This window comes from Saccopteryx leptura, chromosome 2 (assembly GCF_036850995.1).
Source record: "Saccopteryx leptura isolate mSacLep1 chromosome 2, mSacLep1_pri_phased_curated, whole genome shotgun sequence".
NCBI lineage: Eukaryota > Metazoa > Chordata > Mammalia > Chiroptera > Emballonuridae > Saccopteryx > Saccopteryx leptura.
In genome coordinates, this window is record NC_089504.1 from 147,704,700 (window position 1) to 147,848,878 (window position 144,179).

The following is a 144,179-nucleotide window of genomic DNA, read 5'->3' on the forward strand; positions in this document are numbered from 1 at the left end:
TATTTTTCTGAAGTTAGAAGCAGGGAGGCAGTCAGACAGCCTCCTGCATGCGCCTGACCAGGATCCACCCGGCATGCCCACCAGGTGGCGATGCTCTGCCCATCTGGGGCGTCGCTCTGCCGCAACTAGAGCCATTCTAGCGCCTGAGGCAGAGGCCATGGAACTGTCCCCTGTGCCTGGGGCCAACTTTGCTCCAATGGAGCCTTGGCTGCGGGAGGGGAAGAGATAGAGAGGAAGGAGAGGGAGAAGGGTGGAGAAGCAGATGGGCGCTTCTCCTGTGTGCCCTGGCCGGGAATTGAACCCAGGACTTCCACATGCTGGGCCGATGTTCTACCACTGAGCCAACTGGCCACAGCTGGGGTTATAATTTTTAAAACATTATAAAAAATATTTTGAAATTAAAAATTGTAAAGGGGGAGAAAAATCTGGCAATGTGAATCTGAATGCTGTGACTGACTAGTACACTTGTAAAGTGAAAGTGACTTATTGTAATATGAATGCTTTAATTTATTCATTCACTCATTGAACAGATATTTATTGAATGCCTATCCTGTCCCAGGAGCTGGGGATACAGCAGTGAACATACAGACACAGACCCTGTCTTCATGGAATTACAGTATAGATAAGGATAGAAAGACCTTAAACAAGCAAACTAAAACATTTCAGATGGACATAACTGTTGTAGCAATAAAAATCAAGCAAGTTAAGGGATGTAAAGAGTAAGGTGTGAGTGTTATAGGCAGGTGAATTGCTATTTTTGTAGAATGGTCAGAGAAGGTTTTAGGGATAAGGTGATATTTGAGAAGAGACCTAAAGGCATTGAGCATAACTGCCATGTGGATAATGGTAGAAAGAGTGCAGCAGCATAAAAAAATAGCAAATTCAAAGACCCTGAGATCAGAGTATGCTTGGTATGTCTGAGGAATAAGAAGGCCAGTTTGGGATGTATGGGCAGGGAGATAGGGATCATGGGAAGACCATGCGGAGAAAAGACGTTAGCATTTCCTGTGAGTGATATGGAATGCCATTGGGAGGCTTTGAATAAACAGTGACATGATATAATTTAACCTCTGACTTGAAAAATATTTAGTTGGCCATTTCAAATGGAAGGTAGTACAGTATTAACCATTTACTCCACATAAGACACACAAACACTGCAGTGGAAAATGTCCTGGGAGAGTTTTCACAGAAATCTGAGAGGGGGACTGCGTGGGAGGACTGAGAAAGCCTGGAAGACCCATGGCATTGGCATGGACCTTGCCGACAGAACATGCTGTCTCCTTGGGTTTGCTTGGTGGCTCTTCGGCTCAGAGAGGGAAACCAGGAAATTTGATACGGACATGTTATTCCAGAAGTATTGTTTGTTTGATTTTGCCGGAGGGGAAGAAGGTTCACAGGGCTTAGCTAAGGCCTGATCTCTTCCCCTTAAAACAAAACACAAAACCTCCAGCATATTGATTCGTCTGGGAAGCTCAAGAAGTTTAGGTCATTTAACATGTACTTTTCACAATAGTGGACTGTAACAGTGTCTTAGGTCAGGTTCCTCACAAGCAAAACCGGGGACAGAATTTGTGTAAAAGTGATTTATTAGGAAGTGTTTCTAAGAAGAATCCACAAGGGGTCAGGGAGTGGGAATTGGAAGGGGAGGAGCCAAGCCAGGAATTGTGTGGCATCAAGAGAATCCGAAGGGCAAGGCTCCATTGCACAGGGGAGCTCTGTGAATAGCGGCACCCCGCCCCTCCAGGTCGAGGTTGTCCAGTGATCTATGCATCACACCTGTCGGCCATCCTTATCAGTCAAAGGCTGTGGGAAGGTGGATGGGAAGCTAAATCCTCAGTATAGGTCATAGAGTGGGCACCACTGAAAATCTCCAAGAGAAAAGATCCAAGATTAAAGACATCGTTTGACTACCACAGGGGTCTTTGAAAACTGTGAATGGAAAGTAGATCTCACACTTTCCTTCACACTCTTTCAAATCAGCACTTGGTTTCATAGGAAAATAATCCTTTACCTCAAACCTAAACTTTGATGTTTGAAAAGTGAAAGCAAGCTGCTTTCCCAGGCAAAAAGGACCGCTTCTAAACTTCTTAGAAGAGACATCTTTTCAAAAGGTAAGGACAGTACAGAATACTTTCTCTGATGCCCATTTTCTAAGCACTGCACTGTCATTAGAGACCTAGTTTGCTTCCAATGGCCTGACTGAGGAAAAAGGGACCAACTGGAGGTCAGGGACCTATCCTTCTCTCAGATGTGTTTGGTATAACCTGCAAAATATATTTAAAAATTGGAATTGCAATATTTATCTACAAATAAGATGTATTTTTGTCTACAAAGAATGCATCAAAAATTATTCTGTGTCCCGAGTATTCATATTATAAATAAAAGGCCGAGAATCAAATATAAGAGAGAACAGAACAGCGTATGCTGGGGGGACAGTGAGTATGGCAGCATAAAGTATCAGAGCAGACAGAGGAATTTCACATCTGTAGGAAAAAATTTATTTTTCTTAATACAAATAATAAGGCAAAAGTATTACCTGAAGTAGAATGGTAAAACCAGTGTAAAGGGCATTTAAAAAAACTGGTTGCTTTCTGATATTTAAAGAGGAATGATAGAATAAGTCTGCTAAATGAGACACAAGGTATTTGAGGATATATTTCTACTAGATAGAAATGGTATTCATCTCAACCAGACAAAAATCTGTAAGTTAACATGTAATATTTACATTTTATAATATTTGGCCCTGGCTGGTGCCTCAGTGGATAGAGTGTGGGCTCGATTCCAGGTCAGGGCATACAGGAGAAGCGATCATCTGCTTTTCTCCCCCTTCCCCCTTCTCTTCATTTTCCCTTCTCCCTTCCCCTTCTCTCCACTCCTCTCCCTTCTCTTCCTCTTCTCCTCCTGCAGTCAGTGACTCAATTGGTTCAAGCATGGCCCAGGCGCTGAGGATGGCTCCCTTGGAGCACATCAGCCTCGGGTGCTAAAAGTGGCTCAGTACTCGAGCATTGGCCCCAGATGGGGTTGCAGGGTGGATCCCACTTGGGGCGCATGTGGGAGTCTGCTTCACTATCTCCCCTCCTATCACCTAAAAAAATGTATATACAGTATATTTATATACTGTATATAAATATATATACTGTATATAAACATATATAGTATATATGAATATTATATTGTAATTATGCAGTTACATATTATAAATTACAGGTGTAAATATGTAATAATTACATATTAGAACATAGATTTATTATAAAATCTGGCCTTTAGTAAATAGTAAACAGTACATCAGAAAAAAATACTTTTCTCATAATCTATGGGTGGCACTGATAAATAATGTCTCAGTCCAATATTATGTCTTGTCATATTTCTAAGTTTTGGATAATTTATAAAACATCTCTGGCTATGCCATGATAGATTACAACTTAATTGGCCTGAAGAAGGAAGCTGGCATAACTATTTTTTAAAGCTGTCACAAATTCATAAAATACATACATAAAACCTACTCACCACCAGTTTGGAACTAGCTATAAAATAGAACCAAGTTGTGGTTGAACAGGCATCTACCGATGAAAATTTTCTGATGCATAAGATCACGAAATGTCTCTTGTTTCTATTTGTGGTGTAGAGTGGGGCTAACTGGGAGCCTGTATGTGGAAAATAGAAGCTGGGTTGGATTGGATTTGGTTAGGAGGAGTGTTAACATAAAGACTGTCTATAAGCTTATTAAGAAAAGAGAAGAGACAAAGAAAAACACAAAGGACAACAGAAAGAGTGGAAAAAGAGAATACAAATTGAGATGAAAAGATAAGAAAGGACTCTGATAGTATATTGTTTATATGTTTTTTGTACCTTCTTGTAAGTTATAAAAATTCACAGACATGGAATTGATGGGGCAAAAGGTAAAAACACTTATAATATTAATAGATATTGACAAATTTCTTTCCAAAAAAGCTACAACAATTTACACTCTCATCAGCTGCATATGAAAATGGCTGTTTCTTACATCCTTACCAGAACTATAATCTTTGCCAATATGAAAGATAAAAAATGTAAAGTTATACATAGATGTTCTAATTTGCATTTATTTACTTATGAGTTAGATTATTGTTAGATTGAGCATTTTTCTAAGTGTGTATTTTTTTTTTCTGGTAGATACCTTTATATTTTTGTAACCCATTTTTCTATTGGGCTTTTAATTTTCTTTTTTTAAATTTTATTAAGTGAGAGGCAGGGAGACAGACAGACTCTTGCATGTGCCCCAACCAGAATCCACCCAGCAAACACATTAGGGGGCAATGCTCTGCCCATCTGGGGCCACTCCTCCTTTGCTTGGCAACTGAGCTATTTTAGTGCCTGAGGCAAGGCCATGGAGCCATTTTCAGCACCCAGGGCTGATGTGCTCAAACCATTTGAGCCATACCTGCTGGAGAAGAAGAAGAAGGAGAAGGAGAAGGAGAAGGAGAAGGAGAAGAAGAAGAAAAGAGAGAGAGAGAGAGAGAGAGAGAGAGAGAGAAGTGGGAGAGGGAGGGGTGGAGAAGCAGATGATCGCTTCTCGTGTATTCCCTGATCTGAATCAAACCCAGGACTTCCACACACTGGGCTAATGCTCTACTGCTGAGCCAACCAGCCAGGGCCTTATTATTATTATTTTTTTGATGCTTATTTTTTTTTAATTGACTTTTAAGAGAGAAAGGTGAGAGAGAGAGAGAGAGAGAGAGAGAGAGAAAGAGAACGGGAAAGACAGGAACATCAGTCTGTTCTTGTATGTGCCCTGACAAAGGATCGAACCAGCAATCTCTGTGATTCCAGATGATGCTCTAACCCAGTGGTCCCCAATCCCCGGGCCACGGACCGATACCGGTCTGTGGGCCATTTGTTACTGGTTCACAGAGAAAGAATAAATAACTTAGATTATTTCCGTTTTATTTATATTTAAGTCTGAACGATGTTTTATTTTTTAAAAATGATCAGATTCCCTCTGTTACATCTGTCTAAGACTCACTCTTGTCGCTTGTCTCATAAGTTTGACAATTATATTTAAAAATACCACAGTTTTTACGCCAGTCGCATAATTTTATTTTGTGCATTTATCCGTCCCACCCTAATGGCCAGTCTGTGAAAATATTTTCTGACATTAAACTAGTCCGTGGCCCAAAAAAGGTTGGGGACCACTGCTCTAACCAACTGAGCTATCTGTTCAAGGCATGGTATATTTTTTCTTAATGATTTTTAAAAACTTGTAATTTGTTAAGAATATTAGGTCTATGCTACGTAGCCAAGGACTACTTACTGCATTTCTCCATGTATAAGATGCACCTTTTTTCAAAAAATTTGGGGTCTAAAAACTGGGTGCGTCTTATACAGTGGTTGTAGATGTTTTTACTTGTATTTGACAGTGATGAGGAGTTGTATGAATTTTATGATGACTACAACTTGAGTTCAGTAACTTTATGTAATACATTTTTTTTCAAATTTTGGGCCCCCAAATTAAAGTGCATCTTATACATGGGGAAATATAGTATGTGGGCAGGACTTTGAGAAGCTTCTAGGCACTTCTTTGAAAGGACAATTTAGCCTAACCTGTGGTGGCACAGTGGATAAATCATCAACCTGGACTGCTGAGGTCGCCAGTTTGAAACCCTGGGTTTTACTTGGTCAAGGCAAATATAGGAGTTGGTGCTTCCTGCTCCTCCCCCCTTCTCTCTTGCTCCCTCTCTCTCTCCTCTTTAAAATGAATAAATAAAATCTTTAAAAATAAAGAATAGGCAATTTAGTCACTTTCAAACAAGGAAAAGTCCATCAAATGGCCCTTCTTAAGTTCTACATAGGAGCCAAACAAGCAGGCATCACCCCAAGGGAAGGACGTAACTGGAACATATTTTGTGGTTTAATGATTGTCCAAAGCCAAACAGCTTTTGGTGTATTGAAACAATGACAGCTGAAAGGGCTGGGCAAGTTTGCAGAAGCACCAGGGAATATAGTATTAAGTTTCATCAATTCCCCCTCCCCTTTTATTTGAGGGGAGAGAGAGAGCATCAACTTGTTGCTCCACTTAGTTGTGCACCCATTGATCACTTCTCATTCATACTTGTCCTGACCAGGGCTGGATCCAACCACCCGGTGACCCTGGGATGGAGCCAGTGACCCTGGGATCAAACCAACGACCCCGGCGCTTCAGGAAGGCACTCTATTCACTGCACCACCGGCCAGGGCTTTTTCCTTTTTCTTTTCTTTTCTTTTCTTTTCTTTTCTTTTCTTTTCTTTTCTTTTCTTTTCTTTTCTTTTCTTTTCTTTTCTTTCTTTGAGATTTACTAGTTTTAGAACCTCTCTTGCAGAGTGAGAGGATCTCAGCAAAGGGCAGGAAACAGTCCTAAGATACTCAAAGAGGATCTCACCATGAAAGACATCCAAAGTCCAGAACTGGGATCAGTGTCAATTAACTAACTGCCCCTGGGTAGGGAAAAGAGAGAGGGCTGGCTCTGATCCAGCGGGCAGCTATGATTGGAGTGCCTTCAGAACCAGACAGACTGGAGAGCATGAGTTGAAAACAAACCTGTAGCAAACTGAGGTGCTATTCCTTTCTTGGGCTTCTCAGATAAAAGCCACCATAGCACTGCATGAATTAGGGTTATTTTCCCTCCATCACTTCAGTTAGAGAGTTGTGAACCTGTGAGGGCAGGATTGCAGCAGTGGACACAGATGTAACAACTTGTGTAGAGCCTGTGTTCAACAGTGATCTCGTGTGCAGGTAAGCAATGAAAGCTTCGCTGAGGCCTGAACGCAGCCTGCTGTGAACTAATTAAATTCACCAGTTGGTTTGTTGCCTGGAGTTTGGAAGCAGAAACCTCTGGAGTCAAATGCCTCAAGGGTTCATGGGCAGTTTGGAGGTGGGAGTATCAACAAAGAGTTGTTGGGCATCTTGGTAGTTTGATATGGGAATACTTTGAACAATTTCAACCTAAAACATGAAAGTCAGGTCATACCAGTTACAATATATGAGTGGCAAATGTTAGTGTTATTTCTTTTTAAATTTTCGGATATTTTTGAACTTTGGCACTTTTATAAGTTGTAGTCTTAATTAAAAAAAATTTTTTTTTATTGATTTGAGAGAGAGTGAGAGGAAAGGAAAAAGAAAAAAGAGGGGAAGGGGCAGAGAGAGAGAGAGAGTGAGAGAGAAGTATCAACTTGTTGTTTCACTCAGTTGTTCCATTTAGTTGTGCATTCATTGATTGCTTCTTGTATGTGCCCTGACCAGGGATTGAACCTGCAACCTCAGCGTGCCAGGATGATGCTCTATTTACTGAGAAACCCAGCCAGGGTTAGTGTTTTAAAATATTTATTGATCAGCCCTGGTCAGATAGCTCGGTTGGTTGAGCATCATCCCAAAGAGCAGAGGTTGCCGGTTCAGTCCCTGGTCAGGGCACATATAGGAACGGGTCGAGGTTCCTGTCTCTTTCTCTTTCCTTTCCCCTCTTGGTAAAATCAATCAATAAACATTAAAAAGTATTTACCGATCAATTACCTCCTTTGTGAAAGACTTTGAAATGAGCAGAAAGATCACTGGGTGACCTTTCAGTAGAATACTACACAACTCTTTGAGGTTATGAGGAAAGATACCTGTGTTAGAATGCATGCTTATGATACAAATAAATACCTATGATGAAATGGGTAAATGTTAATTACTGTAGTAAATGAACCACAACCTGTAGGTCTTAATCAAGGGTAGTCAACCTTTTTATACCTATCGCCCACTTTTGTATCTCTGTTAGTAGTAAAATTTTCTAACCGCCCACTGGTTCCACAGTAATGGTAATTTATAAAGTAGAGAAGTAACTTTACTTTACAAAATTTATAAAGCAGAGTTACAGCAAGTTAAAGCATATAATAATAATTACTTACCAAGTACTATATGTCGGATTTTCGCTAAGTTTGGCAGAATAAATCTTTATAAAACAACTTACTATAGTTAAATCTATCTTTTTATTTATACTTTGGTTGCTCTGTTACCACCCACCATGAAAGCTGGAACGCCCACTAGTGGGTGGTAGGGACCAGGTTGACTACCACTGGTCTTAATATTAAATTGGTGTCTGCTTCCTCAAACTTGCCCAAGTCTCAGCTCGAAGCTAGAGGCCAAATTCTGATTCTTTAGCAAAGACACACAGCCCCAGAGTCTCACACAAAAAGGACAGTGCCAAGTACATTAAACTATTGACATTTCAAATCTCACAAAAAAAGGACAGTGCCAAGTACAATAAACTATTGACATTTCAAAGACTAGACTTTTGTGTACAAACTTTTGAGCTGGCATTACTTAGACAACTTTCAGGCTGCACCTGTAGAGTGAGTATAGATGTACAGGACTCTTTTCAGTCCAGAAGCAGACAACTTTGTGAAAGCAGGATGCTAACCTGAGATCCAGCAGAACAGAGGTACATGGATGGAATGAGCTGAAGAAGGATATTTTACTGCGGTTGTGTTGAGGCTGCCTTAATGCTCTCGTTTCTGGGTAGACAGGAGGCCATTTCTCTTTCTTCTTAAGCTGCCTTTAATCTATAATACGGTGGACTCTTCTTTTCTGAAGTGAAATTAAACATTTTTTTCTGTCTCTGACTGAATTTCCAATCACCCTCCCAAATTAAGTATCTTTGTTTCTTTACTTTTTTTAAAATAGAAATATTATTTACAAAGGTTCAACAGGAACTTTTTATTTCTACCAATATACAATAAAAAAAAAAAACCCTAAGGAAGACTATAGGTTAATTAACACTTACTTGTTGAACATATGCAAATAATGAAACCAGGTTTAATGAAACTAGTCTTTTTATTTTTTAAGGACCAAGAATAATCTTTGAGTTTTTATGTTCACAAAGGGAGAAAATGGAAAACATTTGAAAGGCAAAAAAAAAAAAAAAAAAAAAAAAAGGAAAAGACTGGGTGAATTTTTTCCATGCAATATACTAGGATGTCCCTTCTGTGTTACCTGATTCTATACAAATTTTGCCCATCCACTCCACTTTCTTGGTTTTTGAGTTATTTTATATTTCTTTAATTGTAAAAAAATTATAGAAATAGAAATTATTGTCCAGAGAAGCAAATGGATTCTGTCTGGTGAGGTACAATTGATTACCCTTGGTGAGAAAGGCCAATTTTGCATCTATTAGCAAATTCATTTCAGCATCCCTGATAGCTCATATACCATATTTCCCCATGTATAAGGTGCACCTTTTCTGAAAATTTTGGAGTCTAAAAACTGAGTGCGTCTTATATGGTGGTTGTAGATTTTTTTTACTTGCATTTCCCGCTTTCTCACGCTTGTTTTTGCGCTCATTGTTGAAGACAGAGATTCGTCATCAGACACAGATGAGGACAAGCTAATGGATGGGAGTTTTGACAGTGAGGAGGAGCTGTATAAATTTCATGATGCAGTGGTCCCCAACCTTTTTTGGGCCATGGACCGGTTTAATGTCAGAAAATATTTTCACGAACCAGCCTTTAGGGTAGGACAGATAAATGTATCATGTGACCGAGACAAGCGTCAAGAGTGAGTCTTAGACGGATATAACCGAGGGAATCTGGTCATTTTTTAAAAATAAAACATCGTTCAGACTTAAATATAAATAAAACGGAAATAATGTAAGTTATTTATTCTTTCTCTGCGGACCGGTACCAAATGGCCCCCAGACTGGTACCGGTCTGTGTCCCAGGTGTTGGGGACCACTGTCATGATGAATAAAACTTGAGTTCAATAACTTTATGTAATACATTTGTTTTTCAAAATTTGGGCCTCAAAATTAAGATGTGTCTTATACATGGGAGCATCTTATACATGGGGAAATACAGTATGTGCTTGTTCTTTGAATTCTCCTTTGTTCCATTTTAAAATATCTTACTTGTTCCTTCATTAATGAGCTAAATAAAGTTTTTGATAGGACTACTTTATGAGAGTAATTGATAGAATCAATTGGAGTCCGAAAGAAAGTGTAACAGGCTTTAATGAAAGGAAACCTGCCAGGCTGCCTCGTAAGGGAGAGCAGCCTCGACTACAGTCTTAGGCCACGTTTTAAGGGTTGGGTTAGGGAAGTAGGAAGGGGGGCGGGGCATTTGCTGCCTGGCTGCCGCTATCGCTGGGCGCAGGGGTGCTTTCCACTAATTACGGATATTTGCACATTTTCAACCGTCAGCAGTTCCAACCGTCCATAACTTCTTGGAATTGTGACATCAGACATTTCTTTGTGGCTGGTCACCTGCCGCAAGCCCTGAAACAAAACTCATGCCGGCAGGGTTACAGAAATGAAACCTAAGAGTAATAACTTTACATTTGCAAAATAAAAAGATATATTTACCTATGTGTCATGTTTAAAGTCTTTAATATATTTGAGCTCTCTCTAGATGTAAGGGACAATATAGGGATCTAACTTTATTTTCTTCAAAAACTAGTCATTTTGCCTGACCAGGTGGTGGCATAGTGGATAGAGCATCAGATGGGGACGTGGAAGACCCAGGTTCAAAACCCAGAGGTCGCCAGCTTGAGCGCGGGCTCATCGGGTTTGAACAAGGCTCACCAGCTTGAGCCCAAGGTCGCTGGCTTGAGTAAGGGGTCACTTGGTCTTCTGTAGCCCCCTGGTCAAGGCACATATGAGAAAGCAATCAATGAACAAGGTGCTACAACAAAGAATTGATGCTTCTCGTCTCACTCCTTTCCTGTCTGTCTGTCCCCCTCTCTGTCTCTCTCTGTCAAACAACAACAGCAAAAAAGAAACGAACAAAAAAAAAGTTAGTGATTTTTTTCTCAACATTCATTGACTAACCCTTTTCCCCCCACTGATTTGAAAGGCTACTTTTCTGGTGTTATTTGGGCCATTTATGTAGGTGTTCTCTGTTATCCTCTATTTATTTATTTCCACATCTGTATAAATCTGTTTTAAGTGCTATAGCTTTATAATACATTTTGATAATTTGACAGGTTAATTTGATGTTGTGCTGACTCTTCTGAAGAAAAACAGATTGCCCTACCCATGTGGATTAGTCTAAAATTTAAACTAATGAAAGATAAAATGTTGGTATACAAAATAATTGGCCTCATTATTTGGGCCTCATCAGTTCCTTTCAGACTATCCTAACCAGGAAGAGCACTATTCTAAGAAGGTAAGCGGACAGGTCCTCTGAGTTGCAGTTATCAGTAAATCCATAGTTTATTCCACAGGAGAAGAGAATAGTCCTTACCTAGGCAATTATGTGCAAAGTAGGTCAAAGTGAAACAGTATTAGCAGATATTCATGGAGCCACAGTGGAAGAAATCAGAGCTATCAAAACCACAGCAGGACTGGGGACCTTTTGATTTAGATCAAAACCCTCAGGGCCCTGGCTGGTTGGCTCAGCGGTAGAGCATCGGCCTGGTGTGCGGGGGACCCGGGTTCGATTCCCGGCCAGGGCACATAGGAGAGGTGCCCATTTGCTTCTCCACCCCCCCCCTTCCTCTCTGTCTCTCTCTTCCCCTCCCGCAGCCAAGGCTCCATTGGAGCAAAGATGGCCCAGGCGCTGGGGATGGCTCCTTGGCCTCTGCCCCAGGCACTGGAGTGGCTCTGGTCGCGACAGAGCAACGCCCCGGAGGGGCAGAGCATCGCCCCCTGGTGGGCAGAGCGTTGCCCCTGGTGGGCGTGCCGGGTGGATCCCAGTCGGGCGCATGCGGGAGTCTGTCTGACTGTCTCTCCCCGTTTCCAGCTTCAGAAAAATACAAAAAAACAAAACAAAACAAAAAAACCCTCGGTAGCCTTTTAGATGTATGTATGCACTTTGCAACTGCTTAGGTTTGAAAGTGATAATAACACCCTTTGCCCCTGGAGTTTTGGTCAATTAAGAAATACAAATAGGCCCTGGCCGGTTGGCTCAGTGGTAGAGCGTCGGCCTGGCATGCAGGGGTCCCGGGTTCGATTCCCGGCCAGGGCACATAGGAGAAGCGCCCATCTGCTTCTCCACCCCTCCCCCTCTCCTTCCTCTCTGTCTCTCTCTTCCCCTCCCACAGCCAAAGGCTCCATTGGAGCAAAGATGGCCCGGGTGCTGGGGATGGCTCCTTGGCCTCTGCCCCAGGCGCTAGAGTGGCTCTGGTCGCGACAGAGTGAAGCCCCAGAGGGGCAGAGCATCGCCCCCTGGTGGGCATGCCAGGTGGATCCCGGTTGGGTGCATGTGGGAGTCTGACTGTTTCTCCCCGTTTTCAGCTTTGGAAAAATACAAAAAAAGGAAGAAAAAAAAACAAAAAACAAATAGGTGGAACATAAGGATAAAGATATCAGTTTTATTGCAAATGAAGCTAGATTGGAATACACAGCTTGGACACCTGTGTCTCAGATTTCCCCCTTGAGGTCCATGTAGGCATCAATGAGCCCTAAAATGGGCTGTTTCCTAGGCAGCTCAGGGAGAGTCAGGGCTAGCCTCACATCCAGTCACGCCAGTAAGGCCCAGCTGTCCACGCACTGACACTGTCCGCAGGGGGATCTGGATATCAGACTCTGGCCATCTTGCTGGTCTGATAAAACTTTCCTAAGATTATGGATCGGGACCAGTGATGGACAAGAAAAGGCCAGGCCATGGGAGCTTACCTCTCAGTCGTTCCTGGATAAATAGATATGTGGATGGAATTTTCTACTCTGTGGGTGGCTTTAATGCAGGCAGGGGAAGAGTAGAGTCACCCACAACATCTCACAAAATATGGTATTTGTAAAGAGGAACATGAGCTTAAAAAGAAAACGTTATGTTCGACCTACTCTGATTATGAAGAATGAAGAACTATGTAAGATGTTTCACTGGAAATGCTGAGGTCGCCGGTTTGAAACCCTGGGCTTGCCTGGTCAAGGCACATATGGGAGTTGATGCTTCCTGCTCCTCCCCCCCTTCTCTCTCCTTTCTAAAAAAATGAATAAATAAGAAAAAGAAAAAAAAAAAAGATGTTTTAGACCAGACAGGTTATTATCAGAAGTATAATTTAAATATCAGCTTCCATGAACTTCCAGAGTTCCAGAACACTGACAAATGTGTGCAGATCTGTCTCCAACAATCCAAATAGTGTGTAAATGCCCCTTCCCCATTAGTACTGCATCCCAAAAGAATGAACACAAAATTCATCAATACTTTTAGTTCATGTTTTTAATGTTTAAAAACTATGTTAATAGAGAGTAATAGAACAGAAGTTCTTACATTTCTTTATTTACACCACATCCTGGGGGGGGGACCTCTATTTGATTAATCATGAATAGTAAAGTTTTGTGACTTGATTCACTTAAATCATCCCTCTAAAATTCATTTACAAGGTTCTTACATGAATAAAACAGTGGCGTGCTACACATATTACTCAGATGAAGCCTGAAATACACTGGACTCCAGAAAGCGGATTACATACCAATGACAAAGATTCAAGTGTTTGGGGGAAAAAAATTACTTAAGACAGTCTATGGTGGCGTCAACATGGAAAATAAAAGGCAAACATGCATACTTTCAGAAGCTTGATGAAAGGATATTTTTTTTTTCCTCCTTTAAATTTGTGCTCCTAGTTAATGTTCAGATTCTTTTCTCCTTACAAAGATCGCAAAGTTTGGGAAATGCAGCGATTCAATTTTGAAAAAAAAAAATTCTCCTCCCCAACATCTATTGTTATAAATACTGTGTAGTGGTGTCAGCGTTAACTGCGAAAGAGCATTATGAAGAAACAGTTTGTCATTTTGGATATATCTATTTCTACATGACAATCATTTGGGTCTAAATATTCCTTAGTTGTAGCTCAGATGACTGTCTTTTAAATAATTGATCTTAATGTCAGTATAAAAAATCAAAACAACTATTTCCCAGATGCTTCTCTTCCTAAACAATTAATGTTTTTAGCCCCCAAGTTTACATGGAGAGAACTATGTTACCTGGGAGAAAATGTAAAATTTTCTAATTCCCAAACAAAACCACTAAGATCTATGAAAGCTTTTATTCTTGATATGCAGATAGATGCTAGACTTCTATTTTGGTAGGGATCAACAACTGCAAAAATATACAGCCTCCTATTTACAATATATTTACATACAAATGATGTATTTCCTACAATAAGCCTCAGCTGCATAAATACTTCGTTTCAAGAACACAAACTTAAGCCCTTCCTCCAAAAACAAAACAAAACAAAACAAAACACAAAACCCCAAAAGGAGAATGTCTAAGCCTGTGAATTTTACATATTTTTCAAGAAAGTTCCCTTAAATGTGGTGATATTTTTTGGTTGTTATCCCCCCCCAAATTTGTACCTGAAAGCCTTCTATCATAAATCTCTATATCTTAGAGGAAGTATGTTCAATTGCTAAAGGATTCTCAAATCTGCCATCCCTAAGAAATCATTTATTAACCTTGCTAAATCCTGTAGTATCTTCTGTTTTGAAAGAGGCTAGAAGTTTACTCTGAACTGAAGTGGGGAATTATATCCTTAAGGCTTATGCCTTTTCTAAGCCTCAAGCCATTTACATTGATAAACTGAGGGAAAGTAATGGCTTTTGCTCTAAGGCATAAAATTAAATGTCTTATCATATTGTAGACCTTCTCCCCACCCCACTGAGCCAGCATTCTGACACAGTGAAACGGAGAGGAGTAATACAGGCGTAGCTCTGTGTTCAGTGCAGACCTTTTCAGGAGAGAACTCACTTTAAAAAGAAGACAGGATTGATCACCACACAAGGAACCCAAACATTCTGCAGAACTTACTCCTGACATGAATTCAGTATTTTCTCGAAGGTTACATTTACAAAGGGATTTTTACTTCTTTTATTTAAAATTTTAGATTAAAAAATTTAAATTCCCCTAAAGAAACACACACACAACAAAACCCAGACAGAAAACCATGAACATGAGGCATCCTCTATTCGGGACTAATGGGGAGAACAAAGGAGAGACTAACTGGCTCAGAATAGTACTCCAAATTTAAGGACATCGAGATCACCTGGATGGCTTGTTAAAACCCCTTTCACTCCGCCAAACCCCATCCCCGCCCCCCTAGCTTCTGACTTCCCTAGGTCTGGGGCGGGGCAGAATTTGAATTCCGACAAGTTCTCAGGCACTGCTGACACTGATGCTGCTGATGCTGCTGGTCTGGGGGCCACACTTTGAGAAGCACTGGCTTAGAGGCTTGAATCCAACTCCAGAACAAAGTCAGTTCTAGTGTAACCATCTACAGTGTCCTCTGAAATACTGTGGAATCCTACCAGTCCTTTGTCCACCTCAAGCCCCATGACTGTCACCCATGTGTGGCTTTCTCTACAGGCTGTGCAAATGTAAAAACAAAGAGAGTGGGCAGAGAGCTTTTTCACCCCCATCTGATTACTGGGCAGCAAAACCATGATCTGTAGCACTAAACCCATTGAGAGTGCCGTTTGCTGGCTCCACTGACTGACATATGGGAGAGGCTGTGCGGCAACGCTCTTTGTGTGTGTGTGTGGTGGGCAGGGAAGGAGATGAACTCTAGGAGCCAAAGGTCCTACAACTAGAAGCACGCAGGCCAAGACAGACCTTCAGAAAAAAGAAGGTATCAATGGAGGAAGGTAGCTGGCAGTTTACAAATCATTGTCCTTCACACTCCTCCTACCACGGGCTTCTCTGGTGGTCCCAGACCTATTCTTTCTCTCCTTTGCTGGAGGCCTACTCAGAGCACTCTGGTCACCTCTAACTGGTGGCAGTCCTATACCCACCATCCAGCAGGTGTGTGTGGCTGCGGTGGGCAATCCAGATTCCACTAACAGGAATGGCATATTCTTGGCAACTCTGAACAAATACCCCTAGAAACAGTATTATATTTACTGGTTAAACTCTCTAACAATGTTGATATATTATCCAATTTTAGCTAAACTATGTGTTTGATAATCTTTTCTAGCTGGTCTGGGGGCCTAACCATCATATATAATCTGGTTTATAACACAAAATACATTCCAGGTTGTGAATAATCAACTGATAGAGTTCTACAATCTGATCAATTGATAAACTAGGGACTGCCTCTGCTTAACAAGGCTAAATTTCTTTCCTGTACACACTTTATTACCCCCACCTCCAATAAGTAACATTAAAGAAATTAGGGATTTACAGTATTCTGTATTACAATAACTAGAGAACAGTTCTAAATCCAAGGTATGAAATTGGCACTGTTCACTAGTGTTGAGATCTATCTACCAAAGGAAAACGTGCTGCTCCCAATGGCTAAGGTATAATAATCTTAGTCTACTAATTTAGCAGAATTGACTGTGTTGTTTAAATTCTACCTAACACCGTGATACATGTATTTTTGGCTACCAGTTTGCTATTCTGAACAAGAAGATTAAGAGCAGTATACTTTACAGCTAATCCCACACAAATGATGTAATTAATCAGCGATATTTGACAAATTACAGTTGGGTCTATTATATTCAGTCAACAACAAACTTAGATCAACATACAAAGAATATTTTAAAAACCTGTCATAGTACAGACATCAACAATAATGTGCCTCCTCTAAATAAATACATTTTAAACAATAATTATTCCTTGTACTGACACATAAAATCCAGAGATCCAAAATATCACTGAACATCCTTTTTCCCCCAAGAGTTAATGATAAATTTCTAAACTGACTTTGGGAGTGTAAAATGAATTGTTATAAACTAATGAGGAAGATAGTAGCATAATATACCTTGGAAACTGAATTATGAATTTTTTTTAAAAATGGAGAGTCATCCCACTATCTGGCTATTTCTTACTTGGTGCAGACAAGCCTCCAAGGGCCAACCGACTTAACTTGTTTTGCTGCTGAAAAGGACAGTGTATTTTACTGGGTTAGGTATTCATATATAGGTAGGTCTTCATATATAAATACCTGAACTCTGCCTAATGCGGATGTAACTCTGGGACATTACTTTAAAAGCTATGATGACCCTACCAAGAAATGCAGGAAATATCCTTTCTTTCTCCCCCAAGGAGCTCCGATGTCGGCCTTTCCTATGGGATATTAGTCTGTAAAGGGGAGAGGATGGTCCCATGTCACTCCCAGTGGGTGTGGAGGCCTCTGGGGATGTGAATGAGGGAGGAAATGAACCCAGAGCTCAGTGCCTGGAAACTCAGCCAAGAGTCTGTGGTTAGATTCTGCTCATCTCAGGGTAAAAAAATCTGTGAACTTATGTGTCTGAGAAATGAAACCAGAACATAGATTAAAACACAAGGCCTGCTTCAAGAGGCTAGTTCACAGAGCACACAGATTTCTTACCATGTAATGTGGACAATCCAAACACAGGTGACAGCTCAGCTAAAGGGGTAATGCGGTTCTGGGTTTCCGTTCCTCATTCCTTTCCAAGCTGGTTTGTCCCAAACTCTCTTCTTTCCCAGTCTCAGTGTAGCCTCCTTCCTCGCCCTTTAGGAGAGGGGTTGGGGTCAAAGTATGAGGCGACTCTGTCCTCCTGTGTGGGTTAGGTGGGGGCAGGCAGCAATGTCCCCCCTCCCTTGGCCAGGAGTGAGAAGAAACAGCACAGACACTAAGGTCCTCATCTGGGGGAAGGAAGGAACTCAGTGATTTTGTCACTAGTGCTCCTCAAAGACTATCTCTGAGGGTCTTTCTTTTTCTTTTCTTTCAAGGCTCTGGATGGATTGTTCAAGGAGAAGAAATAGGAATGAGGCTTATTTAAGATACAAAAATGTTATGTTTGTAATAACCTAAATTTATAGATATAAAACAAGTCTTTTAAAGACCCCACCCTAAAGTACCCAATATAAAACAGGAATTACTTAGCCTAGCTTATCCTTGGTTACTACATTATTCTCTGTGCAAGAAGCTGGTGGCCATGAGTAAAAGCTGCTGGATTTGTAACTGAAGACAACCTTTCCCCCCCCTCAACAGTACAGTGTAGGGTGTAGGGCTGAAGGCTAGCTGCATCAACATACTATTGTCTTCAGCAGTTTGGACAATCTTTTTCAGTATTCTTGTTCCTGAATCTCTAATAAAGGTGTCATGGGATTCCCCCAGTAGAAATTGATTCAGATCAGAGTAATTTTGACACAAGTTGACAAGAGAGAAAAAAAAACTTCATTTGCTAGATTACCCAATGTACTTGAACATATTTACCAAGGTAAGGATCACCTCCACCCCCTTCCCAGCTGAGAACACTTCACCAGAGCACATCTGTGCGTGGAGTGGGACGGAGCACCAGTGAGGCCACTGGACTGCTGGAGCTCAGCTGCCGGGGGTCGGAGCCACCTCCAATATCGGGCAGCGCTGGTCCAGCAATGGCACGCACCCTGTGACTCTCACACGGTTATTCCTGTGTGCTATGTTAACCAAAATAGGCAAATTATTTACAAAACCACTTTTTTTTCTCTGTAAAGCAAAATAAATATGTACAATTCAAGATTCTTTTTCTTCTAAAAAGGTACAGATAGTGTGAGCTGAACATCAGTAGGAAAATTATTTCAGAATCTGGTTCTATAATAAATAAACATGATTGATGATCATGTTTTCAAAGTTCTAAGAGACCATGAAGTCACAGAAAAACTGGAGAGTTGAAAGACAACTGGCTGTGGAAAGTATTAGGAAATACGACTGCATGACATGAAGAAAAATAAAATCCATGAACCTTAATGTGATCCCAAATCTTGGAGGGACACAAACCATTCTAGAAACAGGTCTCAGTTTTGCTACCAAGGTGTTATTCCATTTTAAGTATCCTGTAAATTTCTGTTTGCTTCTGTAAACTTGTGAAAGAAGTGATGAAGATTGCTGACGGGTGGGGACGTGACTGAGAAGCAGACGGGACAGGCTCCTTTGCTCGGCTGGTCTCAGTGGCCTTCATCGCTACTGGATGAACAGGCCCAGTCGTAGATGACCAATGGAATGCTCACCAGGGAAAACAACACCCCCAGGGCCAAGAAGAGGGCAGCCTGGATGAAGAGAAAGGCCTGGGTTATTTTCTGTGAGGCAGACATTGCCCACATACACCTGGGGAATAAATAGAAATGCTTTCCCTCTCCTTTGGTGTCTCCTTGTATTCAGAGTTGGTTATAACCGTTGCTGAACTGTAAGAATCCTTGGGAACCTGTGTGTGAATTGGATTCTCCAAGGATGGGAAAGTAAGAACTCCGGGGGAGGGTGTGTGTGAGTGGCAAAAGTAGCTTTACAGTTGTTCATATGGAAAATAACACAATAAATAATAGATGATAATACAAATATAAACTGTTCCATGTACTCACAATTGGAACTACATACAGAGCTGTCCTCTACCTTCTGTGTTTTAACTTTATGGTCACCTCAGTGTGAGTCTGTTCTACAGCTGAGATTACAACTTAAAAAAAAAAAGACTGGCTTTGGAAAGCATACAGGTCATTTCATTACTCTTTATCAACCAACCTCAGCTATCGCCAGCAGGCAAACATTTCTGTTTGAAAAGCGAAAAACAGATATAAAAGCAAAGTAAATTTGATCAAGTGAGATAGGAAATGGGTATCAAAAACTAAGTTACTTTAGTAGCAATTATGGATGGTGCCAGGTGGGGCACCTGACATATCAGGGGGACCACTTTGTAGAGTATCTGACTATCTACGCCAGGGGTCGGGAATCTTTTTGGCTGAGAGAGCCATGAACACCACATATTTTAAAATGTAATTCTGTGAGAGCCATACAACGACCCGCCCGGAGGACAGCTGTGATTGGCTGCAGCCACCTGCAACCATGAACATGAGCGGTAGAAAATGAATGAATTGTAATACATGAGAATGTTTTATATTTTTAACGTTATTATTTTTTTTATTAAAGATTTGTCTGCGAGCCAGATGCACCCATCAAAAGAGCCACATCTAGCTCACGAGCCATAGGTTCCCGACCCCTGGTCTAAGCACTATGCTGTCCACCTGGAATTAATTCAAATCATATTAAGTGTAAAAAAAGAAAACAACTGAGTTACTTCAAGGATTGATGAAGGCTACAGGTAGACAGGTTATTAAATCCAGAATCTGGAGAACACAAGATTACAAATCGTTTGGCCTTGAGACTACCCAGTGAGAACTCTGTGGGGAGGATGAAGCATCCTGAGAGCTGAGGGGCTGGGCTGGAGCCTGGAGGGCAGAACTAAGGGAAGCAGAGGAGGCCAATGGTGGGTTGAGAGGGTTGCATACGGGCTAGGCATCATGGGTCTGGTCTGACTTCCAGTGGGTCCTCAAACGGATAGGAGCCCTTCTCTAATGCTATTCAGTAGTTCCTACTACCAGTTTTATTACGGGAGTGGGGTTGGTGAAGCCCAGAGAATTCATGGGCAATAGGCCTCTGCCATTTCTGGATCTTAGTCTATTTTACCGCTGTCCCAGAGTGACTGCTCCTTCCTCTCTGTCCTGGTGAAGAACTCCTGGTAAGGGTTAGAAGAATTTGGGATTTATGGCCTCAAGGATAACCCTGTCAGGGTAGTAGATGCTCTACCAGCCTCAATACCGGGGTCCTTGGGTCACGACACAGCTCCATTCCTATGACATGATGTAACCCTAAATTGAAATACACGCTAGCCTAACACAAACGGAACACTTGCGCATTTAACAGTCCAAAATGGCGTAGGTTAGAGTCCTGGGGGAAGCTAACTCCCACACTCATAGGCAGCGTTACTGCGTATTCTTCCGCTGCATGCAACCAAACTATATAGTTTGCCTGCATAATCCCTAAGTACAATGTTAACAGCATAAACTGAAACACTTATGTCTCAATTTTTTAAAAAGTTTTTATGGGAGTGAGTGTGGTAAACTTGAAACATTGTATGTCAAGACTGTTGTAATGGAGAACCCGTGCACTACTTCTCCTGAATGCACAAGGACAATCCCTCCTGCCTGCGTCTCCTATCCGCTCTGCTGACTGAGGTAATACGTGCAGCTGGCATGCTTACACTATCTGGGAGGGCAGCTTAGGTGCCTGCTCCGAGGCCAAACAAAATGGTGCTCCAGAAGGTACTCATGCAGCAGCCACTTCACCCCTGCTTCCCTCACTGTCTCCAAGTGCACCACCTTGAAGATGCTCTTGAACTTCACCAGACCTGGAAACAAGAATCTCAATATAGAAGGGTAGCTTCTGAATCCAGGTCTGTTGCTGCTAAGCATTTCTGTCAAATCATAAAAAGACTCTTAAAGCTAACTCAGCCATTTAAGTTAAGGCATCACATGCCCCCTGAGCTGTAGGAAGGAGTTACACGACTAGGAATTGTACAGAAACAGCAGACTGCATAAAATCTCTGAGTCCCTCTCCACTACATTTTGTTGCTAAAGATCAGACATCACCTCAGAGACAAAGGAAGATAACCATCCATTCATTCTCCTGGTTGGCCCTGCCCGTGCTCAGAGCAAAGGCGAAGGCACAGTAAGAGTACCTGGAAAGATATTTGGAGGAAATAGAGAGGATTTTGATGAGATTTTAAATCTCCCAAGGGGAAAACTTCAGGACTGCTGCCTCCTTTCCCCTTTGAGGCTGCTAGAAGTACTATTAGATGGTAGAGATGGACTATTTATCTGATAAATTTAAACAAAAACCTAATTGGGCAAATTAGGGTGGCTGGCATAAGACATACCCAAATTCTTTGAGTTCCTTTATCTCCATCCTGGTTTGTGATTTTTAAATAAAGAGATGAAGGAAGAATGAAAATAAGCATATTGGCAGATGTAACTCCTGTAAAATAAGACAAAGAATAGTTTGAAGTCATTGTGGTGAAATTTTAGCTTCCTAAATAGCGGCTGTAGAATAAGTGTAAGATCACAAAGCCGTACCTACGACTCCAAAAATATCCTTCATGGAGGGTATGAAGATCACCAACAAGTTGATAATAACCAAGAGTATGATGGTAACAGAGATATGACGACATAGATTAAACTTTGTTTTCTTAGACAGTTCAAATAAAGATGAGCGAACCTGTGGGAAAAGAAACAGGAATGCCGTCAGGGCCGGCAGCTTCAGACATTCTATCCGCATTTCTCTAATAAAAAATCCATTCCATCAGAGTCTACCTACCCTATCTCACCGATCCCATTTTCTTTGTTTTGTTTTGTTTCGAGAAGGAGAAAGACTGAGAGAGATGAGAAGCATCAACTTATAGTTGCGTCATGTTAGTTGTTCATTGAATACTTCTCATATGTACCTTTGTGGGGGGGGGGGGGGCTCCAGCTGAGCCAGTGATCCCTTGCTCAAGCCAGTGACCTTGGGAACATGATGATGATCCTGCGCTCAAGCCGGCAACCTCGGGATTTTGAATCGGGATCTCAGTGTACCAGGTCAATACTCTATCTACTGTACTACCACTGGTCAGTCCCCACTTTCTTTCTAAAGAGTCTCAGCTGCACCTTGGGATCCTTCCCTGATGCAGTTTCAATGGCAGAGGAAAGCTCCCTGCAACAGGCGTTCTGTAAAGCGGGCTCCTGAAGACAGAAGGAAAGGCGGCATCTCAGCATTCTCAGATGGCATGGAGGCTTTGCTCACCGTAAAAAATAACACTGGCACTGTGAGGATGACAGCAAAAATAACAGCCAGCCGCACCGTCAGGATGAGAGTGTCATCTTTACTCTTGTACTTGTGAAGGAGGTCTGGTTGCACACTATCTAAAATGAGGAAAAAGAGGGTATTTAAGAGAAACAAAGCACACCACTAAATGACAGTATTTCTGAACTACAAAGAATTTTTAAACTATAGGGCAAGGAAAGCAAAGACCTAGGCTGGCAATCAAAACAATTCATAGAGTTGAAAGAAGAGAGTCCCCTGTGTGAGACCTGCTCCACTTGTCCATTTTACCTTTAATTAAAAAGAATTTCTGGTTATCACTAGAAGGAGCTACAAAGAGTGGGCATGCTTAATTTATACAAAATTAATCCTAGGAATAAACTGGAATTAAAAATAAGAAACTGAAACACAAAGCTATTCTTTTTTTAAAAAAAAAAAATTTATTCATTTTTAGAGAGGACAGAGAGAGGGAGAGAGGGGGGGGAGAGAGAGGAGAGAGAGACAGAGAGAGAAAGAAAGGGGAAGGAGCTGGAAGCATCAACTCCCATATGTGCCTTGACCAGGCAAGCCCAGGGTTTCAAACCTGCGACCTCAGCATTTCCAGGTCGACGCTTTATCCACTGCGCTGCCACAGGTCAGGCGAAGCACAAAGCTATTCTTAATCTAGATTCCACCCCACCCCCCACTTGGTGACGCTCATCAAACATCACTAAGCAGCCCCAGTCCTGCTGAGTGGATAGGCGGAGCCATTTTAAAACTTTCCTCTTAGAACTCAACTTTCAGTGGTCAAGCAGCACAGGTGCCAGCAAAACTTAACCACCATCAAGAAATAATCCTTCTCTTCCATGTATGTGTTTCTTATGAAAAAAGAGTGTTTTGCTTATGTACCACTTGGAACGTTTTCTCAGCTCTGAACTTCAGAGAGTATTATTTCAAAGACAACCAAAACTAGAGTGGCCGGCACCAAGTGCTCACTCCTGTGATGAGATCGTTTTCTTCCCCCACGTCTCCTTTCAAAGGCTTCTTTCTATATCTTGGATTTCATTCTGTTTAACCTTCTATGTTACTCCTTCAAATCTTTGCAAGGCTCCAACTTCCAGTGAAAAATTAGGCACTTTATTTTTAATTAACACGCAGTGTCATGAGTGTGGCACTCGGCTCTCTCTCACTTTCAACATCTGTCTCTGTCTCTCTTTTCTATTAATGGAATCTGACCCAATTCCCATACAGTTTTCACTTTCCTCAGTGCAGGTGGTATGCTTATAAAATACTATTTCTTTTAAGGACAGTATTAGGAGAATAATTACAGTACACTGTTTCAATAATTATTGCATTGTGCAGTCTGTGTGAATATGGGAAGGAACCATTGCCACTTGCTTCAAGTAGAAGAAAAGACCAGCAAAAGTAATGAGTAGATGTGTTGCTTTTTTAACTGTCATGTTAAAAGTTATTTTGATACTGCTTTTTACAAATTAATTTACAATTCCTACATTTATGCACTGATAGAGGTTACTTACCATAGAATGTCAGGTAGCCAAAAATGGCAGTCAAGAAGTACATAACAAACATGGCAAAAAAGGAGATATTTGAAACCATCTGCATCTTTTTCTGTGATCGACTAAAAACAAAGATAAAAGAATTTGAAAAAGTAAAAACCATGTTACCGAATTTAAACACCAGTGTTAACATGGAAGTGTTAGTGCTAACTTAGCTTTCTATCAGGGTTGGGCAGGTATGACCAGCTGAAATTTCCCTAGGCAATTATACCAGTTTAGAATAATTTCTTTTATACTCAATAGGTATTGTGAGAGAAAGAGCTATGGTACTAACAATTTCTTGAGTGTTCTTACCCATTCCTTTGAAAGAATATCAAGTTCTCATCTGAAGGGCAGAGAGTATTTTTTAATATTTGTACCTGATATTATCTCCACATTCAGTACTCACAGGAAAAAAGTCAGAATAAATTCAAATACAGTACTGTTCTCCCCACTCCAGAGACCAGAGGAAGAACTGGAACTTGACCTCAGGTGTTCTGTTGCTAGAGCTATTATTTAGGTTCCAGTTTGTTCACTGAATAGCCCCAGGGATGCAACTAGAAGTCTGAGTGTCTCCACAGCAATAAATCCCCAAAACATCACAGAAGGGTGGTGTGAAGGGTTCTGTCTCTTATGTCAAGTTTACTGTGGAAGTTTGGGTGAACAGGTGAACCTTTAAGTTTCTTTAATGGCCCAAATAGTTAATCTATAAGACTTGCAATCAATAACAGACTACCAATAGCATATCTGGTTGTGTTGTAACAGGGAATATGGAAGACACAAAAAATTGAGAAGAAAACACATAAGAAAATTACAAACTGAAGTTGGACTATAAAATGTAGAAGATGCCAAAGGCATGTGTAAATAACCTAAACACAGGATCATAAAGTTAGCATTGATACACCCACAGATAGGTAGATTTAAATATTTTAAAATTTACTTATATTGATTAAATATGAAAAAAGAATCATGACTGAATTCAATGCTAAATGACAACAACTTTATTTTATTTTATTTTATTTTGTATTTTTCTGAAGCTAGAAACGGGGAGAGACAGACAGACTCCCGCATGTGCCCGACCGGGATCCACCCGGCACGCCCACCAGGGGCGACGCTCTGCCCACCAGGGGGCGATGCTCTGCCCATCCTGGGCATCGCCATGTTGTGACCAGAGCCACTCTAGCGCCTGGGGCAGAGGCCAAGGAGCCATCCCCAGCGCCTGGGCCATCTTTGCTCCAATGGAGCCTTGGCTGCGGGAGGGGAAGAGAGAGACAGAGAGGAAGGAGGGGGAGGGGGTGGAGAAGCAAATGGGCGCCTCTCCTATGTGCCCCGGCCGGGAAGCGAACCCGGGTCCCCTGCACGCCAGGCCGACGCTCTACCGCTGAGCCAACCGGCCAGGGCCAACAACTTTATTTTTGTTTCAAAATGGTAATAGCTATATTATATATCTTTCCTGAGCTTAAGGCTATGTCACGATGACTTTTTATAAAGAAACTGGTAACAATAAGTTAAAAAAAGAATCAATGAGGAAATTTATAAGGGGACTTTAGTTTTCTCTAAAATAGTAATAAAAATATCCATAAAATCTTAATAATTTAAAATGAACAACAATATTCTTTTGTTTAGTTTGTGGTCTTAACATTAATTTCTCTCTGCCTAATTTACCAGTCTTTCTCACTTAAACCAACTGGCAAATCAGATATAATGTATTTAGCAGTTTACAGGTGAATCTGAAGTTCAATATATTCTACCTGCCAAATAAGTACAAGTAACATAAAGCAACACAAAAATACTTGAATTCTTCTAAGTAATACAGTATTTGAAAAACCAGATTAGCAAAAAATGCCCACATAATTGGCTACTTTATATTTTTACATCCAAAATATATGTTAGGTTTCTGGTTTTTCTTGCTCCCTCCGACCCTCAAACTACAGTGCTTGCTCAAGAATGGCAGAAAGTAACTGCTGAAGCTGGCAGTGAGTCCGCGGGGGTTCATTACCAGCCTATTTATTTTAATACAGTGCTTGCCTATTAATGAGGGGTTATAAAATGATTAAGATAAAAAACCTCTTACTCTTTCAGCTCGCTGTATATTGGCAGGACTGAGGGATGGCAGACAAATGCAAACGCAATTGTTGGTAGAGCATACACAGTCTATTTGAAAGAAAAAAATAAATATTAATAAAAAGGTATTTTTACCATAAAATTATATAGCTCCAGTACTTCTGAGCTGTCTCTTTATCTGACAGCTCTTCAGAATCCCTGGATTATTTGGTTATTAGGAGGGCTTTGATATCTAAAATGGGAGCAGCTTTTCTAAGAGAGCTTATCTAGCTTGAGACATCAGGCACTTGGCACAGACGGGTTTTAGATTCAGCTCACCTACAGCATATTTTACATACTCCAGACAGAGCATAACCCACATTTATAGGACGCTAACCATTACATAGCACTTTTCCTCCACTACCTTGCTGAGTCCCCACAACAACTCTGAGCAGTAGACAGACCACTGTCGTTCCCCTGACTTCCTCCAACAGGTTAGGTGATATGCTTAGGACTTCCCCCACTAATGTACTGCTCTTTGCTGTATATAGGGTGTATCTAATCAGACTTTAAAAATGGCATCTAAAAAGGGAATTGGTTTTATGTTCACTACTTTGGCTGAACCTTAGAGTTAGAGAGAGAGCTAGCTAAGATTTTTTAAAACTTTCATACTCAACATAACTTCTCATGCAAAAAGAAGCTGGAAGAGAAGGAAGGAAAAGCAGTATGTCTCAGCTCTCCTTCTGCCCAAGCACTGTATCAGGCACATTCTTACAAAAAACCAAAGACAAAAACAAGAAGACCCTTTAAGATACAGAATAGAATACTCGTTTTTACACACAGGGTTGGGTAACCTGCTTGAGGGTTCAAACCCGAGCCTAACTGGTCCCACAGTCCACTGTTCCCTATACTATTAACAATACCCCACTAGTATGAAAGTTTCTTAAGTCTTAAGTGCCAATTTGTGGTGGCATCTATACTTTAACTGTGCAAGCTGGGGAAGTTTAAGGTATTCCTTTTTGTCACCACCAGATAGGAAGCAGTGGGCTAAGGATGTTATTAATCTGTAACTGCTCACAAAAATTAGGAGATATTTTATAGCTTCATATTCATTTTGAAATATCCCCTAATTTTTGTGAGCAGTATATTTTTAAAGCTCTATAAGAGAAGTGCTGAAACAATTATCCAGAAAGAGATTTTCATAGAAAATGCTTAAGATTGTCCTACATGTAAACTGCATTAAGAGAGAGCATGAAAAATAATATTTGCATATTTCTCAAAGGTCTCTGAACTATGGAATTTGGAAGCAGGGATACTGTGTTCCTTTGAGATTGAATACATTCAAAACAGTTTAATTACTACAAGAATAATGACCTTAATAAAAATATTCTTTTTTATATTTAAGATTTAAGGAAACTAACCTTTGAATTGAAGGTAACATATTTTGGCATACACAAGTCAGCATTTGTTGAATTAGGACTTGTTGAATTTTGCTCTAGAACAGGACAGGGAATTTGAAATTTCTTGTAGATAACCTGGTATTAAAATATATAGGAGAAACAATATAGACGTTATCAAATAAAGCCAAAGCAGGAATAATTGCTACATGGCATTGTACTATGGCAAGACCGAACCAACCATTTCAACTAGCACTTACCACTATTAGGAAAAAAACCATACAGCTCAAGGAAAATCCACTAGTATAGCCAAGATACCCTAAAAAAAGTTAAAAAAAATTATTATTAAAAAATTATGATTATTTCATCTATCACCTTATTTTTTTAATGCATCTTTTTAAGCATAGTCTGGATTTCCAATAGTTTACATACATGCCAATGTACATATAAGATTTATTATTTGATAGTGCTACCTTATTTGGCAAAAAGTGACTTTAAATAAAAATACTACATTGTGTGTTTCGATTCCACTTCTCCCTGACACACTAGACTAGAGAACACAGATTTCCAGAATCCAGGGAAAAAGAGTGTCTCAAATTTAGTCATAGGTTTCTGTTGCTGTACTCTGATGGATAATAATTACGGTCAAATCCATTCCTCTTTATTATGCACTTATAGTGTGCATAATGACTATCAGCCACAATACTTCCCAAATGAGAGGCATGCACCAGGAAGATGAAGTGATTTCTAGGGATAAATTGAGCATCCGGGGATGTTTACCTTGCTCCCCTTAGAATGCCCGGCAGGTCTCCAACCACCGTAAACTCCAGAAAGGCAGAGTTAAGTGGCCTCTGGGGGGGCTGCACTATTCTCATCCCTGGGGGAGAAGAGCCCTTCTCTACTTAAACTGAAAAGAGTTATGAGAATATACAGAAAAGCCTAAACATAGACCCAGAAATCATAAAATTAAGTAGTTTTTTTTTAAAAGTCTACTTAGAAATCTTACAGAGCAGCTGCAGAGGCTCAATATTTTTCATACAAAACAAAACAAAACAAAAAACTATGGTTAGCAATCATTTTGGAAAGAACTTTCTATATCTGCCTGGAATTAGCCAGAATTAAAGGAAACACATTTTAGAGGCTTTACTGGCTGGCAGTGTGGCCAGATTATTCAATGAAATTCCCATCACATTAGGCACACTTGTCCCTGATTATAAAGACACTCACACACAAAAGTCAAAACCAAATGGATATGACTTAGTGATTGTTTTCCACTTTTGACTTTTCACTTCTCTCACTCCCTTTAATGAGGCAAATAATTGCGATATGATAATGAGGCAAATAATTGCGATATGATAATGAGGCAAATAATTGCGATATAATAATGAGGCAAATAGACTTTGATAATTTAAGATTAATTCATTATACTTTTGGCTTTAAATATAAGCAGCTTTCTGTCTTGGAAATAGATTTAAAAATCTAATTGTCTAAATAATCAGGGTATTTAAAAACTTGTATGAGGAGAATTCTATCTTTTGGACTTTTCTCAGAATAGCCTGCAAGCTGTGCTATTGGAAATAAGCCCTGTCTGTTGCTGGCCCCAGAACCACCCTCCTCCCTCTGCAGGCTGGTAGAGTGATTGCTTAGGAAGTCACCTACTGACCAATGTTTTTATCCCATGTTAAAGTTCAGACTGATTAATACTTGTAATTTATCCTCAACTTCATCTTTACTGTACAAGTGAAAGTAGAGGGCAAAGTGGTTCATTTTATTAGGTTTCTGATTCATCTGGGCACTGTAGCGACGCCGATAAAAGCAAGATCTCTCCTTACCTAAGTTCTTTAAGAGACACAGAGGGAGAATTATGCCAAAGGTAACCACTACCACCAGAAAACGGCCATCCACGTACCAGGCTCTGAAAGACATTTAAGCACTTAGGTCACATTTCCTTAGAAAGGGACTTTTTTTTCCTTACCTGTAAAACTTCACAATATATTTTAGCTAATTTTTTAACTATTATTTTTTATTATTACTTAGGTGCCAAACAAACAGTTGAACCCAATCACTCTCATTTACTACTGTCTTTCTCTCCCATGTGATGGAAGAAAAGAGATTGTTTTCTTTTCCTCCCCCATTGGCTAAATGTGGCATTCCTTTGAATTATTTATGTGGATTCAAAGTTGAATGCACACGTTGCATTCTGTTGGATTACAACTTGTATTATCAATTATTTAAAGAGAAAGTTCCTTTTTATTTTGCTTGGCTAATGTCACTAAAACACAAGTCACCACAGGTAGGCATTACTCTCTTCCTTATCTCTTGCATTTGACCTTGAATCCTGGTTATAGAACACTAGGCACTATGGCTTCGCTGATTCTCCCTTGAAAGATTACAGAGAAACTAAGACTGACAAGAACTGTTAAACAAGAGAGTCAAAAAATAACGGACATGCCAAATGTAGCTGCAACATTTTCCAGGGATAACTACATCTTTAATGAATGTGGCTTATGTAAATTTTGTTTCCAAAATGCTATGTTCTTTCTTTAAGGAAGAGTCTTAATGTTTTTTTGCAGGTTTGACTGCTGTCTTAAAACTATATATTTCCTCTATTTCACACAAACTTGATACAGATTTCAGGCTCTTGGGAAAATGCAGCATCTACCGTCTGCAGCATGACAGATGCATCAACCTTTTAAATGCTCATATTTAAGTGGTTCTCTCTGTTTCTTTTATTTATATAACTCCAGAGAAATTTGCTTTTGAAATAACAAACAATGAAGAGAACAGTCTGGGTAAAACTTTGTTTCAGCAATTTTCATAAAACAAAAACTTTGGTGAGCTCACATTTAAATTAAAAACATTTTAGTTATCTTACAAGGAAAAGGGGGGGGGTCTATAACTTACGAAAACGTCTCTTCCTTTCCCATTAGAAACTTTATGGCAGAGGGCAGTTCATTTTTTACTATGAAGAGGTAGCTCAGCATTGCTAGAGGAAACCGAGAACATGTTAGAAAGATGATACTAAGGCTCATGTTGCAAAGCTATATAAAAGGTTACCAGCGTGTTCTTAAGCTAACCTTCAGTAAGACAGAGTGACCGCTTTACTCTTGTGGTATCTTTGGTTTTAAATAAGTGACTGCAGTCTCTGCTTTACTTTCTATATGCCGTGTAGCAATGAGAATGATAACCCCTTGAATTATGTTAAAATTCATGTGGCCGCCCAACCACCAGAATTTGAACCCATAAAAAATGCTCACTTACTTTAAAGCTATGTATAAAAAAGCATGTTTGTTTCTGTTTTTACCTCCAGTGTTCTGTAGAGAGGTGGCTCCGAAGATTACAAACTTCCCTGTGGTGCCAAAGACCTGTTCTCCCAGCTTTTCATACACCATGCAGCCTATTTAAAAATCATATTTGAGAACATAATAAGAAATGACAAGGCTCTAAAAATTAAAAACAGCCAAGATTTCATCATGCTGCCGACTACTCCCCAACTTATTTTATGTTTTTCTCAGAATCACAGATAGCCTTCTTGGCTTTGCAAGGGTTAAGGCTTTCTCACTGTTGAACAAACTCTTGACATTTAAAAATATCAGACATGAGCACAGTTTCCCCCTTTTCAGGTTGGCTACAAAAGCTTTACAATTAAACTATTAGATCATAAGGCTTACTTTTGACTCCCTCAAATCGTCTTTTTACTTCACTACTGGGGGGAAATTCCCACTTTGATCTTATTCTCAGGTGTGGTGAGTATCATTAAAGTAAAGACTTAATTTAAAAATAAAATTCCTGATGGTTTGGATGAAAGGTTCCTTTTGAATGAATAACCTGAATGATTAGGCTAACAAGAATTATCTTAATCATATTTCATCAATGCCTCACATGTCCTAAACATAATTTAGAAACATGTAATAGTCATGACATTAGAATTCTGCTCATCTGTAGAATTTAGTTCAAAGATAAACAACTCACAAAAGAGAGCAGTAGGAGAAGAATAATTTCGCTAGGGTAAAATTCTAAAGTGTTCTACTAGCTTATCTTAATAAATACTAAAATTCTAAACCATTCTTTTTAAAAAAAAGTGTTTATATTTCTTTATGACAGTTCAGCTCACATTTTCAAAAGGTTCACAGAAAGTAATATGGGTCAGGCTAAATTAAACTTTTGTTTAATCTCTCATAAGACTGGTGTTTAAATCAGACAGTGGTTAGATCCTCAATTTATTACAAAATGTTCCAGTTAAATGGAGTCATCTATATACAATAATTGTTGGCCAACATGGTCTTAGCTAATGTAAAAGTCAAAGTATTACAAACATAATCCAGTATCCCAGGAACAGAAAATAAACACTTCAGGTATTACACTGCCCAGAGTACTGAAATCTTTTCATGGCACACTCCCTCCCTCCTACATGGACTCGGGAGTAGCATTTTCTCCTTGGAATTCGCACAAGAGAAAATGAAAGCTCTGTTTACTTTTAAACCTTGGAGGCTATACTATAAAAAACATGGGATCCTTGTTCTGAATTTATAAAGATCCAAGGAGAAACCAAAGCCTTTAAAATGAAGTCATCTTAAACTAGAAAAAAAAAAGGTGTAATTGAGGGTTTACTTTAAATGACAACACTATTATTCATTGTTCATGACAATTTAATTTATAGTTGCTATCTCTATTTTTCTAGGTAAATACTACTATAGGTCTCCCTGTGACTGTAAGTCAAAGTACTCTTTTTCTTTAATATTCAAGTTACTGAACAGGGAGTGCATCATTTATTCACAATATAGCCATCACAATCTTTCATCCTGGCTTTTACAAAATTAATCATAATATCACCTTACCTGTTTCCTTTGAACAGATCAAAAGGAGGTTTATTGAATATATAGACAGCAGTGTCACTGAAGACAAAAGTATCCTAAAGCAAAGAAAATAAGTCATGAAATAACTATAAGAGAACATACTCTGCCCTTACATTTTAGAAGGGCAAAATATTATTTATATGGCTAACATTATTTGTTGAGGGTGTCCAAATTTTGGAACCTATTAGTCACATTTAAAAAATCCTCAATAAAAATGTTATACCAAATAAAGAACTGCCCATTAAAATCTGAGTAACTAATAGTTTAAATCCTTTACATAGTTCAAAGCCTAAATAGCAATCTGGGATCATTTCAGTTGGATGACTCTAAAACAACATTATGAAAGAAAGCTTTTGAAGTCTATGGTACCCTGTTAGATCTGAGGAAGAAAGTGTGAGAAAAGAGTGTGGGGAGGGAGGCTGGGGGGAAGGCTTGCAGTGACCTTTAGGTCACTGACATGTGACTTTGGGCACATGGCTCAAACTCTCCCATCCCCAGTTTCCTCATGTATAATATAAAGGCACCAGCCAAGTCATGTCTAAAAATTCTTTTCATTTAATTATTCTATGGCTATTTATCAGGTTGTAGATTGAACCAGTGATAATTACTTTTTTTTGCACCTGGATCCTCTTGAAAGAATAAGCACCTCTTTTAATAGATGGGAAAATTCTGTCAAACACGATGAAACTACTTTTTGAATGATGAACTCATGTTTTTGTTTCAGTACATCTGGCTCATTATCAAACCCCCCTCAAGAAAAAGCACAGTTAAATGATGTGGCAGATTACATAGATTATTTCTGAATCATTTGGTTAAAACAGACAAAATAATTGAAACTAAAGCCTATTTATTTAAGAAAAAATTTCTAGTCCCCCAGGTAAAACCACTCACTTCCGGATGTAGGGAAACATATCTCTAGGACAATGCATTACTGTAATTGATTTCTTGTTTGAGTAATTGAGGCAATTATACTGCTCACAAAAATTAGGGGATATTTCAAAATGAATATGAAGCGATAAAGTATCCCCTAATTTTTGTGAGCAGTGTATTTTTCTAGCAAACGCTATTGAGAGGTAATTGGTCCATCACACAGTTCTCTCTGTGTGGGCTATCTCCTTCCCAAACCGCCCACCACCTCTCACACCCACTGAGTCACTGCCCTTGGGCCCAGCTCAGATGTCACCTCCTCAGGTGCTTTTCCTTATCCCAGACAGAAAGGCTGCTCCTTAGCTCTCTTAAGTATGACGGCATTTTCCCCTACGTGCAGTGGAACCGTGAGGAGATAAACAGGGAGTACAGAATGGTAAACTGCAGAGCAAATGGGCCAGAGATGGCCAGAAAACACAAGAGGGACAGAGCTCAGCAGAAGTAAGACAAACACTGGGAGAAAGAATAGAAAACCGACCACATTGGGTGAAGGTTAATAAATAAAGGGGACCAGCTAATAAAGGGGGATTTAGATAAAGATAGGACTGTAAGGAAGTGCATTCAGATATATACTGACTTAGCTAAGATCCTTGAACAGAAGGGTGATTAAGAGGGTAAGTCCCTTATTATTATCTATTCTGGTTAAGGGACACAAGAGTCTAAAAGCAAGCATTTCTTAACCAATCTAGTAGTTTCAAGATGTGTAATGGAACATGATCTGATATGCTCTGTCAGACTACCACAGAATAAAATACCATCGTGGTGTGATATTTCTTTCATCTTATAAGATAAACAATACTATGTTGAAGAAATAAGCTTTGAGTTTTCCTGAGAATTTACACATGATTTTAGGGGCACTGAACACTAAGTGGCAAGATCTACATGCACATGTGACAGGCCATCGATGATTTCTGTGTGGCACAGAGTAGCATGGGCTTCTCAGTTGGTGGTAGGATGGATGCAATGTGTTATTCTAGAGTGACTATGTACCCTGTTGAGTCAGTTCTCCTGGAACTGACCTGGGAAAGAAAGGGGATTTACCACTGGGCCCCGGGCTAATGAGTAAAGAGTATGACCTTGTAGGAGCAATGTGCCTAGTAGAAGGAATAATTACTAATTATCTACATAATGATTAACCAAAGGCCTGACGTCTAGAACTGGTTACTGATTAGCAAAGCCCCCCACAACATTCTAATGAAACTTCTGTTCCCTTAGCTAATAGACCCTGGGACCACGTGGTTCTTGCACATGGTTGCCTCTTGACAGATTTGATCAGGCTGAATCTCTTTGTAGACTATGCTCAGCTAGCCTGTGGCTCTTGGCAAGAGGTAAAGGATTTCTTCATCTTCTATCATTTATTTTTCTTTTTCAAGTAGAGAAGTGTTGATCAGGGAAGATTTTAGCAGGGAGTTCACCTATCCTTTTCCCTGCACTTAACCTCAGAATGGAGTGCTCCCACAGTGATGATAACAATCCCCTTGTTCCCATGTTTAAGAGACATAGTGTTGCACCTTAAACAAAAGGACCTATATAGTGAGAGTATGATAGTCTTTGCCTTCGGTCATCCAATCTCTAACTACTCTCCTCTCCATCTCTCTCCAAAGACTAAAACTAAATAAGAACAAAAATCTTTTTCTATCAGGTCAGTGAGAGGCAAATTCTTTACGTGAAAATCAGACTGCTTTGAGCTATAAGAGATTCTAGCATTAATGGGATTATATTTTAGGAAAGTATACCTCCTTGTTTAGATTCTTAGAAAGAAGCAATAAGTTGTCTAACTGGCTATAATAGATCCTAGAAGAGTTTAGAGGATCCAGTCAGAGATGGCACAGACACAGAAAACGTGACAAGTAAAAGAAAGTAAGCTCAGCCCTGGCTGGGTAGCTCAGTTGGTTAGACCCCGGTCAAGGTACATATAAGAATCAACCAATGAATGCATGAATAAGTGGAAATCAAATCAATGTTTCTTTCTCTCTCTCTCTCTCTCTCTCTCTCTCTCTCTCTCCCCCCCCTATCTAATATCAATCAATAAAAATAAATAAATAAAAGAACTGAAAGCAAGCTCAAGGACACAGACAACAAGAGGATGGTTTCCAGAGGTAAAGGGGGTCAAATATATGGGCTGGAGGAAGACCAATGCAATACACAGATGATGTATTATAGAACTGTACACTTGAAACTCATATAATGTTATTAACCAATGTCACCCCAATAAATTCAATAAAAAAATAGTATCTAGTCAATATAACCTTCTAAAAATTTTAGAGTAATCAACTTTATTTTTTTTTAACTTAAGTACTTTTTAGTATCCTTTGAGTGGTAATTTTTTCCCTCTTGGAGTAGGAGATATTTTGCTTCCAAAAGAAATTTAATAATAATAATAATAGTAATTTAAAAAAGAGCAGGCAGAATGAATTCAGAGAATATAATACATTATTTGAACATTTCTGCTATTTTGAGCATGATTGTGCTGTTATTTGTCCAACTAGATGTTTGTACACATAATTGTGGTTTCCTGGAAGAGAAACATTAGCTAGTATTCCTGTGCTAAGAGAAATACTAGGGATTCCTTTTTTCATTTCACCTGGATATCATGTAAACTTTTGCACTTCCAGCCACTGACCTGAAGTTTTAATATGGCTGGGGCAAAGCTGCTTGCTGGAAAAGACATTTCAATGTGAACTAAACCTCAGCAATAGGCAACTGAGTTGTCAAGGTATTGATATTTCAGACTTATGTTCAGCCTTGAAAAGAAGGGATCTAGAATATGTCACTGGTCCTGGGCCCTGGGGAAGCAGTGGCAGGAGAGTTAAGTCTTGTGAAGAATGTGGTCAAGGGACTTTTGAGAACCTGGTGTCAGCATCACTTTGGAAAGGGTGGTACAGGACATCTAAGGAGATTTTGTGTCCTCTGAAAAGAAAGAGGCTTGCTAAGAAACACAATTCTAGGTCCCGGCTGAGTTGTTCAGTGGATGGCATGCCAAGGTCACAGGTTCGATTCCTGGTCAGGGCACACATGAGAAACAATCAATGAGTGCACAACTAAATGAAACATGGATCATGCTTCTCTCTCTCTCAAAATCAATGGGGGAAAAAGAAAAAGAAACACAATCTAGACCCCTAGATTAGGGCAAGATCTTTGGAGACTTCTCTGTCCAGTTTTTCACCCAGGACAGGAAATTTCTATGCTCCATGCCAACACACAGGCATCAAGGTCTAAGTGTCTTCTGAGACACTGATGTAGTGTTGTGCGTGAACTGAGGCTGAGCTGACTACTGAGCTATTTTGACCCCTGGTCTTCATTTAACTCTCTGGGCTTACTTGAATCTACTTGAAATCTAAACCCTTTTCCACCTAACAATTCATCTGATGGTGTTCATTTTGAATTGTGCTTTTTGACTTAAATGTCTCTCATTCTTTTAGCCATTCATCCTGTGGTAGAGTGTTCAGGCTGTTTACATCTCGGCCATGGTCCAGTTTCTCAACCATTCTTTTTAATGGCTGTGTGCTAAGAAAAAGCACAATGCCAACAGATCAATTCTGACCCAAACAGTGAAAAGAAGGGTAAAATTATTCATTTGAATTGAACATAATGCTTTTTTTTTCTTTTGCGAGAGTGAGAGCAAGCAAGAGAGACTGACAGGAAGGGAGAGAGATGAGAAGCATCAACTAGTAGTTGGGTCACTTTAGTTGTTCATTGATTGCTTTTCTTAAGTGCCTTGACTGAGGGGATCAAGCCGAGCCAGTGACCCCTTGCTCAAGCCAGTGACCTTGGGCTTCAAGCTAGCAACCTTTGAGCTCAAGACAGAGACCATGGGATCATGTCTATGATCCCATGATCAAGCCAGCTACCTCCTGCTCAAGCTAGTGAGCTTGCACTCAAGCCAGTGACCTCATAGTTTCAAATCTGGGCCCTCAGCATCCCAGGTTGATGCTCTATCCACTGTGCAACCACCGGTCAGGTGGACATCCTGCCTCTTTTAAGACAACGTAGCTTAGTATTTATTTTTATGGCACCCATGCCATATTTTTCATCCTTATTGAGCTTCTGGTGTGAACTACTAGTAGGCTAATCTTCCTGGCCCATGACGAATTAATCCCAAACCGTGGCCTATCTTATTTACACTTGTTTCCATTCCATTTTATCTTTCCAGTCTTGTTATAATTTTTTAAATTGTTGATCCTTTTTACTTATGTATCATCGGCCTCATCAAGCTTCCTATTTTGAATTGGCCTTCATCCAAGTTACTGGGACTAACTATGAATAGAACAAGACCATCTGGAAAATGGCTCATAATCTAGCCAACTGCTCAAACCAGAAATCTGGAAGCCATCTTTGATCTCTCAACTACTCTCATCCTTCATCTATAATTCACTGGCAAGTGGTTTATCATTTCTGCCTCCAAAATGTATCCCAAATTGATACATTTTCCCTTGTCTCCAGTGTCACTATTCTTTTTTTTTTTTAAAGATTTTATTTATTCATTTTAGAGAAGAGAGAGAGAGAGAAAGAGAGAGAGAGATGGGGGGGGGGCAGGGAGCAGGAAGCATCATCTCCCATATGTGCCTTGACCAGGCAAGCCCAGGGTTTTGAACCAGCGACCTTAGTGTTCCAGGTCAATGCTTTAGCCACTGTGCCACCACAGGTCAGGCCAGTGTCACTATTCTAATTCAAGTCACTATCATCTTTATTTTCTAGGCAATCGTGATAATCTCTACCTGTCTCTCCCCTTTTTATGCCCCCTCTAATCCATCCTCCACCCAGCAGCAAGAATCTTTCGCTTTATTATGTTTCTACACTACTAGGCAGTAGGACAGGCCATGATGATTTAATTCACAGTCGTGGCCTATGCTATATACACACAATATCAAACAAAGCACAGAGCAGACTCTTCGCTAAGAATAAGTGAACTTACAAATATTAGAATCTCATTTGTAAGTCATATACGACTATGCCAAATATCTTGCTAAAATCAAGATATGCTCTGCCTAAGATAGTCTTGTGACTTACTCATTTGCTCTTATCTCAAAAGATGACGTTAGTTTAACACGGCTATTTATTAGGAAACCCTATTGGCCTTTGCAGAATAATATTTTCTACAGTAATTGCACATATGAAGCTATTTAATAATTAGCTCTAGAATGTTGCTTGGGATCAACTTTTTACCACATTTGAAAGTGGAGGTGACATTTCCCATTTTCAGTCCTCTGGTGTTACTCCTGCATGCCCTGATTTCTTAAACAGTCCTGACAGTGGTCCTAGACACATTTACTCTATTTGCTACAAGAAAATTTTGATTCATACCTTAAACAACGAACATCTAAACATTTATTTAAAAACATTTCTTCATTCTTGTTTGGAATCATATTGAGAGGACTGCAAGTCCTTGTTTTTCCTTAATTTACCCAAAGAGTATATGGACAATATTATAATAAATTTCATTTTTTTTAAAGTACCGAATACTAATAAAGTGAAAAGTTGTGACAATAAATGAAGCCAAAACATTTAAGGCATTTGAAATGTTCTATGCAATGATTGTGCTGGTGATGTCACTACTATAATTTGGGTAAAGTTATCTAATCTTATCCTCTCAAAGTTTATTGTATATAAATTCTCCCACCTATAACTTCCCACCCCCAAATCCAACCTCGCAACACTTTAAGGGAGATAAGACTACTATATTTTAAAGACATAGCTACAAAACGAGAAATCATACAACATACTCCCCACCCAGCATCAGAACCCTTGGAAGAGGTGGAGCTGAAGCAGCAGTTGCAGCTGTGGACTCAGAAATAGCTCAGATGAGGGTTTTCGGGGCTGCTACGTGGGTGGGTGCTTTCATTCTTCCAGGACCCATTCCTCTCACAACACAGAGCCCTTCCCAACCCTCCCCAGTGTGGCCCTCCCTGTCCTCTCCCCTGCCCAAGTCTAAAGCAGCTCTTCTCAGACTTTAATGTATACACGTGCATTACGTTAGGATCTTGTTAAAATGAAGATTCTAATGTATAGGTGCGGGTTGGGACCTGAGATTCTGCATTTCTAACATGCTTATGGCGATGTTGATGCGGCTGGACCATGGACCACACTTGCAGCAGCAAGGATTTCAAGCTGTGCGTGTTGGCCCCGCGGTGTGTACATCTTAGTGTTTCTGATTCTCACAACCGCTGACTTAGTGCCACATCACCCACCACACCGTCCGCATGCCGGCCGCCGTGCCAGCATTACAGCGCAGTGACCTGCAACATGGACCCCCCACCCCTTCGGCTGCGCAGGCGAGACTGCACGGCAGAAAAGCATTTACAGCTGGACAATTATTCTCCCTGCGAGACTCTGACCGACCCCCGACCCTTGGTGTGAAAAAAGCAAGGTCTTATCTACTTTCTCTGGTCGACTTCCTCAGGGCGGCAGGACATTACTTACTTCACCAACGTATAATAATATTTTTAAAATAACTTAAAAATTATTTTCAACTCCACACACTTCCTCCTCTGGCTATGTCTCTCTCTATCCTCCCAAAAGGGATATGAGACTCAGCACACTGTATAATTCTTTCTCTTCTAAACCTTGTTAAAAGTATAAAATTTTTGCCGTCCTCAATTAAAAAGCAGAAAGTCCACATAAAAACTGCCCACACTGGAGGAAAAGTGATCTTTATCACTAGTCCTTCTTTTATCTAGCCGCGTTTCTCCCCAGTCGTCAGGCCCTCACTCCAAAACTCATGGACAGAGATGCTGGATGAGGCAAAATACAAGAAAAAGAAAAGCTTCAGTACAAGGGGATTGGACAAACTGTAGGAAACAGACCAACCGTCTTTCTCTGTCCTTCCCCCGGGTTGCCGGTCTCCCCCTCACTCTTTTGTACCTCTTACCTTTCGTCTACATTTCCAAACTGTCTCCCCACTCCTGCACCCCTTTCATTCGTATTTTGTACCACTGACTGACTCTCCCTGCTCTTCCATTCCACCTCTAAGCCTTACTAAGGGAAATAGCTGTATGAAGCGAGTGAAGATTTAAAAACACTGCTGAAGAGAGCACAGCACTAGCTGGGGGCAGAGGAAGGTCTGGGCATCCTGGAGAACCCAGCTGAGGATGAGCAGATTCAGTGGTTTCCCAGACTGGCCTGCCAGCCAGCCAGTGGAGAAAGGAAATCTAGGGTATGGGAAGGAGAGGGGTTTAAATGGAGGATCGTGACATGTAAGCTGAACAGGGAAGGAAACACAGACCAGAGGTTCTCAGTGGCATTCAAGGACAGTAGGACTATCCAAGGCAGGATCCTGGAAGTAGAAGGGGTTGTGGTGGAAGCAGGGTAACTGCAGAGGTGGCGTGGTGCGGCGTGGTTCCTGGCCCTGGGAAGCCGTGCTGGTGGGAGGCCTAAGTGGACAGGAAAGGGGACACAGGGGAAGAACTGTTTATTTAATGAGTGCACAAGTAGAAGGAGAGAGAGAGAGAGAGAGAGAGAGAGAGAGAGAGAGAGAGAGAGAGAGAGAGAGATGAGGTGTCCTGGATCTCTAGATCATGTGAAAATTTTAAATATTTTGAAAAATTCAAAATTATCTCTTACATACAAATGCGTTTCCTAGAGCTTTGGTTTACTTTCATGGGGATTCAGTATAGTCAATAAAACACTTTACTGACCATTACCCATGCTAAGCACTTTAAAAACTGTTTCACTTATGAGTCGTACAATTACTATCTATTTTACAGTTAAGGAAATTGAAGTCAAGAGAGGTTAAATATTCTGTCTAAGGTCACATCGCATCAGAGCCCTCAAGGCCTGGTAGTCGGGCTCCAACGTCCTTATCAGCATAAGGACTACCAAAGGCGCCATGCAGAGAATGTGCAGGAATGACAGCAGAGGACAAAAATACAGAATAAAATACATCAAAATGTTAGTAGAGCTCATGTTTTAAAAGGTGAAAGATTTATGCGATCTGAAGAGAAACCAGAGTATTAGAGCTCGTGTTTTAAAAGTGAAACTCTGGATGATTTCTTCATACTTTATTATTTTATTCATTTTCAAAAAGTAATGATTATCATATTTTATATTAAAAGTGTTGAAACAAAAATATAAATAGCTTTTCAAATGATAGTATTGCTATTCCAGACCTTTTTGGGGGAGATTAAGTCCCAAGCTCATTAATATAGCCGCTATTTCATTTAAAGAGCTCACAAAATACAACAAGGAACAGAAACCTACAATCATTCAGTCCCAAAGTGAACTTCTTAGTCATGAAATTCTGACTAAATCTCAACATTCTGCGGGCCAGAGGACCAGCACACTAGGATCTGATAGCATGTGATTATTTGTAATATTTACAAATTGAACTAGGGAATGAAAGAGGTAGTTTTAAAAGATTGGGCAGGAAACAGGTGATGGTAAACTATCTGTACAGTTCCTTCAATGTTTTTCTCTGTAGGTAAATCTAAATTCTTTGGCGCAAAGCTTCTCTTAAAATAGCATCATTGTTGGTTAGGTTTTTCTCTTTTTTTGTCTAGAGAAAAAATATGTATCGTTAATGACCAAATCAAATAATATCTAGCAAAATCCTAAAAAAAAAAAAAAAGAGGTATACAGATAGAAATTGTATACACATTTTCCCCCATTGTCATTTTAGTTGATACTTTGTGAAGTTAAAATATGCAGTTAGGAAGAGGCTTGACTTTAAATGAGGAAGTTATACCAGTAAGTTAGTCATATGCCACACCCACTTCCTGTTTTGCCTATAGTCGTTGGTCGAGGGCTGTGGGTTTTGCGGGCACTCCATTTATAACTCTTGACATGTCCTCCTTCCTCTTCTTCCATTCTACAAGGATAGCTGGTTTCCCTACTCCTCAAACCTCGAACCTCACCTTTAGAATGATACCCCCTTTATCTAGTGTAAATGTGTAACTCCTCAGTCACAGAAAAATTCCATTTTACCATTAAAAAAAGGAATGTGTTGTATTTGGTGAGTATTTTGGACTTTCATTCCATTAGGAACAACTGGTTTGGAGCTTCATTCATACTTTCCTACTGTCTCCATGGTAACAGTGCACATTTAAGGAGAGATGGGAGAGTTAGAAGGAATACACCATGAGCTCATTGTCTTCCCTTCCTCTTTCTCACCACCAGTTAGTGTCCTCCAGGGCAAATTACTTGGCCTCTGAGAATCTTACTTTCTTTATCTATAAAATGAGGATGATAAATAGTGTTATGAAGATCCCATAAAACGATATATACTTTATAACTATTTTCTCACTTTCAATCTTTAAAAAAGTAGAAGCCATCCTCAGCTAGGAAACCATACAGAAAGTGGCTGCAGGTGGCTTTGGTCTGTAGGTTGCAGTTTGCTGCTACAGATGTAGACAGTGGTACCATGTGCCTGATGTGAGTGAGATGAAGCCTGTGGCCAAGAACAAAGCAAAACTAACTGGCCCACATAGGGCCAGTTTTCCAAGCTACTAAGTCAACTACCACTCTGTGAGTATAAAAGTCCAAGTTAACCTTAACCTCGAGCACCCAAACTTCTGGACTCTATTGATCTATTGTGCTGATATACACCTGGCCCACTATAACACAGAACAGTGAACAGAAAAGGCATTCTATGCATCACGGAGGTGAATAACATTATAAAAACTTTAGTACTGTTAAGTTGCTTCTTGCAGGCTAAGGAAAATGCAGTGCGGCCCTGGCTGGTTAGTTCAGTGGTAGAGCATTGATGCGGCATGTGAATGTCCTGGGTTCAATTCTCCGTCAGGGTACACAGGAGAAGCACCCATCTGCTTCCCACCCCTCCCCCTCTCGCTTCTCTCTTTCTCTCTCTTCCTCTCCTGCAGCCATGGTTCAATTGGAGCAAGTTGGCCTCAGGGGCTGAGGATGGTTCCATGGCTTCTGCCTCAGGCAACGGAGCAGCATCCAGATGGGCAGAGCATTGCCTCCTAGTGAGCTTGCTGGGTGGATCTCGGTTGGGGTGCATGTGGGAATCTGTTTGCCTCCTCTTTTCTCATAAAATTAAAATAAGAAAGAAAGAAAGAAAGAAAGAAAGAAAGAAAGAAAGAAAGAAAGAAAGAAAAGAAAGAAAAATGCAGTGCTCCAAAATGGACCGATGCAACTCAACATCAGTAAGACTAAGCTCCGTGTACACTCTGTTGTGTATGGGCATGCAGACACACTCCTACCTCTCTGGGGCTTGAGGACTGACTTCTTAGAACTCCTTATCAGACACATCTTAGATGACTCACCAACTAAGTATAACTGCTCAACTTTTTAAAACAATGAGTGAGACTCATCTCCTACAATTGCCAACTCTTTCTGTTTACAAATAGGCACTCATTTTTAGCACAACACTCACCACTTTCCTATTTCTGAACAGCTTCTTAATCCAATGCCTTTCAACAAAGTTCAGTGGCACTGCTGTTGTCCTTTTTTCATGTATTTCAAATGTTGGCAAGCCTGAATGTGCCATTTCTCCCCTTCCAATATTATTATTCCCAAACAAGAGACTCTGATGCCCATGATTTTTGCTGCCAGCTGAAAGACAATTTTCTGTTCAGCTCATTTCTAAGGAGCAGTGACTATAACTCAAAGAATTTTAAAAACAAGTAACTGATTGACAGGACGGAAGATGAGTGTGACTTTACTCATGGACCTCCTAGGATTATCCGGAAGAGTAGGGTTTCCTTATTGACTTCCTCTTTTGCCCCATTTTTATATCCAAGATTCAATTTAGTCTTGAGAGGCAAAGAACTTGTGGCTTTAGAGTGCGCAGAAAAGACAACTTAACATTTACCAGGAATTATGAGAAAAATCACACAGGCCATCTTTGTTACCATTAAGAGCAAAGTTACTGTCTTGGTGGGTGTGATTCTAACTTTCTGGAACATATATAAGGTAATAAAGCAATGGTGAGGAACATGTTGAGTATTTACAAAGGTACACTGCAATTTCACTCTAGTTCAGTAGACTTTGCGGAAAAGGATTTAGAGACTTCAGAGAGTTAGGTTGATGCAGCTATTTAAGGACACAAATCTCCTGATAATGGGAAGCCCAAATCTGCAATACAGCAGTAATGATCAAATACCTATAATATATGAACAGGACTTAGGGCAATATGTTGATGGGTCTATACTTCCAATTCCATTTCTATCCCCTATGTAGGTTTAATTGCAAAACTGAATTTAAAGCAAGAAGGCACCTGATGGTCTGATTTTAGTTTACAGAAAGGCTGCAGTGAGAGGCATGGCCAGGCAGCCTCCACAGAGAAGACGGAAGTTAAGTGTGGCCGATGCAGAGGCCATCTGAAGGGAGATGAAGCTGCCAGTTTAGAACAGGTGGCCCAGCTCTCACTCTCGTTCTAGCTCTCATGGTCTTAACTATCTACACTGAAAATATTTTTTTCCCCTCAAGTTTTCTGTAGGTAAGGGGAAAAGGAAAAGTCTCAGTGCACTGGTTTTAAGTTTTCTAAAAAACAGTTGTTTTCAATAGTCTTTCCCTAAAACCACATGGTTAAAAAGGTAATTTAAAGAATATAAACTGTCCACTCCCACTCCATCCCCAGATGCTGGGTCACTCTCCAGAAGTAACCACTTCCAGCCATTGTCCCGTGTGCCTGCCCCACAGTCTATGCAATATATGCATGTCTGCACTATTCATGCACGCCCACCTCACCCAATGTTCCGTTTGCTTTTACATAATCATACTTCTGGGAATTTTTTCTGTACCAATACAGATAAGTCCATTTTATTCTTTTAAATATTCTAGTTCATGCAACTACTATGGTTATTGACCCAATTCCCTAATAATGGACCTGGAATTATTTGACCTTGATATTACTTGGTTTTTAATTCTTAAATACAAAAAGTTTAGATAAATCCTAAGAAGGAATTAAATCCAAGGGGTCCTGAATGTGATGGGAAATCTTAAATAGCACAGAAGGCTAAGTTAGGCACAGCTCTGATAAATACAAAGTAGTTCAGGCGGTTCATTGGTTTTGCAATAATGGTTTAGGCATATATGTTACTGCCATGGCTTAGAACGTGACCACCTCACATCTACAATTTGGTACACTTGATATTGCAAAACTTCTTTCATTACAATAAAGGCGATAAGTCTTGGTGGAAACAGTAGTAAAATAATTCAGGAATGCTGACTGATTTTATAAGGCGATTTAAAAGCTGAAGTATCAACTTACAAGTTTCCATTGATAAGAATAAAATTTATCTCATGATGCACATTAACAATGCAAGTTTGGTTTCTGAAGAAGGCATCACTAAAAGGAAGTGGTATTTTAGATCACACAGGTTCCAGAGTCAAGAAAGCGTGGGTGTAGCCCTGGCTTCTAAGTCGTGATCAAGCCTCAGGTACTTCATCTGTAAAATGGCACTGATATTCATCGTGCTCCTGGTAGGGACTGAACCAGACAATATGGCATATATGGGGTGTGTGTGTGGCAAAAGTAGGTTTACACTTGTTCATATAGAAAATAATACAATAATTAATAAATAATAATACAAGAATAAACTCTGTGCTGCAGTTATGTGTATTCACAACTATAAACCTAATTTGCCTCACCCTGTATAGTTACCATTCTATAAATTTTAACCATTATAGTGACTACCTATTTAATACTTTAACAAGCATTTACTATACAGGCACTCCTGGAGGCCTCTCTCTCTCTCATTGACTTCTCATCCACAGCAGCCCTCGCAGCCCTGTGGGGTTGATTTTTTTTTTTTTTTTGTATTTTTCCAAAGCTGGAAATGGGGAGAGACAGTCAGACAGACTCCCGCATGCGCCCGACCGGGATCCACCCGGCACGCCACCAGGGGCGATGCTCTGCCCACCAGGGGGCGATGCTCTGCCCCTCCGGGGCGTCGCTTTGCCGCGACCAGAGCCACTCTAGCGCCTGGGGCAGAGGCCAAGGAGCCATCCCCAGCGCCCGGGCCATCCTCGCTCCAATGGAGCCTTGGCTGCAGGAGGGGAAGAGAGAGACAGAGAGGAAGGGGGGGTCGAGAAGCAAATGGGCACTTCTCCTATGTGTCCTGGCCGGGAATCGAACCAGGTCCCCCGCACGCCAGGCCGATGCTCTACCGCTGAGCCAACCGGCCAGGGCCTGGGGTTGATATTGATTAATAAATGTCTTCTTGCATGCACTTTTCAAAGTGTGTTTTTATACATTATATTTTTTATTCTCACAAACTCTACCCAAGTGAGATAGAAAATGGAAAACAAGACCCACAGAAGTCTGGGATTATAATCAACCTAAATAAAATATAAGCTTTTGTTCTATACAGAGGTTGTTTCACAATTATCATTTCAAACAGATTGTTCACAAACTCAGTGTTCACAATAAACTATGATAGCTTTTTGATCTCTCAAAAATGTAATGAGAAACATTCTCCTTATTCATGGTTTTAAACTCAAGGGCTACATTATTAAAATAATAATACATGCTAAGAAGTTATAAAAAAATATAAAGCACTTACTGCTTTATCAGATTCTGTATAGTGCAATAAACCTCTCATTTACCTAACACTATGAGGAGATGATATGTTCTAAAGAGATTAATTTTCTATAAAATGTATGCTTTTAATAGAAACCTTTAGAAAATGTAACTTTCTTGATGTTGGGTTGGAGTGAGGGAGATGGTAATATAAAACAAAATAAAACGAAACAAAACCCACCGTCTTCCATGCCAATATCTACTTTCATGCCAATTCCTACTTTTGCTTTGATGGAATTATGGGGAAGCAACAGAAAAGGAAGTTACAGCGGAAGGAGATTTCTTCAGAACCCACTGCCTTTTCCTTGGATCCCCACTCTTAGGAAAACTCATTCAACAGGTACATTTTACCCTGAGAAACTGGGGCCTCAGCACATTCCTAAATTGCCACTTCAGGATACAGCCCCATTTTGTTTCCAACAGAGAACATACACCTTCAGAACAAATTTAAACTGAGCCTCCCACCATCGCACTCAGACAGCATTATAAGGCTTAGAATTCAAGAAAACACAAAATCCCCCAGCATTCTTACAATAGGGCAAAATTCACTGAATCTGCCCTAATTGAATCAGATGTGTGTTAAACAGAGATGACAACCATTATGGTTAGGTAAAAAAATAAAAAATAAAAAAAGCCCCAAACTCATCCAAGAAAAAGAAATCACCCCAGCAACTTTCCAGATGACTCCAGGGGAGAGCCTGCGCTCAGCCTCAGGGAGACACAGAGGAGCCTTCCCAGCTGCTTTTCTAAAGAAGCTGGACAGGCTTGGACTCTTTCTCCGTGTTGGCCAATATGAGTCTGGACCAGAGCCCTGTACCAGATGAAATATCTTGATCCTGCCAACTGCTTCTTGGCTTTGAGCAGCTGTGGGAGCAGCTGGCTTTACAACACACAGAGTGAGTCCTTGTTCTGAAGTAGGAGAGCTCTACATTTTGTGAGAAACTTAGAAGTTTGGGTCTTTGTATACAATTAGCTTTATGAGCTTTTAACCTGAAGATTTGGTGAGCTGTGCTTCCTATTCATGCATCTTGCAAATAATCAAAAGATCTAAAAATGTTTTATCCAGGGGAAATTTTTCTGCAATTATGAAACTCAAGCTTACTCAATTCTTTGCTCTCAATTAGAAATGGAAGCATCATGAGATAAGAAATCAATGATCCCTGGAGCAGTATACTTAAAAAGCAACTGAATTCCAGGAGTCATAGATGGGATATGAGAATTTACTACTATTTGAGTGGCATGCAGGGATGTACACAGTTCTGGCCAGCCATGTGTTTCCCAGTGACTGTCCTTGCTATACAGTTGGGTTCCTAATCTTTTGTCTGTCATGTACCCATTGGGAGTCAGGTTGTAAATTCTTTGGGAGCAACACACTGTGATTGTTTCACAACTGGATCCTCAGAGCCCAGCTCAAGGTGCTAGGCTCTGACCTTAGCCTCCTACTGAAGACTCTGAGCACAACTTCACAGATGTCAGTGAGCCTCACAGGACCCAATTAAAGTGTTCACTAAAAGTTACTGAGTTGAGAAATTGCCCAAAAGCTAGAATGTGAAACAAATGGAGTTGACAATGATGTCAGATTAATGGCAGCATGAGAGACAGTCCTGATCTCTCCCCTTGAAATTTCAAGAAATTGAACAACTATAACACAGCAAAAAAAACCCCCAGCTGGGTTCATAGGCACACCTGAAAGGTCTATGCACCACGTGGACTAAAGGTCTGTTGAGATGTGGGCAGGAGCACCTAGAAGCCTGAGATTGCCATTGCTAGAGTCATAAAGCTGTAAAGCTGAAGATGTAAAGCCAAAGTCATAAAGCTGGGGCCATAAGGCCGATGCTGTAAAGCCCTTGCAACACGCCCCACCCACTAATGTGACTATGGCCTTGCCTACATCATTGCAACAGCAACATCTCAGTAGACAGCCCAGAGCTAAAAACTATAATACACTGATAACTATTGGAAGAAACTCAAAACTAAAATTTATTCTTCCTTTCCCCTTTCTCCTTTTTTTATCTTCTTTTTTTTCTCTTGAATTTCATTTTCTTTAATTTTTATATTTTTAATATTATTTTTTGTGGGTGTATTGTTTTTTATTTTTTATTTGGTTTCATTCTTTCTTCCTGTGATTTTTCTTCTTTACTTGCCAAAATTTTTATTGTATTTTTTAATTTTTTAGTTTTTTGTTGTTGTTAGGGTTATTAATAATACCACTCTCAAATGCCATCAAGGAAGAAGAAATTGAATACCATGGCTACACAAGACAGAGATGTAGCTCAGAAAGAAAATGAAAAATCTCCAGAAAAAAATCTCAACCACATGGAAACCTTGAAGTTAAATGATACAGAATTCAAAATTGAAATTCTGAATATACTCAACAAGATGTGAGAATACACTAATAGGCAACTTAATGAACTCAGAAAACAAATTAATGAACAAAACGAATACCTCACCAAAGAGATTGAAACTTTAAAGTCAGAGATGAAGAACTCAATACATGAATTGAGTGAGGACTGAGGTAGCAAATTTAGCTAACAGAACAAGCCAGAGAGAGGGAAGAATCAGTGACATCAATGACAGACAATTAGAGATGCTACAGAGAGAAGAGGAGAGAGACTCATGAATTAAAAACACTGAGAAAGCTCTACAAGAATTGTTTGACTCTATCAGAAAGAGTAATATAGGAATAATGGATGTATCATCATCAGAAGAGAGGGAGAAGGGAATGGAGAGCCTATTCAAACAAATAATTGATGAGAACTTCCCAAACCTAAAGAAAGAGTTAGAGCCTTAAATCCAAGAAGCAAACAGAACACTGAGTTACCACAACCCAAACAGACCTACTCTAAGGCACATCATAATAAAATTGCCAAAAATCAATGACAAAAAAAGAATCCTCAAAGGAGCTAGGAAAAAGAAGAACATAACATATCATATAAAGGAAAGCCCTTTAGACTCTCAGCAGAAACTCTACAAGCCAGAAGAGAATGAACCCAAACTTTCAAAGTACTGAAAGAGGAGAATTACCAGCCAAGAAAACTATATCCATCAAAGTTATCATTCAAATATGAAGCAGAAATAAAATTTTTTTTACAGACAAACAGAAGTTGAGGGAATTTATCATCAGAAAACCCCCACTGCAAGAAATACTAAGGGGATTATTCAACCAGATAGAGAGAACAAAACTAATCAAAACTGCAAGTAAAAGCTCTAACAAGGTCACAATAAAAACAAGGATAGTTTGTGACAACAATAACATAAAAGGGGAGAGAATAAAGATTGGCAGTAGCAAAGGAGGATGGAGTGCAGAAGCGCTCACAAGACAAAGGACTCTTGCATATATGAACATTTTTCTCTTAATAACCTAATGGAAACCACCCACAAAAAAGCCACTACTAAAACATGCAGCTTAAAAAAAGAAGAAACAGGGGAAAGAAGTATGGAATATGGCCAAAAAAACCCAACTGACAGAAACAAAAAAGAGAAGAACCAAACAAGACACAGAGATACCAGAAAACAAAACATAAAATGGCTATGGGAAGTCCTCAAGTGTCAATAATTATCCTAAATGTAAACGGACTGAACTCATCAATAAAGAGACACAGAGTAGCAGATTGGATCAAAAAGCAAAACCCAACCATATGCTGCCTTCAAGAGAAATAGCTAAGCTGCAAGGACAAAAGTAGATTTAAAGTGAAAGGTTGGAAAATGATTCTCCAAGCAAATAATATCCAAAGAAAGGCAGGTGTAACTATACTCATATTTGACAATGTTGATTTCAAGACAATAAAGGTAATGAGAGACAAAGACAGACATTTCATAATGATAAAGGGGACACTGTATCAAAAAGACATAACATTTCTTAATATATATGCAATGAACTAGGGAGCACCAAAATATAATCATACTTGGAGATTTTAACACACCTTTGATGGCTTTAGATAGATCATCCAAATAGAAAATCAGTAAAGAAATATTGGCCTTAAATGACACTCTGGACCAAAAGGACATAATAGACATTTATAGGACATTTCATCCCAAAATGTCAGATTATACATCCTTCTCCAGTGTGCATGGAACGTTCTCAAGGATAAACCATATATTGGGCCACAAAACTAACATCAATAAATTCAGGAAGATTGAAATTATACCAAGTACATTTTCTGATCATAAGGCTTTGAAATTAGAATTCAACTGTAAAAAAAAGTAAAGAAACCTGCAAAAATGTGGAAATTAAACAACATACTTCTAAAAAATTACTGGCTCAAAGAAGAAATAAAAGTAGAGATCAAAAGATATATACAGACAAATGAAAATGACAACACAATGTATCATGTCGAAGTGGAAAATCTAATTAGACCTATAAGCAGGGAAGAAATAGAAACAATTATCAAAAACCTCCCACAAAACAAAAGTCCAGAACCAGATGGTTACACTAGTGAATTTTACCAAACATTCAAAGAAGATTTGGTACCTATCCTTCTCAAAGTCTTCCACAAAATAGAAGCAGCAGCACTACTCTTCAACACATTTTATGAGGCCAACATAACCTTCATACCAAAACTTGGCAAGGACAACACAAAAAAAGAAAACTAGAGACCAATAGCTCTAATGAATACAGATGCAAAAATCCTAAACAAAATACTAGCAAACTGAATGCAACAACACATTTAAAAAATAATACATCATGATCAAATGGGATTCAGTCCATAAGCACAAGGCTGGTTTAACATATAGAAATCGATCAACATTATACACCACATCAATAAAACAAAGAACAAAAATCATACGATCCTATCAATAGATGCCGAATAGGCATTCAATAAGATACAACATCCTTTTATGTTTAAACACTCAAAATTGGAATAGAAGGAAAGTACCTCAACATAATAAAGGCCATATATGACAAACTATCGGCTAATATCATACCAAGTGGTGAAAAAATGAGGGTGTTTCCTCTAAAATCAGGAACAAGACAAGGCTGCCCACTCTTTCTACTCTTATTCAATCAAAATAGTTCTGGAAGTTTTAGCCAGAGTGATCAGACAAGAGAAAGAAATCAAAGGCATCCGTATCAGGAAAGAAGAACTAAAGGTATCACTTTTTGCAGATGACATGATCCTGTATATAGAAAACCCCAAAGACTTCACCAAAAAAATTATTAGAAACTATAAACCATTCAGTAAAGTTGCAGGATATAAAATCAATACACAAAAGTTCACTGCTTTTCTATATGCCAATGATGAAACATGAGAAAATGAACTAAACCCCCCATTCCTTTTACAATTGCAACAACAAAAAAGAAATACCTAAGAATAAACTTAGCAAAGAATGTGAAGGACCTATATACTTTGAAAACTACAAAACATTACTGAAAGAAATAGAAAAAGACACAATGTAATGGAAAATATTCCATGTTCATGAATTGGAAGAATCAACATAGTTAAAATGGCCATATTACCCAAAGCAATATACAAATTTGATGCAATCCCCATCAAAATCCCATCTTTTAAAAAAAGAAATAGAACAAAAAATTGCCAGGTTTGTAATTGGTGTGGAAATATAAAAATCCCCAAGTAGCCAAAACATTCTGAGGAAAAGAAGGAAGCTGGAGGTATCACATTACCTGACTTCAAATTATACTATACATCTACAATAATCAAAACAGCATGATATTGGCAGAAAAACAGACATATAGACCAATGGAACAGAATCGAGGACCCAGAAATAAAACCACATATATATGGACAAATCATCTTCAACATCAACAAAGGAGCCAAAAACACACAATGAAGAAAGCCTCTTCAATAAACGGTGCTGGGAAAATTGGAAAGCCACATGCAAAAGAATAAAACTTGACTACAGTTTGTCCCTCTGCACAAAAGTTAATTCAAAATGGATCAAATTCCTAAATACACTGCTCACAAAAATTAGGGGGGTCAGGGAATGTGCAGATACTCCAGTACTTTCAGCCTTTTGTATAGCGCATTTTTACCAATGAAATAAAAGTTAGTTTTGCATTTCATTTGCATAACCAAACAACTTTCTTTGACTTGTTGTTTGCTTTTCTGATGTTCTTGTTTAATAAAAAAATCAAATGCTTCTTTTTTTTATTGCATCATATTCCTTTTGAAATATCCCCTAATTTTTGTGAGCAGTACATAAGATCCAAAACAGTAAGTTAGATAGAAGAAAACATAGGTACTAAGCTCATCGACTTTGGCTATAGAGAACAACTTATGAATTTGACCCAAAGGCAAAGGAAGTAAAGGCAAAAATAAACGAATAGGACTATATAAAACTAAAAAGCCTCTGCATAGCAGAAGAAACAGACAACAAAACAAATAGGCAGCCAACTAAATGGGAGATGATATTTGCAAACAACAGCTCTGATAAGGGGTTAATATCTAGAATATATAAAGAATTCATAAAGCTCAGCAACAAACAAGCAAACAATCCAATTAAAAAATGGGGAGAGGACTTGATCAGACACTTCTCTCAAGAGAACATTTATGACAACATGGATGGACCTTGAGAACGTTATACTGCATGAAATAAGTAAATCAGAAAAAAGCTAAGAACTGTATGATTTCACACATAGGTGGGATATAAAACTGAACTCATGGACACAGATAAAAGTGAAGTGGTTGCCAGGGGGAAGGGGATGTAGGGGAGGGTGACATGGGAGGGGTGGAGGAAGGGTGTAAAGAGGGACAAATATAAGATGATAGAAAATGATTTGACTTTGGGTGATGGGTATACAACATAATCAACAATTCAAACAATATAGAAATGTTTACCTGAAACCTATGTAACTCTTATTGATCAATGTCACCCTGTTAAAGTTAATTTTCTAAATAAAATTTTAAAATTAAAAAGAAAAAAACCCAAATATTTTTAAAAGCTTTTTTAAAAAAAATTTATTACTATTCCCTCCTGATATCCCAGTAAATTTTGTTTTTGTTTTATTAGGCATAAAACCGCTAGGGTAGGATAGTAAGAACACGAGAGGAAACAACAATAACAAAAGCTGGAAAGTAGCAGAGCTGAATCTTAAACTGGCAGTGGCGAAAGCCAAGACTAATGTAATTTATAGCACAGAATTCCCTAAAGACCCTGGTGGCATTACTGGAAGTAGGTAACAATGGAAGGGAAAATAAAGAGGGTATGTTGAACTTCTTTTAAGAAATAGCTAAATTCCCCAGACTAGGCACCTACTCTGTAATGCTGAGTGACTGTTCCTCTTCCATTCTGTCAAAAGATACGTGTCTCAAGATACATTCTCTAAAGTATAAAATGTATGTCTCTGGGTGAGGGACTCAGAATGTGTGTTATGGGGAAGAGGGTATTATAGACTGAACACTGGTGTTGGGTGAATACATGCATGCTGAAGTAGTCACATCAACTCTTTTCTTCCATGTGGTTACCAGAAAGATGACAGTAAAGCCCAGACCTACCAGGTAGGTGACTGAAAGATCTCTGGGTGATCTGAACAGCCAAAGAGAAACTGACACTGGTGGTTCCCCAAGTAGAACTATTAACAGCACCTCAAGGGATGCTATTTTCAACAAGCCCCACTAAAGTGTACCAGGCTCAAATTAAATTTGTCTTCCCTTCCCATTCTTCAATATAGTAGACAAATAAGGAAAGATTCTAAAACAAAAAGACAGATTCCAAAACAAACAAAAAAATTTGCATCATAAGAATACCATCAGCAGAATTGAAATTGTTGGAAACTGTATACAAACAGTCCAGTTTCTTCAACAAATAAATTGCATGGAAAAAAAAAGAGAGGGAAATAGAGGAGCTTGAAGATTAAAAGGGACTTAAAACACATATCAATCAATTGCACTCTATGGACTTTCTTTAAGTATTGATTTGAACAATCCAATTATTTTTTTAAAATGAGATAATCAGAGCAATTTAAATACTGTGGATATTTGATGATACTAATAAACTGTTGTTAATTTTTTAGGTATGACATATTATAGTTATTTTAATAGTTCTTATATTTTAGAGAACGATACTAAAATATTTATGGATAAAATTATGATAGCTTGGATTTGCTTCAAGATAGTCTGGGTGAGCCTGACCAGGCAGCAGCACAATGAAAAGAGCATTGGCCTGGGATGCTGAGGACCCAGGTTTGAAACCCCGAGGTCGCCAGCTTGAGCAAGGGGTCTCTGGCTCAGCTGTAGCCCCCCCCCCCCCCCGTCATGGCACATATGAGAAAGTAATCAATGAACAACTAAAATGCCACAATTTGATGCTTTTCATCTTTCTACCTCCTCACTGTCCCTCTCACTATCGCTACAAAAAAAAAAAAAAAAAAGAGTCTGGGTGAGAGGACTGTTTAAAACAGTGGTAGTCAACCTACTCCCTACCGCCCACTAGTGGGCATTCTAGCTTTCATGGTGGGCGGTAGCGGAGCAACTAAAGTATAAATAAAAAGATAGATTGAACTACAGTAAGTTGTTTTATAAAGATTTATTCTGCCAAACTTAGCAAAAATCTGACATAAAGTACGTGGTAAGTAATTATTATTATATGCTTTAACTTGCTGTAACTCTGCTATATAAATTTTTTTTTTTTTCATTTTTTTTTTTCTGAAGCTGGAAACAGGGAGAGACAGTCAGACAGACTCCCACATGCGCCCGACCGGGATCCACCCGGCACGCCCACCAGGGGCGACGCTCTGCCCACCAGGGGGCGATGCTCTGCCCATCCTGGGCGTCGCCATGTTGCGACCAGAGCCACTCTAGCGCCTGAGGCAGAGGCCACAGAGCCATCCCCAGCGCCCGGGCCATCTTTGCTCCAATGGAGCCTTGGCTGCGGGAGGGGAAGAGAGAGACAGAGAGGAAAGTGCGGCGGAGGGGTGGAGAAGCAAATGGGCGCTTCTCCCGTTGTGCCCTGGCCGGGAATCGAACCCGGGTCCTCCGCACGCTAGGCCGATGCTCTACCGCTGAGCCAACCGGCCAGGGCCTGCTATATAAATTTTATAAAGTTACTTCCCTACTTTATAAATCACCATTACTGTGGAACCGGTGGGCAGTTAGAAAATTTTACTACTAACAGAGATACAAAAGTAGGCGGTAGGTATAAAAAGGTTGACTATCCCTGGTCTAAACAATCATGGCCATAAGATGAAGGAAACAGAAATCTTTTATAATGTTATCTTTATTGTATGTTTGAAATTTTCCATACAGAAAACTATCTTTGGAATCCTCAAAGAAGACAACAAAATTATAAAACAGAAACAAAATAATATAAAAAATGGAAAACTTAAATAGTTTTTTTTTTTTTTTTTCCTGAAGCTGGAAAGGGGGAGAGACAGTCAGACAGACTCCCACATGCGCCCGACCGGGATCCACCCGGCACACCCACCAGGGGCGACGCTCTGCCCACCAGGGGGCGTCGCTCTGCCCCGACCAGAGCCACTCTAGCACCTGGGGCAGAGGCCAAGGAGCCATCCCCAGCGCCCGGGCCATCTTTGCTCCAATGGAGCCTCGGCTGCGGGAGGGGAAGAGAGAGACAGAGAGGAAGGAGGGGGGGCGGGGGTGGAGAAGCAAATGGGCGCTTCTCCTATGTGCCCTGGCCGGGAATCGAACCCGGGTCCCCCGCACGCCAGGCCGACGCTCTACCGCTGAGCCAACTGGCCAGGGCCAACTTAAATAGTTTTAACAGCTATTGTAAGTAAACAATAACAGAAATAAAAAAATAAAACATTCTGTAAAGAGTTGAGGAAAAAAATGAATACATATCCCAGAAGGTACAGTGAAAAATTATACAAATAAAATAAAGAAAAGAATAAAAAGTTAAAGGACTAGTCTAGAATGTTTAAAATCTTGATAAGAGTTCCAGAAAGAGTGAAAAGAGAAAGAGGAAAAAGGAATTTTCCTGCACAATAATATAAGAAAATGTACCCAAACTGAAAACCATGAATTTCTAAAATAAAAGAATGTACTAACTTCCTGACTCGATAGTCAAAACAGGACCACATCAAGACACATCAATGTGAAACTGCAGAATATTGAAAGCCAAAAAATTTGACAAGTTTCCATTAAAAACAAAAACCTTGGCTCAGTTGTAGAGCATTGGCCTGGTGTGTGGATGTCCCGGGTTTGATTCCCAGTCAGGGTACACAGGAGAAGTGCCCATCTGCTTCTCTATCCCTCCCCCTCTCTCTTCTCTCTGTCTCTCTTCCTCTCCTGCAGCCATGGCTCAATTAGAGCAAGTTGGCTCCAGACACTGAGGATGGCTCCATGGCCTCTGCCTCAGGCGCTAAGAGCTTGGTTGCCGAACAATGGAGCAATGCCCCAGATGGGAATAACATCACCCCCTAGTGGGCTTGCTTGGTGGACCCTTGTTGGGGTACATATGGGAGTCTGTCTCTGCCTCCCATCTTCTCACTGAATTAAAAAAAAAAATAACCTGGCTATATTTGAAAGATCAGGAATCAGAAGCATATAGGACTTAACAACAGAAAAAAACTGGAAAGCACTGAAGCAACACCTCTAAAATTCTGAAGGAAAATTATTGCAAATCTAGAGCTTCCATATCCAACCAAACAATCAATCAAAGGTGAAGGTAGAATAGAGACATTTTTCAGACATGAAGGCCTCAAAATTTTTATTTCTATTCATCCTTTCACAACAACAAAAGCAAGGAAGTAAATACTGAAAGAGGAAGAACTGGAATACAGGAAACAAAGGCTCTAGCAGAGAAGAGAGATGAAGGGAATTTCCAGAATAATGACAAATAAAGATTTCAAAATAGAAGTTACTCTGTATGTCTCAGTTTTCTTACTTGTAAAACAGGGAACTAACAATAATACTTATTAGTTCATAGACTTTAAGAATTCAACAAAAAACACTTAGAGTAATACCTGGCACAAAGTAAGAGCTATAAGAGTGTTATCATTATCAAAGAGTTGACTCTACCTTATGTAAACATATAATTACTTAACATATTACAATAACTAGAAAGGAAGAAAAGAACAAGGAAGGAAGGAAGGAAGGAAGGAAGGAAGGAAGGAAGGAAGGAAAGAAGGAAAGAAGGAAGACAAAAGGAAGAAAGAAAAAGAAAGAAAGAAAGAAAAATGTAAAAACATTTCTGAACTGAAGATAATTCCAGCTTTGGAATTAATAAAAATAATCACAGAACCAGAGGGTTTTGGAGGTTGGCAGCGTTCTGAGATTTTTCTAGTGTAATTTCCTTATTTTAAAGAGTAGGAAATTGAAGTTCAAATTAATTAACTTGCTAAAGACTGCATACACATTCAAAAGAGGAGTTGGGAAGAGCAGTCAGGTGTTTCATGTCAATGCATTGAAAATCAGAAGTGCAGCTATCCTCAGAGGGTCAGTTTCACACATACAAAAAAAATCACAATAAAAATATTTTGTCCAAGTCAGTGATTTTACCCTATAATCTGGCACTTGGCTCAATATATACATAAGCAGAATGGCCACATAGAGCTACTCAGGGCAAGAAAGAGGAAGCTACAATTGGGTTTACTACTGAGTTAGGTTGACAATAAGGAAGAAGTGTATTGAATTCACTACACAGAGTTGTTTTAATTCTAGGAAGGATACCTCTAGTGGGTTTACACACAATATCAGAATATTAATCCCTCATGTTCTGGGACAATATGAAGTAGCATGGATGGGAATTTCTGATCCTTGAGTAATGGGATGGGGTTTTCTATGTCTTCCTAAGGGAATACACACCATTTTTAGGGTCAGTAGCCTTTCTGGTCACTGCTACTAAGGAAATGATGCTTCTATCAAAATGACCTGACAATAAGGACCACTGACCAAGGCCAATGAAGGGCATTAAGGTAGGCAAGAGAGAAAAGACAAGATCCTGGGGGGATTTTTTCCATGCCTTATCAGGCAAAGCATCACTGATACTCCTGGAGGTTTGAGAAGATGAGAATCAGGCTGGGTGAGAATTTTCCTGGTAGACATTCTAAGATCTGTCTTCACCTTGTTCCAACCATAAATAAGCCCTCTGTACACTGGCACAAAGAGTCACTCAACAGTTTGAGATGAATTTGTTTTAATTAATTAATTAATTAATTTTATTAACCAAGAAGTGAAGAGGAAGAGAGACAGACTTCCACATGTGCCCTGACCAGGATCCACGCAGCAAGCCCCCTACCAGACAATGGCTCCATCTGGGGCCATTGCTCTGTTGCTTGGCAACCAAGATATCTTAGCACCTGAGAGGCCATAGAGCCATCCTCTGCACCTGAGGCCAACTTGCTTGAATCCAGCCATGGCTGTGAGATGAGAAGAAAGAGAGAGAGAGAGAGAGAGAGAGAGAGAGAGAGAGAGAGAATATAAAGGGGAAGGGAGGGTTAGAGAAGCAGATGGTCACCTCTCCTATGTGCCCTGAGTGGGAATCAAACCTGGGACCTCCACATGCCAGGCGAATGCTCTACCACTGAGTCAACCGCCCAAAGCTGAGATGAATTTATTTTAAAAGAAAACTCTCCAGCCTAACTAGGCGGTGGCACAGTGGATAGAGCGGTGGACTAGGACGTGGAGGACCCAGGTTCAAAAGCCCGAGGTTGCCGGCTTGAGCGCAAGCTCATCTGGTTTGAGCAAGGGGTCACTCGGTCTGCTGTAGCCCTCTGGTCAGGGCACATATGAGAAAGCAATCAATGAACAACTAAGGTGCTGCAACGAGGAATTGATGCTTTTCATCTCTCCCTCTTCCTGTCTGTCTGTCCCCATCTGTCCCTCTCTTTGTCACTCTCTCTCTGTGTCTCTGTCACAAAAAGAAAAACAGGAAAAAAAAGAAAACTCTCCATTTTCTTTTCATTGAATCTCAGAGGAAAAGTACATGTTAATTTCTCATCTTTAAAACACTGACAACTTCTGTGCTTCTTGAATATTTACCACAAACAAATTTGTAATTACTTATGGATCTAGTACATGTTCCATAGCAATCTAAATACCATAGTGATGACTGGTTGGATTAAGTACCTCTTAATATTTTAACCATTTAACTGATACTTAAAATGACAGGTAATGAGTTTAGAAATACAAAATGGGCTATTTTGGAATCTTGAATCTTTTTTTATAAATGCCTATTTTGCTATTTTTGACTAATAAGATTTTCTTCTTCCACTTTCTTACAAACATTAGGTACCTCTTGGAAAATCATTCAAACAAATAATACGAAAGTATGCACTGGAAACTTAGCCAAGTTAGTAAAAACATAAAAAAAATATTTCCAATTTCTTCTGTGTTTGAACAGAAACATACAGGAAATAAGAGTTTAAAATTGAAAAATACTGCAATGTCAATACTCACAGAAAAAGTAGGATTCCAGTGTTTGCCAGCGCAAAGGCGAGTCCCAAAATCCCACTGCCCATAATGGCGTTGCTTAGGTTAAAAACTGACATGCCTAAGGAGGTTGTTCCTGGAATCTGAACAAAGAGACAAATATTCACACTAAGCAAAACGGTCCCCAAAGCTGTTCATCACACCAAAGCCTTTAAAGCACTATTAAGAACCAACACAAATTAAATTCAAGAAATCTTTCCTTAGTAGTTTATTTATGTTTTAATGGGTTTCCAGAGAAAATACAAAAGATCTGAGGGGCATCCTGGTGAATATAGGTAGCTATGCCTTTGGTACTATGCTGCATGAATTAAAAACATCTGTCCCAATTTATGCAATTAAAAAATAAGCATAATTATTCTAAATACACTTACGTATTCATCACATTTCTTTTTTTCCAAATGGCTGTTTGTGAGACTCCTTCTACTTTCGCGGTCGGATATGAACTTGCTGTAAAGACATGTATAATGCATTTTAACTTCATGGTAATGATTTGAAGCTTAACATTCTATCTAAGTGATTTATTACTTACTAAAACATATAACACATGAAAAGTTATCAATCTAATTTCAAATCATTTTAATACTAGTAAATTAAAATGCTATATGCCATGTAAGTTAACTTTTACATAGATTTTTCTCTAAGTAAAAATTAGATCATGTCAAAAATACTATAAAGCTGTCATGTAAAAGAATACGGGGTACAGGATTTCTCCTGAGCTCCTACTCATAGAGAACAAGGTTATTAAAATAGGAACCCTCTCTTCCCTGCAAAAAAGGAAACAGCTCTTTCCCCATCAAATTCTTTTTTGTCACCTGCCATGTGCAAGTCACTAGACAAGGTGATGAGGGAGACATGAGAGTATGCAATAAATTTGCAGACACTAAGCTATGGGAGGTTCAGAAGAGAAAATTGTGGTGGGGGAGGCAGGGCGTTAGTTAGTTCATGGTTAGGGGCAGAGCTAGGGCTTTAAGAAAAGCATAGGATTTGGAACATGAGATCAAATGCTCCCTGGCTATGAGGGCCTGGGCATGCTACCTCAGTGTCTTCTGTGTAATTAGAGTAACACTACTACACTATCTCATGCCATTATTGGAACAATTAAATCATTAGTACAGTTCTAGGCATAGTGTAAGAGCAGCAAATGTTAATCATTCCCCTCCATGCGGGGAGTGGGACTTGGGATGGGAAAGAGTCACAGCTGGGATCTGTGTAATAAACTACCACATGTCCCCATGTATAAGACGTACTTTTTTCGGAAAAACTTGGGGTCTAAAAACTGGGTGCATCTTATACAGTGGTTGTAGATTTTCATTTAAGAAGTATGGCATTTCAAATGCCATAGATGGAACTGAGGACAAGGCAATATATGAAGACAATAATTCATCATCAGACACAGATGAGGACAAGCTAATGGATGGGAGTTTTGACAGTGATGAGGAGTTGTATGAATTCTATGATGAATAAAACTTGAGTTCATTAACTTTATGTAATAATTTTTTTTCAAATTTCGGGCCCCCAAATTAAGGTGCATCCTTATACATGGGAGCATCTTATACATGGGAAATACAGTATCTGTAAATTTATAAGGAAGGAATTCAGAATGCTCTAAGAACCATATTCAGAATTAACATCAGAAATTTATGGCCTTAGTTTCTAATTTTTAAAGAAAATTTACCATTAAAATAATTAGTGGTATTTAGCAAATTGCTGCATGTATTCATAAAACATGTAAAGGTATGTTTCTGAGCTCTGCTTCTGGAAATTTTATTATATGGCTTTAGTAAGAACTAATCACATAAGTTTTTCACTAATAAACATAAAGCCACTTGAACTGCATTATTTTGAAGAAGTATACATCTTTAAAGTATACATTATATTTTCATATACTTTCCTTAATAATGCTGTTTCACAATAAATGATTTTCTTTTTTTTTTTTTTTTTCCATTTTTCTGAAGCTGGAAACAGGGAGAGACAGTCAGACAGACTCCCGCATGCGCCCGACCGGGATCCACCCGGCACGCCCACCAGGGGGTGACGCTCTGCCCACCAGGGGGCGATGCTCTGCCCATCCTGGGCGTCGCCATGTTGCGACCAGAGCCACTCTAGCGCCTGAGGTAGAGGCCACAGAGCCATCCCCAGCGCCCGGGCCATCTTTGCTCCAATGGAGCCTCGGCTGCGGGAGGGGAAGAGAGAGACAGAGAGGAAAGCGCGGCGGAGGGGTGGAGAAGCAAATGGGCGCTTCTCCTGTGTGCCCTGGCCGGGAATCGAACCAGGGTCCTCCACACGCTAGGCCGACGCTCTACCGCTGAGCCAACCAGCCAGGGCTTAATAAACAATTTTCAATGGAAAATGTACATCAGTGTTGGCTTTATTCAACTATCTTCTTCATCTTTATTCCAAGGAGTCAGGCTTTTCCTTGGCAATAGTTCTCCAAGTTTGCATTATTTTGCCAAGATAAAATAAAGACAAGACATATGCATACACAGACTTCCTGTGAGACCATTCCTAGTCTAAGCAGCCCAATCTGTGGTTTATTCCCTCCAACATCTGCCTTTTCCTAGGACCTGGTCAGTTACTATGAGGAATTAAAATGAAGGTGAAATCTTTGGTTGATTGAAACAGGAGAGACCACACCAGCCAACACCAAAATAGGAGTGTTGGGCTGTGCAAAATTGAGATGAGATAAAGAATCAGAGAAGGAAAAACCATTATTGGGATGGATTAGCCAGAGGAAACTTAAAGCCAGAGGCCTGAGAAATTGTATTACAAGAGAAGGAAATAATGAAGGCGGTATCCTTGGAGACCAATCTGGCAGTTGTATAGTGTTTGGCCCTTCTTTTGCCCCTAACATTTTAAATCTTGCCACAATTGTGGTCCACAGATCTGGCTAGAAAGGAGCAAGGAAGCAGCCTTCCTTTTCACACAGACAGCCCGAGAAAATGTGTGTGCTGAACTTACTCAAATGAAATTGATTTCCAAAATAAAACTGCCATTAAATAAAAGACTCTATTTAATCGGGCTATTTTTAATATTCTAACATTCTATAAAAAAGGAAAAGAGAATGGGAGGAAAGAAGCAAGTAAAGAGACTGGAGAACATGAACGAATTACAGAAACGGCAGGCATTTAAAGAGAAGACTGTGCGGTAAGCAAAACTTTACTTGGTGAATAAATTCGACTTAAAACAGGAGAAATCTGGACTTTCATTGGAACTGGAGCTATTAAAGCAAGAAAAGAATTTTCTGACTTAAAATCTGAATATAAGAAGAAGTGATAGAATCTTCTTCAAGGTATAGCAAAGATATCAGAAGAGAGGGCTAGCTTTTTAAGGATTCTCCCAAGTGACATAAATTTAGTTCATGAACTCTGAATTTTAATAATCAACTCATATCTAATCAAATCTTTATCCAGAAGATCCCTCATTTACCTTTCCTGTGGAGGGACTTCATTTCCAAAGAGAATTTCCATTATTTTTAAATTAAGGGAAAAGCCTGAACATTTTCAAACAAACTGAACAAAACAGCAACAAACCATGTGTAACAGATCTAAGTTCCCTGGCCTGGACATACTACCCAGAATTGGAGTCAGAGAACTGGTTGGCAGAGAAGAAAGGGTGCAGGCATTGTAACACAAGAGACATTCAGTAGGGTTAAACACTGTGCAATGACAGGGGATGAAGAATAAGCCCCCTGCATGATTGCCAGCTCTTTCCTGCAGAACTTCTCAGGATGAGGAGGGTGAAACTGACTTACAGAGCTGTTGGAATGAGTAAGCATTAAAAAGCACATAAAGACCCTGGCCAAATAGTTCAGGTAGTTAAGAGTGATCCTGATATGCCAAGGTTGTGGGTCAACCTTCATATGACCGGTTGATCCCCGGTCAGGGCACATACAAGAATCAACCAATAAATGTATAAATAAGTAGAACAACATTGATGTTTCTCTTTCTCTCTCTCTAAAATCAATACATAAAAATTATAAAATAAGAATAAAAAGCACATTAAAACACATTGTGTGTCAAGTACCTCCCTGACTGCCTCTTTTTATTTATTTTTTTATTTTTTGTAGTTTTTCTGAAGTTGGAAACCGGGAGGCAGTCAGACAGATTCCTGCATGCACCTGACCAGATCCACCTGGCACACCCACCAGGGGGCGATGCTCTGCCCATCTGGGGCGTTGCTCTGTTGCAACCAGACCGATTCTAGCGCCTGAGGCAGAGGCCACAGAGCCATCCTCAGTGCCCGGGCCAACTTTGCTCCAATGGAGCCTTGGCTGTGGGAGGGGAAGAGAGAGAGAGGAAGGAGAGGGGGAGGGGTGGAGAAGCAGATGGGCGCTTCTCCTGTGTGCCCTGGCCGGGAATTGAACCCGGGACTCCTGCACGCCAGGCCGATGCTCTACCACTGAGCCAACCAGCCAGGGACTCCTTGACTGCCTCTTATGGTGTACTTTCTGCAGCTAGACTTAATAGGTTTCCCCCCAAATTTCACTGGCTTCCCAACTGGAAGTCTTGAGTATAAAGTCCTCACCTTGCAATTCCAGACTGCTGATTTTGATTTTGCCTCAATGTCCCAATCTCAGAAACCCTACTCCTCAAAATGACCATCTCAAGAGGGGCTGAGCATTGAGACAAGGTCACAGCATTCTGAGAACAGTGATGGAAAAACGAGGCAATGGGGAATCCACTCTCTACTCAGGAGACCCTCTCTTCTCTTCGCAGCCAGTGCCTTCCTACCAGTTCAAGGTCATCTTCCGTATGTCTTCTGATACTCTGGTTTGAATGGGGTTTTCTGATTCTGGCCTACTCACTACTTCTCTGTGGTACATACTGTGCTGCTTAACTCATCTTGCATCCAGGGTGGTTCTAGTGCTCTCAGTCCCTCAGCTCCTCTTAGATGCACCTGCCCATGCATTAGCCACTCCAGAGGAGCCCTTCATAAACCAAATGTGCATCTTCTACTTAGGAATTAGGGAGTATTAGGCTGTAGGAAAATCAAGCTCAGTAAGAATAAAGTACTTAAATAAATCCTCTTTACTCTTTGTATACTGTTTCAATCTTTTCTTCTCTTCAGTCATTAAATCTTTGCTTTGTATTTCTGTAAACTTCTTTTTTAAACAAAATAAAACCCACCTTTTTAGCAGTGGGAAAGTCCATTCAATATAACTAGGTCAAGCAGCTTATCACAAATTTCTGTTATCTTACCATTTAAAAAATGCAACTGTGTATTAAAAAGCTCTGGCCTCTGACAAAAAAATTTCTCCTTTTCCCTTAAAAAATGGGCTGTGAGAGAGGGTGCCTTGACATGTGGTTTCAGGTTGATGAAAGTATTGCTAAAAAGAGTTTTCACTGGGTCAGTCTACACCCATAAAAAAGAATTCAGTCAACTACTAGCAAACCAATTGTTCTGAAAACAAAACCAAACAAAAAAAATGACAGTGCCTGTCATGGTGACCTTCAATAGACAAAGCCTTAAAAAAGAGTAGGCGTGCCTGAGCAGGCAGTGGTGCAGTGGATAGAGCATCAGACTGGGATGTGGAGGACCCAGGTTCGAAACCCCGAGGTCTCCAGTTTGAGCACAGGCTAATCTGGTTTGAGCAAGGCTCACCGGCTTAAACCTAAGGTCTCTGGCATAAGAAAGGGGTCACTCGGTCTGTGGTAGCACCCCCACCCCCCAGGTCAAGGCACATATGAGAAAGCAATCACTGAGAAACTAAGATGCTGCAACAAAGAATTGATGCTTCTCATCTCTCTCCCTTCCAGTCTGTCTGATCCTCCCTCTGTCTCTCTGTCTCTGTCTCTCTCTCTCTCTCTCTCTCTCTCTCTCTCACACACACACACACACACACACACACACACACACACAAAAGAGTAGGTGTTATACTGAGGTAGTGTGAAGGGAGATTGAGCAATATAGAGCAGTTATTTAAAATAAAAAATAAATCAACGTTAATAACAACCAAACAAGGATGGGTTGTACAATAATAGCAAGATAATATTCCTGTTTTAATCTCTACCAATCATATTCTTTCTTTTTAAATGTTTTATTTATTGATTTTAGAGAGGAGAGAGAGAGAGAAACAAGGATTTGTTGTTCCACTTATTTATGCATTCATTGGTTGATTCTTGTATGTGTCCTGACCAAGGATTGAACCTGGATGCTCTAACCAACTGAGCTACCCAGCCAGGGCCCAATCAGATTCTTACTAGATTATAATGTTTCATTTGAGGATTCATAACACAAAAGAGATAAATGTTGAACCTAGAGACCTTTCCTAGTATTTTCCATGAAAATTTAACATTCTATAAAAAAGGAAAAGAGAATGGGAGGAGAGAAGCTAGTATAAAGAGACTGGAGAAAAAGAAAGAATGACAGAAATGGCAGATATTTAAAGAGAAGACTGAGCAATAAGCAAAGCCTTACTTGGTGAATAAATTCTACTGAAAACAGGAAAAATCCAGACTTTAATTGTAACCGGAGCTATTAAAGCAAGGAAAGAATTATCTGACATAAAACTGAATATAGGAAGAAGAATCTTCTTTAAGGAGCAGCAAAGATATTAGAAGAGAAGGGATAGCCTTCCAAGGATCCTCCCAAGTGATATAAATTTAGTACATGAACTCTGAAAGATATACAGGGACCCCCCAGAAAGGATGATGCAGGGTATAGTGATAAGAGTTGCCCCAAATTCTAAGAAAAAATTTTAATGAGGTACTCTCAAACTTTGTTAGATGCTTGCTGAGTAACAATAACAACAACTATGCATAGAGATGAGAACAGTAAATAAATATTAAAATATGTGAATATTTTCCCTGGCCAGATAGCTAGGTTGGTTAGAGCATCATCCCAATGCACAGAAGGTTGCAGGTTCGACCCCTGGTCAGAGCACATGCAGGAACAGATTGATGTTTTTGTCCATCTCTCTCCCCTTTCCTCTTTCTAAAATAAGTAAGTTAATTTAAAAAAATCCCAGAAAATATGTGAATATTTGCCTAGAAACAGCTAAAATAATCTAATATTCCAATAGCTCTAAAGTAACAATAGTCAGCAATCATCCAAAACCTAAAGCACTATTATTATTTCTTACGATAGCAAGAAAGAAGTGCTTGTCAAAGAAAGAGGACACGCTTTTATTGATAAAGACTCATCTCATACTGAAAGGCTTATATTGCCAGACTCTGTGCCAAGCACTTTACATGGATCTTCTCATGTATATATTTTCCCAATAATTGTTATATGCTCGGTACTGTTATTAGCTCCATTTCAAAGAAATTAAATTACTTGACCAAAGTAACATTGCTAGTAACTAAACTGTTGAGCCAAGGTTTGAACCTAAGCTGGCTGATTACAGAGACTCAGTTCTTCACCTACAAACAGTATTGTTTAATATTCTCCAACACGCCTATAAGGTAAGGTATTCTTACTACCCCTGTTTTACAAGGATGGAACCGAAGCTCAAAGCACAAGATCACACAAGACCTATTGATAGAGCCAGGATTCAATACAAGCCTAAACTCAAACCACTTAACTACTCTCTTTGTCTTTCTCTCTCTCTCTCCCTCTCTTCTGTGTCTGTCTCTGTTCTCTCTCATTTAACAATTTGTAAGACTCACTCTGTGCTAGGTACTATCATCTATTGTTTTAAAGTACAAGCGATATAAGGATGGTTAAGATGATTCTTTTTCTTAAGAAACTCATCTCTAGAAAGAGTCTAGAGCTTACTATTCCAAGTGTGGTGCTTGGACCAGCAGTATAGACATTACCTGGAAGCTTGTTAGGAATTAGAATCTCAGGCCTCATCCCCAGAACACTGAATCAGAATCTGCATTTTAACAAGGTTTCCAGATGTTTCATATGCACATTAAAATGTTAGCAATACTGGTCTAGTGGACATTTTGAAAGGTTTTGCTGTTCTGGAGATAGATTTCTATGACTATAACCCAAAAATTAGGGCATAAAACAAAACAATTGAACTGGAATAATGGCAGGTGAACCAGAATAATACCCAAATGTCTCCTACACTATTTTCACCTAAACTTTAAAAAATGATTCTTATTGTATCTTAATGGGGAATTTTCAGGCTAAGCTCTCAGCTAGATGTCAGGCAATCAGAGATCAACATTTGTTTTCAACATTTTTTTCTAACTTCCCTAAAAAGAGGAACAATTACATAGAAATTCACTGTTTAGGGAGATGGTTCTTTCAGATGCATATAACTGGACCTACCTTCCTCCCACCAATGTGAAAAAGTTGCAAGAAAACTGAGCGGTATTTAGGTGTAGCTTTTGCAGCAATCACGGTGGGGGTATTTTCTGATTTTTAATTACCTCTATGGCTTCATGCCACAATATGTTGTTTCTGATTTTACTTGTTGCAGAGCCAAAAATAAAGTGAGGTTCTTTAACTGTGTCACTGACAAAAGGGGTAAGCTAAATCAAGAAATAAATGCATCACACTGCATTTGTAATAATGGAACCAAACTCAGCAAAACAAATGGTCAACGCCCAGAAACAAACCCACTGTACCAGCTCATTGCCTTAGTCACAGCCTAGGGAGAATGAGCTCACTGGCAAGGTGCCCACGTGCCCAAGTCAGGGGTGAGAAGGGTCCTTCCACCTACTGCAAGTAGTAATCACCTCAAAAACTCAGTATTTTTTGTAAATAAACTTTTTCAGGTCAAGTTCAGATTCTAAACTGAATATTATATATGACTCTTATTTTAAGGTCTTCAAGGTTTGCCTTGTTTTGGGAATGAAGCTCCAGTATAAAACCAAAGTGTCCTACTTGTGAAGTGGTTGGATTCCATGCACCCTTATGTGGTAGCTCCAGAACACTGCAGGAGTACACAGTACAACTTAGCACTGGAAGAGGTGACAGAACCAGCCAAGACGATCTCTTCCACTAATGCCTGAGCATGATAGTCAAAGGCAGCAGGACAGAGTAGAAAGACAGGGATTTCAACCAGACCTGTGTGTATGTCCTGGAGCAAGTTATTTTATTTCTCTGAGCCTCAGCTTCTTTATTTGTAAACTAAAATTTTAAATTAGTCTTATTTGCAAAAAAATACTTTGCATGATGTTGTAAGGATAAATGACAACATATGTAAAAATGGTTGGCAGTCAACAAATGTTAGACATTATTAATTATTTCTCAGAAAAGGTAAAAGAAGTAAACTTGAGTCCCACAATAAGAAATATCACAACACAGTAAATGATACTTGGATTATAATGAGGAAGTGTCTGGTTGGAGACTTAACCTCTAAGACCACTGAAGGAAGAGAACAGTGAGGAGAGGCAGGGTGGAGACTTCTGAGTGCATCAATGACGGCAGCTAAGTACTCTGTGCGCTTTGACTTATTTATGTATGTACTAGATCAGAATAGAGAGCAGACTGCCAGCAATTCTTTCTATAAAGATGCTGGGTTAGATGATGTAATATTTTCATCTTCCTCTACCCAAATTTCCTTCTGACCCCCCCCCCCCACACACACACACACAAAAGTGTAGCATCATTGCTGTTCTAATAAGGAGTACTGTATACTCCGCTCTTTTCTCCTAGGCTTTTAGGAGTCTTCGTGCTTCAAATATGCCGCACTACTAATTCCCAAGCTGGAGACCCTCCTGCTAAGGGATCCACACAGGCTAGCTATAAAATCAGTAGGTCAGAGAATGCCCCACATCATTAAAAAAATAATTAAAGACATTTGGTTCGACCTTTGTAAGTTAAGAGGCACAGAACCCAAGAGTTGGCAAGAGATGCCGAGGCAGCCACTGTGGCCCAGAGCCCCTGGCCAGCTCTCTTCCCCTGCTTCTCTACGCCCTCTCACTCACCGAATCTTTTCTTTTCCTGCTGTTTCATATACTATTTCTGTACTACAGTTTCTCATAGAGCCATTTGGGCTCAACTATAGTTATTATTATTTAAAATCCATGTTGTGAATGATGCTTCTAATGATGTATTTGTAGTTTTAACATGGGAAGACCGGCAAATGTGTCTTGAACCATTTCTTGATTAAAATGTGGATGAGGTCAGATGACGGTAGAACACACTCAAATATGGGATGCAGTGAAATCACAATAGTCTGTCTAATTCATAAGCACAGAGTTTTTGAAAAGTTAGGGCTGGTTGGGGGTGCAATGTTTTTATACATTTTTATTAGACCCAATTGAAAGATTTGAAAGGATGAATAAATTATTCTCCTATTTGCTTCATCTGCCGTTGCAGACTATGCCCAACAGATGTCACATAAGAAATTCAAATTACATCTTCAAATGGAGCATAACTTTTGTAATGAATAATTCAAGAGAATAACTGAAAATCGGAATATTTTAGAGACAGTTCTTTATTGGATAGAAAGTGTTAGTAGAAAAATACTCACCTATTTATCTGACCATTTTCTACTTCAGTGAAATCATTGGAATCATTGCTAATGTTATCATCTTCAGGCACTGTCATGTTTTGCAACTCAGTTAATTCAAGTCCACTTTTGAAATGCATCATGTTTAGAAAGTACTTGTAGTCAAAAAATTCATCCAAATTCTCCTGTTCTGAGTGTATTTACAAATGTATAGCAGCAAAAATATAAGCTTGATGCCCCTAAAATACAACACAATGAAAAACTGTTAAACATATAAATATAACTGATTAGAAATAGTTTAAGTAAACAAATAATTAACTTAATGACAGAACAACTTTTACATTATGCTACTCAATACAATAAAAGCAATCTTTGTACATCAAGTTATAAAGACTCTAAATTTTATGACTTTCATAAATCTTTCTCCATTTCAACCATAAAAAGAATCATGTCTCATAATCTTAATGCTCACATTTATAGGACTACTATGTCAGCTGCAGGCAATATAGACACCCTTTTATAAAACTGTGTTTAAAATGAAAGTCAGTTGGATACATTAATGCGTCAGCTCACAGGACACACATCTAGCTGGGTATAGACTGCAAAGCCACAAAAGCACCTCTAATTTAGCAGTCCCAGTAAGAGAAAAATGCAAATCCTCAATAAATGGCATCATGAGGGATCAACCACTCAACTCAGAGGTCAAGTAGCAAAGGACAAATCTATGTTCTGAAATTTAGCAACAGTTTATCCATCAACTGCAAGAGATTAAATCAATCTCTTCAATGAAATCACTCCATGTCAGGGAATTAGGGAATTAAAAATTCATACTCAAGGGATTTGAGTTAATCCACCTGAAACTATATTTCCTCATCAGAAACAAAAGTCTTGCAGAGTTCACATTTTCTCCCATGTGGATGACTGTGATTTAAATTTCTGAGGGGTCACCAATAGTATATAAGGAGGGGACCAAGTTCCAGACACACAGCATCACAAATCAAGAAGCAGGTGGCAAGAGTGGTGAATGCAATTTCAAAATTCCAGATGCGCAGGAGCCTGACCTGAGTGAAGTGATGAGGACCACGGAATAAAGCAGAATGTCAGTGAGTTTTTTTTACCTTCATTGGTAACTGAATGACATTTTGTTATTTTTTCTGATCCTGAAGTCTATAAGATGATTGTAACCTAGTTAAGAGTCAAAACACAAATGTGCCCACCTAAGCATCCTAGTATATCATCCAGAAGCATTTTGTTAATTGATAATATTTTCAGGACCCATGGAAAGTACCCTAGAGTGATACTTTTCCCAGAATTTTTTTCTCCTCCTCCTCTAGGCCACACATTATTCCTTTTTACTCAGTCTCCTATCTAGAATGAAACCTCCCTGATTCTAGGATCCTTTACAACAGGGATAGTCAACCTTTTTATACTTACCACCCACTTTTGTATCTCTGTTAGTAGTAAAATTTTCTAACTGCCCACCGGTTCTACAGTAATGGTGATTTATAAAGTAGGGAAGTAACTTTACTTTATAAAATTTATAAAGCAGAGTTACAGCAAGTTAAAACATATAATAATAATTACTTACCAAGTACTTTATGTTGCATTTTCACTAAGTTTGGCAGAATAAATCTTTATAAAACAACTTACTATAGTTAAATCTATCTTTTTATTTATACTTTGGTTGCTCCGCTACCACCCACCATGAAAGCTGGAATGCCCACTAGTGGGTGGTAGGGACCAGGTTGACTACCACTGCTTTACAACTTTGTAACAGAAATATTCTCTACTACCTCAGGTTCCAGGAGCGTCACCCTTCCTGCAGGGCAAGGTCTCTGCTGGAAAGCAGGAAGCCAGGACAGGAAGATGTGAGCTTCATGAACTTCTGGTCTAAGGCCAACCTGGCAGCTTGGGGAGGATTCTTCTAGCCAAGGTGGTAGTACTAGAGATGGACCATCTCTAATTGCTTTTAATGCCTTCACACAGTGGCAATGTTTACACCCTGTCTTTACTTTGCAAAAGTTGAAATGTATAAAAACAGTTAAACACTACCTTGCCCCTTGGCCCCCATTGATGAAAGCTGCACAAATGGACTAGATGGGGTGATTTCTAACATTCTTGCCACACTGGCTCTTTCCTGTATGGCTCCTTCAGAAGCTACTGAAGTGATACTACAGGGTTGGCAGACAGTTGATTCAGTGGATGGTGCTTCCAACCTGGAGTAAGAAGTCCCTGTCTCCCCATAAACTGGTAGCAAATAGGGCATTAGAGCCTGACCCGTGGTGGCACAATGGATAAAGCGTTGACCTGGAAACACTGAAGTTGCCAGTTCAAAACCCTGGACCTGCCTGGTCAAGCCACATATAGAAGTTGATGCTTCCTGCTCCTCCCCCCTTCTCTCTCTCTCTTTCTCTCTCTCCCTCTCTCTCTCCTATCTAAAATGAATAAATAAATAAAATAAATAGGGCATTAGACAAAAACTTTCTGAGGACAGGAAAGGTTGACTAACAACAGACTGGGAGTCTGCTGTTTGAATTTAAACTTTTATATCAACATATACATGTGTGCATGTGTATATGTTTAAACAGATATATATAAAAAAACATATATATATATACACACACACACACACACACACACACACACACACACATGAAACTAGTCATTTAAAAATGGACAATAAGGGAAAAGAATACAGGAAACAGGAAGTCCTGGCTACTTAAATTATATCAGTATTTGGCAAATACCAGTTCTAAGTTAATCACATAGAATACTTTTTTCACAGTTCTGGAAGTTAGAAGTCCAAGGTCAAGTCCATGCCTCCTTCTGAGGCCCCTCTCTTTGGCTTGCAGAGAGCTGTCTCCTTACTGTATCCTCACATGGTCTTTCCTCTGTCTATGTATTGTGTGTGCCCTAATTTCTTTTCTTTTAGAATAAATTTTCACTGCTATGAAATAACCTATCTGAAATCTAACTTCTTCTTGAAAATGAAAACTGAAAAATGGGAAAAATAAACAAAGTTAGTAACTGATGTCACGAAGACTGAGGCCACACTTAGGAAATACTATCCATTCCATTTATATATTTATTGAGTGTTAGGTGATGAAGGGGGGGTGTAAAATGTTTGGGGAAAGTCAAATTTAGTGATCTGAGGTAGCATCATAAAAAAGTCACATTTGGACTGGCTCTTGAAAAAGAAAAGTTTTTTTTCCCCCTGATTCTAAAACTAATACAGGCTCACTGTAGAATCTTTAGAACAGACATTGTAATCCTTACATTACATTATAAGGATTTTGAAAAGGTATTTATTTATTTATTTATTTATTTATTTATTTATTTTTTGTATTTTTCTGAAGCCGAAAGCAGGGAGAGACAGACAGACTCCCGCATGCGCCCGACCGGGATCCACCCGGCATGCCCACCAGGGGGCGACACTCTGCCCACCAGGGGGCGATGCTCTGCCCCTCCGGGGCGTCACTCTGCTGTGACCAGAGCCACTCTAGTGCCTGGGGCAGAAGCCAAGGAGCCATCCCCTGCGCCCGGGCCATCCCTGCTCCAATGGAGCCTCGCTGCGGGAGGGGAAGAGAGAGACAGAGAGGAAGGAGAGGGGGAGGGGTGGAGAAGCAGATGGGTGCTTCTCCCGTGTGCCCTGGCCAGGAATCGAACCGGGGACTTCTGCACACCAGGCCGACGCTCTACCACTGAGCCAACCGGCCAGGGCCTGAAAAAGTGTTTTTTGAAAACACGTTAGTTCCTTATAAATAAGCAATACAGGTTTTTGTAGAAAAATTACAAAATACAAATTTGCAATGGAAGAAACAAGTAGAAAGAAAAGAAAGTCACCTGTTATCTCAGCAAGCAGAGATGATCCAGGACTATTACTTTCCAGAGTTTCTGTGTGCACATAGATTAGCGCCTGGTACACAGTAGGCCCTCAGTAAATATCTGTTAAATGAAAAGAATGAGTACAAATAAACAATATGTATACATCTCCAAAAATGAAAATCACACCATAGAGTTTTTAAAACATTTTTCACATAACAAGATACGGTCTCCTATACTGAGTTATGTCAGTAAAACCAGGCTAACGCCATTACTATACTTCTAATATTGCTTAACCACTTGACTTTGCCATTAACTGTCATTCCATTACTACTGGGCAGTCACACTGCTTGGTGGACAGGAGATGGACAGGCGGAGATGAGGCCCAAGGTGAGACTTCTCAGTGAAAGAGAACAATCAACAGCTCAGAGGCGGGAGGTGAAGGTGGAATTCAAGAAACAAAGAATTATAGTTTCACTGAAAGATTGCAGCAATTATCAGACTGTACAATTAATTAAAAAGCTGAATGGGGTCATCATGTGAAGATCTTGATGTTAACACAACCATAATTACTATCTCTCAACATTCATATTAGGTTACAAATTACAGTTTACTCAGCACAGAACATTTCTGATCCTTTACTGCATTATTATGTCAGTATGCTTATTGGTACATTTTATTAATAGTACCAAAGTAAAATACATAAATTTATTCTCTGCTCTTTATGGTGTTAGATAGCAAAGGAGAGGATAGGCAGACAAATTTGTCTGGCCCTACATTACTTAGAGTGTATTTAAACCAGCAAGACTGTCCCACATAAAGTGACAATATACCATAAATCCTTTGCACGACAGAACCAAACTATATGGCAGAACAAAGAATAAGTCCAGAAAGATTTCAGAGACAGACATATGCACATAGGTACATATAAGGAGGATGGGAGAGGGGGAAGAGAGGAAGGCAGGAAAGAAAGTAAATGGGGTCTGAGAAATCAGGTAAGGTTTTGCAAGTGTTAGGACCTACACAATGTCTAAAGACAGGTAGGGTTTAGACTGGGGGGTAGGGAAGGTATTACTCGTCCTGGGAACAGCATAGACAAAGACATGGAGGCCCAGTGTGCACAGAAGAGCTTTCTGTGACCATTCAGATGAGCCTAGCAAGAGTAAGAGGAGCAAGGTACTGTACATGCTCTTGAGTAATAGGAGGTTTTATAGGTTTGGTAAAAGCTGATTTAAAGATTTACAGGGAAAACCAAGCCAAAGAATGTATTGGAACTTAAACATTGTCTAAGATTACTTTTTGAGAGAAATAAGCAAAAATACAATTTCAATTGCTAATTTACTTTGTGGTGGATTGACCACTCTGTATTTGCCCCACTTCTTTGTAGTTCAGTTCTACAGAGGATGGAAAGTTGAAAACTACATTTCCCATATTCCTTTGCTGCTCGGGTTCTAGATATGATTTAGATTCCACTGATCAAAGAGCAAGGTGCTAGGGGCAAGGCACCCCATTTTGCTGGTCCAATTCTAGCAGGTGAATTGTGTCTACAGATTCCTGGTAATCCGATTTGGCTCAAGCAATGTGTTCCTGGAGCATGTAGTTAAGACAATGAGAAACCAGCTTCCTGGTTTCCCAGCTTCCTGACAGAGAGGCAAGTTGCAGTTTCCTCTGTGGTCCAGTTAAACGGTGGTATTTTGCTAATTATTTGTAGAGGTCCAGCCTATACCTGCTCTGTCATCTCTTCTAACAATTCTTTAGACACCTAATTCTCTGTATTAAATCCCTTTTGTTTAACAAACATAGAAAGATTTCTGCTATCTGAAAACCTGACTAATATTCTTAATTTTATTTTTTTCCTTTCTTTTAAGTTTTTTATTATGGGAACTTTTAAACATGCATAAATGTGAACAGAGTAAGATAATGAACCCGCACGTACTAGTTTCAACAATAATCAAGTCAAGCCAGTCTTATGGAAGTTTTACACCCACCATCACATAGAATTATTTTAAAGCAGATCTCAGATATCCTAATATTTCCAAATATTTCAGCACATATCTCTAAAAGGTAAGAACTCTTTTTTCAAACACCACCACCATATCACTGTAAAACCTAATAAATAGAATTCCTTAATATCACTAAATATCCAGTCACATCATTCACATTCACTTAATGATTAAATTATTATGAATCACTGTTTTTTGTTGTTGTTTTAATAAATCACACCTCTGCTAGCTCAACTCCTGAGACTTAATCATGATACTCAGGCCAGCGGTTTTAAGAAAGTATTAGGCCTAAGGCTAATAATGACGGTCCTATTCTTCCTGCCATTTCTTCCATAAACTGACTGAGCCTGTTTACCCACTTGGGATATTTGAATCACTGAGCTCTCAGACAGTCTGCTTTTCTATACTTCGAAAGACCTGAAACAAGCTAAACAGGTTAACTAAAATGTCAGGGAGCCTTGCTTTTGGCTAGGTTGCATTAACTTGATGTGGTAATCCTAGATTCTCATTGGCAATTTTATATATCTTTAAAAAATAAAAATGGAAAATGAATTAATAAAAAAGTTGTCATCAAAACTCATTAAACAGTATAGTTAAGATCTTCATGTAAATTATATTTCAATTAAAATAAAAGGTTAAAATTACTACTCAAAATCTTTGCTAACCTGAGTTCTTTGGGAGGTGGGGTATAAGAAAAATGGCCCTTGGTAGTGATCAGGCTGGGAGCTGGTCAGCGATCTCAAAGGTGATTTCTCTATCCTTACTCACACCTCACAACTTAACCAGTGCTAGTGATCTTAGCTCTGCGAGGACCCTAGATCGCCATTGTCTTCTCCACCCTCTTCCCCAAGTTCTGTCAATCACTCTCAGCTCTGTATCTGGAAAGTAACCTTGTCTAGAACTATGCACTACCACCTGCACCTCCTCTCTTTACTGCCAACAGTTCTGAACACTTGCTCCTGTCTTCATCACTCCCCTGAAACTATGCCCAACTGGCAAATTATGACTCCCCCATTAAGGAGCTGTGTGACCCTGGGCAAGTAACTTAACCCCTCTTTATCTCAGTTTCCTCTTCTGTAAATAGACATAAAGTCATACCCACCTCATAAAGTTATTATGATTCTATGGTTGGGTCCATGTGCAGCACTTACAACAGTGCCAAGCCTGGTTCTTGTAAGCTATCGTGACTATGATTGTTACTATTGCTACTACTTCCTAATTAAGACGAGAGGCTTTTTTTTTTTTCTAAGACGAGAAAGCTTTTTTTTTTTTAAGTCCTCATTCTCCTCTGCTCCTTCCAGAACATGGAGCACTGTTCATTGCCCGCCACCAACTTGCTCACTGCATCCTCCTTAGTGTTGTTTCTTGGCCTCCTTTGCCAGCTCCCTTCTTCTCCCCTCCTCTCTTAGCATAGGAGCAGCTCTTCCTCCCTCCTCTCTTCCCTTCATGTCTCCAAATTCTTTCCTTTTTACAGTTTCAAGCCTGTAGTGTCATGTTCATTCCATAGAGCATCTTTCAGACATTTTCCCCCAGGCATTTTCATTTCATAAAACTAGAATTCCTTTGTATTATGAAATAGGATCTCCCTCATAAAGATACTACTTGATAATAATCATATCACTTAACATGCCACATGTTTCTTCATCTATAAAATGAGAAGGCTGGAGGGAGATAACCATTCAGTTCCTTCTTGCTCAAAAAAAATTTCCACAAATTCTTTCTAGACTATAGCTGCCCTTGGGACTTCTCCACAGCGATGTCTGCCCTTACCTCAAACTCTACGTGCCTTTCTGAACACATCGCCTGAGTCAGACCTAAGCTTTTCTGTTTCTGTTAAAGATAATGTTCATTCTCATCACTTAGACATGGAAACCAGCCGAATATCTCTTTAATGCTACCTCATATCTAATCAGTCACCAAGTCCTATCAACATTCTTTCCTGGTGTCCCTTCCCTTCCTCTCACTCCTTTCAGCTCCACGACCCTGACTTTGCCCCTCTCTTTCCTCCATGCTCCTACTGACGCCGCCCTGCCCCCAGCTACAGGCACAGATTCTTCCTGAAAATATGTCTTGCACATTCTTCTTCACCCCCTGCTAATCATTATTGCTCCTAATGCTTACAGGTTAAAGTCTAATCTCTGGAACTTCAAATTCAAAGCTCAGTTTGCTCATAATTATCTCTTTAATTTTTCTCTCCCATGACTTTCTTTCTGAACCTTCCATTCCTGCAGTAGATCTACTCTTACAGTTTTCTGCTTTGTTCATTTCATTCCCTTGGCCCGGAGCACACTTCCCCTACCCTTTCCCATCAAGCCCATGCCTATATTTCTTTCAAAGCCCAGTTTGTTTGCATAATTTTTAATTTTTACATTTCAAACCAAACTTCTGTGTGTTGTCTTTCTCCAATGACCAACCGATGATTGAGTATTTACCTGTGATGAAGTGCTAAAGAAGTGGTTCTCTACTGGGGACAATTCTGTGCCCCATGCTTTCGAGGACATTGTCAGTGTCTGGAGATATTTTTGGTTTTTATTGTACAAGTGAGGAGGAGCTTCTAGTGGAAAGAGGTCAGGAATGGCACTAAATGTACAATGCACAGGACAGCTGTCCACAACAAAGAGTTATCTGGCTCCAAATGCCAGTAGCGCTGAGGGTGAGAAGCCCTGTGTTACAGGAAGCTTACCAGGGGATAAGTATTAACCATTTCTGTTTGGGGAATGGAGATGAGCTGCTCACTCCATGGACAGACTATCCCTTGCATCCTATATTGTTCACCATATCCAACGGCTCTATAATTCCTCTTCTGTTCAAATGCCTATATGATCTTTCAAATGTCCATTATCAATAGGCCCAGCCGATGATGTCTGGAAATTAACCTGCTCATATTCAGAAGTTTTTAAAGTATTGCAATTTTTCTAAGACAGAAAATACTGATAAACTCCAGAAATTAATGAATTCAACCTGTAACTCTGAATATAGGAGATTGAACTAAATATTACATTTCTAAAAATTAAAGCTTAATTTAATTTGAATAGTAAGTGTATTTGAGCTGTGTAAAGACCACAAAATTAAAATCTTTCTCATCAACTAAACATTCATAGATTTAAATAATTACTAAAAACTTATAAAGTGGAAACAGCCTGGAATAGTTCAGTCTTTGAGAAAATGCTTTCTCTGCACACTTATGTTTTTGCTCTAATGATATCTCTGATTCAGGATTGTTACTAAACTAAAAACAATGAGTAGAGTTTGTTTTTAAATCCTGGTGAAGCTATGACAGTTAATGCCCATCAAAATATTCTTTAAAAAAACACACCCAGAAATAATAAGAATTTTAAAGTGTCAAAAAGTGGTGCATGTAAAAAAGATCATTTATAAAAAGAAACAATTAAAAACATGTCTTTATTTGAAAAGAGAAAAATGTTATAATCCAATATTAGATGATGTGATAGTCTGAACAAGCTTTTTCCTTCTCTCTTGACTTGTCTTCTCACCTTAAAATATAAAAGGCAGATTAACAATACACTCTCAAAGATTTCCTTCAGTTCTAAAATCCTATGAATTTATGATTCTATAGATTATTTTCAATGGATCATATCAGAGATAAAATAATGAGCTTGTAGGCAAATCTTCTGAATAGCTGACTTAGACTAGTAGTCCTCAATTCTGACTAAAAACAGGAATTGCCTCAGGAGTGTTTAAAAAATTGTGCAGACTGAATTGCATGGCTCTAGGTCAGGGCCATTTGTTTCTCATACACCCAAGTGGTGCAGAGCCCTCGAATCACACAACGAAACCTTGGTCTATTTGGGCCTGATAAACTCTGTTGGCCTCTCCCTGATGACTCCCTGAGAACTTTCCCACCACAAAGGTCTGAGGGCACCTGGCAGGTGACAGCTAAACTTGGTATACCCTGGAATATTTGCTGAGTGGCCTCAGACCCTGCACTGTACTGAGTTTGAACCTGTGTGAAACTGGTGGAGTATTTCTTCCTTCTACCTGGTGACTCACTGAAAGCTTACCTGATGCAACTCAGGTACTGCCAGAGGCTCATTCAGTGTCTGAGCTTATCAGTCAACTGACAGGTGGAGGCAGGTGGAAGTGGGTCTTGGGGTGCCTTGGGAATTTTGCTGACATGACACTGGACCTGCAGCTGGCAAAAGCTGGCTTTGGTGTGCAGCGTGGTCTTTTCCATGCACACCAACACCCAGCAGAAGCAGCCACAAACTGTGGATCACTTTGTAGCTTCTAACAGGTTGCCCAGAGCCAGTCACAAGCAATGTTTAATATTGGCCTGCACTAGAATCTCTCCCAAGAGGTTCCAGAACAGATATATCCAGTGGTCAGCTTCAAAGCAGGATTAAATTAGCTTTACAAGCAGCATATCCAAAAGGAGATCTCTGGTACCATCCTCAGCTGGTACCAGAGGATGCTACAGTAAATTCTACTTCCTGGAGTCAGCACTTACCTGGCAGCTCAGACACTGTGGTCAGAGTATATCCACACAGTCAGACGGCCTGAGGGTAGACCTTATACACAAGTGGGCCAATAGCAATTAAGACTCAATTACAACAGCAGGGTCCACATACCCACACAGGGACATTCCTGGAGCACCCAGACCAGGTGATCAAGGAGACTGTGCCACTGGGTCCCAAAGGACACCTACTACATAAGGCCATGCTGCTAAGACTGGGAGACATAAAAGACCTACCTAATACTCAAAAGTAGAGAGAGGCAGCCAAAATGGGGAGACAAAGAAACATGCCCCAAATGAAAAAAATGAAGAAACCCTCAGAAAAAGAACTAAATAAAATGAAGGCAAGCAATTTACCAGATATAGATTTAAAAATATGGTTATAGGCCTGCTCAAGGAACTTAATGAGAACTTTAACAAGGAGAGAACAAGCATAAAAAGGACACAGATACCATAAAAAAGAAACTAGTCATAAGTAAAGAATACAATATCTGAAATGATTTCTCAACAGAAATATTTCAGGCCAGAAGGGATTGGCATGAAATATTCCAAGTGATAAAAAGGAAGGGCATACAACCAAGGCTACTTTACCCTGCAAAACTATCATTTAAAATTTAAGGAGAAATTCAGAATTTCTCAGATAAGAGAAAGCTAAGGGAGTTCATTACCACTAAATCAGTATCACATGTTAGAGGCTCTTCTTTAAGAAGAAGAAAGAAAAAAATAAAAATAGGAACATAGTTATAAAGAATAAAATGGGACCTAGCCTGTGGTGGCACAGTGGAGAAAGCATCAACTTGGAATGCTCAGGTATCTGGTTGGAAACCATGGACTTGCTCTGTCAAGGCACATATGTGAAGCAACTACTACAAGTTGATGCCTGGTCCTCTCCCCTTTCTCTCCCTCTAATCTCTAAAATCAATAAATAAAACCTTAAAAAAATAGAGAGAGAATAAAATGGCAATAAATATATACTCGTCAATACTCAATTTAAAGGTAAATGGCTCAGGCCCTGGCTGGTTGGCTCAGTGGTAGAGCATCGGCCTGGTGTGCAGGGGTCCCGGGTTCGATTCCCGGCCAGGGCACACAGGAGAAGTGCCCATCTGCTTCTCCACCCCTCCCCCTCTCCTTCCTCTCTGTGTCTCTCTCTTCCCCTCCCGCAGACAAGGCTCCATTGAAGCAAAGTTGGCCGGGACGCTGGGGATGGCTCTATGGCCTCTGCCTCAGGTGCTAGAGTGGCTCTGGTTGTAACAGAGCAACGCCCCGGATGGGCAGAGCATCGCCCCCTGGTGGGCATGCCAGGTGGATCCCGGTCAGGCGCATGCGGGAGTCTGACTGCCTTCCTGTTTCCAACTTCAGAAAAATACAAAAAAAAAAAAAAAAAAAAGGTAAATGGCTCAAATGGTCAAATCAAAAGACATAGGGTAGCTGAGTTAATAAGACAACAAGACCCATAAGTATGCTGTCTTCACAAGACCCACCTCAGAATGAAAGATACACACAGACTAAAGTTAAAAGGGATAGAGAAAGATATTTGACGCAAATGGGAAAAAAATATGTAGAGTAGCAATACTTGTATCAAATAAAATAGACTTCAAAACAAGGGAAAAGAAAGACATTACACAATGCTAAAGTGATTAACCCAACAAGAGGATATAACCTTTGTAAACATTTGTACACCCAACATAGAAGCACCTAAATACATAAAACAAATCTTGATGAACATAATAAGAGAGACTGATAATAATACAGCTATAGTAAAAAATTTTAACACTCATTGACATCAATGCATAGGTTTTTCAACCAGAAAATCAACAAGGAAACAGTAGTCTTAAATGACACCCTAGATCAGATGGATTTAATTGATATCTTCAAAGCATTTCACCCCAAAGCAGCAAAATGTACATTCTTTTCAAGTGCACATGAAACTTTTTCCAAGATAGACCATGTGTTAGGTAGGACACAAAACAAGTCTCAATAAATTTAAGAAGACTGAAATAATCTCATTTTTTCTGACCATAATGGTATAAAACTAGAAATCAATCACAAGAAAAAAACTGAAAAAGACACAAAGACATGGAAGCTAAAAAGCATGTTATTAAACAGCGAATGGGCTAACAATGAGATTAAGGAAGAAATCAAAAGATACCTTGAAAAAATAAAATAAAATGAGAACACAACAACTCAAAATCTATGGGACACAACAAAAGCAGTCCTGAGAGAGAAATTCATAGCATTACAGGCCTACATCATGAAACAATAAAAATCTGAAATAGATGATCTAACCTTACACTTAAAAGAACTTGAAAAAGAACAACAAACAAAGCTCAACGTGAGTGGAAGAAAGGAAGTAATAAATATCAGAATGGAAAGAAACAAAATAAGAGCCTTAAAAAACAATACAAATGGTCAATGAAACCAAGAGCTGTTTTTTGAAAAGATAAACAACTGGCAAAACTCTAACCAGAATTTTCAAGAGAAAAGAGAGAACATCCAAATAAATATAACCAGAAGAAAAGAGGAAAAGTACAACTGACTTCACAGAAATATGAAAGATTGTAAGAAAATATTATAAACAACAATATGCCAACAAACTGGACATTCTGGAAGAGATGGATAAATTCCTAGAAACATACAACCTTCCAAAACTGAATCAAGAAGCAGCAGAAAATATGAATAGACTGATTACAACCGAAATCGAAGCAGTAATCCAAAAACTCCCAGCAAGCAAACAAAAATCCTAGACTGGATAGCTTTACAGGAAAATTTTACCAAACATTCAAAAAAGAACGGACAGCTATCCTTCTCAAATTATTCTCAAAAATTCAAGAGGAAGGAAGACTCCCAAACTCATTTTACAAGGCCAGTATTATCTTAATTCTAAAACCAGATAAAGACACTATAAAGAAAGGAAATTATAGGACAATATTCCTGATAAATATAGATGTTAAAATCCTCAATAGAGCCTGACCAGGTGGTGGTGCTGTGGATAGAGCATCGGACTAGGATGCTGAGGACCCAGGTTCGAGACCTCGAGGTCAACAGTTTGAGCACGGACTCATCTGGTTTGAGCAAAGCTCACCAGCTTGGACCCAAAGTCAATAGCTTGAGCAGGGGGTTACTCGGTCTGCTGAGGGCCCATGGTCAGGGCACATATGATATGAGAAAGCAATCAATGAACAACTAGGGTGTCGCAACGAAAAACTGATGATTGATGTTTCTCATCTCTCTCCGTTCCTGTCTGTCTGTCCCTATCTATCCCTCTCTCTCTAAAACAAAAAAGAAAAAAGAAAAAAAATCCTCAATAAAATATTAGTAAACCAGATATAGCAATACATTAAAAGATCATATACCATGATCAAGTGGGCTTTATTCTAGGGATGCAAGGCTGGTACAATATCCACAAATCAATAAATGTGATACATCAGCCTGACCTGTGGTGGCGCAGTGGATAAAGCGTCGACCTGGAAATGCTGAGGTCGCTGGTTCGAAACCCTGGGCTTGCCTGGTCAAGGCACATATGGGAATTGATGCTTCCAGCTCCACCCTTCCCTTCTCTCTCTCTCTCTCTCTCTCTCTCTCTCTGTCTCTCCTCTCTCTCTCTCTCTCTCTCTCTCTGTCTCTCCCTCTCCCTCTCCTCTCTAAAATGAATAAATAAATTAATTAAAAATTAAAAAAAATATGATACATCACATAAACAAAATGAGGGATAAAAATTGTATGATCATATCAATAGATGCAGAAAAAGCATTTGATAAAATCCAGCATTCATTTATGGTAGAAACTCTGAGCAAGGTGGGAATAGAGGGAACATAACTTAACATAATAAAGGCCATATATGACAAATGCAAAGCCAACATCATACTCAATGAGCAAAAACTACAAGTGTTTCTCTTAAGATAGGGAATAAGACAGGGATGTCCGCTTTCACCACTCTTTTTCAACATAGTACTTTAAAGTCTTTGCCACAACAATTAGACAAGAAGATGAAAAAAAAGGCATCCAAATTGGAAAGAAAGAAGTAAAACTGTCATTATTTGCAAATGGCATGATACCATATATAAAGAACCCTAAGGATCCCACCAAAAACCTACTAGACCTGATAAATGAGTTCAGAAAAGTAGCAGGTTACAAAATAAATGTCCAGAAATCAGTTGCATTTTACACAGCAGTAATGAACTATCAAAAAGGGAACTGGCCCTGGCTGGTTGGCTCAGCGGTAGAGCGTCGGTCTGGCGTGCGGGGGACCCCGGTTCGATTCTGGGCCAGGGCACATAGGAGAAGCGCCCATTTGCTTCTCCACCCCCCCCTTCCTCTCTGTCTCTCTCTTCCCCTCCCGCAGCCGAGGCTCCACTGGAGCAGAGATGGCCCGGGCGCTGGGGATGGCTCCTTGGCCTCTGCCCCAGGCGCTAGAGTGGCTCTGGTCGAGGCAGAGCGACGCCCCGGAGAAGCAGAGCATCGCCCCCTGGTGGGCAGAGCGTTGCCCCTGGTGGGCGTGCCGGGTGGATCCCAGTCGGGCGCATGCGGGAGTCTGTCTGACTGTCTCTCCCTGTTTCCAGCTTAAAAAAAAAAAAAAAAAAAAGGGAACTAAGGAAACAATCCTATGCATAACTGCTTCAAAAAGAATAAACTCCTAGGAATAAATTTAACCAAGAAAGTTAAAGACTTGTACTCAAAAAATGATAAAACACTGAAGAAAGAAACTGAAGAAGATACAAATAAATGACAGTATACACCATGACAATGAATAGGAAGAATTAACATCATTAAAATGTCCATACTGCCCAAAGCAATCTATAGATTTAATGCACTTTTTATCATGATATCAATTTCACAGAATTGGAACAAATTTTCCAAAAATTCATATGGAACCACAAAAGACATTGGATAGTGACAACAATCTTGAGAAAGAAGAACAAAGTTGGAGAAATCACACTATCTGATATTAAACTATACCACAAGGCCATAGTAATCATAACAACATGGTACTGCATAAAAACAGACACTAAATCAATGTAAATGAAGAGTCCAGAAATAAACCAACACCTTTATGGTTAATTAATATTTGACAAAGGAGGTAAGAACTTATAATGGAGTAAAGGCAGTCTTTTCAATAAATGGCATTGGGAAAACTGGACAGATATGTGCAAAAAAATGAAAGTAGACCATCTTCTTACACCATACACACAAATAAATTCAAAATGGATTAAAGACTTAAATGTAAGATTTAAATCCATACAAATCCTAGAAGAAAACATAGGTAGTAAAATCTCAGACATTTTTCATAGAAATATTTTTTCTGTATGTCTCCTCAGGCAAGGAGTACAAAAGAAAAAAAATAAATGGGACTACATCAAACTAAAAAGTTTTTGTATAGCAAAAGAAACCATCAACAAAATAAAAAGACAACCCACTTAATGGAACAACATATTTGTCAATGATACATCTGAAGAGGGATTAATATCCAAAATTCATAAAGAACTTCTAAAACTGAACACCATAAAACAAACTATAATCAGAAAGTGGGCAAGGGGCCTGAATAGACACTTCTCCAAAGAGAACATACTGATGGCAAATAGATATATGAAAAGATGCTCAGTATCACTAATTATCAAAGAAATGCACATTAAAACCACAATGAGATATCACCTGACAGCTGTCAGAATGGCTATCATCAATAAATCAACAAACAATAAGTGTTGGTGAGGACGTGGAGAAAAGGAAACCCTACTAGTGCACTGTTGGTGGGAATGCAGATTGGTGCAGCCACTATGGAAAACAGTATGGAGTTTCCTCAAAAAATTAAAAACAGAACTGCCTTATGACCCAATGATTTCACTTATGGGGACAGAATCAAAGAAACCCAAAACAGTGATTTGAAAGAATACATGTACCCTTATGTTCACTGCAGCATTATTTACAATAGCCAAGATCTAGAGTCGCCCAAATGTCCATCAGTAGATGAATGGATAAAAAACTGTGCTACCTTTATACAAAGGAATACTATTCAGCCATAAAAAAGAAGGAAATTGTAACCTTTCAACATAGCATGGATGGATGTGAAGATTATTATGCTCCATGAAATAAGCCAGTCAGAGAAAGACAAGTACCATATGATTTCACTTATATGTGGAACCTAATGAACAAAATATAATAAATAAACAAAGAAAATAGACTTATAGATACAGAAAACAGATTGATAGATGTTAAGGGTAAGGGGGTCTGGGAGGCAGGGTGAAAAAGGTGAAGGGATTAAACAAAGAAAAAACACCCAAAACAAAAAACTCCTAGACATAGACAACAGTGTAGTGATCACCACAGGGAAAGCGGGTTGGGGAAGGTAGAAGAGGATAAAGGGGGGATAAACGGAGTCTTGGCACACAATACAATATACATAGATAATGTATTATAGAATTGTACACATGAAACCTACATAATTTTATTACCAATGTCACCCCAACAGTCAATACAATTTCTAATTTTAAATAAAAATAATAATAATGATAACCTCGCTCACAACACACACCAGTTTCGACTTAATTGACCTAGGATGGGATCCAAGCGTAGATATTTTAACTGCTCTTCAAGGAGTCCCATGTGCATTGAGATCTGCAAACTTAGGCTAAGGGTTAAAAACAAAGGTAGCCAGGATCCCGGTAGGCAAGATAAATGAACAAAGCAAATTGGGCATAAGGAAACAGAGAACATGTATCCCAAACTATTTTAGTAGGAAAAAGCCAGATCTTTCAATATTTTTTCAAGAAATGCCAGAACCTGACCAGGCGGTGGTACAGTGGATTGAGTATCGAACAGGGACACAGAGGACCAAGGTTCAAAACCCTGAGGTCACCGGCTTGAGTGCAGGCTCGTCCAGCTTGAGTCCAGGGGTTGCTGGCTTGAAGCCCAAGGTCGCTGGCTTAAGTCCAAGATCTCTGGCTTGAGCAAGGGGTCACTTGCTCCAGTGGTCCCCAACTCCCCGACCATGGATCAGTACCGGTTCATGGGCCATTTGGTACCGGTCGCAGAGAAAGAATAAATAACTTACATTATTTCTGTTTTATTTATACTTAAGTCTGAACGATGTTTTATTTTTAAAAAATGACAAGATTCCCTCTGTTATATTCATCTAAGACTCACTCTTGACGCTTGTCTCGGTCACGTGATACATTTATCTGTCCCACCCTAAAGGCCAGTCCATGAAAATATTTTCTGACATTAAACCAGTCCGTGGCCCAAAAAAGGTTGGGGACCACTGACTTGCTCTGCTGTAGCCCCCCAGTCAAGGCACATATGAGAAAGCAATCAATGAACAAACAACTAAAAGGTGCCACAAGGAAGAATTGATCCTTCTCAACTCTCTCCCTTCCTGTCTGTCTCTACCTGTCCCTCTCTCTGTCCCTCTCTGTCACACACATACAAAAAAAGCCAGAAATCCTTATTTTAAATGAAATTCTGATATTTAGATGTTGAAAACTAATTCCAAACAATTTAAAAAGAAATTATAAGTCACACAAAATATACCCACAGGCTTCTTTGGTTTTTGTTTTTTTTTTTTTTGTTTTTTTTTTGTATTTTTCTGAAGCTGGAAACGGGGAGAGACAGTCAGACAGACTCCCGCATGCGCCCGACCGGGATCCACCCGGCACGCCCACCAGGGGCGACGCTCTGCCCACCAGGGGGCAATGCTCTGCCCCTCTGGGGCGCCGCTCTGCGGCGACCAGAGCCACTCTAGCGCCTGGGGCAGAGGCCAAGGAGCCATCCCCAGCGCCCGGGCCATCCCTGCTCCAATGGAGCCTTGGCTGCGGGAGGGGAAGAGAGAGACAGAGAGGAAAGAGGGGGAGGGGGTGGAGAAGCAAATGGGCGCCTCCCCTATGTGCCCTGGCCGGGAATCAAACCCAGGTCCTCCGCACGCCAGGCCAACGCTCTACCACTGAGCCAGCCGGCCAGGGCCTTCTTTGGGTTCTATAGCCACTAGTTTGCCACCTAAACAAAACCAGCTTAAAAAAGAAAACACAACTTTCCCCCTGTTCTCTGTTTCTCTCCCACTCAGAGCCTCTTCCCCCCTATACCTTGGGCCGTAGCCTATCCCTTTCTTTTTGCTTTCCATTGTCTCCTTCTTTTCCAATCTTCTTTGTCACTCCTGGGAGATGGAAACCGAGATCCACACATTAAATCTTTATGTGGCCCAGGCTGTATCACTGGACAGGCTTCTATGCCTGGGGAAATTCAGTTTATAAATTGTAACCTGAGGCTATGGCTCCATGATGTCAACAACTGGTTGGTTTAGTTGAGTCAAGGGAAAAGTCACCATGATTTCACATTATTAAGACTTTATCAAATAACATATGGAGGTTTTCATTTAATTTCTGACTTTGTTTTGTCTGCTTTTAGTTCTAAACTACTGCATATCAGAATTATCTCTGGTGTTGTGTTTGCTTTTCTTTCTCTCTCTCTCTCTCTCTCTCTCTCTCTCTCTTTCTCTCTTTCTTTCTTTCATTTCCAGGCTCTAACCCAGGCCAACTAAATCTGAATCTCTGGAAATGGAGTCCAGGCTTTCGTAGTTTTTAAAAGATCCCAGGTAAGACCAGAGTCGAGAATCACTGAACTAAACCCATCTTCTAAACATTAGCAGCGTGTTTAACCTCAGATGATTATCATCATGAATAGTTCCTTTAAGTGTTTAAAGATTTTCTACGTTCTGTTCTTATTGTATCTTCACAACTCTGAGTTAGGCAGCTCAGACACTATATTATTAACACTTGACAGATGAGAAAATGAGGCATACAAATGTTAAATGAGTTGCCCAAGTGTACCCAGCTAGTTACTGGCAAAGACACACATTGTCACTTCACTTAAGGCGGAGTTCCTTGATTGCAACCCCAGTGCCTGCAAAGTTTCCCCAAACCATGGGGCATTTCTAATCACTAAATCCTTTACTGTTACTCACTGACAGAACCAATTAATATAAGGTGATCAAATTTCAGAAATAAGTATAACATGACTCAGGTTAGGCTCAGTGTTCTAAGGTGTGTTTTTCTGAAGTCTATGATGTGATCTTGAATATGCTTATGTTTCCCACCCCACACTACTTTTCCCAGAGACTGAAAAGATTCAGGTAGCTTCCATCACGATATTATTTTCAGAAAAGTATTTTTAAATGGTTAAATAGTCACAGAATATCAGAGGTAAGGGAAACTATACTGATCAACTTTCCCCACTCCCTGTGATAGATGAGAAACCTGAAGTTCTTTTTATTTTTTTTGTATTTTTTCTGAAGCTAGAAACCGGAGAGACAGTCAGACAGACTCCCGCATGCGCCCGACCAGGATCCACCCCGCACGCCCACCAGGGGGCGACGCTCTGCCCCTCCGGGGCGTCGCTCTGCCGCGACCAGAGCCACTCTAGTGCCTGGGGCAGAGGCCAAGGAGCCATCCCCAGCGCCCGGGCCATCTTTGCTCCAATGGAGCCTCCGCTGCGGGAGGGGCAGAGAGAGACAGAGAGGAAGGAGAGGGGGAGGGGTGGAGAAGCAAATGGGCGCTTCTCCTGTGTGCCCTGCCGGAATCGAACCCGGGACTTCTACACGCCAGGCTGACGCTCTACCACTGAGCCAACCGGCCAGGGCCTTGAAGTTCTTTTGAATTCAATATATATGGAGTGCTACCACCATATGGTGCACTTCAGATCCGTTATCTTAATTAAATCTTTGGGATAACTCAGTAAGACCGGTATTGGTCCTGGCCGGGTGACTCAGGGATAGAGCGTCATCCTGGCCTGCCAATGTCATGGGTTCTATCCCCAGTCAGGGCACATACAAGAAGCAACCAATGGGCCCTGGCCGGTTGGCTCAGCGGTAGAGCGTCGGCCTGGCGTGCGGAGGACCTGGGTTCGATTCCCAGCCAGGGCACATAGGAGAAGTGCCCATTTGCTTCTCCACCCCCCCCTCCTTCCTCTCCGTCTCTCTCTTCCCCTCCCGCAGCCAAGGCTCCATTGGAGCAAAGATGGCCCGGGCGCTGGGGATGACTCCTTGGCCTCTGCCCCAGGCACTAGAGTGGTTCTGGTCGCGGCAGAGCGACGCCCCAGAGGGGCAGAGCATCGCCCCCTGGTGGGCAGAGCGTTGCCCCTGGTGGGCATGCCGGGTGGATCCCGGTCGGGCGCATGCGGGAGTCTGTCTGACTGTCTCTCCCCATTTCCAGCTTCAGAAAAATACCAAAAAAAAAAAAAAAAAAAAAAAAAAAAAAAAAAAAAAAAGAAGCAATCAATGAATGCACGACTAAATTGAACAACTTAGTGGAACAATGAGCTGATGCCTCTCTCTCTCTCCCCTGCATTCCTTCATCCTCCCCTCTTTCTCTTTCTCAAATCAATGGAAAAATTAAAAAAAAAATAAAAAGATGAGCACCACGACTGCCACCATCATTATCATTATCACCATTAAACAAGTGGAGAAACAAAACAAACCCTGAGGTTTAGAGATGCTAAACAACTTGCCCAAAGTTCCTAAACTGATAAATTAAGACCTGATACAATCACCTCTTGGTATTCTACAAGGATGGTTCCAGGACCCTTGTGGGTACTAAAATTCATGGGAGCTCAAGTCCCTTATATAAAATGGCATAGTATTTGTATATAACCAAAGCACATCTTCCCATATATTTTGAATCATCTTTAGATTACTTATAATACCTAAAACAATGTAACTGTTATGTAAATAGTTGTTGTATTGTATTATTTAGGGAACAATGACAAGAAAAAATGTCTGTATATGTTCAATACAGACATAACCATGGTAGGCCTAAATACATAGTACATGTTTTTTAATTATTATTAAAAAAAATAATTTTGATTCACGGTTGGTTAAATTCAGGAATGTAGAACCCCCAGGTAACTGAGGCCAGCTGTATTCACATTTGACTCAAAGCCAGGACCTTATCCCCCACCTTCCATCACCTGGTCTGACAATAGTGCAAACAGTAAAAGGTAAACAAAATCCTTATAGAAATGCTAAGAGGTGATCATGGACACTTATGCAAAGAGTTATAAAATTGGCATTTGGGCTAGGTCTTCATAAATATATAGAATTTCAGTAGGCATTCCAGTCTGCAATGAACACTGATATTGAGGCAGAAAAGTGAGAGGGAGGGCATAGGGTCAGCTGGGACAAATAGATGGAGAGAGGTGAGGAGTCAGATTGTGGAGGGTCCTGAGTGCCTGGTTATGGAATTATAATTTAAGTGTAGGCAATGGGAACCCACTGAAAGTTTTTAGAAGCAAGGTCTTTAAAAAATGCAAACTGAGTTTTAGAAATATAGAACTCATGGAAGTGTGAAGATTGAATTAGGGGAGCTTCGTATGGGGGAGACCCACTAGAAAGCTATTACACCTCATCAGTTAGCTACTTCACTCTTAACCACATGTTGTGCTTCCTTCTTCCTCCTCTGGGTGCTAGTTCCTTCAGGGCACCTCCGTGCCTGTCTCATGATTCTTGTATCCCAACACTCTACTTGACTTGCCATCTCTAGGTCAGGTGACAGGGACTTGAACTTGGACAGTGGGACTGAGGTGAGAAGGCAGGTTTGAGGGTAATTTCAAGGGCCTGGTAAGTACTCAGCAGTCAGAAGAGAGTAAAGAGAGAAAGAAAAGCAGCGTAGAAAAAAGACTAATGTTTCAATTTAGGAGAAGGGGAACAAGTAATCCGTTATAGAAAGGGATGATCAACAATAGCATCAAGAGGTGAATGAGATGGAACCTGGCCTAGATTTCAACTCAAAGGGCACACTATTAAAGCAGCAAGCTACCCTGCTGGACATTAAGGGGAACAATGATGAATAAGATTGGTTTTGTCTTGAAGTAGCATCCAGAGTAAGGAAAAGACAACAAGGCTAGCAATAGCCCGATGCCTGGCCTCCTAGTCTCAGGACAATGTCACCCTTTCACGCAAGCATTCCTAGAGGGTCATCTACCTCAAGCACCCTCCTCCAGCACATGACTGTTTTATTTCTTCATTGCACTAACAAATAACTGAAAGTCATTTATACATGCATTTATTGCCTGTTTCTCCATGAAAATAGCAGCCTCACAGAAGCAGGCACTGTATCTTGTTTGTTGCTGCCTGCCAGAAAGTAAGCCTCCAGTAGGAAATATTTATTATGTGGTTTTTTGGGGGTTTTTTTGTTTGTTTGTTTTTTATTTTTTATTTTTCTGAAGTTGGAAGCGGGGAGGCAGTCAGACAGAATCCCACATGCGCCCGACCAGGATCCACCCGGCATGCCCACTAGAGGGCGATGCTCTGCCCCTCTGGGCTGTTGCTCTGTTGCAACCAGAGCCATTCTAGCGCCTGAGGCAGAGGCCAGAGAGCCATCCTCAGAGCCTGGGGTCAACTTTGCTCCAAGGAGCCTTGGCTGCGGGAGGGGAAGAGAGAGACAGAGAGGAAGGAGAGAGGGAGGGGTGGAAAAGCAGATGGGCGCTTCTCCTGTGTGCCCTGGCCGGGAATCGAACCCGGGACTCGTGCACGCCAGGCCGACGCTCTACCACTGAGCAACCAGCCAGGGCCAAGTATGTGTTTTTTTAAAGTGAATAAACCTCATCAAGGTTAAGACCTCAAACCAAACGAGGTAGACTTCCAGATGCTGCAAGTGGCATATTGAGAACTTAAGTGACTGAAGAGTAATGCCATTTGAGATTGGGGCTGAACCAAAATCCAGGGGGCCCACAGGGGATCAGTGCCCCAACTTGACTGTTTTACAAAGATTTCAAGGATCCCAACCCTGAGTGAGATGTTTAACAGCTAAGGCAGCCAGCCACATAGCTCAGGTTCTCTTTCCGTTGCCTTTCTGACGTCAGAAAAAGCACGAGTTGCTGCACAGTTTCTTCCATCAAGGTGACAAATTACAGTCTTGCTGGGCCCTGCAGTCTGCAAACCCTAGATTTAGTCTCTCCTCCCCCTTACATTAAAAAAATAAATAAATAAAGCATTTTAAACCCGCCGCAGAGATCTCAAATCCATAAATACCGTTTCCTAGCTCTGGGGTTTTTACTCTTACAACATACATCACAATGGATTCGTTTGAGAAAAGTACCATAAAAACTGGGTCCGCGCCGCAGAGCGAGACACAAAGGACTCTCAAATGTAGCACCACCTCCCTAGCCTCAGACAGCCTGTGAAAGGCACCCGAAACGCCGTGACGCTGTTACCGCGAAATTCCTTTTGCCGCCATATACACTTCTACCTTTTCTAACTACAGTTCCGCCCAAATCCAGCGGCGGGAGATTCCGCAGGGAAGCAGCGCCCGGGCAGCCCGGGGCCGTGTGGGGTCCCGGTGGGCGCTTACGAGCCCCACGCTCCTGCGGTGGCGGGGGAGCGCCCGGGGCCCACACGGGGGCGGTGCAGCGCTTTCTCCCGTCCCGGCTCAGGCGCGGTGAGTTTAAAGGCCTTTTGTGGCAACACTTTTAGGGAGGCAGCGAGGTGCTGGGATGGAGGGAGGAGGTGGAGTGCAGGAGAAGTCAGTTCGAGCCCGGGCCCCGCGCAAGCGGTGGCCTTTTGTTTGTCAGCTCCAGCGATCCCAGTTCCCAGAACAGCACTTTCTTTCTCCCCTTCTTGATTTTGAAAATAACCTCTTTAGGGCGGGAAAGGACAGCGAGCTACAGCCAGCATCCTTTCGTAACCCCCCAGACTCTCCGCCGCCACCACCTTCGCATCCTCCTGCTCCTCTCCGTTACTCAGACAGGGTCAGAGCTCCAAGAAGGGGTGGCAAACGTGTTCGGGGTTTACTCGCGCTCCGCCGCCAGTCCCGGAGACCCAACCCGCTACACGCACACCTTCGTGGGCATCACACGCTCTCCTCTGGGCCCAACAGATACAGGAAATTACCCCAAATGCCCAGGATGCAAACACTCCTCGTGGCTGCAGCCGCGCTCTCATATCGGCTGCGCTTTCCCTGCAGAACCGCGTGGTCCCTGACCCTCCTATAATGTGACTAGATCCGGTGCCATACGCTGCCACTATGAAAACACAACCAAAAAGTAAGCCACAGCTCACGCAAAGGTGAAGCCAGGGACCTCTGCGACTCCTTACGCTGCCGCGTGCTTTCGGAGCCACTGGGACCTGGACTTTTCCTTCTTCCCCTCCCAAAAAAATCTGAAAGCGTTCGGGAGAGCCGCGCACCCCTTCCTTTCAGGCCCGTACCGATGACTTCCACGTTACTGCCTCCTCCTCACACATTCCCAACAGCCTATCCCTCCCGCCGCGCTCCCCCAGCTCTACCGACTCGGGAAAATCTCTGTACCTCGGGCAGTAAAGAGAAAAGTGTCAAAAGGAGAGACGTCAAGGTGTTCTCGCTTCCGGATTCCCACCCCCAGTCGGGTGATGTCCTTTGTGCCAAGGTCTGGCTGCCTCAGTCGGGACAAGGTGGCCTCCGTCTGCGAGGGATGGGCAGGGAAGCCTGGCGCGGCGGCGGATCTCCGGGGAAGGTGAAGGGCGGAGGTTCCTGGCGACCTTCAGGCTGCGCAGCGTGGCTGCCCAGCCGGCGCTCCTCTGGCTCTGCTCCTCCTTTCGGGGCGGATTGCATCAGTCCCCCCCCCCCCTCCCCTCCCCTCCCCTCCCCTGCCCTCCCCTCGCCGCTCCCCCCCTCCCCTCCCCTCCCCTCCCCCCTCCCCACCCCTCGCCGCTCCCCCCCCTCCCCTCCCCTCCCCTCCCCTCCCCTCCCCTCGCCGCTCCCCCTTCCCGCCAGCCGCGCACTTACTGCGACATGCTCGGGCGCTGAGGGTCTTGAATCGTAGTCATTCTCCTACTGGGGGCGCAGGTCGCGGTGTGTCTCCATAGCTCCCGATGTTTTAACAGGGAAAGTCAAGCCATTCCTCCGCGTCCCGCGCCTTCACCTCCCTTACAGCGCGCGGCTCGTTAACCTAAGCTGCGTGTCACGGAGCAGGGTCCGTCACATGGTGTCTGCGCTGGCGGCCGCGCCCGCTGTCTCCCTCTGGCCGCTCGCTGAACGCCCGCGGCTGGCAGAGATCGAGCCTGGGGAAGGGGTAAAGAAGGGGCTGCAGGGTACGCGGATGCCGGGCGCTCTGAGGATGGCACCGGGAGAGGAGGCTGCGCGCAGCCTGGACACCTGCCCCACGCCCTCCTGGGGCCGGGCAGCCAGTCCAGAGCCGGCTGCGACGGCGGCTGGAGACGGGGAACCCTTGGGGATGAATGGGGGACGCGCAGGAGGGCGCGGGTGCAGAAGAGGAGGGCTGTTCCCTAGGTGAGGGGCTCATTTTGAAGTACACCGGAGTCCAGCCAGGCCACGGGGGAGGGGAGTTGCATTGTGGGAAGGGCCCAGAGTGAGGATGGCCGGGAGAGTGGCTGGTTCCTGCGCAGCCCTTCCAGCCGCTGTCAGCGCGTGGAGCTGCGGACAGCCATGAAGCCGCGTGTTAGATTCGGGGACAGCACCCAGACCGCCTAGGTTGGCGGGAAGGGGACCCAGGGGGCCGGGGCAGCGGGCACGCAGACACCTTTGGAGAGCCTTTGTCTCCAACCGCAGTGGGAGGGGCCTCCCTCTTCCGGAACCTGCAGCCGCAGACGCGCCAGCCCCCAGGAGATCTGCGCTGTGGGGCTTTGTACTGGGGACTCGGTGTGACACAACCCGGAGGACTTCCTGAACTTGGGGCGCGCACCTGCCTAGGCGCGAAGAGGCCCGCTAGTCCCCGCCTGGATTACCCCACGTGATCCCGCCTGGCGGGCCGGGCGCGCTGGGGTTAACGGAGCAGGGGCGCTCCAGACCCGGGGAGCAGTGCGAGCGAGGGGGCAGGATGGAGAGGACTGGACCACCGGGGCCCGTTTCCCTTTCTTTTGCTTACTCTTTGTTTCAGCCCCTTTAAATTGGGTACTTCTTTGCAGGGGAGTAGTGTTTCCTTTAAAATGGCGACAGAAAATCCCACCTGCGCGTCAGCCAATTAGACTGTCATAGTAGCACGAATTTGCAGGGTGGAAACTCGAGCTTTTTATTGACAGGAATGGTTCAGTCTCTGTGTTCTATGAAAACAGGAAAGGGAAGGTGAATCATAATTCAAAAACTAATCTACCTGGAACGTTTCAAGTGAGCAAACTGAGAACGGTAGTCACTCTAATGAAGTGGCTATTGATTATTATTATTATTATTACTTTAAAATCACTGCTGGAAAAGCGAGAGGACAACCAAATTTCACAACTCTCATAAATTACTAAAGTCCTTTTTTCCCGACGAATGGCAGTAAATGCTCCTCTTTAGTTCAACAGTGGCTTCCTGAGAACCCTTTTTGAAGAAATGCTCTTGAATAAACCTGAGAAGCTGAACAGTTAGTGCCAACAGAAGTGAATAAAATGATGGGAAGCCGAGTGCAGACAGACCTGCGATCAAATTCTGACAGTTGTTGCTTCCCTCACTCACTTTTGTCTAGTCTTGTTTCCTCACTTTGTTAAAGGGTTAATCGTACCCGCATCACAGTAATATTCTACAGGTCATCAAAAAGTTGGTTTGACAGACTGACAGCTGTCAGAGGGAAAGGGGGTTGAAGGCTGGGTAAAAAAGGTGAAAGGATTAAGCAAAGAAAAAAAAACCTCATAGAAACAAACAATAGTGTGGTGATTACAAGAGGGAAGGTAGGGGAGGGAGAAGAGGGTGAAGAGGGGGATAAATGAGGGTGGAAGGAGGATGCACAGGCGATGAACACAGTGCAATGTGCAGATGATGTATTATAGGATTGTAGGCCTGAAGCCTATATAATTTTGTTAACCAATGTCACCCCAATAAATTCAATTTAACAAGTTGGATCTTTCTCCTGTTTCCTTTCTAGAGGTACCTCATTTAGTACAAAATTACTAAATTAAGTAGTGTGCATCTTGCCTGGTTAGCACCATGAGTCTTATGAAAAAATGTAAAGAAGCCCGAGTAGGCAAAGTAGGTCAACAGCTCCATAAGCCTGTTGAAATGTTTACCTTATTAAGCAGAATGTATATTCACCAATGTTTGTTTGAAGAGCTTATCTTTCTATTGCAGTTTTAAGTTACTGTCCAGTTTCACTGCACCTAAAAAGACTGCAGTTTTGTGAACTGGATTCAGTAACGATGAATTAAGCTACCCTTTGCCAGCTATTGTGCTAAGCACTTGTATAAACATCTCATTTAATCTTTTCAACCACTGTTAGATATTATCCTCTTTGTATAAACAAGAAAGCAGATAAGACTTAATAGTCGTGAAAAGGGAAGCGAGGGAAGTGATTCCTTTTCAAGTCCCAGTTCAAAAAGTTCATGCTGCCCTGGCTGGTTGGCTCAGTGGTAGAGCGTCAGCCTGGTGTGCAGGAGTCCCAGGTTTGATTCCCGGTCAGGGCACACAGGAGAAGTGCTCATCTGCTTCTCCACTCCTCTCCCTCTCCTTCCTCTCTGTCTCTCTCTTCCCCTCCCGCAACCAAAGCTCCATTGGAGCAAAGTTGGCCCGGGCGCTGAGGATGGCTCTGTGGCCTCTGCCTCGGGTGCTAGAATGGCTCTGGTTGCAACAGAGCAACGCCCCAGATGGGCAGAGCATCGCCCCCTGGTGGGCATGCCGGGTGGATCCCGGTCTGGTGCATGTAGGAGTCTGTCTGACTGCCTCCTGGTTTCCAACTTCAGAAAAATACAAAAAAAAAAAAAAAAAAAAAAAAAAAAGTTCATGTGCCTGACCTGTGGTGGCGCAGTGGATAAAGCATCGACCGGAAATGCTGAGGTCGCCGGTTCGAAACCCTGGGCTTGCCTGGTCAAGGCACATATAGGAGTTGATGCTTCCAGCTCCTCCCCCTTTCTCTCTCTGTGTCTCTCCTCTCTCTCTCTCTCTCTCTATCTCTCTCTCTGTCTTTCCCTCTCCTCTCTAAAATGAATAAATAAAAAATTAAAAAAAAAAAAAAAGTTCATGCTTAGTCTTAAACATGATGCTATAATCATTTGCAACTAGACACTCTTGGGCCTAGAATTTACAAGGATCTTCACCCCTGTGTGGATATTTAGTTGGCAACCTGTAATAAGTGCAAAGATCAATATGGAGGCTGAAAAGAAGGATTATTGCTGTGTGGAGAACGGGGGGGGGGGTAGATAACTTCAAGGTGACTTTTACTTCAGGGCTGTTTGTAGACGAAATGTCTTAGAATAAATAGCTCAGCACTTAAATCCAGTCGCTGTGGTCTCGAATGGGTGCAAAGGGTGTCATCATGACAACTGTTCACTGTAGTTACTGAGAGATGGTAACAGAATAAGCACTTTATAGATGGTCTCTCTAATCCTTGCAACATTCCTACCAGGTGCAGACCATCCTAATCCCTGATTCAGAGGTTAAGGAATTTATCCCAAGTTCACACAGCTTTAATTGTCGAGATCCTGAATCCAGATCCGACTTCAAAGCTGATTCTCTATGACTGGCTCTAAAATGTTCCACGATGCTGGGTGAAAAAGGTAAAGGAATTAAGAAGTACAAATTGGTAATTACAAAATAGTCATGAGAACGTAAAGTACAGCATAGGGAATGTAGTCAATACATTGTAATAACTAGGTATGGTGACAGGTGGGTACTTGACAATTCAGGGGATCACTTTGTAAAGTATATGCTTGGCCAAACACTTTGCTGTGCATCTGAAATGAAAACACAGTAGTGTTGAATGTAAACTGTAACTGAAAAATAAAATGTTCCCAGATGCTGGGACAACTCTTTTTGGAGCTAGGACAGTGATGGGCAATCTTTTGAGCTTGGTGTGTCAAAATTCGCCAAAACACCGAGCATAATTCGGATGGTGTGTCACTTAGAGAAAAAAACCCATAATTTCGCAATATTTATGGTTTAAATAACAAAAATGTGTAATTGTAATATATAACTGTATTTAATAAGCCAAAAACTAATTATTTAACTTACCTGCTTAGTGACTTCTTTGTTCATCTGTCAGTCCGTTTCTTTTGTTGGTCTTGATATTATTTAACTTGTGTGGGGTGCCGTGAACTAAGATACGTGAGGGGGAGAGGGAATTCTTTAACTAACCTGCCTATTAGTGACTTTTTTGTTGCTGAATTTCATTGGCTAAATCTTCAATTGAAGGTTGGTATTTGGTACACTTCAAGCCCAAGCAAGCGCTACTAACTTCATCTGTCAATCTGTTTCTTTTGTTAGTTTTGATATTATTTAACGCTGAGAATAAGGTCTCACTAAAGTACGTAGAGGGAAAAATTGTGAATAAAGCCATTGCTATATTTTTCAGGGTGCTAAGTGTCTGGTAATCGGTTCTAGGCATTCCAAATTTCTTGTTCGTAGTGACACTCCTCTTGATTCTCCAAGTGGCACCTTTCCAGATTCTCAAGCTTTGACCTCAAGTTGACAAATCCCTGAGCCCAGATGCTGTCTTGAAATTCTGCAAGTTGCATCTTATGTAAATTAAGATGGCTGCCGCTATTTCTAATGGCGGGAAACGGCACGCATAGCACAGGCCCTCACCTCTCCCAGCCTCCCCCTCACTTATCTCAGTAATGATGGTCAATTAGAAATCCACGAAAACCCCAGAACAGTAGATTGGATGATGGTTGCTGTGGTTATGTGGTTGCTGGTAATGGTGATCACAGGGCCCCCAGAGATGCATCTGCAGCATTCCGCTGCTCCCTGCTCCTCCGGCCAGAAGTGAGTTCAATGATCCCCTAACAGCCTAACCGGAAGTCCCAGAACTAGGCGCTCCATGCTGGAGTTCTGTTGTTTTGGCCTACAGACCTCTGGCACAGCGTGTCCACACTACAGCAAATGTTTTATCCTCCGCTACTGCACCTGGCTGTGCAGGAGCCGAGGATGAAACATCCTTCTCGGCATGCAGCCCCATACTTCTCTGGTATGCAGCCGCATACGGCCGTGTGTCATCAAAAATGGCTACGTAGGCCCTGACCGGTTGGCTCAGTGGTAGAGCGTTGGCCTGGCATGCAGGAGTCCCGGGTTCGATTCCCGGCCAGGGCACACAGGAGAAGTGCCCATCTACTTCTCCACCCCTCCCCCTCTCCTTCCTCTCCGTCTCTCTCTTCCCCTCCCGCAGCCGAGGCTCCACTGAAGCAAAGTTTGCCGGGGTGCTGAGGATGGCTCTGTGGCCTCTGCCTCAGGCGCTAGAATGGCTCTGATTGCGGCAGAGCAACGCCCCCTGGTGGGCAAGCCAGGTGGATCCCAGTGGGGCACATGTGGGTGTCTGTCTGATTGCCTCCCCGCTTCCAACTTCAGAAAAAATACCAAAAAAAAAAAAAAAAAAAGGCTACGTGTTGTCAGTGCTGACACGTGTGTCATAGGTTCACCATCACAGAGCTAGAAGGTGGGACAGGTCCCAGACTACTTTGCCTTCAGATGAAACCACTGCCCTGTTTTTAGAGAGTCCAGGGAGTCAGTTTACTCTGTAGTAGGTTTGTGAGCTCTGAGGGCACTGTTGATAGTATCTAATGTTCCCAAAATGATACTGAGGTAGACAGGACACACTAAGAGGTTGTATTGTGGGCTGCCCTGTGGAACTAAGATAATACAAATTCTGTATCTGCTCTGAAAAAAAGGCTGGAGAAGGAATTTATAGCATGAAAGGAGAATTGAATCAGCTCAGGTCACTGGGAGTTTCTAGTAGCCACGTAGGTTCTTTCTGGTTGGTTCCAGGAAGGAGGGAGAGCTTTGTGAAGAAAGACCAATCACACCCCAAAGAGGATCCAGCCCGAACTTAAGCCATATCTGCTTCACCCTGTACTCACCTGGGTTGTGCTGGCTCCCTGTCTGAATTGCCCAGTAGGGCAGCTAGAAGCATTACCACCAGCTGTGTGCTTACAAAAAAAAAAAAAAAAAGAGCTTTCCTCTGTGGGTTTTCAAAGCTTTCCAAAGAATCTGGTCCGATGCTAGCAGACTTCTTGTGTATGAGTTTCAGTAATAAGATCAAAACTATCTTCTGAATAAGTAGAAAAAACTTCTAACAGGAGCAATAGAACTATCTATGAACAAATCCTACCTTGTTAGAAAATAAGGTATTTATTCTGAAATCAGCTTTCTATTCCTATTTATAGGGTCTAACAGATGGTCTTTAAAATTATTGGGTTCTCTTTTAGCTGATGTAACCACATTTCCTTGCCTGATTAAACTTTTTTATTTTTACCATCCTTAATGTTCCTTGGATCTCATCCATGGATGGCAATATTTTGACATTAGAAGTTAGTTAAGCGGCCACAGCAAAAAGTAATTTGGTCATCCTTCTGCAGATACATGGCACTGTGTGGCCTAACCCTGCTCAGTAGCACTGTGACAGGACCCACTCTCGCCTTTTCCAGAATCCTGATGAACATTCTACCTCACCAGATTTGTAATTGACTTTGGCAGGAGATCAGCAACCCCTACTGACTCTCAACTGAATTTAAATAAAAATCCCAGAGCGGACCTCTTTAAAAATGTCAGTTGTCTCTGATTTTGGCCTGGGTCAGCTCTGTAGGGTCACTTATATTTTACCTCTTGGGGGAGTAAGGAATAGCGTTCATTAGGTATTATAACTGGATGCAATATAGTCTTATTTATCCAAGCCAAATCAAGGAACCAGAGACAATGATTAGTCCTGTAAGTTTAATGTCTAATTTACCTGACATTCATGCATCGTTATGCAGTTCAACTGTGCGTGTATCTTCCTAGCTTGTTGCCAAATTGGGTAATGATACCCATCTGATGATCAAATAACTCAGTATGTACTGACTACTTAGCACATAATAGGTGTTCAATAAATGATATCTGTTAATATTTTTGTACACTTTGTAGAAATGAGCTCTGGGCAATGAGTTTTCAAAGCCTGAGTTGATAGGCACAAAGTATTTTATTACACTCACCCCATACTGAAGCAGCTATGAAGCCCTCACCTCTATTCCCATTCCTCTGACTGTGAGAATGAGGAGACAGATGGTATTTCAAAAGTTATAATTATAGCTAATTGAATTTTTTTTTATTTTTTGGTTTACCTTTTTTTTTATGTGCAGAAGTTTAAAATTCTTATGTTAATGAACCATTGAGATTTTTCTTCGACCTACAAATTAGTTTCTCATAGAGATAAAATATTCACCAGAATTTGGTCTTAGTTTCTATGGCTTAGGTTTCCCCCCCATTCTTTAAATCCATCTAGTGAGAGTTAAAAATTTGAATTGGTTTGTTTTAAACCAATAACCAGTTATCTCAGTGCTTGTTGTGAAAATGCTTCTTCTTTTTTTCTTAGTTGTGGTTCCTCCTTTATCAGATGTTATTACATTTAAATATATATAGTATTAAACTTACCAATAAAAAGACACAGAGTAGCAGAATGGATTAAAAAAGAAAATCCAACTATATGCTGCCTACAAGAAACACATCTAAGCAACAAGGATAAAAACAAATTCAAAGTGAAAGGCTGGAAAACAATACTCCAAGCAAACAACACCCAAAAAAAAGCAGGTGTAGCAATACTCATATCTGATAATGCTGACTACAAGACAGAAAAAGTACTCAAAGACAAAAATGGTCACTTCATAATGATTAAGGGGACACTGAATCAAGAAGACATAACAATCCTTAATATATATGCACCAAACCAAGGAGCACCAAAATATATAAGACAGCTACTTATTGACCTTAAAACAAAAACTAACAAAAATACAATCATACTTGGAGACCTCAATACTCCGTTGACGGCTCTAGATCGGTCATCCAAACAGAGAATCAATAAAGATATAGTGGCCTTGAACGAAATACTAGAACACCTGGATATGATAGACATCTACAGGACACTTCATCCCAAAGCGACAGAGTATACATTTTTCTCTAGTGTACATGGAACATTCTCAAGAATTGACCATATGTTGGGCCACAAAGACAATATCAGCAAATTTAGAAAAATTGAAATTGTACCAAGCATATTTTCTGATCATAAAGCCTTGAAACTAGAATTCAACTGCAAAAAAGAGGGGGAAAAACTCACAAAAATGTGGAAACTAAACAACATACTTCTAAAAAATGAATGGGTCAAAGAAGAAATAAGCGCAGAGATCAAAAGATACATACAGACAAATGAAAATGAAAATACGACATATCAGAATCTCTGGGATGCAGCAAAAGCAGTAATAAGAGGAAAGTTCATATCACTTCAGGCCTATATGAACAAACAAGAGAGAGCCGAAATAAACCACTTAACTTCACACCTTAAGGAACTAGAAAAAGAAGAACAAAGACAACCCAAAACCAGCCGAAGAAAGGAGATAATAAAAATCAGAGCAGAAATAAATGAAATAGAGAACAGAAAAACTATAGAAAAAATCAATAAAACAAGGAGCTGGTTCTTTGAAAAGATCAACAAAATTGACAAACCCTTAGCAAGACTCACCAAGGAAAAAAGGCACAGGACTCAAATAAATAAAATCCAAAATGAAAGAGGAGAGATCACCACAGACATCATAGATATACAAAGAATTATTGTAGAATACTATGAAAAATTATATGCCACCAAATACAACAATCTAGAAGAAATGGATAAATTCCTAGAACAATACAACCTTCCTAGACTGAGTCATGAAGAAGCAGAAAGCCTAAACAGACCAATCAGCAGGGAGGAAATAGAAAAAACTATTAAAAACCTCCCCAAAAATAAAAGTCCAGGCCCAGACGGTTATACTAGTGAATTCTATCAAACATTCAAAGAAGACTTGGTTCCTATTCTACTCAAAGTCTTCCAAAAAATTGAAGAAGAAGCAATACTTCCAAACACATTTTATGAGGCCAACATAACCCTCATACCAAAACCTGGCAAGGATGGCACAAAGAAAGAAAACTACAGACCAATATCTCTAATGAATACAGATGCTAAAATTCTAAACAAAATACTGGCAAACCGAATACAACAACATATTAAAAAAATAATACATCATGATCAAGTGGGATTCATCCCAGAATCTCAAGGATGGTTCAACATACGCAAAACGGTTAACGTAATACACCATATCAACAAAACAAAGAACAAAAACCACATGATCTTATCAATAGATGCAGAAAAGGCTTTTGATAAAATACAACACAATTTTATGTTTAAGACTCTCAACAAAATGGGTATAGAAGGAAAATATCTCAACATGATAAAGGCCATATATGATAAACCATCAGCCAACATCATTTTAAACGGCAAAAAACTGAGGACTTTCTACCTTAAATCAGGAACAAGACAGGGTTGTCCACTCTCTCCACTCTTATTTAACGTGGTGCTAGAAGTTCTGGCCAGAGCAATCAGACAAGACAAAGAAATAAAAGGCATCCATATTGGAAAAGAAGAAGTAAAGGTATCACTTTTTGCTGATGATATGATCCTATACATCGAAAACCCGAAGGACTCCACAAAAAGATTATTAGAAACAATAAACCAATACAGTAAGGTCACAGGATACAAAATTAACATACAGAAGTCCATAGCCTTTCTCTATGCCAACAATGAAATATTAGAAAACGAACTCAAAAAAATAATCCCCTTCACGATTGCAACAAAAAAAATAAAATACCTAGGAATAAACATAACAAAGAATGTAAAGGACCTATATAATGAAAATTACAAAGCATTGTTAAGGGAAATCGAAAAAGATACAATGAGATGGAAAAATATTCCTTGTTCTTGGATAGGAAGAATAAATATAATCAAAATGGCCATATTACCCAAAGCAATATACAAATTTAATGCAATTCCCATCAAAATCCCTATGAGATTTTTTAAAGAAATGGAACAAAAAATCATCAGATTTATATGGAACTATAAAAAACCCCGAATAGCCAAAACAATCCTAAGGAAAAAGAATGAAGCTGGGGGCATTACAATACCTGACTTTAAACTATATTATAGGGCCACAATAATCAAAACAGCATGGTATTGGCAGAAAAATAGACACTCAGACCAATGGAACAGAATAGAAAGCCCAGAAATAAAACCACATATATATGGTCAAATAATCTTTGATAAAGGGGCCAACAACACACAATGGAGAAAAGAAAGCCTCTTCAACAAATGGTGTTGGGAAAACTGGAAAGCCACATGCAAAAGAATGAAACTCGACTACAGCCTGTCCCCGTGTACTAAAATTAATTCAAAATGGATCAAAGACCTAAATATAAGACCTGAAACAATAAAGTACATAGAAGAAGACATAGGTACTAAACTCATGGACCTGGGTTTTAAAGAACATTTTATGAACTTGACTCCAATGGCAAGAGAAGTGAAGGCAAAGATAAATGAATGGGACTACATCAGAATAAAAAGTTTTTGCTCAGCAAGAGAAACTGATATAAAAATAAACAGACAGCCAACTAAATGGGAAATGATATTTTCAAACAACAGCTCAGATAAGGGCCTAATTTCCAAAATTTACAAAGAACTCATAAAACTCAACAACAAACAAACAAACAATCCAATAAAAAAATGGGAAGAAGACATGAATAGACACTTCTCCCAGGAAGAGATACAAATGGCCAACAGATATATGAAAAGATGCTCAGCTTCATTAGTTATTAGGGAAATGCAAATCAAAACTACAATGAGATACCACCTCACCCCTGTTAGATTAGCTATTATCAACAAGACGGGTAATAGCAAATGTTGGAGAGGCTGTGGAGAAAAAGGAACCCTCATTCACTGTTGGTGGGACTGTAAAGTAGTACAACCATTATGGAGGAAAGTATGGTGGTTCCTCAAAAAACTGCAAATAGAACTACCTTATGACCCAGCAATCCCTCTACTGGGTATATACCCCAAAACCTCAGAAACATTGATACGTGAAGACACATGTAGCCCCATGTTCATTGCAGCACTGTTCACAGTGGCCAAGACATGGAAACAACCAAAAAGCCCTTCAATAGAAGACTGGATAAAGAAGATGTGGCACATATACACTATGGAATACTACTCAGCCATAAGAAATGATGACATCAGATCATTTACAGCAAAATGGTGGGATCTTGATAACATTATAAGGAGTGAAATAAGTAAATCAGAAAAAAACAAGAACTACATGATTCCATACATTGGTGGAACATAAAAATGAGACTAAGAGACATGGACAAGAGTGTGGTGGTTACCAGGGGTGGGGGGAGGGAGGACAGGGGGAGAGTTAGGGGGAGGGGGAGGGGCACAGAGAACTAGATAGAGGGTGGCGAAGGACAATCTGACTTTGGGCAAGGGGTATGCAACATAATTTAATGACAAAATAACCTAGACATGTTTTCTTTGAATATATGTACCCTGATTTATTAATGTCATCCCATTACCATTAATAAAAATTTATTAAAAAAAAATAAAAAATAAAAAATAAATATATATAGTATATATATAATTATACATATATAAATATATACATATACATACATATACAGTGTGTGTGTATGTATATATATATGTGTGTATATGGTTCTACTCCTGATCTAATTATTCTGTCTGCTGATCTGTCCATTCTTCTTTTTTTTTTTTTTTTTTTTTACAGAGACAGAGAGAGGGACAGGGACAGACAGACAGGAAGGGAGAAAGATGAGAAGCATCAATTCCTTGTTGCGACACCTTAGTTGTTCATTGACTGCTTTCTCATATGTGCCTTGATAAGGGGGGAACTACAGCAGACCGAGTGACCCCTTGCTCAAGCCAGCGACCTTGGGCTCAAGCTGGTGAACCTTGCTGAAACCAGATGAGCCCATGCTCAAGCCAGCAACCTTGGGGTTTCGAACTTGGGTTCTCCGTGGCCCAGTCCGATGCTCTATCCACTGCGCCACTGCCTAGTCAGGCCTGTCCATTCTTTTATTACCTATTTATTAAACCCTTGTGCTTTATTCATTTATTTATTTTTTATTAATAGTATTTATTGGTTTAACATTGGTTCACAAAACCATACAGGCTTCAAGTGTACAACTCAATAAAACATCATCTGTATACCACATCATGTGCCCTCCGCCCAAGCAGTCTCTTTACATCCCCATTTTCACCCCTTTGCCTATCTCTGCCTAGCCCTACCCTACTTTCCCTCCAGCCATCACCACAACACTGTTGTCTGGGTCTATGTGTTATATATATATTTTGGAGAGGAGCTAATCCCTTTATCTTTTTTCATCCAGTTCCTTACCCCCTCCTCCCCTCTGACAGCTGTCCATCTCTTCCATGTGTCCAAGCCTCTGTTCTTATTTTGTTCATCATTTTATTTTGTTAATTAGATTTCACATATAAGTGAGATCATATGATATTTCTGTTTCTCTGACTGGTTTATTTCACTTAACATAATAATCTCCAGGTCCATACATGCTGCCACAAAAAACTAAGATTTCCTTCTTTTTTATGGTCATGTAGTATTATTCCATTGTGTAAATGTACCACAGTTTTTTTATCCACTCATCTACTGATGGACCCTTGAGCTGCTTGCAGATCTTGGCCATGGTAAATAACACTGCAGTGAACATAGAGATGCATGTATTCTTTTGAATCAGTGTTTTGGATTTCTTTGGTTCTATTTCCATAAGTGGGATCACTGGGTCATAAGGCAGTTCTATTTTTAATTTTTTGAGGAATCTCCATACTGTTTTCCACAGTGGCTGCACCAGTCTGCATTCCCACCAACAGTGCACTAGGCCGCCCTGGTGGGCAAACTGTGGCTCGCGAGCCACATGCGGCTCTTTGGCCCCTTGAGTGTGGCTCTTCCACAAAATACCACATGCAGGTGCTACCCCGATAAGAAATGTACCTACCTATATAGTTTAAGTTTAAAAAATTTGGCTTTCAAAAGAAATGTCAATCTTTGTACTGTTGATCTTTGGCTCTGCTGACCAATGAGTTTGCCGACCACTGCAGGGTTCCCTTGTCTCCACACTCTCGCCAACACTTGTTGTTTGTTGATTTACTGATCATAGCCATTCTGACAGCTGTGAGGTGATATCTCATCGTGGTTTTAATTTGCATCTTTCTGATGTTGAGCATTTAAAAAAATTTTATTCAGAAAATTAACTTTAATAGGGTGATATTGATCAATAAGAGCACGTAGATTTTGGGTGAACATTTCTATAGCATTTGAACTGTTGATTATGTTGTATACCCATCACTCAAAGTCAAATCATTTTCTGTCACCTTATATTTGTCCCTTTTTATACTCTTCCTCCTGCTCCCTCCCCCCTCCAAGCATCTTTTCATATATCTATTTGCCATCAATATGTCCTCTTTAGGTAAGTGTCTATTCAGGTCCTTTGCCCATTTTTAAATTGGATTGTTTGTCTTCCTGGTGTTGAGTTGTACACATTATTTATATATTTTGGAAATTAACTCCTTATCAGATGTATCATTGGCAAATATGTTCTCCCATTCAGTGGCTGTCTTTCCATTTTGTTGATGGTTCCTTTTACTGTTCAAACAACTTAAATGTAAGTCATGAAACCATAAAAATCCTCGAAGAAGAAAAAACAAAACAAAACAAAAAAAATCCTAGAAGAAAACATAGGCGATAAAATCTCTGACGTCTCTCATAGCAATATTTTTGCCATTATATTTTCTCAGGCTAAGGAAACAAAGGAAAAGAGTTTATTAGGACATGCTCTTGGGGTCCACACTTGAGGAAGAGGGGAAAGAATATCAGATTAGGGAAGAGATTAGTTTCAGAAGTTAAGGCTGTGACATAGCCTCAGTGAAGGCCTCTGCCCACCCCACAGGGAGCTCTGAGCCTGTGAGTTCTTTGTGAGCTGTCCTGAGTTAGGGTGAGGGACCATACATTTTACCCCCATATTGACCAGTCATTGGATGCTGGCTGCTGTGGGAAGAGAGTTTGACCTTGGGTGAGTCAGCTCTCTGTAGCTGAGATACTTCCGTAAGAGGGCAGATGAATGAAGGCTGCCAGCAGCAACTCTAGCAGCAGTCCTAAACGGAGGCATGGACAGTGTCCGCAGTGCATAGAAACTTCAAGTAGTCCTTACCATTTCCACATCACGTATCCATGTGTACTTAATATATGTACATATACAAGTAGAAAATTTGTGAGAGAATTCTTATTTAGTATACACAACCCAGTGTCCTTCATGTTGTATACAGATAAGAAATACAAAAGAAAGTATTCTAAGGTTCTCATTGTTCTGACTTCTCTGACTCTTGGACACAAAAAAACTAGGGTGAAAGAATTTGAACCTCATTTCCTTTGCTTTCCATTCTTTTCTTTAGTGAAGCGGTAAAATTAAAAGAAGCCAGGGGGAATAGCAAGGGACCAAACTACACTATACATTCTTGGACAGGGAATAGTTGTTTGTTAATAATAGAAACCTATCCATATAGAAAAAAGTAGCTATTTTTTTCTCACTTTATGAAGTGAGATTCTGGGATGCGGGAACAAAGCAGGCAGAGTTGGAAGGGGGTGGAGGGAGCATAGGGAGGTGTGACTGCTGAGAAAGACTGCAGGGGAGAGGGACAGAGGGAACATGACTGAACACCTACCTGTTTGTGCCTGTCTATGGGTCACATGTGTGCATGTTGCCTTGTTTTGCCTTCACAACAACCTTTGAAATAGATACTATTATCTTAAATTTTCAGAGAGAAGCTTTGATGGGCAGAAAGGAGATGTAATTTAGTAACAGCCCAGATTTCACAGGCAGTAACTAAGTTAGAATTTGAACTCCAATCTGTCTGCTCTCAATGACAGTGTTTCTATTACGTGTTGTACATATGCGGGATAGAATGGGATAATTATCCCTCCATTTTAGCATAACTCAGTTTTGTCATTCAGTGGTTTAATGAACATTTTGAGTGCTTACCAAGCACTTTACTATTTGTGGAGATTAAAAAGAGATGAATTTTAGTCATGAAGATCTACTTCCATTATTAGGGTGTTGGTTTTGTCATTTTGTTTCTATACAAGTGTCAAAGTAACTGAAATAGTTATCCAATTAATACCTTTGGTAGCTTGACCAAGTTATCTAAGTGCATGTTGAGCTGGCATTTGAAAGACATTAAAAACACAGGGAATTAAAAGCCCTGAAGTGGGCTCTTGGAACTGAAAAGAAGATAGGCTGGCAACGACTGGCCACCCATTTTTCTAATGAAGACAAATTAAAGAATGTAATGGAAGGGGAATAAAAATGTGAGGTAAGACAGGCATTCCCGAAGTGTTTGTTGACTTTAATGGAGAACCTAAAATGGTAAGTTAGATGCAATTTATTTTTTCTTTTGATGCAGGGTCCTGGTACAAAGAGCTTTGTTACTGAATATACCCAATTCTAGTTTTGTCCACATGCAGGATACGTTTGGGCAAGTGACGTAGCCTCTTTAATCTTGAGATCTTCAGTTGCAAAACAGGAATGATAGCAGCTATCTCATCGGATTGTTGTATGTGTGTACTGAATGCATACACACCCGCTAGAAACAGTCCAAGCTGATATATGCCCTTCTCTGGGGAGATAAGTGGTCTTGTAGCCTCTTGGGGGTATTTATTTTGCTTTCAGGTTATTCTGTTTATCCTTGCTCTGTCCTCCCCTACCCTTTCCCCTCCCATTCCCTCTGCCGCATGATGGACACTCGGGATATTTGGGAGAAACTTCTCATGTATTCTCTCTGTAGCTATACCATCTCCCCCACCCCCATCTGTCTTTCTCAGCACAAATATTTCTAGTCCCCTTGATCGTTCCCTATACGTGTATTTACAATATGTCCTGCACTTAGAAATTTCAAATGTGTGTAGAAATATGTTCACTTTGGTTATTCCATTGTCAGACCACACATCTCACATTTTGCTTAGAGAAAATGTGGCTCTGAACCACCAGGCTATTCCTTCAAATTCTCTAATTTTGATCACCGATATTGTTCTCTTCTCCCTTCAATCCATTATACCTTCCTAAATACTTTCTATAGGTATCCATAAAAGTTACTGATCTCTAAAGAAATCTAAATGTTATTCTGAGGTGTTGGAACATGGAATACAGGAGTGACCAGAATGTGTTTGGAGGGGGTACAAGTGACAAATCTTATGTGGTAAAGGGAGGTGCAGCGTTAGGATCTAAGGTTAATATAAAAGAGGAAAGATACACCCCAATGTATACCTGAAACCCCTTAAAACTTTGAGTCTTGTTGTTTCTTGATAAATATTTGTCTTCTATAGATCATTTTTATTTCTCTAGCTCTTTATTAATTAATATTTCAATGGTCCTCAATTAATTCTTCAATTTCTTCCTTGAGATATCTACCCAAACTTTGCTGCTCAAGGATCAGTAACATTGGCAACACATGGGAGCTTGTTAGAAATGCAGAATCTCAGGCCCTACCTCAGACTACAGAACCCGAATCTGCTTTTTAACCAAATGGGATCATTATGCACGCTGAAGTCTGAGGAGCACTGCACCACAATCTCACAGCCACCTGCAAACACACCGTGCTTATTTGTCAGTGGCTGGAAAAATCTTAAAAATAATGGTGCTTTGTTCCAAAATTCCATCAACCTGTATCAATCATTTCATTCTTGACTGAATGCACTGATTTTTTTTTAAGTGAGCATAGTTAAATTTAGGGATGTTCAAGATGTGGGTGATGTACTTCACTGAACTTCCAGGATAAGATAAAGAGTTAAATCTTTATCTTATGTTTAAAATGGTAAAGAAGAAAGGAAGGGGCATGAGCAGAATCAGAAGTAACCTCAGGATTTGAGCTGAAAAGACAGGATAGACCTGGAATGACCATATTGGTTTGCAGTAAGAATGAGTGGACAGGCACTAGCCCAATACCCATGATTGGAAAGCTGAAGGAATGTGGAGGCGGTTAACTGAGTATCTTGTGGACATCTGAGCTAAGAAATAATGTGACTAAAAAGAATGTGGCGAGATGTCCTACGCTGGTAGGGGAGCTTGTGCGCAGCTCGGCTGTCGTAAGCTGGCCCCAGGCAAGTAGAGCTGCCAGGTACTTTTGTCACGGGACGTTGAACATGGAAGAAGAGGAAGATTATATGTCTGATACCTTCATTAATGTCCAGGGAGATATCAGACCAGGATTGCCAATGCTGAGGCAAATCCGAGAAGCCCGTCGAAAAGAAGAAAAACAACAAGAAGCTAATTTGAAAAGCAGAAGAGTTTAAAAGAAGAACAAGAAAGACATGACATTGGGTTGAAGAATGCACTAGGCTGTGAAAACAAAGGGTTTGCTTTGCTCCAGAAGATGGGATATAAAAGTGGTCAGGCCCTTGGCAAGAGTGATGGTATTGTTGAACCAATTCCTCTCAATGTCAAAACAGGAAAAAGTGGCATTGGTTACGAGGCACTATTAACACGAAAAGCAGAGGAAAAATTAGAAAGCTACAGAAGAAAGATGAAAAATCAAGCTGAAGAAAAAGCTGCAGAACAGTTTCGAATGTGACTTAGGAATAAGCCAGACGAAATGAAGCTGGAAGGAGATCTCAGAAGAAGCCAGTGAGCCTGCCAGCAGTTGGATACACAGAAGAATATTCAAGTTCCCAGGGAGGCCTGGTACTGGCTGAGACTGAAGAAGAGGAAGAGGAAGAAAAAGAACAAGATAAAGACAAATATGAGAGTGAAGATTTAAGTGTAGTGGACAAATTACACATACTGACCAGTCATTTAAGAGAAGAACATCTGTATTGTATTTGGTGTGGAACCACCTATGAAGATAAAGAAGACCTGTCCTCAAATTGCCCAGGACCAACTGCTGCAGATCATGACTAAAATTATTCTCCATAAAGTAGGAACTTGGAAAAGGCTGTTGTTTTCTAGACAATTGAGCAGTTAGAATCCCCAAACTTTTTGATGCCAGTAAAGAAAGAGGGTTTTTAGTATGTTTTGCTCTTTTTGTACTTTAGAGTGTAATTGTTCACTGACTTCAATAAAATAATGGAATGCTATTTCAGAAAAATAAATAAATAAATAAATAAATAATGTGGCGAATTTTAAAGGAAGTTGTAATGGATAGACTGGAAGTTTCCCAAACCTCAGTTTTTCCATCTGTGAAATGGAGGGTAATTTCTATTGTGCAGATTGATGTAAGCAGTAAGAGTAAACCATGTAAAGAGTTTAGACCAGGTTTGACACATAGGGCGCATTCGGTTGGCACAAAGGTAGCTATAATTATTCTTGTGTGTGGGGGGGAGTGAGAGGTTGAGAGCAGAGAAAGAATCTAGGGAGCTCCTCAGTAGTGACAATAATAGAAACAGTGATCAGGTGCTTACTGTGTGCTGGGTGCTATTCTAAAAGCACCTTATAGAAAGTAACACAAGTACTCCTCCCAACAGCCTCATGAGGTCAATACTGTTATCCCTATTTGTCAGAAACTGAAGCACATGTATCAGTTACACCAGACAGGATTCAAATGCACGCATGACTTCACATCTGGCACTCTCCACCACCAGGCTATTCCACCACACGTGTCCCAGTGGAGACAGGAGGAGAGGTGTGATGGCAGAAATAGAAAATAAAAAGAAGAGCAAGAACTCATCCATGCAGTAGAGATGGCAGTGTGTGAGCAGGCAGCCCTGGATGAATATACAAAGACCAAAATGATTCAGAGCTGGGGAGCAGAGCCGGCGGAGGGCGGGTGGCACTGATGCTAGGACGGAGGCTTGTTTTGTTTTGGCTAGCACCATCCTTGAAATTTGTAAAGTTTGATCAAAATCACTTGGGTCATGTTGAGGCTATAAAAAATTATTTTTGAAAAATAGGCTTGCTTTTGCTTTTTAAACAAAGAACACTCAGAACTGGTCATTCACCTGAAGCCTGTGTGTTCAGTGATTAGTTCTGTACATAGGTGAGCATTTCACTCAAGTAGCACATATTTAAAGAGCATAAGTGGCTTTCTTTCACACCCCATTTAATTTACACTGGTTTTACCTCCCTGCACAGATGGCCTGCTTTTCCTCTTCCTGTGCTTAATTCTCACTGAAGCCAGAGACTGTTAGATGCCCTTGAGGATTCAGCAGAGTCAGGAATACAGGAAGAGGAGTCAGATGGTGCTAATACTTCAACAAACCTGCGGAGAATAGTTCCTAAAGCTATGACATTATGCATACAGCATTAAAAACATATTTTTGTAGCACATTTAATAAAATGGCAAGATGCAAGTAATGTTAACTGGGGGGAAAAAAGGAAACTAAATAATACATGCAGTGTAATTCTCAAATGGTGATATTTAAAAAGTGTATATTAATGTATATTTTATGTGTGTATATCACATATTTTTTAAAACTATGAATTTATTTAAAAATATTATTAGTGGTTATTCTGGGTGAAGGGTCTTCTTGGGTGATTTTATTTTCTGCTTTAAATTTATTTTTGTTTTTCTACACTGAGTACATAATAATTTTATAATCAGAAAAATACCATACTGTTTATTTTCTTGTTTTTTTCTTCAGAGGAGAAGGAATGTAGCATGTGGTTGAGCAATGGGTTTTTAGATCAGGCAGAGCTGGTGCCAGCTGGGCCCAGGTGCTCACAGCTGCATGACTTTGGGCGAAGGGCTTCCATCTTCTGAGCCTCAGTTTCCTCCTGTCAATTGACGGTAGTGAGCTCCATGTCAGGAAGGGAGGTTGTCAGAGCTCTTCAGGGTCACTCAGGAGGTGTTCAACACAGTAAGACTGGGCCCAGGTAGGGTACCGGGGAACAGAGCCTCACCCCTGGACTTCTGATGGCCCCCTGAAAATTACCACACTTTTTAAAAGGAAAAGTGACATTTAAAGTCTTTTGTTTGTTTTGCTTTAGGGTTTTTGTTTGTTTGTTTTTGTTTAGGCATTTAAATCTGAATTAAATCTACAATTTCTGCTTAGTTTTTGCTGGGTGGGGGCAGTATTAGTCCACAGGATTTCCGCAGCTGCCCATGTTATCGGTATGTCTGGGAGAGCCGTAAATGCAGGAAAGAAGTGAGTGCCTCATCTTTTAGCACCTGTTCATTGTTTAGCAACACTAAGTAGACTTGCTCTTCCTATTTAGTGGAAAAAGTCCGCCCAGAGGGACAGAGGAGGGGTGGTGGTGAAGGAAGAACCTTCAGAAGAGCCTTCCTCTCCAGCATTTTTCATTGATGAGTACTCCCGGGACTCAGCCAGCTGCAGCCTGCAGCTGTGTGTCCAGCTGTGCCTAGTGGGGCTGGATGTGCGAATGTCAAGGGCCCTGGTAGAAGTTTTGTGGGGCATGTAGACTAGCCAGTAAATACAGCAGAATTGTGGCTTCACTGAAATGCGAGGGGATGGGCTTTCTGGGCAATTTTCAGAGAGTTGAATTTTTACCTTTCAGGTGTCAGAAAGATCAAGTGAGCCAACGTACATAAAATTGAAATCTTCAAAGCACTATATTGTTGTGTTTGTGTGAGATTACATTTCTCTCCTTAAGCTATAAAACCTTAAAGCTTAATCACCGTTACCTTCATAAATGAAGTTGACAACCTTTTTTATTGCTTAACATATTTTAAAGTTCCTAAAATTATATTACAATGACCATAAAAAATGCTTCAGAACAAGAAAAGAATGATCCATCATTCAAGAACCCAATTATTTCCATTTTGAAGGCTTTAAAATATTCTAAAATAATTAAATTAGCCCTGGCCGGTTGGCTCAGTGGTAGAGTGGACTTCGGCCTGGTGTGCAGAAGTCCCGGGTTCGATTCCCGGCCAGGGCACACAGGAGAAGCGCCCATCTGCTTCTCCACCCCCCCCCCTTCCTCTCTGTCTCTCTCTTCCCCTCCCGCAGCATAGGCTCCATTGGAGCAAAGAGATGGCCCGGGCGCTGGGAATGGCTCCTTGGCCTCTGCCCCAGGCGCTAGAGTGGCTCTGGTTGCGACAGAGCGACACCCCAGAGGGGCAGAGCACCGCCCCCTGGTGGGCGTGCCGGGTGGATCCCGGTAGGGCACATGCGGGAGTCTTTCTTACTGCCTCCCCGTTTCCAGCTTCGGAAAAATGAAAAAAAAAAAAAATCTGTTATTTCTTTATTTTTCTGTTTAACACCATATAAAATAGAAGACCGTTTAGGGTAATTTTTTCCCCCAACCATGCTCTAGACTAGAGTCAGCTTGGAGCTTCTTTAAGTTCTCCTATTATTGGAAAAGGGAAGTCAACCTGAAGAGGGTGGGCGGTGTGAAAGAAAAACCTTCAAGAGAATGTTAAGTGGGGCAATACCTACTTCACAGAATTATTGTGAGACAGAAATAAAGTAATATTCCAACATGGTTAATATATGGCCTGGGACACAGTAAGCATAGAAGTAAATGGTAGCTCATTGCACCATATATATGTTGTTACATAGACTTTGTATAGGGTGGGGCAAAAGTAGGTTTACAATTGTGAGTACAGGAAACAGAGTTTACTGTATTCTTGTATTATCTGTTAATTATTGTATTACTTTTCATATGAACAACTATAAACCTACTTTTGCCCCCCGTACTAATTATTTTAATATTAATATAAAATGTCATCATAAAAATGAACTTTAATATCTTCATTGCTAACCATTTATTTTCTTTAAAATGTCTAGCACTATATATAAAACAGGACAAAGCTCTCACCACATTCAGATTCTCTCTTGAGACTATATGTAATGGAATAACTATGTCCATGAACATGTTATGGTTCCTATATAGCAAAAGTGTCTGTCAAAAGTGAGGGGGAAATTAAATCATTCCCAGATAAACAAAATCTGAGGGATTTTGTTACTGCTAGAACTTCCCTGCAATAAATACTAAAGTGAGACCTGCTGGTTGAAATAAAAGGACAATAGACCATAAATCGAAACCAAATGAAGAAGTAAAACAACTCCATAAAAATGAATATGTGGGCAATTATAAAATCTAGTATTAAAATAACAATGGTTTAAAATTTGACTTTTTGTTCTCTACATGATTTAAGAGACTACTACATTTTTAAAAAGCAATTATTTGTCTGAAAGCAGCTTTGGTTTGTAACTTCACATTTTGTTTTCTAGGTCATTTAAGAGATTAATGCATTTTTAAAAATTATTAACTTATGTGTTTGGACACACAGTGTGTAAAGATGTAGTTATATGTCAACAACTGAAATGTATGGGGACAGAAATGTTAAGGAACAGTTTTTGTTTCTTATTGAAGTTAAGGTTGTATAAATTCAAATTAGGGTATTATAACTTTAGATGTTAAATGTAATCCCCAGGGCAACCACAAAGAAAACAATCCAATTAAAAAATGGGCAAAAGACCTGAATAGACATTTTTCCAAAAAATATATTCAAATGGCCAGCAAGTACATGTTAAGAAAATGCTTAACATCATTCATCATTAGGGAAAGGCACAGCAAAACTGATAGCCCTAAAAGACCTGTACATCAGGTATTCAAAAGAGATACTTTTAAAACAACATTAATATTAGTATTTGAAAGTCTTCTTTCTCAATTACTTTTTATTTATGTGTTGTATGAAGCCTTTACACACGCACATTGATAAGTTTATGTTTATGTGAATGTGTGTATATTAGTTTGCTTACTTAAATTTTTTCACAAGAATAAACAGAAACATGAAATTGCAAGATAAACTTGTTGACCACACCTGTTCATTTTGTATCAGGAAAAAGGAGTTCGGGGTTCCAGGTCACCCTCCCTTTCACCTTCCTCTTACCTCCCTCACCTACTGTCATCCCCATTCAGGCTTAAAGAGAATGTGAGGATGTAATTGGTTATAAAGTATCTATCTTTAAGAAGAAAACACACAGAAGAAAAAGCATATGTCAATAAGCTATACAAATATGTATTTATTAAAACATGACTGAGATGAAAACATATGTCCAGAGACTTGTACTTGAATGTTCATAAGAGTGTTATTCATAATAGTCAAAAAGTTGACACAACCCAATGTCCATCTCCTGAGGAATAAACAAAATGTGGTGAATCCATACAATGAAATATATTTATACTTTATATAAATATATACATACTTATTTTTAATATGTTCAACTCTGTTTCATACTTAAAATCCACTGATTTGTATGCTTTATAAGGGTGAATTCTAAGGTATGTGGATTATATCTCAATAAAGCTGTTAAAAAAAGAATGGGGGAAGGGAGCATGACTAAGTTCTGGTAGAACTATTATAATTGTTTTACTACATCTATATATAATTTCACATAGCAGAATTATAGCATTTTCATAAATAGCTTGAAGTTTATGTACATAAAGTCAACTTTTCTCTGAGAACATCTTTTCTTTGGAAATCGGAGTTTTCCAGAAACAGCAGGAAATATTAATAGCAAATTTGCTTAAATCCTCTTGGAGGATTGTGGAAATGTTTGCACTCTTTACTCACATTTACCGGTTGAAGCTTCTGAGGCAATGTTTGTTTTCTGAACATTTAAAGCTTCCTGGAGAGGTGGAAGAATTCTTATTATTAAGAGTAATGCATAGGAGAAGCGCCTATTTGCTTCTCCACCCACACCCCCTCCTTTCTCTCTGTCTCTCTCTTCCCCTCCCGCAGCCAAGGCTCCATTGGAGCAAAGATGGCCCGGGCGCTGGGGATGGCTCCTTGGCCTCTGCCCCAGGCGCTAGAGTGGCTCTGGTCGTGGCAGAGCGACGCCCCGGAGGGGCAGAGCATCGCCCCCTGGTGGGCGTGCCGGGTGGATCCCGGTCGGGGGCATGCAGGAATCTCTCTGACTGTCTCTCTCCGTTTCCAGCTTCAGAAAAATACAAAAAAAAAAAAAAAAAAAAAGAGTAATGATAAAACAGCACACACATTTGACATGAAGAATTAAAGAAAATCATGAAATTCTAGCAGAGCTACTTTTAAATTCTACCACTGTTCTCTACTAGTGAATAAGTCTTGTTTTCCTATGCCCTATTTATTTATGCAATGAATTTCTTCCGGAAAAGGAGAAACCAGCAAGCCATGGTCAAGTTCAATCTAAAAACAAAGCTGAGTTTTTTATTGCTTTTCCATTTGATCTTCTTTAAGGATTAAAATGAACAATGTCATCAATATGTTGAAGTAAGGAATTAGATTGAAATAATATTACAGGCTTTATGTTATGCAATGGTTTTAATCTTTATTAGGTACAGCAACTGATATTTTGGGGCTAGGGATCATTTCTCAATAGGAAAATTCCTACACTCACACAAAAATACATTATGTAATTAGATCCAGAGCTTATTTGGATCATACATTTAATTATACTAATTGAGAAAAATAAATTCTAATCCATAAAACAGATTAGAAATGACCAAACAAATCTCCTTAGTCTGCTAACCAGTATTATTATCAGTTATTATAAAAAATTATCTATAATATTTAATGAGCTAATCCACTACTAGCTCTCCTAAGAGCATAGCTTCAAGAATAAAACAAAAATAAATTGGAGAAATAGAGACAGAGTCCGTCTTTTTTTTTTTTTTCAGAGTCCGTCTTTTGCAACTTCTTTAAAATCAAATAAATGATTCCTTCCTGGATCTATTTATTTTCAGCTGATATCAAAGAATCCATGCCCAGCAATACCAGAGCGCTTTAGTAGAAGTGAAGGGAAAGTGGAAACAGCTTAAACATTCATCAGCTGATAATAAAATGAAGTACATCCCTATGATGGAATAGTATTCAGTCATAAAAAGGAATGAAGTACAATACTATTCATGTGACAGCATGGATAGACCTTGAAAACATTGTGCTATGTGAAAGAAGCAAGTCACAAAAGACCATGTATTGTAGGATTCCATTGGTATGAAAAGTCTAGAGTGGGCGAATTCATAGAGACAGAAACTAGGTTAATGGTGGCCTAGGGCAGGACAGTGGGGGAGGAAGGAATGAGAAGTGACTGCTAGTGGACATCAGGAGTCTTTTGGGAGTGTTGAAAATATTCTAAAATTAGATAGTGGTGTTGGTTATATAATGTTATAAATATACTACAAATCACTTAATTTTATACTTCAAAAAGATGAATTTTATGGTGTCTGAATTATATCTCAGTTTTTACAAAGATACTAGACTCCTGGCAAAACGTTGTTCAGCTCTAACACCAGGCTTACTGAAAAAAATATAGGTTGTGCCTGGCCTGTGGTGGCGCAGTGGATAAAACATCAATCCGGAATGCTGACATCGCCAGTTCAAAACCCTGGGCTTGCCTGGTCAAGGCACATATGAAAGTTGATGCTTCCTACTCCTCCTCTACTTCTCTCTCTCTTTCTTTTCTCCAAAATGAATGAATAAAAAACAAATCTTTAAAGAAAGAAAATAGGCAGAAAGAAATGGGGATGGACCCCTTATCTAAAAATATCTTAGAATGAATTAAGACTGTCCACCAATGACTGGATGACCTAGAAAGAGCCAGCCCAAGCAGGGCAGAGGTTGTATCCATGTAAAAGTCAGTTATGGGCAATAGCTCCCATCTCATGTATTTTCCCAAGTCCACTTTCCCCTTTGTTTCCTCAACCCACCTATGTCCCAACCTCAACCCATTATCTGTTTTTTTCCTCCCTGTACTGTGCTTCTAAAAGTTGACCTTTACCAATGCATCTCCTGGGATCTCTTGCTTTTTGGAATCCAGCTGGATTTGGATGGTGAAAGTAAAAATATTAGGATATTTATTCTTTTGGTTTTTCTTTCCATCCACATTCTCATCCCTTACCTCCTTCTGATCCTGGCAATAGCTCCATTGCTCTACAACCACAGCTCCTGTTAGACAAGCCCCTCTTTCATATCTCCAGGGCTCAGTGGGCTCTACATTTCCCTCCTTTTCAGACCTAGTAGTGGTAATGGCTTCCTGTATTGCTTGTCCTAGATGCTTCGTCTTTCCTTGTTTTTTTCCTTAATCCTGCCCACATCTATTTCTTGTTAGGACAATGGCTGATATCCTACTCCTTTTCCTGTGTATCTCCCTGATTTCTAACGCTAAGGCTTCTTGCTGGGATTCCCAGTAACCATGTCTGAACTTCCTTCTTATTCTTTAAGGAAAACCACATTGATGGGTAGGGAGTGGAGCAAGGATTTTATATTTAAAATCCCTTCTATTTTACTTTTGAAATATTATTGAGAGATGGCAACTAGTGGGACACAGTGCAGGGCTTCCCTCTGAACAGGGTATTAGCATTTTAGAAAGACAGACACAAAGGAGCTTAGTGGGAAGCCTAGCTGTGCACCAGTGGAATTTTAAGACACTGTCTGGTACTCAAGTTGCCCTGAAGCATTTAGGACTTCAGCTATTGTTACTTCTAAACCCCATAGTATTGATGAGTGAGGGATTATGGTATGTAAGCTATCTGGCTCCATTTTTTTTCTAGAAAAGCAGTAGTCACCTGAAAGCTAGGATGGTCCAGGTTCAAGGTGGGGCTTGACTAGAACTTAAAATTATTTCATTACCTAAAATACAAATCCTCTAAGGCCAAAAGTTTATAATGAGTTGAATGCTCAGTCTTAGGCCAGTCAGCCCCAAACTACTAAAGCAAACTTTTGTTAGGCAAAATCAGACTTACTGACCCATTGCAATGGGGGAGACCACACGCTAGGGCAAGTGTGGGACATCTCACCCAACGAAGAGCAAGACAGAGTTAGGATAGATACATACACTTCTGTGAAAGAGTCAAGTTGAGGTGAAATTTAGATAAATCAGTGTTTTGATAAGCTCCAAGCAAAGCAAGGCTGGGTAAAGTGGTCAACATTTCATCCAACCTGCAAAATAGACCCAGGGTCTTGTTTCCTGAAAGGAAAGGAAGTGAAGACTGATGTGGAATGCTGTGTGCACACGCCCCTTATCTGAAGCTTTGCTCCTGGGCTGTAGATCCAGACTGCTTCTCTGCCACAGTAGCTAGACATTCCAGGCAAGGGTGAGTTGTTTCATTCTTACTGATAACATTTCAAACAGCAATTTAAACCAAATCACTTAAATTTATAATGGTCTCTGATTTTAGAGAACAGTTTCTCAGTGAGTAGGAAAGCAATAGTCACCTCAGGAAGGAGTTGTTATGACACTTTATAGCTGCAGTATGTCCTTGGGGGAAGTAATGTTTCCTGTTAACTTTGCAGCCGGCTTTATCTGTGTCTTTTATTCCAATATGATGAATGGCAAGGCAGATTTTTACAGTTCAAGCTCTTTCAACTTTCTCATTACCTTCATGAACTTCACTGGACATGTAGCATAAGCAAGAAATAAACTTCTATAAGATTGAGCAGCTGACATTTTGGGGGATTGGGTTTCTATTTGTTTTTGTTTTGTTTTTTTATCACAACATAGCATAGACTATTCTGGATATCATAGATGTTTTTGTTTTAATTAAATTTCCATAAAATGAGGCACTGGCTTAGGGGCTGGTAGCAGGTGGCAGAAAACGGTTATTACCGGAGGATGAAAGGATGCCTAGCCATATTACACAGTGGCAAAACATTTAGTAAAATTGGCATCTGAGATCATTTGGAAGGCACATCAAGTTCCTAATATTTTGTGGCCTTAGAAGAAGAGATTGGAAAACAGAACATTTCTAGCTTTTATTGGTTGCTGATGACTGTTTGGCAAGGTATTATAAAAGAATAGATGAGCTCAGAAAAAAACCCCCAAAAAGGCCAGTTTGCAAGCAGGAAAGGGAATGGATAGTGTTCACAAATTTTGGAAATTGTAGGGTTGCACAAACCATTTCTGAGCCTCAGACAGTAAAAAGGAGCACTGAGAAATGCTTTGACAATGCAGTCTAAAGCTCAGCCCTGAAGCAAGGATCAAATCAAGGCAAAGCTATTGGACATACAGTATCGTAAAAATCTCTGTATATGCTTTATCTTTTTAATTGGACAAAATAGCTCAGGGTAAATAAACTAAAGGTGTGACTTATCCCTGGCTGGTTGGCTCAGTGGTAGACCATTAGGCCTGGTGTGTGGAAGTTCTGGGTTTGATTTTCAGTCAGGGCACACAGGAGAAGCAACCATCTGCTTCTCTGCCCCTCTTCCTTCCCTTCTCTCTTTTGCCTTCCCTTCTCTCCCTCTCCCACAGTCATGGCTCAATTAGTTTGAGCAAGTTGGCCCCAGCTGCTGAGGATGGCTCCATGGCCTCGCCTTATGTACATTGCTGAGTTGCCGAGGAATGGAGCAATAGCCCCAGGTGAGCAGACTATTACTGGAGGGGGCTTGCTGGGTGGATCCCAGTCAGGGTGCATACGGGAGTCTGTCTGCCTCCCCACCTCTCACTGAATATAAATAAATAAATAAATAAATATGTGGCTTTTCCATTAAAGATAGGCCCAAAGTAATTGCAATTGAGAGTGTGCAAGAGAGAAAGAGAAGAGAGTGAGAGAGAAAGAGAGAGAGGCAATAAAGCAAAGAAATATAGAAAATTCAGGAAGTATGATTAAAGAGAAATGAAAATACATCCATTCAAAAACTTGTAAACAAATGTTTATAGCATTATTATTATTATTATTATTGAGAGGCAGGGAGGCAGGAAGGTAGAGAGAGACAAGACTCCCACATGCCAAAATGTGGCAACAATTTAATAGCCAAAATGTAGAAACAATCCAAATGTCTATCATTGGATGGATAAATAAAACACAGTATATCCATACATTAGAATGTTATTTGTCAAAAAATATAAAAAAGAAATTAAGTGAAAATACATGCTGCACCATGCATAAACCTTGAAAACATTATACTAAGTGAAAGAAACCAGTGACACAGGACCTAATATTATATGACTCAATTTATATGAAACGTGCAGAATAGGCAAACCCATATAGAGACAGAAAGCAGGTTTGTATTTGCCTATTGCTTGGAGAAGAGTGGCTGGGGACGAAGAAGATGGGAAGAAATAAGGAGGGACTGTTAATGGGTATGAAGTTTCTTTTCAGGATGATGAAAATGTGCTGTAATTAATGCTGATAGTTGTATAACTCTGTGAATGAATATACTAAAAACAGTTGAATTGTATACTTTAAATGGTATATTAGTTGTATGGTATATTAATTACATTTCAAAAAATAAACTTGGAAAGAAAAAGGAGTATATCTAGAAAAAAACCTGTATTGGTATATAAAATTCACTGGAATCAGATGAAAATATTACTTAATTTTTGGGAAAGCTAAACTGTTAAAGGGACCACTAGCTTAGAAAAAGAAAAATTGACTTATTGGGATTTAAAACAACCCTTGGCCTTAACCTTCTATGAGTAAGAAGTGGGCTAGGAAAATTTCTTAACCTCTAGGGAAGATATATTCACTAATTCCCACTTTTGATGATACTCAAGAGGATATGAAGAAAAAGAAGAATCTTACAGAGGGTTCATTCAGGCGCTATGGAGACAAGTGAATTGAGGAATTTTTCCAGGGGACAGAACTGGAGCTTAATTAAAAAATGTAACCCATCCTAGGGTAGGGAGCCCTCCTCAAGTTGACCTAGCAGGATTTTAGAATTGCTACAAACCCAGACTTCCAAATGGGAGTATTTAGTGCATTTACCCCATCCCTGATCCCCAGCGTATAGTAAGTATTTTGAGAGCTGATAACAACTTTTTAGTATATAGGACTTGGAGCAAGAAGAGTCACATCTAAACTTAATGTAGACATAATGGAGCATCATGCCCAATGAAGAGACTACCACATACCTGCCAGAAGTCTTAGACTTTAAGTTGGATATGGGATGAGACTTTTGGCTTGTCTCTCTCAGGCTCAGTACACTTTACTGTAGGTGGGAGAAAGAAACAAACAATTTGGAGACCAGAAGAGCGAACTGTGACATTACCAGTCATTTTTAATAAATACGTTTCATTCTCTCTGTTTCTAGCTACATATTCAGTGGTGGAATTCAGCCGGTTCGCACCTGTTCAGCAGGATACCTAGTTTTTTGCTGAGTTAGGCGAACCAGTTCTTAAAATGGCACTTGTAATCAGGGTTCTCTCTGAGGTGGGCACCTGGGCAGCCGCCCAATGTGAAAATCACAAATTTACATGTCTTACTCTTTTTTTTTTTGGTCTTTTTTTTTGTCTTACTCTTTTTTTTTTTAATAAATTTTTATTAATGTTAACGGGATGACATTAATAAATCAGGGTACATATATTCAAAGAAAACATGTCTAGGTTATCTTGTCATTAAATTATGTTGCATACCCCGCACCCAGAGTCAGATTGTCCTCCGTCACCCTCTATCTAGTTTTCTCTGTGCCCCTCCCCCTCCCCCTAACTCTCTCCCTCCTTCCCTCCTGCGTCCTCCCTCTCCCCACCCCTGGTAACCACCACACTTTTGTCCATGTCTCTTAGTCTCGTTTTTATGTTCCACCAATGTATGGAATCATGTAGTTCTTGTTTTTTTCTGATTTATTTATTTCACTCTGTATAATGTTATCAAGATCCCACCATTTTGCTGTAAATGATCTGATGCCATCATTTCTTATGACTGAGTAGTATTCCATAGTGTATATGTGCCACATCTTCTTTATCCAGTCTTCTATTGAAGGGCTTTTTGGTTGTTGTCTTACTCTTTTTTCATGTTCATCTGTGCAACAGTATATTCTAAATGCCCATCATAATGTTCATTCTGTCCATAGGTGAAAAAAAAATTGACGGAACTGTGCTTGAAATATTTATTTATTCATTTCATGAAACTCATTATACCTTTGATGAAATGCTACATTTTAATTCCCTCACGTTTGTTACTTCAGTAAACAAACATATAATGTAATAAGTACCAAACAACCAGGGGTGACAAGATGTCACTGGAAATATCTTAACAGTTTTATTGTTTTTTGCCAGGTATTATTTAATATTTTTTATTAATATTTTAAAACTCATAACATAATCTAGTTTTGTGTACCTCTTTTAATTGTTTTTATTTAAGTATTAAATTCATGAAATAATAAACTACCTTTTGGTGTATTGTCTTTTTATACTTAAAACGATCATCAGGGCAGAGAACCAGTTGTTAAATTATTTGAATCCCACCACTGCACATGTAGCGATTATAGTTCTCTCCCACCTCTGTAAGACCACGTGATTTACTTTGTTCAATGAGAAACAAGCACAAGAGGTGCATGAATTTCTGGACAGAAGTTTTAAGCCCCAGTACATAATTCATGTAGTTCTCTTCCTCCTGTTAAGATATCAAGCACTCGCCCTGGCCGGTTGGCTCAGTGGTGGAGCGTCAGCCTGGCGTGTGGAAGTCCCGGGTTTGATTCCCGGCCAGGGCACACAGGAGAAGCGCCCATCTGCTTCTCCACCCCTCCCTCTCTCCTTCCTCTCTGTCTCTCTCTTCCCCTCCCGCAGCTAGGGCTCCATTGGAGCAAAGATGGCCCTGGCGCTGGGGATGGCTCTGTGGCCTCTGCCTCTGGCGCTAGAGTGGCTCTGGTTGCAACATAGCCATGCCCAGGATGGGCAGAGCGTTGCCCCTGGTGGGCGTGCCAGGTGGATCCCGGTTGGGCGCATGTGGGAGTCTGTCTGACTGTCTCTCCCCATTTCCAGCTTCAGAAAAATACAAAAAAAAAAAAAAAAAAAAAAAAAAAAAAAAGATATCAAGCACTCGCTAAGATGGAGCTTCAATAAACCTGGTCCACCATACTGACACACATTGACATACAGCATAAATGAGTTAAGCCATTGAGATTTGGGATGTTTTGTTATTACACCATAACTTACTCTGTCTGAAACACATGGTAAAACGAAATGCCTGCATGCAATTTTCCTCTAGGCTGAACAAGTAAAAAGAAGGTTATTCTAATGCATAAAAGACCCTCATTAACAGTTAAATATTTGTTCATGGTTCATCCCTGTGCTATTTGTGCCTTTGGGTAATTCTCTTTTCTATTTTCTCCAATGCAACTCATTTGTACATTGTAGTTGTATGAAAGTGGAGAGAAGAAACATAGTATTAATTTAATTGTTTATCATTTAGTGGAAATGAATTCACTCCATTTAAATAAATGTGAATAGAGTGTATAATATGGGCTGCTACTGAGACGTTTGTAAATATGAATCTATGCTTATCAACCTCCTTTAAAAAAAACCTTTGATGATTTTCTAAGTACTTCAGCAAATGAGATTTATTAGTAGTACAGAATTTTGTGTTTTGGAATCCCATTATAAAAGTATTTGCAAAATTTCGTGTGTTTGAGTTGTTTTGGAAGGAGGATACACACCAGATTATCAGCTCAGACACCTTCCTGGGAAACCTCTCCAGATATAGCTGAGTTAGGTACCATTCTTCACACACCCTTGGAACACTGTGCCTCCTTCTTCTATCTACAGCGTGCTTCTATCACACTGTAATTGACGGTCTACTTATCTGTTATCCTCAGTAGAGTGAGTTTTTTAAAAAAAATTATTGATTTTAGAGTGAGAGGAAAGGACAGAGAGACAGAGAGGAAGAGAGAGACACAAGAGAGAAAGAGAGAGAGAAACATGAATCTGTTCATGTACGTGATCTGAACAGGGATTGAAGCTGCTGCAACCTTGGCCTGCTGGGACAACTCTCGTCTAACCAACTGAGCTGTCTGGCCAGGACAAGTGTGAGTTCTTTAAGGAGCCCATGTCTTTGTAGTCCCAGCTCCTGCAAACAATAAGTAATCAATAAATAAGAAAGACAATAATTATAACTTATTAAAGTCTTATCAGTGCTATGCTAAAAGCTTTAAACACAATGATATCTCATTAATCCTGATAAGTCGTGTGTAGGTCTGTTGATAACAAATTGGTTGAATGAGCCTCTCTAAGTCTTCTAGGTGTCTAGGGTCTCTCTGTCTTTCAGTATGCGAATCAAAATAGTGTGAACTCTTACCATAAATACTGTCTTCCCCAAGATTTATGCAAATTTCCCAGGGCTTTTTTGTTTGTTTTGTTTCATGGTCTCTTTTCATTTTCTGTTCCTCCCGAGTTCTTGACCTCACTTGGGGTCTTTTCTTCCTGCCCGTGTCATCCCTTAACTTTTAGCCTTTAACTTCACCACTGTATCACCAGTTAAGGCAGTTACACGTAGCAGATTTCTACCCAAGTCCTGAGGGAAGCAAAGCAGGTTGCACTGCAGCAGAGCAAGCAATATAAAATTAAACATTAAACTGAGTATCTGTGAAGGAATGAATAAGAAACCGTTAATTATAGATACCTAAGTGGAGGGGAATTTAGGGCTCAAGAGTATGAGATGGGCTTTTAATTTATACCATGGGCTTATATAATCTTTTCAAAAATACAAAATAATATCCAATTATTGCTTTTCTTTTCTTTCTTTTCTTTCTTTTGTGTGTGTGTGTGTGTGTGTGTGTGTGTGTGTGTGTGTGTTAGAGACAGAAAGACAGAGAGAGGGACAGATAGGGACAAACAGACAAAAAGGGAGAGAGATGAGAAGTATCAATTCTTTGTTGTGGTTCCTCAATTGTTCATTGCTTTCTCATATGTGCCTTGATCCAGGGGCTACAGCAGAGCGGGTGACCCCTTGCTCAAGCCAGTGACCTTAGGTTCAAGCCAGCGACCTTGGGCTTCAATCCAGCAGCCTTTAGGCTCAAGCCAGCGACCATGAGGTCATGTCCACGGTCCCACGCTCAAGCCAGAGACCCCATGCTCAAGCTGGTGAGCCCACACTCAAGCCGGCAACCTCGGGGTTTTGAACCTGGGTCCTCTGTGTCCCAGTCCAATGCTCTATTCACTGCACCACCGCCTGGTCAGGCATTACTTTGTTTTCTTAAAAGGCTCTTGTCCATTCTCATCCTTAGAACTGCCCAGAAGGAGAGCTTTATCTTTTATGCCCCCAAAAGCCATTCTTCTTATCTATGAATTATGCCATCAAGTACAGAAAGTTGCAGTTAGTTCTTTTTTAAATCACACCTACTAGAATGACTATAATAAAAAAAAAAATTAAGCCTTGGCCGGATAGCTCAGTTGGTTAAGAGTGTCTCCCTGAAGCATAGAGGTTGCTGGTTCAATCCCCTGTAAGGGCACATACAGGAACAGATTGATGTTCCTGTCTCTTCCTCTCCCTGCCTTCCTCACTAAAACCAATAAATATAAAGTTTTTTAAAATTTGAAAATAGGAAGTATTGGTGAGGATGAAGAGAAATTGGAACCCTTATACATTAGCTTATAGAGATGTTTAATGGTGCAGCTACTGTGGAAGCAATATGGCAGTTTCTCAAAAGGTTAAACACAGAATTACCATAGAACCCAGCGATTGTTCACTTGGGTTCATATACAAAAGAACTGAAAACAAGGACTCATATATTTAGATACCCATGTTCAATGCACAGTAGCCAAAGGGTGGACACAAGCAAGATGAATGGATAAATAAAATGTGATATACACCAACAATAAAATATCACTGAGCCATAAAAAGGAATAAAAATTTTATTATACGCTACAACAAAATGGACCTGGAAAACATGCTTAGTAAAATAAGCCAACCACAGAAGAATAATTGCTATAAAGTCCACTCATACGAGGTAGCTGGCATAGGCAAATTTATAGAGACAGAAAGAAGAATAGAGGGGAGAGAGATACGGAGTTATTGTTTAATAAGTTGGGGCACAAAGTCTTTGCTGTGGATATTGAAGAAGTTTTGGGTATGGAGATTGGTGATAGACAATGTACCTTTCATGTCATTGAACTGTATACTTATGAATAATTAAAATGCTAAATGTTGTTATGTATATTTTACTATAATAACCTCCTTTTACAAATGCCATGCTTTCTCTACCATCTATGTACTATTTTCTTTATTACAGAGTGCAAACTGGAGCTTTGAAAAATAACGTTCTCAAGTTTACACACCTAGGAAGTGCAGCACTGGGATTCAAATTTAGGTATGGATTCAAGCCTTTTCTTCATCCTGTGCTACACTAAATCATTATTCCCTTATTTGCTATACCACTTTAAAATAGCACTTCTGATGTTGATTGTACTTAACTGTTTGCCTGTTCCCCTGGCTTAATTGTGAATTTTTTTTTTTTTTATGGGAGACAGAGACACAGAGAGAAAAACAGAGAGAAGGACAGATAGGGACAGACAGGAAGAGAGAGTGATGAGAAGCATCAATTCTTCGTTGCGGCACCTTAGTTGTTCATTGATTGTTTTCTCCTATGTGCTCTGATCGGGGGCTCCAACAGAGCAAATGACCCCTTGCTTAAGCCAGCAACCTTTGGGCTCAAACCAGCAACCATGGGGTCATGTCTATGATCCCACGTTCAAACCAGCAACCCTGCACTCAAACTGGTGAGCCCATGCTCAAGCCAGCGACCTTGAGGTTTCAAACCTGGGTCCTCCACATCCCAGTCCAACACTCTATCCACTGCACCTGGTCAGGCAATTGTAAACTTATTAAAAGAAAAAAAACTTTCTCTGTCATTGAATGCTTGACGATTATCTCAGAGTCTGAAACATGGAGTCTTCTGAAAGCTGAAGGCATTGCTAAGGAATAGACCAAGACCCAGTTGAGGACTTGGTCTGGAATGGGGCTGCCTCAGGGTAGCACCTGTTCCAGGCACTGTTAGATGCTGGGGTTCAGGGACAAGGGCACACAGTCTCTACTCTCAGGGAACTTTAGTCTAGTGGGCCAGGTGAACAGTAAGAAAGACTCTTCAAGAACAGTCAGACATGTGTTTAGCAAGCACACAAGGTACACTGGAGGAAGTGGTGCTTGATCTGAGTCTTGATTTAAGAAAGCAAAAGAGGGCCCTGGCCGGTTGGCTCAGTGACAGAGCATCGACATAGTGTGTGGATGTCCCGCATTCGATTCCCAGGCAGGGCACACAAGAGAAGTGACCATCTGCTTCTCCATCCTCCCCCTCTCCCTTTTCTTTCTCTCTCTCTCTTCCTCTCCCACAACCATGGCTCCATTGGAGCAAAGCTGGCCCAGGCACTGAGGATGGGACCATGGCCTCACCTTCTTAGGCAATAAAATGGCTCTGATTGCAACTGAGCAATGGCCCAGATGGGTAGAGCATCACCCCCTAGTGGGCTTGCCGGTTGGATCCTGGTCGGGCACATGCGGAAATCTGTCTCTCTGCTTTCAGCTTCTCACTTAAGAAAAATACAAAATAAATAAATAAATAAATAGCCGGATCAGGCAATGGCACAGTGAATAGAGCATCAGACTGGGACGTGGGGGACCAGGTTTGAAACCCCGAGGTTGCCATGCTTGAGTGCAGGCTCACCAGTTTGAGTGCAGGTTGATGGCTTGAACGTGGGATCAAAGACATGACCCCATGGTTCCTGGCTTGAGCCCAAAGTTTGCTAGCTTGAGCAAGGGGCCACTTGCTCTGCTGGAGCCCCCACTCAAAACACATATGAGAAAGCAATCAAGGAACAACTAAGGTGCCGCCACAAAGAATTGATGCTTCTCATCTCTCCCTTCCTGTCTGTCTGTCCCTATCTGTCCCCCCTCTCTGACTCTATCTCTGTCTCTGTCAAATAAATAAATAAATAAACAAACAAATAAATAAATAAATAAGTAAAAGCAGAAGAGAAGTAAACAGTGTTCCAAGCAGGGGACAAAGCATATATGAAGGCATAGAGGTATAAGAGTATGGTAGGATCTGGGAATAGTTCTTTGTGGTTGAGATACAGAGTAAAGCTAGGGAGATGTGCTGGTGATGTGAGAAAAGTTCTGATCATGAAAGGCCACAAAAATTTGGAACTTTATACTGATAGGTACAGGAAGCCACAGTATGCTTTAAAAAGTGAACATGTAATGTAGATGCCAGAAATGGGGACTGAAAGCCAAGTCAGATAGGCTAGAGGAAGCTGCTGTCTGAGAACCACTGCAAAGGGCAAAGATGGATCCAGGAGTCAGGCTGAGTCAGAAGGCAGAAAGGAGATGCTAGCAGAGGGCATGAGTTTTAGGACTGGGATCTCAGAGAACCCTCAGAGCCTGTGACATCACAGACGAAACCTCAAAGCAGCAATGCATGTCCCCTTATTACAAGAGGCAGGACAAGAATGAGCCAACCATTTGGTCCCTGAGCTACTTTCTGATGTACTTCCCTGTGCCCAATCCCCTGTACCTATTCTGCACCCAGTGTAAGTGTTTTCTTATCCCATTGAAGTATATGGAGATTTTGAGTGATCATTAATTCAACAATTATTCATCATTCTAGAAGAACCCGTCACCTTGATAGAGCTCTTGGGATAGAGACCAATAGCTGGTATTGGGGTGGAGGCACCTATTTCCCTCATAGCCTCGGATGGGAGGAGCTGACAAGTTTAGGGTGCTGTGGGATCATGTAGGTATCTTATCGTATCAAGCAAGCTGGAAAAAGCGTAAATAGAAAAAAAATTATTGATTACGTATTAGTTTAAAACATTAAATTTCTAGTTTTGTAGGTGAAAGCTGACAGAAAATTGGTAGTTTCATGGGGTTCAGACTATGCAAGTCATTTTTTTATGGACCTCAGAAGTACGTAATGTGATTAATCAGTCACATTTACCATTGGTTCATATAGGTCATCTTCTGTCTGTTTGCTTTTCCATTTTTTCCTATGAACACCAGAGAACTAAAACATGAACAATAACTTCCATCTGCCTACATGCTGTCTGTGTCATGTCCTTTCTCCCCCTTCAAAAATCACCACTGTCTTGAATGTCATGGAAATCATTCCCTTGATAGTTTTAGAATTGTTGTATCAACTAGACAAGTACACTAGTCAAGATATTGTTTAGTTTCAGTGATTTTGAACTTTATAAATATATGGATATAATATATATATATATATGTGACATTCTGAGACTTGCTTTGTTCATTCAAGTTTTTAGTACTAAAATGAACTGTAGTTCTTTCATTTTCAGTGCTTTATAATATTCCATTGTGTGATACACACACTGAAAGGCACTTTCTGAGTCACTTTATTTAATATCCAAAACAATCTTAAAAATGGGCATTTAATATTCAGCCTTACTTTGAGAATAAATTAATTAATAGCATGAACTCAGGACTGAGGCCTGAGTCTCAACTCCACCATTTTCTAGGCAAATTATTTAACCTCTTGAGACTGAGGCTTAACCTATAAGCCTCTGTTTCTTCTTTAGTAAAATTAAAATTAAAAAAGCACCTGCCTCAGGAAACTGTGGTGATTATATTCAGTGCAGGACCTGGCATGTGGTAAGCACTAAATGATGTGAGTTATGTTAAATTTTATTACAAAATGAGCTAAGTGAGGCATGGGCAGGTTAAGAAATTGCTGTAGACCACACAGCTAGTATAGCTTTGTGCCAGATAATGACATTTTGGTTAATGATGGACCATGTGTACCATGGTGGTCCCATAAGATTATAATGAAGCTGAAAAATTCCTATCACTGAATAATGTTATAGTTGTCCTAGCTTCATTAGCACTACAAAGTATGCAAATACCATTGTGTAACTGTCACCGGTTGTGCCACCATGTCATTAGTTAATCTTTAAACTTCTTCTGACCTTCTTATGTGGTCTCTAACATATACCCTGACAAAAATCAGTTGAACTCGCCAATAAAAGGCAGAAATTCCAGGGCTAGTTAACACTACCAGTAGGAATCAAATAAGAAACCCAGGGACCACCACTAAGAAACTGGTTTGGGCCTGACTGGTGGTGGCACTAAAGATAGAGAGTTGACCTGGGATGCTGAGGTCCTGGTTCGAAAGCCTGAGGTTGCTGGCTTGAGTGTAGGACCAGGGACATAATCCCATGGTCACTGGCTTGAGCCCAAAGTTCATTGGCTTGAAGCCCAAGGTTGCTGGCCTGAGCTCAAGGTTGCTAGTTTGAGCAAGGGGTCATTGGCTCAGCTTGAGCTCACCCCCACAGTCAAAGCACATATGAGAAATAATCAATGAACAACTGAAGTTCTCCAACTATAAGTTGATCTTCTCCTTTCTCCCCATTCCTCTCTCTCTCTCTCTCTCTCTAAAAAAAAAAAGAGAAATAGAAAGAGAGAGAGAAAGAGAGAGAGAAAGAAAGAAAGAAAGAAAGAAAGAAAGAAAGAAAGAAAGAAAGAAAGAAAGAAAGAAAGAAAAGCTAGTTTGAGCCAGGAAAACCCAAGATGGCACCTGAAACCCCTTCCCAAGCAACCATCATTAGCATACCAAAAATCACACCCAGAGTGAAAGGAGGTTCAAAATTAAAATGAGACATGGCTAAGCATGTTTCAAATATATATGTTTGGGAACTGCACATGGTCCCTTAGAAATTTGAGAACTCTCTACCCTTCCTTGGGAATCCCCACCCCTAGACTGACATACTCCCCCACTTTAGGCCCTTTAATACTTTCTTAATTCCCCAGAATGGGGGGAGAAAGGATTATTAGGCATTCAATTATCCTTCTTTATTCTAAACCAGAAATTATGCTGCCTGTCACCGCGTTGGCCAAGTAAGTAGAGACAGGCATTGAATCTCTTATGGAAGCTTTATTCAGATGCCAGTGATCTGAGAAGATGAGGTTATATTTCAAAATCATCTCAACCCCCATCCCCAGCCAATCTTTTTATAAGGGGAAGAGAAAGGTGGGTAAAAGTTTTGGGATTTCAAGGGAGAGTTAATCAGATCATAGTCAAAGTTAACTGGACTGTCCTCAGAGCATAAAATTTTCCTTGCAGTCCCCTGGGGCACAAAGGTGGATTGCTCACAGATCTCCTGTGGCACAAAAGTGTATTACTTGCAGATCTTGTTAAGTCATTCAGGCCTGGTCAGGTATCCCAGTTCCTGGAACAAAACTTTGACTTGCATTAACCATGAAGTCCGCTGACCATAACCAAAACCACCATTATTCAGGCTAAAATTTCAACTCTTAAATTTCCCCTATCAATTCCTTGGCCAAAGAATAAAGTTTCTGACTTGCTTTTCCAAATAATGTCCCATCCTATTGATATGAGCATCACCAGGCAGAATGACCATGATTTGGGGTCTCTGGACCCCAGGGTTGGTGACATAGCAATTGCCCGCAGTATGAATACAGCAACATGCTGTGCATGTTTGTGTTCTAGGAGCTGTCGGGGACCAGAATTTGTCACCCCAAAATATGCCTGTTAGGCATAATGATTATTTTAGGCTGGTTAATTTTAAGAAACAGCAGACATGGAAGAAGATCTGAAAACCAAGAAGAAATTACCTTTTGTGAAAGACATTTGCATTTGTAAGGGAAACCTCCATTTCTAAGGTGTCTCCCTAACTACAAAGGAACAGGGAGATAACTTTTTTCTCTAGAAACTCTTACCCATGCATAAGACAGCAACTTAAACCTTACCTGGACTTATTTTGTAACCTCCCCAAACTGACTACCACCCCCCCAACATTTTTGGTGGTGGTGGGGGGGGGGCTTTAATGAAGATGGTATTTATAGTGATGTGGCTTCAGCCACTTTGGTCAATTACTCAGTTTTCCTGGATTGCTCCCATGTATATAGGATATAGACACATGCTATTAAACTTTTGTCCATCTTTTTCCTGTTAATCTGTCTTTTATTATAGGGATGTGTTAGGCAAGAATCCAGAAAGGTAGAGGGAAAATTATTTTTCCTCCCCTGCAGAGCAATAAGCTATGCCATATAGCTTGGTAGTGTAGTAGGCTATATCATCTAGATTTGTATATGATGTTCACACAATGATGAAAACTGCATAACAATGCATTTTTCAGAATGTATCCTGTTGTTAAGTGGCACATGACTGTAATGGCAAACCAGAACTTGATCCTATCTCTGCACAACTACAAGGTCATACTTTTTTCCCTCAGACCAGGAGAGCTTTCCACAAACAGTGTGTCATAAAAACAGCCACTGAAAAACATTTGCTGGTACTGTTGATGGTTAATCCTCCTCAGTAAATACTGTAGTAAACTCTGTGATAGTCTTTTAAGTGTATTATTGTTCACTTACATGCATGTATGTGTGTGTTTTAAGAAGAAAGGGTGCTTCTTTAAAATGCAATTCACCAATCTCTTCCCCACAAGCAGGAAGGAATGTTCTCTTGCTTGCTTAATTGCCTCCAATACAGGTGGTAAATATTATACATTTCTTTTTGGAGCAATTCATGAGAGAAAAATGTTTCCAAATTTATGAGGCTCTCATACATTTTGAGAAGAGATTTTTATACTCCACAAATTTCCTTCTTTGGATCTTTCTATTTAAGGATTGGTTTAAAAAACACAGTCTCTCTAACTGGAGCAGAAGGGTTGTGAACCATGAGTTCCACATTTCTTAAGACTTTCAGTCCCTTTCAAGAGGAAATACAAAGAAAACAAAAGGAAATAAAAAAGAAATATAACTTATTTTTGGCTTGGAACACAACACGATTCTATGATAGGCTACAGTAGATTGGATATACTGGAAAAATATTTATCATTTACCAAAACTTAAGGGGTGCATTTGCCTTTGAGAAAAATAAACACTTGGTTGCTGGAATTGCATCTTAATCTTATTTGTTTACTTTTGTTGCCTGTTGGCCAGATACCTCACTTTTAAATATTATACTGATGTGTGATTTTGCCAAACTTTCTGTGAAAACGTATATAACTTTAGAAGTTGGTTTTTTTTTAATTGATTCTAGAGAGGAAGGGAGAGAAAGAGAAACATTGATTTGTTGTTCTACTTATTTATGCATTCATTGGTTGCTTCCTTTTTTTTTTATTTTTAGTCTCTTTCAAGTGAGAGAAGGGGAGATAGAGAGACAGATATGTGCCCTGACAAGATCCACCTGGCAACACCCATTTTGGGCTGATGTTCTGCCCACCTGGGGCCTAAGCTTGCAATGGAGCTCTTTTTAGTGCCTGAGGCAGAGGCTCCATGGAGCCATCCTCAATGCCTGGGACCAATGCACTTGAACAAATTGAGCCCTGGTTGTGGGAATAGAAGAGAGAAAGTGAGAGAGAGAAAGTAGAGAGAGGAGGGGGTGTGTGGAAAAGCAGATGGTCGCTTCTCCTGTGTGCCCTGACGGGGAATTGAACCTGGGACTTCCACAGGCTGGGCCGACACTCTACTACTGAGCCAACTGGCCAGGGCCCATTGGATGATTCTTGTATGTGCCCTGACCAGAGGTCAAACTCATAACCTTTGTGTATTGGGATGCAGCTTTAACTAACTGAGCTAACTGGCCAAGGCTAACTTTGGAAGTTTAAAGTTATATATTTAGGACCTAGGAATAATTCCTCAATTTCCTGAGAAACAGATAATTCGAGGATTGATTTATGGTCATTTGTTCTTTTAAAATTAAAGACCTCCAGAACTAAATCTAACTAAAAGTCGATATATAATTTCTTTATTTATTTGTTTATTATTTTTTAAATAAGAGGAGGAGAGATAGTGAGGAAAACTACCACATGGGCCCTGACTGGGATCCACCTAGCAACCCCATCTGGGACCAGTGCTTGATACTAAGCTATTTTTAGCATCTGAGGCTGATGTGCTGGGACCAACTGAGCTATCTTTGGTGCCTGGGCCACGCTCAAAGCTGTTGAGCTGACTGCAGGAGAGGAAGAATGAGAGAAGGAGAGGGAGGAGGGGAGAGGCAGATGGTCTCTTCTCTTGTGTGCCCTGACTGGGAATTGAACCTGGGACGTCCATATGCCAGGCCAACACTCTATCCACTGATCATTCAGCCAGGGCCAATATATATTTTTCAAGATTTTATTTATTGATTTTAGAGAGAGGAGAGAGAGAGAGAAGAGTGGGGGGAGGAGCAGGAAGCATCTACTCATAATAGTTGCTTCTCATATGTACTTTAATGTGGCAAACCCAGGATTTTGAACTGGCAACCTCAGCATTCCAGGTTGAGGCATTATCTACTGTACCATCACAGGTCAGGCAAAGGTCAATATTTTAAAAAAAGTTTTATTCCCCTACCTATTTATAAAGACTATAGTTTCTTTAGCAAACTTAAGGCAATTCTCAGCAATGGCATCATTGTTGACAAGAGGACAGGGAATGATTTTTCGACACTAGTGACTATTTTCCACTTTGATTTCTTTACTTTCTCTACCTTAGGGCTACCTGGAAGGTCTTGAGTATCTCCTCAGCAATACATTCACAATCAAGGAGACGTGACTTCTATCTCTATGAACAAGTGTCAAACTTGAGGTTATTGGGTTATACCTAAAAATGTGATTAGATGTGATTTCTATGTCTATGAACAAGTGTCAACCTTGAGGTTATTGGATTGTACCTAAAAATGTGATTAGATTGTAAACAGGAGGCTAAGGCCACCATTCTGTCAATAAGAAGAGAAAGAGCCTGGATACAGAAAATGGTGACTCAGTAGCTCAGTTTCAGGTGAGCAGGATTGTTGTTATCTTGGGGTCTTGATCCCCTGGAAGAATTTAGAGTCATGTTTTCAAACCATATTGCATAGGGCCCTAGTTCAAGGCAGCACCTCACGGGGCACTGTGGAGCGATGGAGGCAGTGGAAAAGGGCTGTGAGGATTAGCTCTTAGGCGTTGGACTTCACCTCTGTATCAACCAGCACAGCTCTGTTTTTATCTCCTTTATACATTAAAAATATCAGATATTTTTAATAGAACCGGATGAAAAAGTTAAACTGACCAGAACTCCTTTCAGGGAAAGTACTGTAAGTTAAGGTGACCCATTGTCCTCCTTTAGGGAGGACAGACCTTCTTTTGTAAGTTCCGTCCTCCTTCGAAAAGTGTCCTCCTACATGTCCTTTTTGATATTGGAAGACTAAACTGTGCATGTCCGTATTCGATCTATGCAGAGTCGATCCATTGTGTGTGATGTGACATATTTGTATCTAAATGAGTACTGTCTTCTTACAATTACTATTAACAATTAATAGGCATGTAAGCATAATTACAATATAATATATTGCAAATGCTTTTATTATGCATCTATCATATTATAGTGTATTATTGTTGCAATGAATAAAATGTTTCTTTTATTTATGATATTGTTTTCTTCAAATTTTTGTCCTTTTCATTGTAAAACAGTTGGTCACCTTATGTAAGTGGTTAGAAAGAATACCTAGATAAGCCCCTTTGGAAGGGTGGGAGTAGAAGTGAGGTCTCCAAAAGCAACAGTGAAATGAAAATAAATGGCCAGTAAACTGCTGTCTCAGGAGAGTGAGTCCCAATGACTTGAAAACAGTTTTTATCTGAGTAGGACAGGCAGATCTGAGGATAGGGAGGAACTCCTGGGGCATAGGGTGCACGTGTTGTGCGGGGGAAGGGCATACAGAGAGAATCTTAAGTTCAAACAGAGCCAGAGGGACTTGGGAGAAGAAATGCGTCAAATGGAATTTTATGACGTTCAACACAGTGGGATGTGCAACATAAAAAAAAGTCTCTTTGCTATTTAACTCTCTCATCACCGCAGACCCAAGAGTGTATTAAGTCAAACTTGCTGAATAATGCTTTGACTGCGTTAGCGCTGAATAGATTCTTCCTGGAGAATGCTATGGTTTGCAAATTGATGGTGTAAAGAAAAATGGAAACATTACATGTTTCATTTGGTGACTCACCAGAAGGATGCTCAAGACTCAATGGCACATACTAATACTTGCTGCTAAGATTTATTACAGCAAAGGATACAGAGCAAAAGAAACAGGAAAAAGATATGCAACAGTGGAGTCCAGAGAGGTCTAGCACAGACTTCTGAGAGCTTCTTTGTCTGAAAGAAGGGGCGCTCTTTTTCCAGTCGTGAAATTCAGGAACATGTGTGGAATGTCTGTCTGTCCAGGGAAGCCCAAATGAGTTTTAAGGTCCAAGGCTTTTAGTGGGGTTTGATCACGTAGACACATTCTGCTTGGCAACTACCCTTGGCAACTAAAACTGAGGACCACAACAATGAAACCAGGTACTCATCATTAATCTGGGGATGTTTGTGAAAAAGCAAGCTCAAAAGCCAGGATTGCACGGTCTGTTGCTTCAGGAGTATATAACAAAATCATCAATCACTAACATTCTGAGGGCCATGTTCCTAGGAGTTGGCCAAAGTTCACTCATGGTTCCCTTGAAGACATAAGTAGTAAGCAACCAGCCTTGCTGTGTCAGTCCCCCCCCCCCCCCCCCACACACACACACAATAATAGGTGGAGGACAACCAAATCTAGCTAGTATTTGAAAAAGGATTTCACAACTCTAAAATCACATGTGGTCGAGGTTAAAGATGGCTTCTGCCACCTGGAGGCAGATCATAGACTAGGCAAGAAAGGCTTTTTCTTGTAGGCAGTCCTCTGGTTGAAGAGAAATAAACTATATTTTTTAAGTCAGTGTTTAATTTCATGGTATTTGCTGTATTTATTTTGTAAGCATTTAGTAAATTCTTGCTTAAAAGTTTGAGCCTCATCTCAACTATGTTATAGGAAATGAAGGGCATATTTATTCATTCAACAAATTACATTGAGGATTTCTGTACTATTTGCTAGAGACTGTTATGACTGTTGGGGATAAATTAATGAAAAGACAGATGCCTGCTTTTATGAAGCTTACAACTCTGGTGAAGGAAAACAGGGGGAAATGTGACCTGGGAAAGTTATAATCTGTTGAGTTGGGGCAAAGTCATAAAAGACTGGCCCTGGTCAGTTGGCTCAATGGATAGAGCATTGCCTGGCATGCAGATGTCCTGGGTTCGATCCCCAGTCAGGGCACACATGAGAAGTAACCATCTGCTTCTCTTCCCCTCCCTCTCTCCCTACACTCTCTTGCAGCCAGTGGCTTGATTGGTTCTCCTGTTGGCCCTGGGCCCTGAGGATAGCTCAGTTGATTGAGCATCGGCTCCAGACCAGGTTGCCAGCTGGATCCCGGTTGGGGCACATGCAAGAGTCTTATCTCCCCTCCTCTCACTTAAAAATAAATTATTTATTTATTTTTTTACAGAGACAGAGAGAGAGTCAGAGTGAGGGATAGACAGGGACAGACAGACAGGATCAGAGAGATGAGAAGCATCAATCATTAGTTTTTCGTTGCGCATTGTGACATCTTAGTTGTTCATTGATTGCTTTCTCATATGTGCCTTGACCACGGGCCTTCAGCAGACCGAGTAACCCCTTGCTTGAGCCAGAGACCTTGGGTCCAAGCTGGTGAGCTTTTTGCTCAAACCAGATGAGCCCGCATTCAAGCTGGAGACCTTGGGGTCTTGAACCTGGGTCCTCAGCATTCCAGTCTGACGCTCTATCCACTGCGCCACCGCCTGGTCAGGCTTAAAAATAAATTTAAAAAAAGACTAGCATTCTACCTGGACCTCTAGAAAAAGGAAATCCAAAGAAAATGAGTTTATTGGTATCTCTAGGCTATTTTACTAGACACTTTTTTGGTGTGCCTTCCTAACTAGAGTGACCAATCACTCCAGTTTGCATGGACTGAGGAGTTGCCCAGGATGCAGACTTTCCATGCTAGAACTGTGACAGTTAGTGACTCAATTTGCAGCACTACTGGATTATGCCACCTCTGGAAACTAATCTCCCAACCTCTAGGGTGGTCCTGGCAGCCACATACATCAAGCTGTGTTAGAAGTCAGCACCCATTATTAGCAAGTGTCTAGAGAATCTGGCTGAAGAAACTGCTCAGAATCTAATTGCAGAGCTCACCTTGAGAATCTGGCTGAAGAAATTGCTCAGTCTAATTGCAGAGCTCTATGGTGATGTCTCACACACTTCTGTCGCTGAAGTCTCTAGATTAACAAACCTAGTGTTTGACTGTTTGGAAGCCCGTTAAACTTTTCTTTGAGGTACCCCAATTTCCTTCTAAGAAGTTCTCTCCCTCTGCCATCATTTTTTGCTTAAGCTAATTTAAGTGGTTTTTCTTTATCATGTTACCAGAAACTTAACTAAGCCAATTCTCCAGGTAAGACTATTTCCAAGTCACGACAAACAGCTCTGATTTTAGACATGTTCCCAGATTATTCCTCAGGTTTACTGAAAGGTTCTCTTGGGAATAGCTGGCTGCCTGGTTATAGAACTGTATTTTCATTTCCTAAGTGGATGTAACCATTGAATATATATTCCTAATTTTAGATTCATAAATTGGCTTTCTGGTTAATTTGGTACTGTTTTGGGAAAAAAAAGGTTTAATAGAAAGTATACAGATTCCGTTTATACCAAAGTCTGACACATAACCCCATCCTCTTTCCCATGGCATGTTTAGTTGCACATGGGAGGTGCACCATGAAAGCTTCTCAGATGAATAACTATTGAGCACATCCTGCTGCACTTTCTACTCACAAATCATTTTTCCCACTTGACCATGGTTCATAAGGGGTATCAGTTTCTTGCAGAACCCCCTTGCCTTTGGAATCACTTCCAAGCACACCTGCTGTTCTGCCCTAACTCCCTTTTTGTTTCAGCTTTGAATAATTCACTTTAGGAGCCCAACATTTTAAAATTTTTATTTATGGATTTGAGAGAGAGGGAGGGAGGAACACTGGTTTGTTGTTCCACTTTTTTTTTTAAGCATTCATTGGTTGATTCTTGTATGTGCCCTGACTGGAGATTGAACCCACAACCGTCATTTTGGTAATGACACTTAGCTACCTGGCCAGCCTTAATCTTTTAAGGCTATCTGTAGACCATACCTGAACTATCCTGTGTATTTTACTAATCTTTACATTGTGTCACTCAGGTATACTTACACCCCCATCAACTTGTGATTAATTCCTATTCAACCTTTCCTCTTTGCTACTTCACCAAAGTGGGACTAACCTGACTCCTTCCTGGGCCAGTTTCAGCACCCCTTAATTTTAACTGTGCATCAGATATCACCTGGGTAGCTTTCTGGGGGGAGAAAAGATCTGGGCAGCCCTTCAGACCCATGGCACTCAACTATCATAGGCACTTGCTTCAGAAGGCTGCATTTTAAAAGCTCCCCGGTTGATTCTGATGCACTACTGGCTACTTTCAGCAGGTCCAAGCCTGTGGGTCCTCAAAATGACCGTCAGTGCTTTCTCATTCCTCCTCACACTTTGTAAATTTATGATCTTTATGAACTTGAAAGCAAAATAAACATTTCCCTGTTCTTTCTCTTCCATATTTATAATCTCTAACATTAAATGGACCTAAATGCTAGGTGCTGTCCTTACAAAATACATCAGACATTGTTGATTCCATCAACCGAAAGAAAACACTGCTACTCAGGATTAAGCATGTATTTATTTTAGTTCAGTTAAAACATACATTGTTTCATTGAAACGGTGTAGCACTCTTTGCCAACAAGTCATACTAGAATTGTTGGCTTCTAACAGTATAGGGGGATTTTTACACTATATACATAAGACTAATACACCCAGGTTCTCAAAGGTCTTTCCTTACACTAATCACATTTGATTTCATTACACTAGCTCACATTTTGGTAACTACTGCATTTTGAAAATTTAGACCTTATTTAAAATTCAAATAAGAGATCTGAACTTGCACCAAGTTTTTCTGGAAAAAAATAATGTAATGGTTAACCAGTCTGTTTATTGCAAATACAATTTAAACAATATTTAAAACTTCTAGTGTTTATACAATTTGTCAATTTGTTTAAAATGAAATTTTTGTACAGGTAATTGGGGGACAATTCTAGAGATATATAATGTGAATACATCAAAATGCAGTTAAGAAACTTACAGGAATCTATATACACTTGAACCTAAGACCCAAACCTGACCTATGGAATTATATACA

At 40.3% G+C, this 144,179-nt stretch overlaps 2 protein-coding genes and 1 pseudogene across 4 annotated transcripts in view; 1 reads left to right on the top strand and 2 right to left on the bottom strand.

Annotated features, from left to right (window-relative positions):
• Positions 1-13,125: 13,125 nt before the first annotated feature.
• Positions 13,126-95,909, bottom strand: SLC38A1 (solute carrier family 38 member 1). Of its 2 annotated transcripts, XM_066369026.1 has the most exons (18): positions 95,468-95,909; positions 95,012-95,274; positions 74,274-74,375; positions 70,452-70,669; positions 60,451-60,526; positions 60,047-60,162; positions 32,306-32,379; positions 30,772-30,864; positions 30,372-30,453; positions 29,300-29,382; positions 27,728-27,786; positions 27,492-27,605; positions 26,102-26,181; positions 24,010-24,110; positions 22,475-22,593; positions 21,769-21,910; positions 21,573-21,670; positions 13,126-18,915 (listed from the first exon to the last, which is right to left on the bottom strand). In XM_066369026.1, exons 4-18 carry the CDS (start codon positions 70,571-70,573, stop codon positions 18,814-18,816), a joined length of 1,461 nt encoding a protein of 486 aa, XP_066225123.1. In that variant the 5' UTR covers positions 70,574-70,669; positions 74,274-74,375; positions 95,012-95,274; positions 95,468-95,909; the 3' UTR covers positions 13,126-18,813. The 2 variants fall into 2 exon arrangements, with proteins under 2 accessions (XP_066225123.1, XP_066225124.1); XM_066369027.1 differs by lacking the exons at positions 95,012-95,274; positions 95,468-95,909 and adding an exon at positions 91,578-91,639.
• Positions 95,910-112,629: 16,720 nt separating this feature from the next.
• LOC136393164 (G patch domain-containing protein 11-like) lies at positions 112,630-113,591 on the top strand (annotated as a pseudogene).
• A 30,053-nt stretch (positions 113,592-143,644) lies between these two features.
• Positions 143,645-144,179, bottom strand: part of SLC38A2 (solute carrier family 38 member 2) — a 14,144-nt gene continuing 13,609 nt past the window's right edge. For both annotated transcript variants that reach the window (XM_066369028.1, XM_066369029.1), the window contains one exon: positions 143,645-144,179. This exon is cut by the window's right edge and continues 2,479 nt beyond it. The gene's annotated coding sequence lies outside the window, so the exon portion shown is untranslated.

Bases quoted from the DNA above. Each gene is read 5' to 3' on its own strand.
- SLC38A1 (XM_066369026.1), bottom strand. From the start codon at position 70,573: ATGATGCATTTCAAAAGTGGACTTGAATTAACTGAGTTGCAAAACATG. The intron at 27,787-29,299 runs GTAAGGAGAGAT...AACTTTTTTTAG, and splicing joins GTGTCTCTTAAAGAACTTAG to GGTATCTTGGCTATACTAGT. The intron at 24,111-26,101 runs GTAAGAGGTTTT...CTTTGTTTTTAG, and splicing joins ATATACAGCGAGCTGAAAGA to TCGATCACAGAAAAAGATGC.